At 34.5% G+C, this 123885-nt stretch overlaps 8 protein-coding genes across 10 annotated transcripts; 3 read left to right on the top strand and 5 right to left on the bottom strand.

The window, feature by feature from the left end:
* Positions 1 to 7326: 7326 nt before the first annotated feature.
* LOC125868378 (tRNA-specific adenosine deaminase TAD1) lies at positions 7327 to 14484 on the bottom strand. 3 transcript variants are annotated; one of them, XR_007446731.1, is made up of 11 exons: positions 14260 to 14484; positions 14038 to 14158; positions 13099 to 13278; positions 12862 to 13007; positions 10453 to 10566; positions 9130 to 9299; positions 8974 to 9046; positions 8764 to 8883; positions 8389 to 8476; positions 7963 to 8077; positions 7327 to 7889 (listed from the first exon to the last, which is right to left on the bottom strand). XR_007446731.1 is itself a non-coding variant. In XM_049549042.1 (11 exons), the coding sequence occupies exons 1-10, from the start codon at positions 14432 to 14434 to the stop codon at positions 7964 to 7966; spliced, it is 1305 nt and encodes a 434-aa protein (XP_049404999.1). In that variant the 5' UTR covers positions 14435 to 14484; the 3' UTR covers positions 7327 to 7889; position 7963. The 3 variants fall into 3 exon arrangements, 2 of the variants coding, with proteins under 2 accessions (XP_049404999.1, XP_049405000.1); XM_049549042.1 differs by having other exon boundaries at positions 8970 to 9046; XM_049549043.1 differs by having other exon boundaries at positions 7327 to 8077; positions 8970 to 9046; positions 12862 to 12996; positions 13103 to 13278.
* A 7164-nt stretch (positions 14485 to 21648) lies between these two features.
* Positions 21649 to 24148, top strand: LOC125868403 (remorin-like). The gene is made up of 5 exons (XM_049549061.1): positions 21649 to 21694; positions 22479 to 22526; positions 23043 to 23130; positions 23300 to 23381; positions 23777 to 24148. The coding sequence occupies exons 1-5, from the start codon at positions 21649 to 21651 to the stop codon at positions 23972 to 23974; spliced, it is 462 nt and encodes a 153-aa protein (XP_049405018.1). The 3' UTR covers positions 23975 to 24148.
* Positions 24149 to 24384: 236 nt separating this feature from the next.
* On the bottom strand, positions 24385 to 26687 carry LOC125868339 (transcription factor MYB17-like). The gene is made up of 3 exons (XM_049548995.1): positions 26397 to 26687; positions 25447 to 25576; positions 24385 to 25349 (listed from the first exon to the last, which is right to left on the bottom strand). The coding sequence occupies exons 1-3, from the start codon at positions 26527 to 26529 to the stop codon at positions 24653 to 24655; spliced, it is 960 nt and encodes a 319-aa protein (XP_049404952.1). The 5' UTR covers positions 26530 to 26687; the 3' UTR covers positions 24385 to 24652.
* Positions 26688 to 35825: 9138 nt separating this feature from the next.
* LOC125867878 (DEAD-box ATP-dependent RNA helicase 8-like) lies at positions 35826 to 69533 on the bottom strand. The gene is made up of 9 exons (XM_049548469.1): positions 69143 to 69533; positions 62126 to 62186; positions 56255 to 56489; positions 44075 to 44313; positions 43322 to 43573; positions 43060 to 43240; positions 36939 to 37027; positions 36786 to 36859; positions 35826 to 36691 (listed from the first exon to the last, which is right to left on the bottom strand). Exons 1-9 carry the CDS (start codon positions 69382 to 69384, stop codon positions 36613 to 36615), a joined length of 1452 nt encoding a protein of 483 aa, XP_049404426.1. The 5' UTR covers positions 69385 to 69533; the 3' UTR covers positions 35826 to 36612.
* Positions 69534 to 83378: 13845 nt separating this feature from the next.
* On the bottom strand, positions 83379 to 83906 carry LOC125866611 (myb-related protein 1-like). Its single transcript, XM_049546893.1, has 4 exons — positions 83813 to 83906; positions 83663 to 83736; positions 83463 to 83557; positions 83379 to 83430 (listed from the first exon to the last, which is right to left on the bottom strand). The coding sequence occupies exons 1-4, from the start codon at positions 83904 to 83906 to the stop codon at positions 83379 to 83381; spliced, it is 315 nt and encodes a 104-aa protein (XP_049402850.1).
* Positions 83907 to 95085: 11179 nt separating this feature from the next.
* On the top strand, positions 95086 to 97398 carry LOC125867716 (LIM domain-containing protein WLIM2b-like). Its single transcript, XM_049548282.1, has 5 exons — positions 95086 to 95238; positions 95845 to 95947; positions 96172 to 96197; positions 96614 to 96703; positions 97096 to 97398. The coding sequence occupies exons 1-5, from the start codon at positions 95104 to 95106 to the stop codon at positions 97396 to 97398; spliced, it is 657 nt and encodes a 218-aa protein (XP_049404239.1). The 5' UTR covers positions 95086 to 95103.
* A 277-nt stretch (positions 97399 to 97675) lies between these two features.
* Positions 97676 to 107789, bottom strand: LOC125868100 (uncharacterized). The gene is made up of 3 exons (XM_049548704.1): positions 107549 to 107789; positions 99110 to 99164; positions 97676 to 98365 (listed from the first exon to the last, which is right to left on the bottom strand). The coding sequence occupies exons 1-3, from the start codon at positions 107705 to 107707 to the stop codon at positions 98010 to 98012; spliced, it is 570 nt and encodes a 189-aa protein (XP_049404661.1). The 5' UTR covers positions 107708 to 107789; the 3' UTR covers positions 97676 to 98009.
* An 8506-nt stretch (positions 107790 to 116295) lies between these two features.
* LOC125868401 (uncharacterized) lies at positions 116296 to 119714 on the top strand. The gene is made up of 4 exons (XM_049549060.1): positions 116296 to 116369; positions 117635 to 117883; positions 117992 to 118646; positions 119076 to 119714. The coding sequence occupies exons 1-4, from the start codon at positions 116296 to 116298 to the stop codon at positions 119712 to 119714; spliced, it is 1617 nt and encodes a 538-aa protein (XP_049405017.1).
* The last annotated feature ends 4171 nt before the right edge of the window (positions 119715 to 123885 follow it).

Raw genomic sequence — 123885 nt, 5'->3', positions numbered from 1 at the left:
TTTTTTTTTTTTTTAAGTAAAGCGATATTTAGTATAAAAATAAAAAAATATTAAATAACTGAATAGAGGTAATATATTCTTAGATTAAAAGTACATAGATAGTCAATAATCCTCATAAGTCATAACATATAAAGTAAAAACATAATTAAATTACAAAAAATGCAGCAATAAAAATATAGAAAAACATACAGCAGCAACCAAAAAAAATAAAAATAATCAATAGCAGATCAGTAGCAGCAGCCTCACAGAGAAGAAGAAGAGAAGAAGAGAACTTACAGCAGTGGCCTGGCAACAACCAAAAATAGAAAAAAAACGTCGCAGAGCAGTCACAAAGAAGAGAAGAAGAGAAGAGTAGAGAACTTACAATAGCAGTCGCAGTCGCAGCCTCGCAGTAGTCCTAAAAATAAATTTGAAGCCGCGAAAGAGGTATGTGAAGTCATGTAAGGATTTCAGAAATTAAAAAAAAAAAAAAAGACCTTACGATTTTTTTAAAAATAAACACCTAATTAGCGCTTTTTCAAATTAAGCACGTTTTTTCACGCTTTTGTTTTTCTTGCGCTTCTCGCTTCTACAGTAGAAGCGAGCGCTTTTTCAATATCACCTCGCTTCAGGAAATAAATGTGCAGGGGCTGCGCTTCGCCTCGCCTCGCGCTTTATGCACGTTTTTCCTCGCTTTTTATAACACTGCATAGAAGAAAAGTATGTTGAGTTGAAAAAAGAAATTGCAGAGGTTAGTATATAAAAAAATAATTATTTCACAACAGGTTCGACAAGAACCGAAAGAATTGAAGGATAATGTTTATTTTCTCAAACCTTTTTTGATTAACTTCATATTACATCTAATTCTTTAATTTTATTATTATTAATGTATATGTTTGTATATGTTGAGAAGGTTGACAAGCACATAATAGATTTGAAAGCATATGTCGATAATTTGACCAAGTTGATAATCGACGAGATTAGGTCTTCAAGAAGTCAGCCAACACAAACAACAGAGAAAGAGGTAAATTGCATACATAATCTTCCAAAGTTTGTGGTATATTGACGAAATATAAAGTTGGTATACTTTATATATAAGAATTGTATAATTTTGGTATGAACTTGATATAGATATTTTGCAATTTTTATTTTAACCAATGTTGAATTTTTTGTATGAAGTTGGTTTGAATTTGGTATTATGTTGGTATGAATTTGGTATGAGTTAGTTTCTTGTGCATGATTTTGATATAAACTTTTATATAATAATTGTATAAAAATGGTATAATATGTATATCAATTTCATTCCAATGAATATACAAAGTGATGCAAAAATGATATCAGATTGATTTTATTTTGGTATGAATCTTGGATGAGCCATTTTTTTTTACGAATATGTATGCAACATTGTTCTATTTTATATTGCATTTTCCAATTCATTTATTATTTAAATGTATACATTCGGTTAATACAACTAAACAAGTTGAAAGAAACTGACAAAGTTGGAATGGATTAGCCATCAGTCTGAAGGAGGAAAAGTGCAGATATTTCAAACACCGATGGTCAAATTGATGGTATGAGAATCACTCCTAATATAATGATTAATGTGTATAGTCATTTACAAAGTTTTGAACATTATTGACTTTTTTTTATTATGTAGTTGGAGTTCAGAATTCAATTGACCAAATAGTTAGTGGTGTTTATAACACTGACGTGCCTGGATCATCCACTACAAAACCCCTAAGCCTAAATGATTATCTTGATTTGACCATGACACGGATTGTACAACTTGATCCAATACTCAATGAGACAACTACTCCTGATATGCAACCAAGAAACAGGAACCCCAGCAAGTATAATACATCTCTATACATTCGCCTTTCTGAAGGCAAAAGCAGTGTAAGAAGAGGTCTTGTTTTCTCTTGTATCAAGCACTCATTTGAAAGTCATAATGATTTTGACGTTGATGTGGATTTGATCAATGAGTTTATCGAATGGGTGTACAAAGGTGTTTCATCTAGACGTGGCACATATATATATAATGAATGCGAAAATTAGTTGCAATACAAGCACAATGTGTATACAATTTTTTTTATTATCTATTCTTCATGTACATAAGAAATTCGCTAATTCTAAGGCTAAAGATAAGTTTGAACCCCAAATGAATTTTGGTGTTGTGAAAGTTTCTAAAATGAATTGGTTCAACATAATGGTTAAATCTAGCAGGTCATGGGAAGACGGGGTATGTCATATCTTTTACTTTTTTTAATATGAACTTTGTAATTCTTCATTCAAATTTTGCATTTTGAACTTCTATAGAAATTGGTATGCATTTCGAACTTTTATAGAAATTGGTATGCATTTTGAACTTTTGTAGTTGATATGAATAGCAATTACTTTATGTATTTTGGCATGAAATATGTATGCATTTGGAATGATACCTATTTCGTGCCAAAATCATACTTATTTCATGCATAAGTCATCACTTATTCATACCAGAATCATGCCACTAGAATATCAAAATAATACCATTTCTAACTATTAATTGTCATTTATTAGATAAACAACATACCTAATTCATTCCAATTAATGCCAAAAAAAAAGATCAATCATACCAAAATCGTACAATTCCAAAACAAATTTTATGTTATATTTTTAAACCAGAAACATACAAAAAAAAAAGAATGTTCATACCAAAATCTAACAATATACATGACAAAAAAACAAAATAATTAAAACTAATATACACAAACAAAAGTTGAATATTTTTTTTCCAATATCACTGTTAATAATTGTTTTTTACGTTTTGTTTGTATACTAATACAAATAAAATATCGAAAAGAACACTAACATGAAAGATCCCATCTACCACCATGCTTTATTAATACTGATAAAAATCGTCTATTACAAAAAAAAATGAAGATTATTGAATAAAAACGAATAGGAATTAGACGAGAGTGACGATTAAAGAGAAAATATTGAGAAGAGAAAGAAACGTTCGAAAATAAAATAAAATAGTTTGAACGAATTTTAACAAATGAGAGAAAATGTCAATAATTGTTTTGAGCTAAACAAGGAAAACAAATACTCAACTTGTTATGACTCCTATTTTTATGCCTCCTATTGATTATTATTAATATTTTCAAATTATTTATTACTAAAATATCTGTTTTAATTGGTTTACTTACTTTATTTATTTTTCACAATAATGTCTTTATTTTTATTTTAAATCATTTTTTAATTTAGTTAAATGTTATAACCTACAATTTTTTATTGTTATAACTTGAAAGATAATAAATAATGTCATAACTTATAATTATTAGTCTTATATATGTCAACTAGTAAAATTATCAGCGCTTCGCGTGAGAATTTGATATCACATAATTTATAAAATAATATTTAAAACCTGTCTGTCATTAAAACTAAAACACGATATTGTCTTACATACAAAATTACGTAGTAACGAACATTAATAATGTAAAAAAAACGACAATTATAACATTTTATCACTTATCCTTCAATCAGTCATCTTTAATTTGATTTTATAATTTATCCTTTTGCCTCTAGAAAGTGTTACTATTTGATATTTTTGGGAAATTAGATGAACATCAACACGAGATATTAAATTTTCTAATAAATAAATAATCTTTATCTGTACTAACAAGTATTTATAACAATAACTTTACAGAAACATAAACAAAAAAGTTTAAAACATGTACTCAAAAACAACAATTAATATCATAACTATAAATTAATGACTGTAAAAAAGTATATCAGGATCTATAACAATAGAATGAAACAGAAAGGAAAAATTTGAGCCCACTGAATGCACAATGTCTCCTTACACTCTGTTTGGATCATTGTTATCCATTATTTCATAATGTATTGTATTGTATTGTACTCTATTGTACCGTATTGTGTGGTAGATACAATGTTTGGCTAGACTGTATTGTTTGTTCTTGTATTATAACATTTTAATTGTTTGGTTTGATTATATCGTACTGTATTGTAATTTATAAATTTACTAAAATATCTTTAATTATTCTAGGGTAGGAGGTTGACTAGAATTAAATAATATAAGGTAAAGGGTAATATAGTATTTTGAAATATTATGTAAAGATATAATTGGAAAAAGAAATTAAGTAACAATGGGAACACCAAATCGATTGTTCCATAAAATAGGGGTTTTCATTGTTACGTAACAATGAAATTTAACATTACAAGAAAATACATTTTAAGTAACAATCAAAACAAACATTGTAGGTATAGTAACGTAACGATACACTACAATACAATGGGTAACAATGATCCAAACAGAGTGTTAAGAAAATTATTTCCCTCTAGTACCCGAGGTTTAAAGGAATCGATCCTCTCAGGATGGAACGATTCTATTCACAAGTATATTGATACAAAAATAATTGTGTCAGTGAGTCACTCAATAGGAGCAAAGTACCACATATTTAATTGTGCAGAAGATGTTCAGAATTTTGGTTGTTTTAAAATGAGAGAAAATCCCTCTATTTATAGGCAACAAAGAGTAGTGTGAACAAATGCTTATTGTGCCTTATCGAAAATGCCACAACTCTTTGAAAAAGTTACAACCCTTCGAAAAGGTCACAACCTTTCATAAAAGTAAAAATTTTTCATAAAAGTCGCAACTCTTCATAAAAGTCACATCTTTTCACGAAAGGAGAAGGCTGTTTTTGGAAATAAATAAATTTAAAAAGAAATTCTAGCTTGTGGTGGCGCCACATAGGTGGCCTAGGGTTCTCTTTTATATAAATATATGATTGTAAAATTTTCACCTAATTGAAATACAATTATAAAACACTAATTGGTCGGGGGGGGGGGGGGGGGGGGNATTTACTCAAATTGGACCTAACCTAATATATTTCCGCTAATTGGACCCACAATCCAAACTATTTACCCTACTACCCCTTGTACTATTCACTGAACCACTGCTTCTTCATCCTTGATACCATCGAAGTATATATACTCTGATGGGTATCTGTATACTATGATGGTTCAAGCAGTAATTGAGCAGTCTTTTCACTGAAACATTGCATGTTCCTCTTCGATGCCATCAAAGTGTGTGTGTATATATATATGGTATTAAGGACTAACTGAGTAATATTTTCATTGAAGCACTGTTTCTTCCTCTTTGATACCACCAATATATATATATTGATGGTATCAAGCAGTAAACACGCATTAATAATAAAAACCAAGGATATGAAAGTAAGACAGTGGCCGCTTATAAATAGTTTCATTTTTTGAGTTCTCCCCTTTCACGTAGTTGTACTACAGGACTGAGAAAAACCTGACTCAAAGAGGAGGGGAGGGGTGTTCAATAAATGTTTTTCAATTTTTTCATGTTAGATTGATCAACAAAATTTTAAAAATATTTTCTCTAGAAAAATAAATTCTTTAAAATGATGAAAGTAACTTCCTTTATGGAAGTATCGAAAAATAAGTTATACAAAACAAGTTACGCAAATGACATTCTACATTAATAATATCCTCCCCACCATCCAACACATTTTATCTTCACCTCCACCAATAGCCCCTATCCCCACAACCCCCTATCCTCTATATTTACCTCTCATAATATTTAGGGAAAAAGTACAAATATATCCTCGAACTTTCAAAAATGGTATGTCAATACCCTTTGTCATACTTTTCGTTTATCAAAGCCCTTGTCGTCCAATAATCTGTACACATTTACCCCTCCCACTAACGGATCACTTATTGTGTACACGTGATGCAATCCTACGCCACAACCCGAGTTGACCAATTTTTTAACCCAAAATTTTAAAACCTACCCATAACCCATTTAACCCACCCGATTTACCCACAAATAAACTCTCTAAAATCCTAAAAAAAATGATGAAAATCCTTAATTCATCAAGACCATGATAGTATCCTTGTGAAGAATTAACATCATTTTTAATCTTCTTCGCATTTTGATAATCCACATACGGCATCGCCGGCAATGGGCGGTGGAGGTGGCGGTGGCGGTGGAGGCCGATACCCACCCCATCTGTTATTAATGTGAGGATGATTATGAGGATACGGATTTTGATAGATTACAGATCTAGTACCATAACTGGACTGACGGAAATTAAAATGGTAATTCAAATTGGAAGGAAGCGGGTAGTTGGGTGGGGGGAGGAGGAGTTAGTAAAGAATAAGGGTTTTGGGAAAGGGGAGGTGTTGTAGAAACTGCAGGTAAGGAGTAGGTTGGGTGGGAGGTGGTGGGTGAAGGGAAGGAAAGGGCGGAGCAATAGAAGAAGACGGTGGTGGCAACATCGGAGGAGGAGGGTGGTGGAGGTGATAATTTTTATGCTTTTTACTCCATGAAATTCCCATTTTTTCTTCATTGCAGGAACCAAAGGAACAATAGAAGAATTTTGAAGAAATCAACGGAAGAATTAGAGAAGAAGAATTACAGAAAAGAATAATGGAAAATGTGGGACCCACATTGTTAAGGGAAAGTGATTAGCATGTTAAGTTGTTGAAAAAATAATTTCAAAAATTAAGTTTTACAAAAACAATTCATTAATTAATAGGAGTATTACAATAAAATTCTTATTATAATCATATTTTTTAAAATGAGGGTAAAGTTTAACATAAATAAATAAACTTTAGAATTTTTATTTAGGATTATAAAGAGTTTATTTGTGTGTAAATCAAGTGGGTTAATTGGGTTATGGGCTTGGGTAAAAAAATTGGTCAATCGGGTTGTGGTATAGGATTGCGACTCGTGTACACAATCAGTGCTTCGTTAGTGGGAGGGGTAAATGTGTACTGATTATTGGACGGTAAGGGCTTTGATGAACGAAAAGTATGACGAAGGGTATTGCGTACCATTTTCAAAAGTTCGAGGATATATTTTTCCTTTTTCCCTAATATTTATTTAGATTATATGCAAATGTTTTTAGATAATATTTTTTGCTTGTGTACCAAACATAAAAAAATAACTAAGAAATTCACTTGTTTTCCTATAAATAATTTTTTAATCTTCCATCACACTAAACACACCCAAGAACTTGTGCTTTCATGGAGCCATAATTTTTAGTAAGGGGTGTCAAAATATAAAGTAAAAATATATACGCGATGCTATCAAAGATAAAACACACAACCTCAAGCAGTTTTTGCAGCCCCTTAACCACTACACTAAACCTTTAACTTGTACCAAGAGGTGTCAACACTTGTATATATATTTATTAAACCAAATTTTGACCAATATATACAATGTAATTTTCCGACGAAGGGGTATCGAGTGACACCCATTGCCCCAGGGTAGCTCCGCCCCTGCATACATGGTGAACGTAAAGTGCTTTGCTCACCAAACTACCCTTTTAATGAGCTGATATTACAAACTAATCCTTCATTCATAAGCAAAAAGCTCCCACAAATTACAGTTCATGAACCCAATAAACTACTCTCAAAAGAGTTAAAAAGAGGCAAATAGGGATGGTTTTAAAATATTACCTAGCTCTACTAAAGTTCTTTTAATCATCTACTTTTCCTAAATGGCCATGAATATCTTGAGAATGCCATTGTGAAGTTCTAACACAATATAATGTTATGTCTTCCTCCAAGAAGAGTATTGAGTAGTATAAATTTTTTTATAAGTATTAGTCTGAGACATCCTAATTACTTAGCTTCATTCTCACTAAAAGACACAAAACTAATAGACACTTCAACAAAACAAAAACATGAATCAGATGATTTCAGCAATTCCCCTGTCAATTCAATGGAGTTAGCCCAGAAAAGGCTCAAATTATCAGCCTCTGAAGCAAAATCATGTCACCCATGGACCATGTTAAGCACTTTTAACTGTCGAATACATTCACAGATCCACCATTGTCCCAGCAAGACTCGATATCTTCTGAATCACTTGCAATAAACTTGCGTAATTCACATAATGCCAATATTATAGTCATTTTTCAGTTATGCAATCTATCTAAAGCAGCAACTCGCCTCACGGAGCCATGAATGAGAAGGCCTCAAAATCTTGAGGTTTCAGAAACCAGTTCTTGAAATTTGAACAGCCTTTAAAGGTTTCTGAAGCTAAATTATATTCTTGCGACTTAGCCTGCAAAAGATAATATAAAGAAGGTGAAACAGTCTGTTTCCACAAAATCACCTTGAAAATATTAGTCTCTCTCCAGTTCAGCTAAAGTGAGCAGTATAAATTATCACATAAGAATGTAAATATCAATGCCTTATTTAATAAAATATGCATATACTTGTATCTACAGACTACATGTCACCTTTATTGCTATGAAATATTAGTTCCTCTTTAGGTCACCCAAAATGAAAAGAAGAAAGTTATCCCACAGGAATGCAGATACCAATATTTTAAGTGAACAAGTAAACATTTGTACACAAAGAACTGCATGTCACCTTTAGTTCTCGATAAGAGTTCCTGACAGAAGCATGTTCACCTAAGCAATTATGTGATAGTGATAAGAAGGATTCCAAAAAGCGCTTCCTGAAATGATCATAGGACATGTCATTCCCAAAGATTTACAAGATATTTCCACATATCATGGCTAAGCCTATGTAAACTTTTACATATCAGAAAGGATAAAGTGCTAAAACACATTTTATTAACTAGTTGACACGATGGTATGCACATGAAATAGTTAAAACAACAAAATGTGGGACTCCTCACTAAGCATCAGACAGAATTTTCTACAATTTTACCCCATTGAAATGAAGAATCATAGCATTAACAATGCTATAGAATTTTCTAAAATCTAGTTCTGATGAGCTTACTTGCATAGAGAAGACTCAGTGGAAGGAGACATAGCGCCCTTTGCAGAAGTGCCCTGCTTCCTGCCAGTGGTTCCAAGAATGACTTCATGCAATCCAGAGTTGTTCCAGCATATGGAGTACCTTGACATTAGAACGCACTCTTTGAAGTAAATAAAAAGCAGTGCCAACAGATAATCATCTAGATAAAGGAATATTATGCCACCTACCCACATGTTAAAGTGGTCAAAGCAGTTTCAGAATGTTGAAACTCCTCGGATGGAATTGGCGCAACAAAGACAAGTGGCTACCAAAGGTGAAAGTAAAAAATGTAACATACAAACAGTGAGGATAAGATGAAGAAGCATGGCAAGAAAATTGTGCAGAAACCTTGTTCACTTGAAATGGATCCATTAACTTGTTGGACAATGGTAAGACACGCTCGTGTATGGCTCTGATCACTTCATCTTCAATAATGGAGGGTTTAGAAGCTAAATGGGATTGTCCAATGGTCACAGAAAAAATATAAATTGGCTCCAAGAAATAAGAAAGTAGAGCTCCTGCAATAAGAACGGTACTGACTGAAATTAGAAACAACACAGAACTTCCGTTAACTATTAAAATATCACTGCAATAAGTAAAAGCAAGGCTCCTGCAATATTAACAATAGTGATTGGCTTCAAGTAAAAACAATGATAACCACCAGAAAGTACCTTAACAACCACCGAAATTACAGCACATCTTGAAAGCACACTATAGAGGAAGGCTTCACAAAGTTGATAATACAATACTTACCAGAGCAGTGTTCACAGGTTTCTCCATTTCATGAGACAATCTCCTCAGCAATTTAAGAGTCTAAGCACCAGGAATTTATTTTTTTCAAAAAGTCATATGATGATACACCACAAACTACTCCCACCATTTCATTTTATGTGTCCTAGTTTGACTGAGCATGGAGTTTAAGAAAATAAGAAAGACTTCTTACGGTTTTAAACTAAAGGTGTAGAATGTACCAAATGCTCTTTGAATCTTGTGGACTTTAAACATGCTAGGAGTGATAATTGAATTAAAGAGCTACAAAATATAGAAAGTGGCATTCTTTTTATAATAGACTAGAAAAGAAAGTAAGACACATAAATTGGAACACAGGGAGTACTTCACAATCCCATGAACCAAACAAGTGAACAACAGACCAACCATGTCATTGCATAATGAATAGTCAGATTTACCCATGGTTTTTTATTGAAATGACTTTGTGAATGTCTTACTAACCTGCTGACATTAAATGGGAATTCATGATAGGAATATGAACTCCATGAAAGATGGACATTTACAAAAGAAGATTAACAATCTGGTAAAACATTCGATAATTTCATATAACTGCTAAATCCCAATTAATTAAATGAAATGAAAGATTGATTTAACACATCATTTTAGTAGATCTAGAGAAACTGCTTATCACCATATTGATCAATTGCAGTCGTCAAACATCATAGATGCATTTTAAAACAGAGAAATATATAAAACAAAAAGATCAGTAAATACAAGATAAAGAAGAGGTGCTGCAACAGCTTCTATATTATTCATATATTTTGAGAAAGGTAAAAGTTCATACTATTCATAAATGTTGGTCCTTAGTTCTAAAGGTTTCTTCCATTGCTTTTGGATATTATATTATTGAAAGCAAATGTAACAATTAGAAATATAAGGAACCTTGTACACCAACCACGTTCCAGCGGGCAATTTTATCAGAGCAGCTGACTGACAAAGTTGTATCTCCACGACCAGGTTTTCGCATGACTGTGCCAAAGGGTATGGGTAAACAACCTGAAAAGATAGAAATCTGAAATTATTCTTAAGCAAAAAATAAAGAGACATGAGAGCATGAGTTTTTGATTCCCAAATTATCTCCCTCTCCTCCTTTAAATTATCAGGGGGGAGATGGCACTTTGGATTTCCTAAACCAATTTTTTTACAAGACATCAACCACTAATTAGTACTTGGTGGAAAAATCTTAAAGTGAGCCAACATCAATTGTCAACTTTGGTACAACAACAACATACCCAGTATAATCACACAAGTAGGGTTTGGGAAGGTAGAGTGTACGCAGACCTTACCCCTACCTTGTGGAGGTAGAGAGGTTGATTCCGTTTTCGAAAGTCCCTTGGCTAAAGTGAATCAAATCAAAATAGTTATGAACAAGGAAATACAGAAATGAAGAAAACATGGCAGCTTATATGGAAAGCAATACGAAGCATACAAAAAAGGAATAGTAACGTCATATGGTAGATATCAAAAAGCAAGAAACAACATGAATAAGGCTGATACTACAACATACACGGTGCAATGAACTACCACCAAGCCTAATCCCACCGAAAAACACGACAACGCTCAACTACCTACTAACCTTCTATCCTAATCCACGACCTCCATACAACTAATTGTCAACTTTGCTACTTAGATTAATTATATTATGCCTAACAATTGTTCGTAACAACTGCTACAAACTAATATTCTAAATCCATACGATTTGATCTGCCTTTTGCACAATGAACTGTTGCTTGGGTAATTTCAAAAACCAAAACTAAGGAACTCCTTCAGAAGACATCATAATGTAGAAGACACAGAAAGGCTAACACTTCCGATTTATTAGAATACATTCCATAGACATCATGATCAGTCCTTTTTTTTTTAAAATGGACGCTATAATTTGGTCCTCAAGTCAGCTAACTGCTGATGTGACATGAGTTTACTATTAACGTTTACACTACAAAAAAAGTCCATACCAGAATAAGTGATGATTACTAAACAGTTACAAGCAGGATACTCTCTCAGCTTAAACTTAAAGGTCACCTTGGTCCTTTTTCTTTTAAATTTTTAGCGTACACGGTCAAGTAATAACATTTTATAAACAAGGGAAATAAAAACCCGCTTACAAGGATATACCAAAAAGTAGAAAACCTTACCAAATCAAACACTAAATCCTTAGGCTAAAGGTTTAAAAAGAAAAAGAACAAAGGGTGCATGTCCCCAAAAAAATCAATCTTCCTTTAGTGGTACTCGCAAAATACATCCTAAGTCGAAATTATAATCTTTTCAACACAATAGTTTTCATTATTCCATCCTACCGATCAAGAAAACGTTTTCATTATTCTATTCTTCAGATACTAAAAAGTTACTACACGTTGATCAATGTAAATCCCTTTGATAAAGATTAAACAATTTATACATTTTTATTTTTGAGAATAAACAATATACATTTTTAGTTTCTCCATCAATATACATGCACATAATGAAGACAAGAACTTAATTTAGGAAAGGAGTTCTATTTTATTTTTTAAAATTTCTTACGTACTACCTTCTTCCTTCTTTTTTTTTTGATAAACAATTTCAAGCGTACCTCACGAGGAAGAAGACAAGTTCAAAGAGTGGGTGATAACAGTTCATATTTGTAAGAAGGAATATAAGGATTTGATGATCTCATTTGTTCCAATGAAACTGGGACAGGAAAGAAAATTGCACACTGTAGTTTAATTAGGTAATGCACTAGATCTTGATGATGAAACCACACTAGATCTTATCTCCTAAATTGTGCTTAGTTTATCTTCTTTCCGATCGAGCCATTTGCAACTTTATAACCACTCTTGACTTGCACACACACTCAATAGGATTATTTAAAGGTCAGAGGCCCCACTAACCCATCAAGACAGTATGCTAAGTGAAGGGGCTTAGATCTAGATAGTGAGCCCTATCAATTGAGCTTGAATCATCAAAAAGTGAAGAAAAGAAAATCCCAAAACATATAAACTGAGTGCTCACAGTTGGTCAGACTGGAATCGGACTATAGGCTTGCAACCAGGCTTGGACTAGGAATCCATGTTAGTACTCTTATCTCAACCAACTCAGCCTGACCAGTGAACAGAGCTAGCACTAAACACTCTAGCAGAAAAGATCAAAACAATTAAAAATCCTACCCCCACCTGGGATTACTTTAAAGTTTAAACATATCTTCGCCAACAAATCCAAGTAACAAAAGACTCAAAAGATCCTACATGACAATAAGGGGTTCAAGAAAGGCATTAAAGGAAATGGTTATGGCTAATGTTACTAATATGGTCATACCATCATTCATAGCAGTATATCCCGACGACTCCCCTTTTGAATAACTAAGTTGCATAGATAAGCACATCATGTCCCCATTCTTTGCAGGACTATCATGCAATAAAGCAAGCTCTGAACCTGGTGAGGCAACTCCACCTGCAAAGAAACTAGTATAATAACTAAATTGAAAAACCAGAGAGTTCTACTCTTACATGAGTTGAAGAAAGGGTTTAAAGAAGTAAAACAGAATACCACTACCTACAGGGTAATTGTGATATGTACAAATGTAACTGCCACCCGTGCTTCATTTTCAATTTTTTTGTTCCTAAACCATCACTCTCCAAATGGAACATTAAGTTTTCCACATCATCACGTAACACACTTCCATTGCTATGTGCATGGGTATTGTAAACATCTTGAATCTCTGAATACAAGTACCTGGTGTGATCAAAGCAAATCTTCAAGGATATTGATAAAAGTCATTTTCCTGTAACCAACGATAGGACATATTTCATCCATGTACACCTAGACATATCCTTGATACACTTAAAAATACAACACCCAAAAAAGAGACATTAGCACTGCAGCATAGGCACGGCACTCCTAAAATTTTAGAAAAAGGACTTCCATTGCCCAATTTGAGTAGTCTTTCCTCAATCCAACAAAATCACGCCTTAGAGTTTAATAGGTAGGTCGATCACTTCCTATGAATAGAATGAAAAACCAGTTTCTGCTTAAGGTGAAGGGTAGACTGGCAGGAGGGTCAAGGTTCATTTATCGAAATTGTTTAGAAGTAAGATCGGAATGCCACCACCTTTGACTTTTCAGCCCCTTCCAATACTACCAGTGGGGAAAGATGTCAGTTCCATCTTTCTCGAACAAGACAACAAAATTCCAATCCTTATAAGTTGTTAAAAACAAGACAGTAATATAGTCTGTCAACTTTACGATACTGGTTTGCTTTAGTATAATCAGTTGGTGATGATCTCACGTGAAACAAGAATGCTTTGGTACTACTCATACAAGTCCTCATCCATGATTGAAACAGTTTGCTTTGCACACAACTTGAACATGCAAATTTTATAATGTTTTAAATATCCAGATTTATTTAAAATTTTGAAGAATCCAGTTCAATTAGATATTTTGATATTCCTGCTTTGAAGATTGTTCGACAGAGAAAGTAGAAGAAAAAAAAACCTTAGTAGAGCTCTTCTTGCGATCATTTCAGCATGAGAATCATTCACAACATCGCCTTTCGAACTCCGTCGCGAACGCCCTATGCATTTTGTCCCCGTTCCCAGCGAAATCACTTTCAGTTCTGCAAAATAATAAGCAATTATGGTTTCTTCAGCAAAATAGCGAATAGAAATCGGAAAAAGGATCAATTTTTTTAAAAAAACTTTCAAAAATTGTTAGGACCTTGTGAAGGTGAAGATGCAAGAAAAGCAGCCAAAACAGTGACTTCACGGCCTTGAGGTTTTCCTTTCTTCGGTAGACGGCGGTAGACTGAGAGCACTGCTTCTGATACTTTCTCCCCCCACTGTTTCTCCGGAGACGGAGACGGAGCTTGCGCCGTTTCTCCGGCGGTCTCCATAGTTTCTGTGAAGAGACTGAATTAGAAAAAGAAAAGAAGTACACACGTACGGGCAAGGGGTGTGTTTGGTTAGAAAATAAAATGTTTTCAGAAAAATATATTTGTAAGACATTTTTTTTTTGGAACTTTCACATATAGCCACTCAAAAATAGTCTAATTACTCTCCATAGTTATAGTTTGATAATTACAATTCGTAGCTATATGCTATAGGGAGGAGAGAGGCAAGCGAGACTGGGAGAGAGAGGGGGAAAAGAGTGGGAGAAATGTGAATTGTATATGTATATAGGTTAGATAATTGTATATTATACATATGTATTTGTATATATGGCAAGCGAGATTGGGAGAGGGAGGAGAGAGGCGAGTGAGATTGGAGAGGGAGGAGAGAGGTGAGCGAGAGAATGGGAGAGAGGTGAATTGTATATGTATATAGGTTAGATAATTGTATATTATACATATGTATTTGTATATTCTGGCGAATTATACATATACAAAGGTGGCTAATTATACAAACTCAAAGTCAGCCCGCGTAATTAATGAATAATGTTAGTCGTGAGTGGTAATTATAGCAAACTATAGCTATGATGAGTAATTAAAAAGTATAAGTTTGTTTAATCGCGTAATTTTCCCTTTTTTTGTGTGTGTTTGATACACACAAGTAGAGCTGTCAAAAATGGTCGGCACAAGCCTCGCGGGTCAATGAATTTGAAGGGCTAGGACGGGGCAGCCCTTTATTTGGTAGGGCCTGAAAATGTTCAACCCAGCCCAATCCTAGAAGGGTCGAGGACTGGGGCGGGCCAGCCCTTTTTTTTCTTTTTAAACTTATAATTCTATAACATCAAGAAAATGAGAAGATTTTCAAATTAAATATGGCAAACAATGGTGTTGTTTCAATAACACTAGCAAAAAATCTAGTGTAATTAACATGTATCTCGCATACCAGATACCCGAGCGAGATAAGAGAGTGACAAGCAAGATGGGAGAGAGGTGAGGGCGCAAGATTTGTCTATGTATCCTAGATACATGCAAATCTACTTAGATGGAGTGTATCTAGAACAAATCAACCTAATTTTAAATTCATATATTCTGAGATACATGTATCTGGACGTATCAAAATCTGGTAAGATTCATAATATTACAACATAGCGTGTATTTAAGTAATTAGATTATATACTAGTGAGATTATTGTAGGTTACCATTAAATAAAAAGTTTTGGCCCATGGGACGACCCTAGCCCGGCCCCGATCAATACTCAAGGGTTAAGGGTTTATATGGGTCGGACTTATAAGCCCTAGTTTTAAATAGGCTTGAAAAATCATATCCCAACCCTACCTCAATAACGGGTTGGGTTGGGCCGTCCCCTTGGGCTAAAGCCCGTTTTGATGGCTCTACACATAAGTTATCTTTAGTGAAATTTAGTTAATTATTCTGAATTTAACGGCTTGCTATGTCACATCTTAAAATGCATTTTTTCATCAATTTATTTCTTGATAATCGTTTTCTTCTTCGTTAAAAGACATAAAACGTTGAGGTTTATAAAAATGACACTGAGTAGATGTTTGGTCATGCAATACCATATCACGATATGAAATCATAAGATGAAATTAGCATTTGAACATACGATTTAATTCTGCTTCCATCTCATGAATTTCATATTCTCCAAAAATCATGATTTGGGAATTCCATATCATGATTTGAGATTTTTAAAATATAAAAATTGATCCAAAAACTTATATTTTGTTAAAACAACTCCACATTTATATCTACTAACTATTTGTTTCATATGTAAATAAAATTAATTTTCACATCATTACTTTTTAAAATTTATTATTCTCAACAATATAAAATGTATTATTACTTTAAATTTGGTGAATATAAATGATAAAGTAGGAATTGATTTGGTGAATATAAATAAGAACGGAGGGAGTAACACTTTTTTAATGTTTCATAATAAAAAAACTTCTCTTTCGGCAACATATGAAAATGTTTAAAGCAATTTAATATGAAAAGGGACAAAATTAGTGATGTATGTTTGACAATCACTACTTCTAATATATTTGATTTTAGCACGAAATTAATGCACTATAAATGTGTAATTGCACACATGTGAAACAAGGCAATATTGACTCACAAGTGAAAATTGTCATAACTCGTATAGTGTTACATAATTATTTGCGAGAATACCAAAGGGCTGATGAAATATTTATGATCTATGAGCATAAAAATGTAGTTGCGGACGATATCGACCAACAAATGACTCTAAGTAACAATGTTGGTTCATTTTCTCGGTCATATGATGGAGAAATGCAAGTTCAACGTGAGGAGATTGTCCATACTATGTGGGGGAAATTATATTAAAGACCAGTACACTATAATTTGTGTTCAATTTTTTTATTGAATTAAAGTTTGATCAATTAAAGTTAGATAAAACAATTACTTAATTAAGTGGAGAACAAATAACTTTGTAATAATTTATTATGCGATTTTATAATTTTTTATTTATTTGGTAAGATTGAATAAATAATTAGGGCTATTTACAACTGATGGGATTCTTATATTTATGAAAAGATATACAACACAAAAATTTGTCCAAACAAAACTTCAACTTGATCTCATGATTTCATATCATGATTCTATATCCCATGGTCAAACGAGTAAGCATTTGAATATGCGATTTCTTCTCGTGATTTGATAACATGAGTGAAATCAACATTTGGATATGCGATTTCAATTTTCATCTCATGAGATGAAATCTCAAATTCTTAAAAAAAAACTTAAATTTGAAAATTTCATGTCAGGATTTCACATTTTTAAATATAAAAACTTGATCCATAAGATTATAATTTATAAAAAATAGATACTATTTATATCTATATAATTTTTTCAAGAACATCCAAGGAGTGATGAAATTTTCACGAATATGAACATAACCATTTGCAAGCAGCTAAATTGCCTACGTTGAATCAGTTTCAATCTCAAGAGGAGATGATCCAAAGCAGGGGCGGATCCACCCTTAGGTAAGGGAGGTCAAGCGATACCCCTTAATCGAAAATTGCATTGTATATAGAGGTCAAATTTTGATTTAACATTATATATAAAGGTTAAATTACATTGTATACTTATATATATAAGTATTGACATTTCTCGACACATGTTAAATGTTTAGTCTAGTGGTTAAGGTTTGTAAAAAAAAATTGAGATCATTTCTTATACTACTAGTCTCATAAATATATTTTTACTACAATCATTAATACCCCTTAATAACAATCATGAGTACTGATTCAGAGATATAGGCTAAGATTAGTCTTTATAGCAAAGTTCTTAATTTGTTGCTACAAACCTCAATTTATTGCCTTAAGACGGCTTCTTTTTCCGATGAATTTGCTATGGAGATTGAGAAGATAGAAAGAAGGGTTGCTAACATTGACCGTGCAAGGACAACTTACAACATCGTAGATTCAAGTAACAACAACTCTTGCTTAGAAACTTTATAGGCAAGTTTTGTGATAAATTTAAGTGTTCAAGACTAGTATGTACATAAATCACAATATTCGAGATGTTTTAAAATCCATTAGATGAAACTGGTATATTTGGGTCATTTGTATAATGGTAAAGGTATATCTATACCATTATGTGAGCTACTTTTGTAACAAAGGATATATAGCTCCAATTCGCAAATTTGAGGGGTATATCAGACTTTTTCCTTATTTTTGAACTTGTGATTTTAATATTTAAACTTTTGTTTGGACATGAATTTTACTTGAAAAAATTGAAGCTTCATAAGAAAAAGTGAAATTTCTTCCAAAAATCGACCTAGAAAACTTGAAAATATTTAAAAATCAAGCATTTAAGGATAATTTCTTAAAAATCTAATCTAAAATATATGATCAAACACTGGCAATACTTTGCTTTTAAAAAAAGTTCTATGCATCTAATAAGAGGGAATAACTACTCGCTCACAAAGTCAACTTTGTTATTTCATGTTTATGTGGATATTTTCAAATAATCATTGAATGCGTGTATATGAAAAATTTCAAAGAAAATAAAATTAAAATACTTGTCGAAGAAAAAGAACAAGGATACAAAACTACATGTGAACCTAGTTGTTTATTATAATATAACTAGGTAACTTGTCCGCGCTTCATGCAGACATAAATAATAATTGCTTGAATTTGTAAATAATTCTTTACTAATATCCGTACATTAAAAATAATGGAAAAAATAGATTCTTAAAAAAATATTAGCAATATTCCAACATGAATTTGATTATTTGTCATTACCACATAACTCAAGAACCTCTAATGAATGAATTGTTCAGGAAATAATAAATCATTGGTTCTTTAATCAAATTAAAAGAAAAATAAAGAAGAATATAAGAATTTATATACAAAGGTATTTTGTAAGGAAAAGAACACATTTAAGTTGCATAGATTATACAATTGTGATATATGTCTTAGGAAAAAATTCAAAAAATTGTTAACAGATTCAAAAAAAGATATTTCGCTTGAACATGAAAGCAATATAACTTTTGAACTTTGCATGATGAAATTCTTCAATTGATAAGTGAGAAACTTCATATCTATGTAAAAATAGATAATATGTAAGCTTATATATAGTACTTTCAAGTTATAGAATTTTATATAGAATATCAAAACATTAATTCTTGGAACCGAGTATAATAATTATTTTCTGCACAATAAATATACCTACTATATGTGTATATGTTCAATATAACCAGAGACAATAAGTTTGCAGAAACATAAACAATAGAGTTTAAAACATGTACTCAAAAACAACAATTAATATCATAAGCATAAATTAATGACTGTAAAAAAAATATACCATGATATGTAAAAATAGAATGGAAAAAATTGAGTCCACTGAATGAACAGTGTCCCCTTAAGAAAATTATTCCCCTCTAATACATGAGGTTTAAAGAATTAGATCCTCTCAGGATGAAACAATTTTATGTACCAACGTATTGGTACAAAAACAATTGTGTCAGTAAGTCACTCAACATGATCAAAGTACATGAATACTTAATTGTACAGAAGAAGAAGAAGAAGTAGTTCAGAATTTTTGTTATTTTAAAATGAGAGGAAATCCCTCTATTTATAGACAACAAAGGGTAGTGTGAACAAATGTTTATTGTGCCTTATCGGAAAGGTCACAACCCTTTGGAAAAGTCACAACCCTTCGGAAATGTCACAACCTTTCATAAACGTCACAACCTTTCATAAAAGTCGCAACTCTTCATAAAAGTCACAACTTTTCATAAAAGTCAAAACTTTTCATAAATATCACAATTTTTCATAAAAGTCACAGCTTTTCATGAAAGGAAAATGCTAGTTTTGAAAATAAATAAATTAAAAGGGAATCCTGATTTGTGGTGGCGCTACGTAGGCGGGCCTAGAGTTCTCTTTTATATATATATATATATATATATGACATTAATTACGTGATTTTCTTTTTAAAATGTAAAAATAAATTTGAGTCCAAAGCAAAAGCGAAAAAGAGGAAAAGATCGTTAGAAGGGATATTTTTGGACCCCTTTACAGGGCTATTAGCACTTATAGTGAGTTTATATAACAATTAGAAAAGAAATTAATTGATTCTCCATTACTTAATTAATTTTTCCTAAAAGTAAACACGGTGAGTTGTTTATTTCAACATGGAAAAAAAGGTGTAGAAACATATATTGTATGTGATAAAAATCCGATCAGATACATGGGTGAATCAGAAAAAATAACATGTGAAAGACTATAGAATAGGTCTGATATCTCTCAAATCGCAATCGGAAAAATTAGTTGTGTTCGTAGAGGCCTCGAATTCTGGACCAAGTTTTGCAAATAATGCTCCCTAAGATTTTGGTTATAAATAGTCTTCTATTAATTCATTGTACAACATTTGATCATTATTCATTTACCAGCTAGCTATATACTTTTACTTTGTGATTTCGATGTTATTGAGAATGTCAATAATATCAAATTTATTTGTTGATGCTATTAGTTATCCTTATTAGAACTTAGGCCATCACATTTATTTATCTTATTATTTCAATCCAATTCTATATGTTTTTTTTATTATTATTATCTTGTTGTCATTAACTATGCAATTCATAATACACAAACCTCTTTTTTTGGTCATTACAATTTGCATGTTTTCGTGCCACATTTATTGATAAAATTAATCGTGCATCCCAGAAAAATTATTACATTTCTATAATTAAAAACACTTAACTTTAAAAAATAGTCTACTCTTGATGAAATTATTTAGTCATTTATAACTACACATATACCTAAGATTTTTTTAAACTATAAATTTCAAAAGTCTTTTCTTTTTCTTTTAAATTTTATGTCAAGTCAAACAGTGTCACATAAATTGAAATGAAGAAAAAACTAAAAACCTGCAAAAACTACACTTCTAGTGAGTTCTTCGCTAAATTATGTTTGTCAGATTTGAAGTACTTACTGTTTGATTAACTTATAGGACCAAAACTACTCATAAATATATTTAAAGGATACTTTAGACGTATCTCCAAACGTATGAGACAATTTCTATTTTATTTTCTCACATATAATTTCTATTTAAATGAGAATATAGAGAATATATTGTGTTGTTATTGTTATTCAGTAATATATTTAAGGGATATTTTAAACCTATCTCCAAATGTAAGAGACCTTTTCTATTTTATTTTCTCACATATAATTTATATTTTAGTGAGATTATATATACGGAATATATTATCTTATTATTGTTATCATATATAATTTCTATTTAAATATCTATAAAAATAAATATGAATTTGACATTAAACTTGGACCCTCGTGTTTTTCTCCAAGCCATTCTTTCAAAACAGATGAACTAAAATTTAACACAAAAAATATTGCTACTTCTTAATAATAAATAAAAATAATTAAAATAAACATATATCATAGATTATAATTGAACACACGTTTTCTACACTGTCTAATAAATAAATAAATACAACTTTAAAGTTTTTGAATCACTCATTAATAATTATATCTTAGAGGGAAAAAAAAACCATCTTTGAAGAAATTAAAGTTCCTTCTACACATGCAAATGCAATAGAAAGAATAAAGTTTTTCAATTCTTTTTTGAATGCAATAGTGAAATCATCCTTTTTTCAATCTATATATATTGATGAAAGTTTTATGCCTTGTAACCTAACCCCATAAGCCATCAACATCTTTGCCATGGCCACAAACAATTTTAAAGCTGTCACCACCCTGCCACCTCAAAGTAAATCTCTATATCTCTCTCTCTATATATATATATCTAATCATGAGTCGTTTGTTATGAGGTATAAGGTATAATAATTTCGAAATAAAATGTAATTAAGATTGTTTTATTTTGTATTTGGTTGGAGGTATTAGGTAATCCTTGAGTTATTTATTCCACCATGTATACTAGTGATAGGATAAATTATCCCTATATATATAACTTGTTCCCAACCAGATGACCGACAGTAGTTTTAATTATATACACTATATGCACAATATGATGTTTTGTCGAATGATATTCAATTGATTATCTTTCAATCTATGTAGCGATGCACTTCTCACCGCTAGGTGAAGGTGTGAGTAGCTCACCAACTGAGCTACACCTTAGGATAATATCAAAGTAGAGTTATCATGTTAAAAATAATGTCACACTTGGGATTCAAATTTTGAGCCATATATGTTACAACACTAAAATCTTCCTTTGTATAAGGGTGCACAAGCCAACAACTTATGTATATACAAAAGAATATGTTGTTTACTCTAGTTAACAAGATAGCCGCAGAAGGAACCTGTGGATGGATTGAATCTTTCGTGGAATATGATATTTTCAATTTATGAATTGTTGCTATGCAATATTCTTGATTAATAGATTAACATTTCCAAACTACCTTCCCTCTGGGATATACAAGTTGTGTTGCATATATCATGGTTCTTTTTTGGTAAAGAGGTGGTGTCTAATTGATCATGTACTTAAACAAGACTTTGAGAAATCTAAACATGTTGTCATTTCCTTATCTTGACAGATACAAATCCTTCTTCTATGAAAAGTTCAAAGGGATCCGTGGAAAGAGGTATGAATCGAAGTACTAGAACTTAATCATTTTTTGCAACATTATAACATACGATAATAGTATGACGTTAGCTTTTGTGTTAGGGTGGGTTAGAGTCCCACATTGGTTGAAAGATGGACCGACAGTCTGCTTATATTGATTTGGTCAATCCTCCCCTCATAAGCTAGCTTTTGGAGTCGAGCCCAAGTGTCATATCCTATATATATGGTATCAGAGTCAATTTCTATCCCCAAGAGAATGAACTTATATAGATTTGGTCATTTGGACGATCCTCCCCTCATGAGCTAGCTTCTGAGGTTGAGTTAGGTTCAGATGCCATATGATGGAAAAACTTTGAACTCTTCAAATACCTTACATCCAAGCATAGCAAATTACCTGTAAAAGTCGCTTATGTTTATTTTGTATCAACAATTTCATACTACAGTTGAATGATTTGTATTCACATCTCAACTAACAACTCTCATGTTTCTTAATACATCTCAACTAACAACTGTTATGTTTCTTGTTTTTCTTTAGATACTGCTCTTGCACAGCTTAATAACAATAAGAAGTCTGCGTTTGTCAAGGCATGGGAAGAGAGCGAAAAAAGCAAAGTTGATAACAAGTAGGATTTCTATAACTTCCTATATGTTGTTAGCTATCATACAACTGATTTCTTGCCTATATGAGAGAGCATAAGTAGAACAACTTTAGTAAACTCTTTTAATTGCACGAAAGCTTTTCAAGCAATTCAACTGATCGTGTTGTCTTAACACTTGTATATGACTGAACAGGGCTCAAAAGAAGCTCTCTAAAGTTGCAGCATGGGAGAACAAACAGAAAGCACATCTTGATGCTAAACTGAAAAAACTTGAGGTAAACATATGTACAATGTTTAGTATACATATTTTCGATCAATTTTAGACATCATATCCTGTCAAGGGGAAACCAATTTAACCTTGCGAATACGTATTACATAACCAAATTATTCTTGGAAAAATGATTCCGCGTGTTTATGTATTAAACACACAGAAGTGAACTTCACTGAGCTTACTGTAAATGTGGCTGCAAAACAGTGTGATCAAAGACAATGTCACATTCATGTATTTAATATTTTCACCATGGTCCATCTAAACATAAATTGAGGGTGGCCCGCATAAAAATGGCCCATGCACGGTCAGATAGACCGTAGTGCATGGATGATGTGTGTCAAGTGTCAACAATAAATTCATGATACTGTTGAGTCATGCTTTTGAATGTGCAATCTGCAGGTAAGATTAGAGCAAAAGAAAGCAGAATATGCAGAAAAGATGAAAAATAAAGAAGCTTTGGTACATAAGGAAGCAGAAGAGAAGAAAGCCACGGTTGAAGCTAAACGAGGGGAACAAATTCTTAAAACGGAGGAGATGGCTGCCAAATATCGCGCCACAGGGCAAAATCCTAGGAAGTTACTTGGATGTGTTGGATGATAAAAGCTTTTTTCCATTATTGTATATTTTCTTGCCTGCTGTTGTTTCGCGTGTTTTCTTTTACGTGTCCAGTTTTGTTGTAATGCTTCCTAATCTGTATAGGAACTTATTAAGTCTGCTTAGGAAAACAATTCCTGTATGTGTTTCTGGAGAATTCAATGTCAATGTGTGTGAGGTCCCTTTTTGATTTGATTTTGTTTAGCATCAATCCCCTGCCTATTTTCACTACCATATTTCCGTTTCTACTGATTTTGATATGTTTTACTTGAGCCAAAGGTCTATCAGATACAACCTCTCTACCTTCACAAGGTAGGGACAAGGCTACGTCACCACCCTCCCTAAACCTCACTCGTGGAATTACACCGTGTCTAAGGTGCACCTCTGAAATGTTTAGAACTTTCGATCAGCTGAAATGTCAACAGCAATTCCATTAACTAGAAAATGAGTTAACAAAGATTCTCCCAATGTTTTTAGCTATGCAGAAGATATAACTACAAAATATGAGCTTCAAGACATGGTGACCAAAATTTGCCTAACATGTCTTGGCTTACATACCACTCAAGATGGCTAATAATGCATAGTGAAGTCAAAATACAAATCTTTTCTGCAGCTGAACCTACTAGAAAAGAGCAGTATTTTTTCGACAATTTAGGCTTTTGTGAATCGCGACTAACATATTCAGAGAAAGCCAACTTCATGTTCTGCTGAAGAGCATTTAAAGGAGCTTTCACTCAAGAATTCAGGATACAAGCTGTAGGTATCACTGTGTCCAAGAAAGCTCATGTCGTTGTTACTCGGGAAATCCAATAGAAGTTGCAGTGCTGATTCAGAAGAATCCTCCAATCCACTGGAGCTAGAGGTATCATCGTATCCTTGCAAGACATCTTCCGTATATGGTTGGCTGTTCTTCCACTCTGTATCTTCATTTTGGTAGGCAGCAAAACTAACATCCATCTCAGTTGTGACGCCTGAAGTAGATCCGAACTTTGTTGATGAAGATGCTTGAGAAGCTGGACTTTCACAAGTAGTCCTGCCTTCTTTTTTGTTGAGTTTCCTAAATGCTTCTCCTACTTCTGAATTCCATATGCGCAAAAAGTAGTCGGCTCCAGATCTTCCTACTGATGATGGAACCAATGGTTGGGATTCCCTGGAGAGACGAGCCTCAGCTTCCAGCCTTGCACTTTCCCATTGTGCCATATGGCGGGCTGCAAGTGATGTAGGAGGAGTTATCATCAGCCCATTAGGTGCTGAAGAGGGTTCATGAGTCTGAGGATCAACGCCCATGGAAAGTAGGCGTTTCTTCAGGTGAGTATTCCATAAGTTCTTGATCTCATTATCGGTCCTTCCAGGCAGTTGCGATGCAATCGCAGCCCATCTGGATTAACGGTGAAAAATTAGTAACTTGTAACAGGAAAGTCCAAACAGATTATAGTATTAAAGCAAGCATGCAGACAAAGGGGTAAAAATTAAACCTGTTGCCAAGAATTCCATGTAACTGTATGACAAGCTTTTCTTCATCATGGCTAAAGGGACCTCTTTTTATGTCTGGCCTTAGATAATTTGTCCATCTAAGACGGCAACTCTTTCCGCAACGAGCAAGACCTAAACAGAAAAATTATTACCAAATTGATCTCAGATAACAAGATTGCTCTCCATGTTATGAATCCATAAACAAAGTCTCTCTCTTCCCTGTGAATCATTTTCTGAACAACGAAATACATAACATTCTAGAGTTAACCAAGCTAACTGCTAAGGTAAATGGATGGTACAATAAACAGATACAAGCACATGACCAAAAGAGTCCAAACAAAAGTAAATGTAGCACATACTGTTTCACTCATTCATTAGTAGCTAGCTGCCTTCAAACCTAAGACTTCAAGAATCAAGTTGAGTTCATTAGAACAACAACAACAACATACCATGTGAAATACGACAATTGGGGGGGGGGGGGGGGGGGGGGGGGGGGTCTGGGGAGAGTAGAGTGTGCATAGACATTACTCATACCTCGTGGAGATAGAGAGGTTGTTTCTGAAAGAACCTCATCTCAAGCAACACACATCTAAAAACAGATATAAAACTAGAAAACTGAAGTAATGAAGACATCACAAATAATAGGAGAAGCATTCTAAAGCATACAGAGGAAGGAACAATAATCACAGCATAATAAGATGACTTCACTAGTACAACAACAACACTCCAAGTGAAATCTGGAGGGCAGAATGTGAGCACACCTTACTCCTACCTGGAGACAGAGATGTGGTTTCCCAAACACCCTCCACTCAAGTAAAACATATCAAACAAATATAAAACTAGAAAAAACAGAAGTAACAAAGACATTGCAAATAATAGGGGAGACATTCAAAAGCATACAGAGAAAAGTCATGTTAAATAGAAGAGAAAAAGAGAAGAGTGGTGAAGAAACCTGCAAGATGTGGAAGAGAACGCCAACTACCATGACCATGATTCTTGATATACTCAACAAGCTTTTCATCTTCCTCAGGTGTCCATGGCCCTTTCTTTAAACCTTTCTTCTCACAACATGGTGTTCTCCCCATCCCTTACACACACACACAAAAAAAAAACTATAACTCACTTAAGTTCTTTGAATTTGTTTCTAATAAGTGATCACTTGAAAGCAAGTCTTTTAGCTTTAAAAGATGGAGTGTTTCAATCAAGACTGAGGGGAAAAAGGAAAGACTTGACTTTTCAAATGGAGAAAAAAGTGAAAACATTGTAGGTTATAAGTGAAGAGGGGAAAGCATATGGTTGTGGTTAAATGGTGAATAAGGAAAGTTGACAACCATCAGGTTTTAAGTTTCAAATTTAGCACAACAATAATAACATATTCAGCGTAATATCAGGTGTAAGCTTAGGAAGTATAAATTATATGCAGATTTTAGTTTTATCTCGTGAAAATAGAAAGATTGTTTTTGAAATATTATCAATTCAAATAACGCATATCAAAGCCAGTAGAAAACAGAAGATACGGAATCAAAGAGGACATAGTAAATAATAGGGAAAACATTACACAACATCATAGAAAAGGCAAAGCAACAACGGTCAAATAATGTGATAATCGAAGCATACGAAACAACAAATAGTAACATGAATTGAAGGAGAAGGAATTATTTCTTTGTTTTTATGTGATACATTTCATTTTTTGAAAATCAAACTATGCCAACTTTGACTGATATTTGGTAAGCCTATTCTATAATGTGTTTTTCATCAAATTGACACGAGAGAATTTGCAACTTATATAATCGAAATTTTAAATTTAAAACATTAAATTGATAAAATCTAATTTAGGTTCAAAAATTAATCAAATTAACTCTCGAAAAGCGAAAAATTACCAACATATATTGAGAGGAAGAGAGTAGATGATTTATTCTAATTTGTTCAAATTAAGTAGAAGCAAAAAAACACTAGAGAACATGTCAAATGGAGTAGCCCTTATAGTCAATAAGGTGAGTTAAAGTGTATAAGTAAACACTTAAACTTGCATAAAGTTAAACAAGTAGAGACATGAGTCCTATGTGGTATAATACATGTCGGACACCACGTAGGATATCATGTAGGACGGTGTGTCTATTTATTCAACTTTATACAAGTTTAAGTGTCTACTTATGCACATCCAAAATTACACAATATAAATGTAAGCATCGACTAAGTTAAAAGACATATTTATGTATTATGACTAAAGTGCACAAGTAGACACTTAAAGTTGCATAAAGCTAAACAATTATAGACATGAGTCCTACGTGGTATAATACATGTCGGACACTACATAGGATATCATGTAAGATAGTGTGTCTATTTATTCAACTTTATTTAAGTTTAAGTGTCTACTTATGCACACCAAAAATTACATAATATAAATGTAATCTGCAACTAAATTAAAAGATATATTTATGTATTATGCCTAGATATTTCTCACAATTAATTGATATATCAATAGGTGGATTGGATCAACAAGTTTTAGGTGCTATGCATTTAATGCCATGATATGTTGTCTAAGGAGAAACTGTACTACTATTTCTAATGGAAATAAATGCATACGTAGGCCACATGCTACAAGAATTTTTTTTTGGATGATTGATGCAATAGAACACTAAAGTTGCATTGAATGAATGCCTAATCTTCATTTCTTTCCCAATTCTTGAGGTTTTGGGAATCTCATCTCAGATATACTAGTACTATTGGATAGCAAGAAAATTTTGTTAAATGCAGTGTGCAGAGGCAAAAATAGAGGAAAAGAAAGAAATTTATGAATGAAATGATCCCACGTCGGATCGGAACGAGATTTCTAAACTCCTTATAAAATTTTGACAGTATTCCTATTTTTTAACTAATTTTTAGGATAATGCTTATTTAACATGGTATTAAAGTTAGATTCATTAGGTTCGGTGTGGAGCCCTGGGCCATGCATAATTGTGAATATACTTTCGATCCGTGATTGCGTATGCTCCAGACCAGATAACGAAATATCGGGTAAAGAATATACAAACTTGAGCGTGAGAGAGTGATGAATGAAATGATCTTATGTAAAATTGAAACGAAATTCTTGAACTCCTTATAAGATCCCACGTAAAATCGATACGAAATTCCGGATAACGATGAATGGAATGATCCAACGTTGGATTGGAACGAAATTTCTGAATTTCTTATAAAACTTTGATAACATTTCTCTTTTTGAACTAATTTTTAGGATTTTGAGTTACTCTATATTTAATTTAACATAGTATTAAAATCAGACTTGTTAGAGCCGGTGTAGAACTCGAACCATACAAAATTGTGAATATACTTTTGATCCATGATTGTGTATGCTCTACACCAGATAAAGAATATCCGGACTTAAGCATGAGAGAGTGATGAATGAAATGATCTCACGTAAAACTCATACGAAATTTCTGAACTCCTTATAAGATTTGAACAATACTCTATATAGAAACCCTAAAAAATTGCAAAGTGAGCATTAAATCCAATTTAAATGAGAATAGATTTTTAACTTTTTTTAGATTGATGAGAACATAGAAATAAAAGACAAGCAACTGGTCAACAAGTATCTGTCTGTGTAAGTCTATTTGACAAAATGTATCAGAATTAAATGCTTAGACAATTTAAAGTCTATTTAAATTTATATCCACAGGTAATTGGACTGAACATAAATAAGCTCTTAATTGTGCATTCAAAGAGCAGGAGCTTGTTAAAAGAAACAAATCTTCCTAGGTCAATGCGGTCATTGCTGCCCTTTTCAATACAGATTGGTTTTTTGTCAGCAATAATTTACTCGGTCCGTTTCAAAATAGTTGTCACGTTTTATTGTTTTGAGAGTTCATTGATTAATTAATAATTAACTTAAATTACATTAAATTAATTCACTATTTAAAAAATAAATTTTAATTTTTTAAATCTATACAAAAAATATAATTTTTTAATATTAATATGATAAAAAAGTACATTTTAAAATATCAATCAACATTTATATCATTTGACTCTTAAAAAGAAAAACAAGTGTGACAAGTAAAAAGGAATAGAATAGCTTAGATGTATTTGAAACCCTTTTTAACTTCTTAAGATTTCTTGTTGTATAAAAAAATTAGCTTTATGTTATGTTATTCGTAGGGGTGGATATTGATCGATTCAGTCTGGATTTGTCAATTTGGGATTCAAGTTTGAGATTTTTCTTGGAAGGTATCGGGAAGAATTTGGAATGAAATAAGAGGAAAAGATTTTCTACTGATTTAGAAGCGACCCATAGACTTTTATTTTCACGTCTCTAACTTCTACTTGAGGTCACTCAGAAATTTTTTTCATTCGAATTAGCTTTTTGTTTTTGCTCCACTCTTGACTAAAATTCATGGATCGACCCCATCATCTCTTGAGTGATAAAATCCAACAAGTTTATCACCCCTTTTAGTACTTGGTCTAGACCCATAAATGAATAAGAAGCGACACAAGATCTTTCAAACTATTTCTGTAGGAGGTCTAGACTTATTTTTTTCTGATCCTTTGTTGATTGCCAAGTCATACTTTACTCGATTGTATTTATTGAAATTTCAAGTCAATAATGTTATAACTGGAGGGGTGAAAGTCTCTTAAGTGTAAAGGAACTCGCTAGACCTTCAAAAGAAAGGAGATCATGTTCATGCTTTAGATGATATTGATTTGATTTATTGATTTTTGATTTGTACTAAATCACTAGCCAAATCAATAAGATTTTTATTATTGATTTCAATTAATCAATTTTTGGTTCTTAATAATTCAAATTTTGATTTAACCAATAAAAAAATGTTCATACAAAAAATATTCATAAAATAAAAATAGAAGCAAGAATAGAAATGCGACACAAGTTCCTTAAACATTGAACTTCCTCAACTCCATGATACTTAACAATCTTTCATAATTTTCATGGTAAGTTTTATTCAAATCAAGCTATAATTTTTCACATTTGACTTGTAAGAGTACCTTCATAAACATTTATGTCAGGATAAACACTAGTCTGAGTAAGAGTCCTAAAAATCTACTTGACATATATTTCAAATATTATTAGGCTAATTTGATCTCTAAAATCATTGAAAAAAATAAATCAAAGACTTGTTGTCCTTGATATTAAACTTTTGTAATTGACTAAACCTTGTGGCGAAAAAAGATATTGGGTATCTCTCTATTATAAAGATAGTCTAAAAATCTCGCTTACTAACTTAGTAATTTTCATTCCTCTATAAATCACATAGAGAAATGTCAAGTAGTCCAGTGTAACTGAAAACTTAACCTTGGACTATGATGGACAATTATGGACAGTATTATGGTTGTAAACGATTACAACGTTCCAAAATAATAAAATCCTAACATTTTGATCATTCAATATTTTTCAAAAAAATATTGAAAAATATCAACAAATGAATATAAGAATAGATTAACTAAAGTTCTTTGAAATATAAGAGATGGATGATTTCCAAGCTCATCCAAAATCCTCTTTAGATAGGATTTGGATGAACTTAGAAGAAAAATAATCTAATGAAAAAAGAGAAAGACATAAAGTGACACCTGAAGTTGTTTCGAATTTTTAAAAAGACACTTTAACTTTGCGAGTGTTCTATTATCCTACAAATTATTTCAAAATCACAATAAATACACACTTTTTACACAATCTGCATTCTCAATGCATGAGCGTGAGTCTCTTCCCAATTAATAATATAATTACATATTTTTTCCCCAACCCATTTAGTAAAGATTGGATAAAATCTTGACCAATTTACTTTTTAATCATGACCCACTCCATTTAACCCTAAAACCCTTTCAAATTTTCACTCTACTCTCTTTTTGATGATCAAAACCCTAAGCATTTCAATAGTCACAATAAATTTATTTTGCGGTGATAATTTCTTGAATTATGGAGTCAAAACGAAGAAGTGAAGGCTTACATGTTAATTGCCTCTTGATTTGAATGTAAATTTTGGTTAAAAAATGTTATTATTATATAGTAGTGATTTTTTGAAAAATCATCTTTATAGTGATTTGTTGTTATTTTCTTCTTGTGCTATCTATTATTCATGTGTANAAGGCTTACATGTTAATTGCCTCTGGATTTGAATGTAAATTTTGGTTAAAAAATGTTATTATTATATAGTAGTGATTTTTTGAAAAATCATCTTTATAGTGATTTGTTGTTATTTTCTTCTTGTGCTATCTATTATTCATGTGTATGTAGTGTTAGTTTAGGATTGCTTTGAATTTGAATGTTTTTTCAGTGATTTAGTTTTGAAATTTGTTTGCAATTGCACTTTCATGATTTACAAATTCGTTGATCTCATAACTTTTAAATAAAATAAAAAAAGAAGAAATTGAAGCTATAAAGCTAGATGAAAATTTCATTGAGAACTGAGATTTTTTATTTGGGTTGTAGATGGCAAGCTCTTCAACATATATCAATGGAGGTTTTGGAGAAGATGAGAAGTAGGTGTTTTAATAAAGAAGAAAAATCAAATTGCCAATGCCACGTGACATTTTTACACTGGTTTGGGGGTGTATTTTTACTTCTCCACGCGCCCATCAAATGTGAGAACACAACTGTTGTGAAAATGGGTCAAAAGTGTTTTATTATTATTGTGATTTGAAATAGTTTCATGGGGTAATAGGATACCCGCAAACTTTAGGTGTTTTTTTGAAAATTGATCAAGACAACTTCAAGTGTCATTTTATGTCTTTTCTCATGAAAAAATATATAATATAATGCTCTATTTTTCTTTACTATGTATATATAAGAGTTTTTGGCCAAAATCATCCTTTAACTATATCCCAAACTTAAAGTACATCCTTAAAATATCATTCTTACCAGAAAACATCCCTCAAGTATTTAAAAGTGAACAATTTTCATCCTTCTACTTGAATTTATCAGAAAACTAACAGATCACACAAATATCAAGTTATCTCTTCGTAATTATTATTCTTAGATACGTCAAAATACTATCGTGAACTTTTTGGGTAATTGAATTTAACATTATGCAAAATCTTTTAAATTGACAGTTTTTTTTTCCATTTGTTTTCATGTAATTTGATATTTAAAAATATTATTAGTTGAAATATGTTTCTTCTCAATTGAATATGTTGGAAGCGGCATTTGTTGGAAACTTCCTCTTCTAATAATGTAGAATGAAATTCAAATGCGAGACATAATCAATATTTTGATCACTTCTATATCAGATTGGCCCAAATATTTATTGATCTAAATACAGTTTGTCTATGAAAAAGGTAAAGATAATTAAGCTTCAGCTTCTTTCCGTTACTAAATGAGAAAAAGAGCAGATCATGTATCCTCACACCTTCCAAACATTTTTTGTTTCAGTAACCAGTAGTGTCTAATATTTTTAATATGGTTTTTCAGGAACTTCTTACAACATGTAATGAAATTATGCAAGAAAATTTTGTTGATAGTCACGTGAACTGCTCATGTTTTTGTAGGATTCATTAATTTTTTGACGATATCTAATAGCTAGAAGGATGAAAATTCTTCACTTCTAAATACTTGAAGGATGTTTTCTGCTAAGAATGATACTTTAAGGAAGTAGTTTAAGTTTGAGGTATAATTTAAAAATATTTTTGGCCAAAAACTCTATATATAATACTATTTAAGTACAAATCTAATGAAAATTAAAAGTTTGTCCTAATAGTAATGACTCATATAGCACAGTAAATTAGTACGCGCAACATTATTATTTTTTACACGTCATTTAGATTCCGAACTCTCAATTTGATCAGGAGGAAAAAAATAAGGTGCATTAAAGGCTCTCTGCATCTACTAACTTAAATTCTTGGACCCCATTTAGAAGGAGGAAAAGAAAAACTACAGAATATGCATTTAGTATGAAAGAGAAAAGAAGAGAAGAGTTAATGAGGGGATCATGAAATTTCAGAACAATATTGATAAATACAAGATGACAAAACCAACATTCATGTAAAGAGAAATAATAATGTAGGTGATAGACCAATCAGGGTCGTGAATGTGGTGGATTGGTAAGTATTTTTTTCATTCTTAATTAAGAGGTTTTGGGTTTGAATCCCTCTGAATATGGAGTTGCCTTTATTAGAGAGAACTTTACCTCTCAATGTGATATTTTCTGACGCGAATCTAGATTTAATCGGACTCTAATGTGGATACCAAACACCAGATAGGAAACGAAAAATTATTATGGAGGTGATAGAGAACACTCAAAAGAGTGTAGAGGGAACACTTGTTTGGCAATCTCTTATCTTGTGATAGCCTAACATGCCCTTCCTTTTCTGACTCTAAATTTTGTCAAATGAATTAAATGAATGTGGTCAAAATATATAGGATAGACCCGAAGCTAAAATCTAATTTTATAAGTTCTGAATTTTATAATGATGATTTCAAGTGTTAATAACTGGCTTCTAAACTTAATATCCGTACATATTTTTAATGAACTTCTTAATACATGTACATTTAAGCAAAATTACTGAATTCAGATTCTAACTTATAGCTCCGACCTTATCTCAAAGCAACTATAGATATACATACATAGGAGAAATGGTTTTTTCAGTTTTATCTTCTTTTTTTTAATTATATATTCATTTTTACACGTGAAAAATCTAAAAAGTTAACTTTTTTATTTAAATTATATAAGGACACGAAATCTCATTTCTTCGATATTATGTAACCCTACGCAAATTGACAACCTAAAAAATAATTGTACTAAACTTGGTAGAGTCTATTAATGTTAGCTGCTATTTGTATTGTGTTGTCTTTATTTGACTTTATCTCACAAACATGAGAGTAAACGATTAGCGAATCAAAATTTAAACGTTGTGAATTTCAAATCGAAAAGTTGTGTCATAAATTATATACCTAAGTATATTTAGACTTACTTTTAATTCTGAGTCGAAAGAGTTCACACAAATATAGAGAGAAATTTGATCCCAAAATATTGGATTCTAGTACTAAATTGGTAAACTCATAATTGAATCCATCACTGAATGTAATGAGACAAAAAAAATATAAAGTCTTGTATGGAAATTCAACAAAGGCAAAAAAATGGGTTCGATATTCATATTAAAGTCCGATTAAATTAGAATTTTATGCTGAAAAATCTCATATTAGAGGGTAAAACGCTCCTTAATAAAGGTGATTCTACTCAAAACTTCTGATTAAGGATAAAGAAATACTTAACATTATACCACGATCTTATTGGTGGCAAAAAGAAGTCTTAAGCTAGAAGGGAACGTGATGTTCCAGCATTGAATGCATATGTATCCTAATCAAACAAGACAGGGTGGGGTGGAGAAATGCTATTCCCTTCATTTTCCCAAGACAATTGATAATCTAAGTGGGCCCAACTGCATCAACAATGTCTCTCTGTTTGTGGAAAATATAAATTAACTTGATTTAATTTTTACTTCGAAAAATAATTAATTTGACTCTGAAAAAAATAATAACTATTTTGAAATGGAATGAGTAATTACAAGCAAAATGACAATGACATAGTTGAACCCAATTATTAACAGATGACATGAACAAACTTCTTATTAAAGTTCGATGATATATATTTTTTTTTATCAGTTTAATTTTCGTGATGTGAACCTCTAATAAGAGGCAACATGGAAAGAATGATTTTGCAAAATCATCAAACCTCTCCGTTAAACAATAATGATATGAAAGAATTCTTTATGTAGTGATAATGGGCATGATTAAACCCACTTTTAGTAGATAGCATAAATGAGGTTTTTTTCTCAAAGTTTAAAGATATATTTGGGCATTTTCCCTTTATTTTATTTAATTCGGTAGATAAGAAAAAAATATTATACAAACCAAATCTTACATCTTATCCTCCTAAAATAACCAATATCCTAGTAAAAAAATAATTCTACTAAAAGAAATAACTTTCACATCTATGGCTTCTTAGAAAGACCAACATCAATTCAATAATCACAAGATGAAATTTTCTTCTCATTCAAGAAAGAAATACAACTCCAATAACAAAAAGATTGCTAATTCCACAAAACTTATATAAAAAGAAAGAAAGAAGGGAAAATAACAAAGGAAAACGATTCAGAAACTAAACGAGAGTTGAGATTCAGCAATGACTCACACATCTCATTTCTGCAACAAAAGTAAATTTGATGAATATGTTCACTTTGAAGGGCTCAGGAAAACAGACCTACTAACACACTCTCCATTGGCACAAATACAACCAAGATATACTATTACTACTACTACTACTATTAGCTAATACGCGATCATATTCTTCGCATCTGCAAAGCTAAATATATTCATTCATGGATACGATCACCTCTTTATTCTTTCGAAAACCTAACTTAAAAGTAGAAATAACTACAGAAGGATGAAATTCCCCTTTGAACACAGGGCAATAGGCTATAAAATTATAAAACCTGGTAAATACTGAAGCTGCACTTGAATGTCTCAGGTCATTTCACCATTAAAGATTGTTCTACAACTCGACATGTTTGACACAATAGGTGCATCTCCATGACAATCTCTACGTCAATGCCATGTTGTCAATGACCATAAGGTGGAACAACTAACAGAATAATTTCGACAGCTTCGTTCTACAGCCACAGAAATAAAACAACTATGAATGCCACACACTACAGATCCGAGAGCTCAGCAAAGGATAGTCGGTCAATGAACAGACCCTTCCAGTGTCGATATCTTCCATTAAATTCTTTCTGCATCATCTAAAGGGAAGTTAGGAGCCAAAGATCTACAATTCACTTTGTCATCTCAGCAACCATAAAATACCGAAGTCTCTCATTCTTTTAGATTCTCAGGAGTCACATATCTTCAAACACAAAATACTGACAATTCCAAGAAAGCATGTGTTAAAAAAATATCTCCTCACCCTCTCTCCTTATGTTTGGGGAAGATATTCAAAGAAATAAGACATCATAACTTATGCAAGATGTGCCAACCATCTTCAATGCCAGCAAAACTAACTACAAACACTAATGGACAATTAAAGTTGTCGAAAGATGCATTCAAGTCTGCATGAAAAACTAGATTCTCGGGTAGCTCAGCTCAGAATTCAGACAAACTGTGTGCATGAAGCATCTCGTCATTAACGACTCACCATCCAGAACAGTATTGACCATGAAAATGATTGATTTTACCCGCAATAGACGGCCTGGTCTATATGTGGCGGAATTTGCTTAATCTCGGTTCCTAGCTCTTGTTCAATTCTATACCTGTCAAAAATATTAATATCATGAAAAATAAATTAATAAAACGAAGAGTGCAAACCAAACGACCTATATAAGAAGTGAACTACTTTATACTTACAAATTGAAGCGATCCTCGAAAGTAATTAGGTTGACAGCTAAACCAAGGTGACCAAATCTCCCAGACCGCCCAACCTGCACAAAAAGTAAATATGAATAATATAATAGTACAAATAGATAGACGATTCACTTGGTAAGGATCTGTATCACATACCCTGTGTAAATATGTTTCTGAGTTCTTTGGGAAATCAAAGTTGATAACAACATTGACTGCTTGAATGTCTATCCCTCTAGTAAACAAATCTGAGTTCAACATGAAGTAAGCTAAGTTACTTGATCAATCTAGAAGACATATAAGCATTATAATAAGCAGAACATGCAATTCATCATCATCATGCAATTAGTAAAGCAGATCTGTAGACAACATGAAAGTGACGAAGTTCCTTAACCAATCTAAGGGACATACATAAAAAGAGACCCCAGTTACTTATCAGTTATCACCGTGCAAGAGCAGGACTTGAGGAAACGTTTTTTCTTTGGGGTAAGTAAAAGGATTCAGGGGAATTAAGTGTGGATCATGAATATAAAGGCAAGATTTATATCTATAAATAGGCAACAATGCCAAGATAATCATGCAACAGTAAAATTCAAATGGATGCTACACTAGGTCAGAATTTGGACACTTTTGAGTTGAAGTTGAAAAAGAGTTTGTGGAAGTTGAAGTTGTGTTTGGACATGAATGGAAAAAGGAACTATGAAAGTTAAAAATTTGTGGGTAAAAACCAAAATACCACTTGTAATTCAACTACTGAAATTCAGCATTTGAAAAGTCTCATGGTCTAACAAGAACTTTGACAATGTTATCAAAGGCGAAAAATGCAAAAAATATCTAGTTGTATTACTTGGCGATTACGTACACTTGTGTGTGCACTGGGACCACAAATGTGTCTCTATTATTTCTCCACAAAAAATAATCTTGAACACAATGGGATCCCTCTTCTCATCAAATGTCTTGTGTAAGGGTTGCTACTTTGGTTAGTAGCCACACAAAACAAGCTACTTTGTGTGGTGTTTTAGTTTTCCAAATGTGCTACCATGGCCAGTTAGTTGGCTATCTGTTGATTAGGATGGCACTGACCTTGAATAATCCCCTCTTGTTTCCTATCCACCAAAAAAACATCTTCCTCTGTTTATAGCCCACTAAACTGCTTAAGTGTGCTAAAAGATCAGTCTCTTTTTGTACAGTCACTGATATGTCTTCCTAAAATGATGTTCCATCCTTGAGCTGTCCACATTTTTTGTATAGTCCTTTGCTGCTATAGAACAATGAGCCTGTTTGGATTGACTTTTGGCTTTTGACTTATAAGCCATAAGTTAGTAATCATAACTTATGGCTTTTGGCTTACTTTTACTATTTTAGCTTTAAAATCAAGTGCTTATAAGTACTTAATTAATTTACACAAACACTACATAAGTGCTTAAAAGCTATTCTGGCTTAAAACACTTAAAATAAGCCAATCCAAACCGGCGCTAAAGTGAAGACGTCTGGAAAATCCATTTCCCAAATGCCCACCTCGTGCCGATAATCCTACCAAAGTCTAGTTTTGCTCCCATTAAGTACTTTGATCTTGGAATTGATCTTCAGTTCACCCCACATGACACTAATGGATCTCTAAAAACTAACCCCAAAAGGTGTAGTGACCTCTTCAGTCATCCGATCGTCTTTCTTCCACATTTAGCTCTAGTAATATTCCCCTCAAAAGTTGGTTCTCATTGGTGAACTTCCACATCCATTTTTTTTTCCCGAGCGGAACGGATCTTCAAATTTTTGATACCCAAACTCCCATATTTCTTTCCAAAAGCAAGTGGTTTCCTATCTTTCTTTGTTCCCTTCCAAAAGAAAATTACGCATAATACATAAATATGTCTTTTAACTTGGCTTCAGCTGACATCTAATCCAACTTTGAATGTGCACAAGTAGGCATTTAAACTTGTACAAAGTTGCACCCAAAGGTGTGGCCTAGTGACCACTGAAGTGTGTGAGAACCATGAGGTCTTAGGTTCAAATCCTAGCAAAGAGAAAAAAACATTAGGTGATTTCTTCCTATTTGCCCTAGCTTTGGTGGATACAGTTACCTCGTACCTATTGTTGGTAGGAGGTGGCGGTATCCCATGGAATTAGTTGAGGTGCTAACAAGCTGGCCCGGACACCACGGTTATCAAAAAATATTATATAAAGTTGAACAAGTAGACACATGTGTCCTATATGGCAATTCACGAGGGACATAGTCAAACTGATATACATTATGCCATACAGGACGTGTATGCCTACTTATTCGACTTTATACAAGTTTAAGTGAGTCCTAACTTCACCTCCTAGGATTGCAGCCAAAGATCCATGTTTGTAACTACATTGATTGGGAGAGAAAACTTTTCCCTCCATTGATGTGTAAGCTAGATATCCCTTCAAAAGGTACCAGAATCACCCTTAGGTATTTCAACTGATCTTCTTCAGCATCACAAAAGATAAGTGTGTGTCATCAATACACTGTAGATGAGTTACCTCTAAACTGTCATTGCCAACTCCAGCTACATCAAAGTCTCTTATCCACCCATGCAAATTGGTTGTTCTTAGTTCTAATCATATAGTTGAGGCCTTCTATAGCAATCACAAGCAGAAGGGGTGACAAAGGATCTCCTTGCCTGAGAACTCTTTGTGCTTTGAAGAACTCTGCTGGGGATCCCATTTACAGAGAAACTGATAGTTGAGATGAAAATTTTGATACGGTGTATCCATTTCTGTCCAAACTCAGCCGATAACTCCAACTGTCATGATCATAAGCTTTCTCAATGTCAAGTTTGCACAAAATTCCAGATTTCTTTTGCTTCAACCTGGAATTAACTGTTTCATCAGCTTTTGAAAAGCATCCATGATCTGTCTACCTTTAATGAAAGTCATTTGTTGAGAAACCACCAGTTTAGAAATCACTTCTTTTAATCTCTCAAGGTGCTTTGGAGAACAACTTGTAAATGCTTCATGTTAAACTGATAGGCTTGAAGTCCCTCAATTCCTTAACACCTTTCGTCTTGGGAATGAGAGCTATAAAGGTTGCATTGAAGTTTCTTTCAAAAACTTCTTGAACATTGAAGTTTTGAAAATCACACTTGATGTCCTGTTTCACTCTCTCACAAATTTGATGATGAAGCCCATGGAAAACCCATCTGACCATGAGCTTTGTGTGCTACACAATTTCAGACACCTTAGCACTTCATTTTCATCAAAGTCACCTTGTAAGGCTTCATTGTCCTCCTCGATAAGACGGGACAGTTGTCATAATGATAAGTACACCACCATCGAATTGTTTCAGTACAGAGCTTCTGGTAGAAGCCAATGATTTCTCCTTCAATATTAGTTAGCTCCTCAGTTATTTCTCCCTGAACCAGAGGTTGATCAATGTTGTTGAATCTTTTGTGTGCATTTGCCACTTTGTGAAAGAACTTCGTGTTCCTATCACCTTCTTTTAACTACAGAACCCTTGATTTTTGTCCCAAGAGGTTTCTTCATGTTTGATTGGTTCCTCATAGTCCATGAATAAAGAAGCCTTTTCAACTGTTTCTTCCTCTGTTAATATTTTGTCTCCAAGCACCACCTCCAAATCTACCATTTGACCTAACAGTTTCTTCCTTTGATAGTCCATTCTCATTTCTGCTCCACTCTTTGAGTTAAGATTTAAGAGCTTTTAGTTTGCAGGCAAGTATGTAGTCAGGATTCCCTGAGAAGTTGAACAAACTCCACCTTTCTTATTCTGTTATTGAATCCTGTTGACCTAACCGCCAATTCTCAAATCTGAAATACTTTTTTTTCCTGTTCCAAGAACCACCCAGTAAAGCTTGCGTTGGGACTTGTTTAATATTGTCATCCCATTCATTAGAGATTAAAAATTCTAGAAGCTATCTCTGCATTGTCCCCTTTAAACCAAGTGTTTGTGGCATCTTCTAAATGTAGATCAATTAAGTTCATGTCTTCAAGAATGCTATGCTGAGGAGGCTGAATCACTAGTTGATATGATAGGATCCTTGTGAAGTAGTAGCCTAAGTTTGGTTGGGATTTTGTAAAGTCTTTTTGCACTGTTATGGTTCAACTTTAATATATATAGTAGTTATCAGTTTCAAAAAAAAGTACATCTCTTCAATAAAATCAGCGAATTCCACCATACCCCTTTGTTGAGATTTTTTTTTTTACAATTACAATGTGACATGTAAAATCAAAGCCAATTTCATAAATGAATGAGTCTCCACAAATTGAAAGAGGTGAGAACAAGAAGGGGTTACTGTTGACAGACAAATTAGCTTGTTGGATATTGCAGGCAAAACTTCAAAAAAAATTTGGGTTGCAATAGGCAGACTGGTGGTGTGAGTTGGAGGTGAGAAAAGCTGGGTTTTTGAAAATTGGAGCAAGGGTTTCTTCTCTTCCATGGAGAGAAGTTGAGTTTGGGAATTGAGACTTTGCATATTTGAAAATCAAAAGAATTATCATCCAAAGTTGTTAAAAAACTGGATTCACTAAGGAGAAGCTTCCTTTGGTAAATTCTGTAAAGAAAAGAAGGGGTCTGCTTGGTAAAATAGAAAATAGTTTTACTTAGCAAGAAAAGGGGTGGATTGGAAATCAGAAAAGCTAAGAATACATAATAACTGCTTATTCATGAAGTGGCTTTGGAGAGGCAATGGGAGGAGCAAGCTCTATGGAAGGAGGTAATTAGAGCAAGGTATGGGAGGAAAACTCTTGCTCTACAGAGGTAGGTCAGATGTCAGAAAACCTTATGGAGTAGGAGTTTGGAAAATCATTAAGGCCTTCTGGCCCATGATGGGACCAAATCTAAAACTAAAGGTTGGAAGTGGTAGCAAAATTCAATTCTAGTAGGAATGTAAGACAGACCAAACCCCCTCATGGAATCATTCCCAGATTTTTCACTATCTACAACGATCCAGATGCTAGAGTAGGTTAGTGTTGGATCCCTCAGGGGGTGGGATCTGTCCTTCAAGAGACTTCTAAATGACTCAGAAGTGGAAAGGGTGACATCATAACTGGAAACACTTGAGGGTTCAGTGGCATAAGAACAAACTCAGGCATAACTCTTTGGAGGCATAACAAGGATGGTTGCTACACTGTCAATAGTGGCTTACAAAAGAGAAATCCTTAATCTTAGTGGGTGGCAGCAGTATCAATAGAATTATGTCTGGAACTATAGATAGGTATGATCCCTAACAAGGTGAAGTGCTTTACTTGGTGGTGAAGAGAGCTTATCTTACACATGAAGTTCTACAAAGGAAAGGGATGCAGATAGTGTCCAGATGCTTTCTCTGCAACAAAACAGGGAAACTGACAAACACTTGTTTCTTCATTGTAGCTTCACTGCCCAGTTATGATCAATCTTACTCAAGCTTCATTGACACTAGATGGACCATGCTTGCGCACACAACAGATCACTAAGTTGTTGGAGGCAGCAAAAGCCATAAGAGACGGTGGAGGATAATACCATCTTGTGTGGACTATGAGGAGGAAGAGAAATGGCATATGTTTTGAAGATACATCCATTCTATTCAGAAAGTAAAATGCGATTGGAAGGTGGGGCTGTTGGGATAAAAGTTTAAACTAAAGGGAAAAAAAAGAAGCAAAAAATTACTCTGCCATACATATATATGGGCTGATGAGTAAAGGACATCCATTTAACTCAAAAATAGAAAGAAATAAGGTGCACAAAAGGTAAGTCGAACCTAGATGGTCAAGAAAAACAACTCTCATCCAGACAAGTGCCCCCAAGCAGGCCCTTTTTTATTAAATGACAAGGGAAACCCGCAGCCGCTACCCTTTGGGTGTGCACAAGGCAAAACTCCTGCTCCTATGCGCACAGTGTCCCCAAGCAGGTCTTGTAACTTTGGGTGCCTAGTAAACTACGTCTTTTCAATATATTACACATATATATAGGATCTTTTCGAGATTACCGGGTGCAGGTGATTCCCCTAACACCAACGTAGGCCTGCCTCTAGTCACAACCAAATGACTTCCATACAGGAACCATTACCATCAAATTTCTCTTGATATTTGACTACTCGAAAACATATTCTAAAGACAACGATGAACCGGTAAATATGCTTAGAGGGGCATCAGAATCGATCTTCAATGTTAATATTTGCAATGAGACACTTCATCCACAATCATAGGAGCAATTTCAGCAATTAACCTCAATGATCACCTGCCACTGACTCAGCACTTACAACAAGAAACACCAGCAAGTATGAGTAATAGCAGTTCGAAGTAGATACAATTATCATACCAGTACAGACAAGGTTCCTGCAGGCACCATTGCGGAAGTCATGAAAAACCCTGTTCCTATGATCTTGAAGCATCTTCGCATGGATATAGAAGCATGAATAACCCAGTTCCGTGATCTTCTTGGCAAGAAGTTCTACACGATTTACGGAGTTGCAAAAAATTATTGATTGGTTTATTTGAAGCTGCAAAAACAGAAGAGAATGTTATAACATGAATTGATGTAAGTACTCATATCACCATTAATAGTTTGGTGAAGGACCAACCTTCGAGAACAGAGTGTTAAGGCAATGAAGTTTCTGTCTTTCTTCAACAAAAGCATAAAACTGGCTAATACCCTTGAGTGTAAGTTCGTCCATAAGGTTGATAACATAAGGCTTCTGCAAGTATCTATCTTTGAAGGCCTTGACTGTAACAGGAAATGTAGCGGAAAACATTAATATCTGCCGACTTGCAGGCAAGAAGCGGATCAGCTGCTCAATGGAAGGTAGGAACTCCGGTGATAGAAGCTTATCAGCCTGAAGGACACAAGTAAACACAACTAAATTATAAATAATATAAAGTGTCATCCCAGTGAATTTTTTTTTGTGTAGGGGCTGGGATGGGTGGGTATGGGAGGAGATGTTAAAGATAATCATTTATTCCAGCAAACTCGTAATAGAATGTGTATACATGCAAGGGACAGTTCAAAATTATTATTCAGGTAAGGGAAGAATTTTATAGCTTGATTCTTGACTTTCTAGGTTCCACATGAGAGTCATAACTACACTAGCTTAAAGCATTACTTGCATATTGTTCTCCAAATCAGAAATAAATGTTATGGACATATCAAAAATGTTATGTTGATTAGACTTTCTTAATATTGCACATGACTTTCCCCGTATTCAACAAGGTTCGTGAAGAACTGATAACATTTTGCAATCAATATAGCCTTTTGGTTGTCCGCAATCTAAGAGAAAAATAGCCATGCGGCTTCACAGAAGGAAAAAGCAAAAGGAAAAGGGAAGAAGAAGAATTACCTCATCCATGACAAGCATGGAGCAATCTTTCAAAACACACACTCCTTTCCTTGCAAGGTCAAGTATTCTTCCAGGAGTTCCAACAAGCAAATGCACTGGCTGATACAGTCTCATTATGTCATCTTTTAAGCTGGTCCCCCCAGTGGAAACCATGACTTGAATTTTTAAGTGCTTCCCAAGTTCTTTGCAAACTTGAGATGTTTGAAGAGCCAATTCCCGAGTCGGGACAAGGATAATAACTGCATATGGAGGCATCAACAGTAACTTAGTGAACCAATTATAAGGATCCAACCTAAACCAATTATAAGGATCCAACCATTGCTTATCTATCAACAAACAGTGTTTTCTTAAAAGAAAAGGACAAATATTTTATTTTGCAGGAGGGAATCAATTTCTAGGACCAACATAAGATTATTTAATGCATAGTATCAACTACACTCCACATGACCAAAATATTGTAGCTTCTAACATAAGAAAATATTTGTAGCAGTCTATGCATTACAACATCATTAAAACACTCCCTTAAGAAGCAAAGACATGCGAAGATTTCATGAGCTCATTCAATGTGCAACCAATAATAGTTGGAAAAAGAGCACTGTGAAGAGTTGAACTTCGCTTAACTACTAACCACCCCACCCAAAGAAAATAAACTTGAATTAAAAGATGTTGAGTGTTATCACTTAACTATATTAGGCTCAAGCTCAACGTCTTAACATACGCAAACATGTTGCTTGAACATTCTTTAAAGAGTTTAAGTTTCATCCATAGATGGTATAAAAGATATCAAGTCAGATATTTTTTTATAGGTAAAATATGCAAAGTCACCTTAAACCAATTACATGTAATCGCCTTCATGGTTTAGCAACCTAGAAAAAAAACAGTAAATAACCTCTTGGAGCAGGATAAATTGTACCAAACTTGTAAAAATTTACATTGCCATGCATGAAAACTTCAATTTTTTCTTCTTTTTTTTACCCCTCCCTCGGAGCTCCCACTTTTTTGCTCCCTTGGCAACTCGAACCCACAACCTTAAGGTATAACTTTAATTCTTTTCTTTCTTGCCTACAATATTAATTCTTTTCTTAAGTTATTTTACAACTTGACCTTGAAACTTTTTTTTTTACAATATCTTGACCGTGAATTTAAGTTCAAAATATTTCCAAATAAACCAAAGGAAAAGCTACTAAATGTTCTCTTATTATAATTCAAGTAGCAATTAACTCCAAAGAATCTCTTTGCAAGAGATTTATTGATGGTGATTAAAGATATGCACACATAAAGGGGGTGGCAATCAAGCAGTTTGGTTATATTGGGGGTTTCAAGAGGATTTAAGTAATTGGGTCATACACAAATCCATACCACTGGTGTATGCAGGTTAAAATATTAAAAAGGTTACATCATCAACAAGAAAAGTTAGATTCATAACCCAATCCACCCAGCGTAATATCATGTTGACATGTTCCAAACAACAACATACCAGTGTAATCCCACAAGTGGGCTCTAGGGAGAGAGATTGTTTTCGATAGAGATGCAAGCAGATCATACCCCGATTTTTGTGGGGTAGAAAGGTTGTTTCCACTAGACCCTAAACTTGACAGACAAGAAAAGAAATCGAAGCATGGTAGCAAGAAAATATGACAACAAAATATTAAGATGCATGTGAAGCAACAGGTAGTAATACACTTAGTTGCGCGGACTCTTCACTTTGATGCCTCACCCTTGTCGGATTCTCCAAAAGTACACTAGTTTTGGAGAATCCGACACGCACCCATTGACATTTTTGAAGAGTTCACGCAAGATAGGTAATACACAAAGAAGAAAAGGAACAACACAAGTACCAAATGACACTAATAATAAGGAGAAGCATAGAGGAGGTTATCCCCTGCCTCTCCCACCTAAATTTGCTCGAACTCTTCCCTTTCGGCGTTGCACATGTTTCGACATGACATAGGTGTGGGTTGGGTGTGGGATACGTACCAAATTTGGATACTTTGACAAAAATCAATGGAGAAATTTGAGACAAATACAATGATTTTATAATCAAAACAAAAGTTAATTGTGAAATTGAAGAAAATGGAGTACCTTATATTGAAATTTCTATGTCAGACCTTTTTCTTATATCACCTTCTAGATTCTCCACTTGATCAATATTTTCTCCACATAATACCTTGTAAATTTTCCACATAATGTCTCCAAATTTAGACACATAACTCTATGTTTAGATATTTGAAGCTGAATCCCCGCACCTGGATCCGTACTTCCGAATCTTAAAATTTAGATTATGAAAGATCCGACCTCTAGATCTGCACCTGAGTCTGCGCAACTTAGTCTCCCACAATATGCCACGACACTCGGCTACCTACTAACCTTGTAGCCTAATCCTCAACCTCCACTTCTTCCTATCTTGGATAATGTCCAATAGGTTGGAGTAGTATCATGTCATGTCTAAATTCTAATCACCACCCCAGTTCTTCTTTAGTCTACATCTACTTTTCTCTGAACTCCTGTTACAACAAACCCCTCACTAATCCTTACTGGTGCATCCACACACTTCTTCACATGCTCAAACCATCTCAGCCTTATTTCCCTCATCTTGCCCACCACCGAAGTTATTCCCACCTTGCCCTGTATAACTCCATCCTTAATCATTTATCCTAGTATGCCAACACATCTTGAGCATTCTCATCTCCGCTACATTCATCGTTTGAACGTGGGTCTAGCCAACACTTCACCCCATACAACAATGTCGATCTAACTAGCATGGTACAATTTACCTTTAAGCCTTCACAACATATTCTTATTGCACAACAGCCTAGATGTGAGTCTCCGTTTCACTAACCTTGCTTCAATATGATGTGCAACACCATCATCAATCTTCACATCCCTCCTTGGATTATAGACCCAAGATACTTGAAACTTTCTTTTATGGGTATGACTTAGGCATCGATATTCACTTCTACCTCCACCTCACGCGTTATTTCACACAACTTGTACTACATATACTCTATTTTAGTCTTGCTTAACCTGAAATCTTAAAACTAGAGTCTATTGCCAAACTCCCCGCCTATCAATAACTCAACTATGTCCCGTCAATTAGTACTATGTCATATGTGAATAGCATACAAGACGACGCCTTTCCTTGAATATGTTATGTCAATTCATCCATCACTAAGGCAAATAGGAATGAGCTTAGGGTTGATTGTTGATGCAACTCCATCATGACTGCAAAGTGTTCTAATCACATCCCATTGTTCTAACCTGGGTCTTGGCTCTATCATACATGTCCTTAATAGTCCTAATGAAACCATTAATACACTTCTGAACTTAAACATCTTTGAGGGACCTTCTTAGGGACTTTATCAAATGCCTTATCTAAAACAATGAACATCATATGTACGTACTTCTTGTTCCTATATTGTTCCAACAATCTCCATACAAGATGAATGGCCTCTATAGTTTATCGTCTCAACATGAATCCAAATTGATTCTCGGAGATAAGAGACACTTCCTATCATCCTCATCTCGATCATTCTCTCCCAAATTTTCATAGTATGACTTAGTAGCTTGATACCCCTATAGTTGTTATAGTTCTGAATATCATCAACCAGGATGTCGTCTAACCTAGTTACTCTTCACCTCATCTTATGAATGACCCCCTTAACCTCCGTAGTCTTTATGTGCCCACAATACCCAAAATCTCCACAACTCTCAAAATGCTCTAATTGCCGCAACATGATTTTCCTATCTTCTTTATTCAAGAGCTTATGGAAGTACATTTGTCATCTTTGTTTAATGTGCACCTCTTCTAACACGTTGGCATTCTCATCCTTGATGCACTTTACTTAGTCTAGGTTACAAGCCTTCCTCTCTCACCTTGCGATCCTATACTGCTTCTTATCCCCTCATTTGCACTCGAGCTCTTCATACAAGTGCTCAAAAGTTGTCGTTTTAGCCGATATGATCGCTAGGTTTGCTTCTTTCTTCGTCATCTTTTTTTTTAGAAGGTAACAACTTGTATTCTATTCCAAAACAAAAACCAAAACTTGCCACAACAAATTACAAGTTCATAATTACAATTGTGGAGGGTAGCAAGAAGATCTTTAATTCTATAGCAAAATTTACAAGGAACCTAAAACATCTGTAACTGATTCTAGATCTACCATGAACTCCTGTTTACACCAAAAAAGAAACAAAACTAAGTAGTTCATCTTAATCTTCTGGATGGAATTACTCTTGTTTTGGAAGCATCTGAGATTTCTTTCTTTCCACACAGACCACCAGATGCAAGCCGGAATGATTTTCCATCTTTCTTTATGCCCGGTAATGCTTGCATAACTGCTCCATATCTTGCGTAATTTTCCTAGGCATAACCCATTTCATGCCCTTCAGATTGATAAAAACATTCCACAAAATGTTGGTTATTCTACATTGAAGGAAGAGATGGTTTTCTCTATTCTTTTTCCTGTCTTCCTCACCTAAGTTTTCTGATATGCCACTTCTTAGCTTCAACTTTTCCTTGTGCCTCTCCTTTCCATCACCAATCCATGTTATGCTAGCATGAGTTGCCTCTTGAGACCCCTAATACCTCTCTAGTTGTTTCCCTGATGCAATCAATTGTCCTTGCCCACATACTACTTGCGTCTCCACTACTCCACCAAGCCCCTGTAGCCACCAACTTCTCTCCAATTCCTGAGATTTGGCCTCAGCTAGGCCTCCCCATCTAATCCTTGGTAGGTCACAAGCAACCCTCTTCTTCTTCCTCCTCTTGATATCTAAATCCATAACGACAACCTTATGTTGGGTCGTAAGATTCTCGCAGGGATAACCTTGACGTCCTTGCATAAACTTCTATCACACTTCCTAAGGAGCAGATAATTTATCTGAGTCCTAGCCATTATGATACGGTAGGTTACCAAGTGCGCCTCTCTTTTCTAGAAACTCGAGTTAGCAATTACAAACTTAAAAGCTTTTGCGAAGTCTAAAAATGAAACTCCTCCTTCATTTCTATCCCCAAAGCCGAAACAACCATGAACATCATTGTATCCTCCTAAAGTGGTTCCTATGTGTCCATTAAAATTTCCTCCTAAAAAAGTCTCGATATGCAGGATACCTTTTTTTTTTTGAAATAGGTAACTTTATATTCACACAAAAGAACTCATCAAGAAATTGATGAGGAGGGATTTACAAACCCCCAGGGGGTGCCATTATTCTCAAATCCAAAAACAAATTTTCAAAAATTTACAATTGGCCTATAAACTCCACTACACTATCTACTTCCCCCACTAAATCTTGCTTACACCAAAAAAACAAAAGACTAAGGCATTTCATCTTGATCATCTGGGAGCTGCTTGACCTCCCCTCGAAGCACCTTCCATTTCTTTCTTTCCATAGTGTCCACCAAATGCAAGCAGGTACATTTTTCCACCAATCTTCCTTTGATCCTCTCTTCCCAATTCCTTGCCAGTGTGTTAGTACCTCAAAAGTGGTTCTGGGCATTGTCCAATTAACCCCGAGTCTACAAATGAACATGTTCCACAGATCTGTAGCCATCTTGCAATGCAAAAATAAATGGCCATTTACTTCAGCCTCTTGTTCACACATATAGCACCTTGAGCAGATCTGTATACCTCTTCTTTGTAGCACTTCGTGGGTTAGACAAGCTCTTCTAATTACCAACCAAGTGAAGCAAGCAACTTTTAGAGGGATCTTAATCTTCCATATTAATTTCCAGGGCCAAAATGTTGTCAAAGAGTGGTTGGTGTTTCTTTCCCAGTAACAAGACTTTACTGTAAAAACTCCCCTACTATGCAATTTCCAAACTGGTTTGTCGGACTCTGCATTGATGCCAAGGAACAGGTTCAAAGCCTGAAGTAAGTCTGCTACTCTTTCAACCTCCCAATCATTTAGAGCCCTTCTAAACATAAGGTTCCAGCCTTGAGGACTCCACATCTGCGCTATAATGTCATTCTGTTGTAGGCTAATAATGTATAAGTCAGGAAAGAGTATCCTCATTTTCACATCGCTTAACTAGATCTCATTCCAGAAACTGATCTTCAGGCCATTCCCCACTCTGAAAGTCACCTGCGCATTGAAGTCGGTCCACATTCTCCTAATAGTTTTCCATACTGAGCACCCAAAAGTGCCATTCACCTCTTCAGTTATCCAATTACTCTGTAGGCCATATTTCTCAGCTATGAACCTCCTCCATAATGCTGTATCCTCGCAACAGAATCTCCACAACCATTTTTGCAGCAAACTAGTGTTCTGAATACTTAAGTTCTTAATGCCCAGACCTCCTTGTGCTTTGCTCATTATCACCTCTTCCCATTTAACCAGGTTGTATCCTTGTTTCTCTTTGTTCCCTTGCCAAAGGAACACCCTTCTCAACTTGTTGAGTTTCTTTCCAATACTTTTTGGTAGTGGAAAAAGACTTAGCATATATGTTGGGAGGGCATCCAGAACTGATTTTATGAGAGTCACTCTACCTCCCAGAGATAAATATTGACTCTTCCACCTTGTCAGCTTCCTTTCACTTCTCTCCAAGACTTCACTCCATACTTCCAATTCTTTGTTCTTGGCTCCCAAGGGCATCCCCAAGTATTTGGTGGGAAGAAAGGCCACTTGGCAGCCCAGGTTGTCGGCTAGGCCTCGCATATTATTGACTTGATTAACAGGGAACAGGCAACTCTTCTGCCAGTTCACATGTAGACCTGAAGTGGCTTCAAATATGGTTAGTATTGCCCTCAGATGCCTAATTTGTGACACTTCTGCACCACAGAACACAAGAGAGTCGTCTGCATACAGTAGATGTGTGATCTCCGTGTTATTAGCTCTGTTAGTATATGCACCAAAGCCTCTTATCCACCCCAATTCATTAGCCTTTCTAACCATGTAGTTGAGTCCCTCCATTGCTAGAAGGAATAAGAAAGGGGACATGGGATCTCCTTGTCTCAGTCCCCTTTGTGATTGAAAGAAACCTTCTGGACTCCCATTTATAATGATTGAAAACTTCACTGTTGACACACAAAACTTAATCCAATTCACCCATTTCCTCCCAAACCCCATGTCACTCAGAACTTTAAATAGGTAGTTCCAGTTCACATGGTCATATGCCTTCTCTATGTCCAGTTTGCATAGAATACCTGGCACCTTTTGCTTCACCCTGGAATCCACCAACTCATTAGCCAATAAAGAAGCATCCGTTATCTGTCTATCCTTCAAGAAGGCCATTTGATGCTCGTTAATCAGTCTCCCCATAACTGTTTTCATTCTTTCAGTGATCAACTTAGCGATGATTTTGTACATTCCACCAATCAGACTTATTGGCCTAAAATCCTTGAGTTCCTCTGCTCCATACTTCTTAGGGATTAATGCCACAAAAGTGGCATTCAAGGATCTTTCAAACACTTCATTCTGATGGAAGTTATGAATTGTTTGCATCACATCATCCTTTATGGTCTCCCAGCACTCCTTGAAGAAACACATAGTGAAACCATCTGGGCCAGGGGCTTTATCCCCATCACACAATTTGAGAATGTGTACCACTTCCTCTTCTGAGAACGGTCTCTGCATCCACTCTTGCTCCTCTTGACTTATTCTGGGGCAGTTCATCATCGCAAAAGGTGGCCTCCAGCTTTCTGATTCAGTGTATAACACCTTATAGAAATCTATTATATGCTCTTTGATTTCTTTCGGGTCTTTACTCTCCTCCCCGCTAATAACCAGTCTATCAATGGTGTTGTATCTCCTATGTGCTGTTGCCACTCTTTGAAAGAACTTGGTATTGTTATCTCCTTGCTTTAGCCATAATACTCTGGATTTCTGTCTCCACCTGGACTCTTCATTCTTTGCTAACTCTTCTAGCTCAACTAGGATCGTTGCTCTAATAATCATCTCATCCTCTGTCAGCATTCTGTCATTCTGAATCAGATCTATCTCAGCTAGCTCATTTAGTAGCCTGTTTTTCTTGTTGATGAGTTCCCCAAATGTTACACCGCTCCATTCTTTGAGTTTCTGCTTTAGCATCTTTAATTTCATGCTAAGTTTGAAGTCTGGGCATCCTTCCACAACAAAACCATTCCACCAGTCCTGAATTAACTCTTTGAAACCCTCTACATTAGTCCACCAGTTTTCAAATTTGAAGTAAGGCTTCCTTTGTTCCCAGTCACCACATTGTAGCATAATGGGGCTGTGGTCAGATATAACTCTAGGCATAATTTGTTGTCTAATGTTTCTGAATTGTTCATCCCACTCAGTTGAGTAGAGAAACCTATCCAGCCTAGCAGCACTGTGCTGGTTAGGCCCTCTGAACCATGTGAAATTCCCACCCCTTAGACAAGGGTCATGTAACTCCATATCCTCTATCCACCTCGAGAAATCAGTCATTACATTGGTTATTCTCCTGCATCCTCTCCTTTCGGCCATTGTTCTAACAGTGTTGAAGTCCCCACAAGTGACCCACGGACCTCCACATAGCTCCCTAACTGCAGCAATTTCTTCCCAGCATTCTAATTTTTCAGTTCTAGTGTGTGGAGCATACACACCAGTGAGAAACCAGCAGAACCCGTCTTGGACAGCTTCGAATTTGTATGTAATTGAGAATTTTCCTTCCTCTACACTACTGCCCACCCAAATTCTTGAGTCCCACATAATCAGGACCCCCCCGCTGCTGCCATCGGCTTCGATATACCCACACCTCATCCATCTACTAGCCCACAATTGTTTGGCAATCCTGTCTACATCCTTGCTGATTTTTGTCTCCTGAAAGCAGTAAACATCAGCTCTCCATTTAAGTAGAGAGCTCTTAACCAGATTCCTTATTGAAATCTTGTTAATCCCCCTAACATTCCATGATAATATATTTACTTTCATTTGAGAAATAGTGGCTGGACTCTCCCTCTGTTTCTTACACCTTCGACTTCCTGATTCAAATCTGACTGCAACTTCTTCAGCTCATTCTTGCCAATTCCTCTCTGTCGAGAGGTTGTTGCTTCACTATTTTCCCCTTTCTTCTCCATCCCCCTCTTTCTTTCATCGAGCTTCATTAGTAATGCATGTGTTTCTCCCCTAAAACCTTCAAACGCCACTCCGTAAGTTCTGCTAAGTTCCAGAATATGTGAACTTATCCAATTGGATGCTTCGACCTCTGCGTCTGTCTGGACTCCAGGACTTTGTATGGATAGCGGCTCAGCATCGTGGATTTGCTGGATTTCGACCTCTCCATTATTTTTTCTAGGAGTGTTCGAAGCTACTGGTTCAACATCATGGATTTGCTGGATTTGCATGTTTTGTTCTTCACAGCCAGCATCTGTCTCCCTCGAACAGTCCCCTTTCTCCTGCAATTGCATAACCCCGCTTTCGTCAATCATATTCTGCGAAGCCGTCTCTTGGTGAATATCTGATTTTTCCCCTTGTATCTCCATTGGAGTGAGTCCTTTCTCCGTAGAATTTTCAACTTGTGGAAGCTTCGATGAGGACTCCCAGTGGCTTAAAGCTTCTAGGAATTGAGATGCCAATATTTTAATTTCATTCAAGCCCTCATTAAAAGGCATGTGCCTGTCATGTGCCACTTCTTTATTTTTTCCTGAACTGTTTGGGCTAAATTGGCCCAGTTGGCCCAAAGTTGCAAGTAAGCTTTTGCTGCCAGAAACCCTAAAGCCCAAGTCTGCATTTAAACTTTTATTGCTAGAAACCCTCAAGCCCAAGTCAACATTTGGGGTTCTAAAATTCTCCCCACGTGTCTCTGCCATTGCACGTGGCTGGACAGCTTTATCTGCTGCTCCTCTTAACACTACAGAGTCCTCTACAAAAACCTTTGGTCCATCGATGGGAGACCGCTGGGTAAAACCCTTCTCACTGTTGTTTTCTCCGACGGTCACCCTCGCCGGTGCTTCCGTCCACACCTGCATCGTGTAGAGAAAAGCACCATCATCTATTGTCACTTCCTTTGGCACGTCAGACCCGTTTCCTTTGATTTTGATTCTCGCCCATTTAAGATGATTTCGCAGTTGGGTTTCTTCTTCTGTTTCTATCCACCCCCCACAAAAGTCCCCAATAGCTTTGAAGGTATGGTGCTCCCAGAAGTGTAACGGCAGACCCACCACCCTGATCCAAATTGCATTGGTTCTATCTCCCCCTGCTGACGCACACACTGTTGGACTCCACCACTGCATTTTCACCGGCAAGTTTCTCCATACCCAATCCCCTTCGACTACTTGTTCCGCTGTTACCTTGGATGCAAATTCGAAAAGGAAAAAACCTTCCCCCATATCATAAATGTTCAGGCCATGGACTTTTTTCCATAAACTACTTGCCCATCCTCTCACCTCTGTCAAGGTAGGTGCCTCACCTTTACTAGTCATAAATTCGCCCACCAAACTCTTCTTCAGTACCTCGCTTTGGATGTTTGCATCTCTATTAATGCAGATTCTGCCCCCCCTCTTTATTATCTTTTCTGGCATGTCCTTCCCCCCCTTATTAGTCCATTTGCTGCTCTTTAGCATATCCACATAGGGAATATTGCTATCAACCAGTCTATGTGTCTCTAGATTCCCCACACGCTTGTAACTATGGATGAATCTTCCAATCTTCTCTGCAATACCTGACCATCCTGAGTTAAAAGATAATTCAGGGACTATAATGACTGCCCTTCTTTTACCTCTAACATTTATCAGGCTGATGTATCTTCCGTATTTGTTAAAATTCCTTGCGCAGTAGATCTCTGTGAAATCATCTTTTTTCTTCCACCTTCTGACTGTGTTCCCCTTTGCCTTGGATGCTTCTCGCATAATCGAAGATATCCATTCCATGGCCTTGCCAGTGAAAGATATCCTCGTTATTGACTTTCTACTCCTTTCTGTCCAGTCATACCATTCCCCTGCTGTGCCTGATGTTCTTGTGATGTCATATGATTTGAACCCTACTGCAAAATAGATCGTGTCGTCCATAATGGAAAAGAAACGAGCCCAGTGGCAAGAAAGAAAAGAGATGAAAGGAAGAAAAAGAGGAAGAAAAGAAAAAGATGCCCGGTGATCAGAAGGATCACCGGAGGAAGATAGTGAAAACTAGGCTATATCATGTCCTCGGGAGTTGTGCCTGGGAGCTTTTTTGGAAAATGTACGACCCTCGGTATGCAGGATACCTCTCACAAGTATTTTGAAATATAAAAAAGTATTCAAAATGGCAAAAACTAGACAGCTAAAAAGTACTTAAAATTTGGAAAAGGGGGCTCCAAGTCTCCAAACAAGATCTTAATTTTATTTTTTGAGAAAAAAGTTTCTTCATTTTAGGAAACATAGACTATAGATACTGTACTTCTCATATCAGAATATAATGCAGTTTGTCTGCAGAATAAGAGAGTTAATGCATCTTCTAATTCAAGTAACTCTAGCTTGATGACCAGGAAAGAATATCAGTTTCGTTTCAATTTGTTTGTTTAATTTTAACTTGACGGAGTTTGAGAGAGTAAAGAAGACTTTTAAACCTTGTGTCTTAAACTAAAGATATGTAAAATGTACCAAAATGCTCTTTAATCTTGTGGTCGTAAACATATTACGTGGAAAGTTAGAATAAAAGAGTTGCCTAAAAAGGAAAAGAGACATCTTCTTGTAAACAGACTAAAAAGGAAAATAAGGCAAACAAATTGAAACAGAGGGAGTAATACATAGAGAGATAAGAAGAAAACAGCAGGCTAATATGCTTTATCACATAGCTTCTTAAATGGAAGGTACTCATACAACTTTTTACTGGTATTTTTAAGAGAAACAAGAATGCCTACATGATGGGGCCTTGAATTTATGGTTTGCAAAATTGCAACCCCATGAAAGGCGGAACATTTTAACAGACTAGCTTGAAATTGAGCACCTGAAGATATCATTTTCTGACCTATAGATATGCTGGTGATTTGGTTTACTATGGCACCCATATTGTCATATAGTTACCATACTGATACATTGCAATTTTACTAGAAGGAAAGGAGATGTTCTTGAGGGGCTCAAAACAAGTCCGGTTCAAAGTTAGCTCATTCAGCACCTTAGCTATAAGCCAAGCTCATGCTCAAGCTTGTGTAGTGATCGAATAAATAAGCAGATTCAAACTGCACTATGTAGGCAATTTAGTTTTTGTTACAGTTCCAACCAGCAGAGAACCAACAATTAAACAGCTATTCAATTAGATAAGAACCTTGAATGACATTGTTGTCCTGATCAATTTTTTCCAATGCAGGGATGCAGAAGGCAGCAGTCTTCCCAGTTCCATTCTTGGCCCTCGCCAAAATATCACTTCCTGTTAGAACAATTGGAATACTCTCCTCCTGAATTGGTGATGGCCTCTCAAATCCCTTTTCGTAAATTCCCATAAGCAGTTCACGCTTTAGAAAATAGTCTTCGAAATCATTTCCCTTGGTTGCTGTCACATCCTGCCATGAACAATAACTATTGTAAGTGCACACACTTCAAGTTGAGAAGCAGCAGTCGAAGGGCAATTTGTGTAGTGTAGAACAATGTGCGTGACTTCTATTAAACAATTAAAATCACTGCGGTAAGGAACCATCGGCATGAATGTACATGAATCACATCAATGAACATGACACAATTAACCAAATTACTTGGAGACTTAAGTATCATAGCGATAGGAACCAGTGATGTTACGTTATGTTAACTTAGTGTTAAAAACATGTATTATATTTTTAGTAGAACCATTATTGACAAAAACGATAAAATGCTCTTATCGCAAGAATAGACTCAGATTCATTGAGCACTTGCATGAACATTGTGACAAGGCCACAATTATGAGCGACAACTGCACAAGCTTCAGATAGGAGAACAATTTTCAGCAAATTTCGGCAACTTTACAGAAGTATTTGTTTTTTCTCTTCCGGTGTCTCTGGATCAATTTGTTTTCCTAATGAGAGGCGACTGCACAAGTGCATTTAATAGGTTTTCAGGGAAAATATTATGGGACTAAAAGATCAGACAGCAGCCTTCCCTATTTCTTCAAAGTTAATTTTGATGTGATTTGAAGAGGAATGCCACAAGATTGAGATAGATATATTTGATTTTTTTCCTTATAATTAAGCAATACAACAAAACCTCACTTAACCCAACACCTTAACAGCCATGCACCATCTGTGTCCGCAATCTGAAGGCACCCCTCTCTTTCAAGAGGATTCGCTTTCACGAGACATTGATAAGATCCATCCATTTAGCAGAATATTAGGATGTCATAACCTTAAAAGTTAAAAGGGAAGGGTGAGGTTCAAATGAGTAGAGGCTTATAGCAGATACCTAGTAATAGTTGACAAATTGGAATTCAAATGAGTATTTTGGTTTGAAACTGCTCCTGAAAAAAAAAAAAGGATTTACGTCTAAGTTAAACTTGGTGATGGAAGTCTTACTTCCCAAACTGACTAATGTTGAAGAACCAGCGGATAAGTTGTGGTTAGGTCTAGGAGTGACCCAGAGCTTGCTTGTTTTCCCGATACTAATAAAGTATATTGCTGGTTTTGTTTATTTCTCAATTCTAGTCCAAATATCTATAGAGTGGCTCAGAGTTGTCACACAAGGAAATAACAAGGTTGATAGGAAAGAACTGCACAATTAAGGAAAATGGGCAGAGAATATTATAATATTCCTATAGCAGGGATAATTAAGAATTAAAGCATCACATAAACCTCCATACAGAAGCTAGATGGTATTTAGCAGATATTATTTGTCCTCTGCCAGTTTCTTTTTGGTTGTAGGGTCATGGGAGGAATAAGATAATTTATTAATAAAAGTACCAAAAGCTACCGATACGTACAAAAGATCCTGGAATCTTTTCTTTTGTTTTGAAATGGTAAATATATTATACACTGAGACGCAAAAAGTGCAGTAAAGTTACATACCAAAGGAAGCCATAGAGATCCCTAACTATCTATGTAATGATTCTAAGAACTGTAACAACGTTTCAGCTTCGTTTAAAAGGATGACGCAGATATTATCTTAAGAGTGGCATTGGCTTTTCCTTCAAAAAATCTACTTTTTCTGCCACCATATACATGCTAGAATGGTGTTCCATATAATCTTCATAGCTTTTGACAAATCTTTCCTGTTCCGTCATTTCAAAACATCTGCAGTAGACCTGGAATGACCCATTTCAAACCCAGACTATAGAACATTTGCCAGACCTGAGTTACCATGGAACAGTGAACAAAAAGATGGTCAACTGTCTCAGAGATTTCTCCACACATGTCGCATATACTGCTTAGCTGGACGCCTCTTCTTTGCAAGTTATCACTGAATGAGTCGAGCTTCTTTCATCACTAACCAAACAAAACACATTACGTTGCAGGTGCTTTTAATTTCCGGACTAGTTTCCGTGGAACATCAGGATTCCCCAAAGGCCTTCGTTTTAAAACCATGTAGCAGAACCTACTGTGAAACTTCCATCCATATTTCCTTTCCATACTTCACTGTGTTTTAGCTCTTGGAAGCGGAGGAGAACATTATAAAACCAGTCATCCCACTAAGCTCCCAGTAATTTAAATTCGTTCTGAAAATAACATTCCAACAATTGTTTTCTTCGCTTTTGAACTACTGTGCTATTGGTATCTTGAGTTAACTAATGAAGATGAGATAACTGGTCTCTCAAAATAGTTCCTGGAGTCCTTTATGGACAATTTATAATGGATAAAAGGATCTAACGATTCTAGAATGTTTTCCCAGTCATTTTCTACACACCAAGTACGAATTTTTACAAGAAATGTATTCCTTTTCCCTTCAGAGCAGCCACTATTTAAGGACAGCCCAGTGCACTAAAGTTCCCGCTATGCGCAGGGTCCGGGGAAGGGCCAGAACATCCACTATTCTCAGTAGAAAAATTGTCCGCCATGCATCGCCCTTGAACCCCGTGCAGGTCCATAAACTTACACAACTCTGCCAAGAAAATCTGCAATGGATAAATATGTGATTGATTGACTACATTGCTTCTTCCACAACCAGAGCATCTGATACACAACATGTAACCTCTTCTCTGTAAATTATCTTGTGTTAGGCACGTGCCAATGATAGCAATCTATCCAAAGCAGGCCAGCTTTGAAGATCTGTAGCCTCCCAAATCATCTTCCAGGGACACTGCCTCTCACCTGTTATGTTCTGTGTTACCAGCTTTTTGAAGCATGCATCAACTGCAAATTTCCTATATTTACAACCTATCCAGATTATTGAATCTTCAACACTTCCCATCAGCACCACTTTATTTAGTATCTCGAGTAGGTAATTTACTGTTCCTAGTAATAAAATTTCTATTCACTACCACCCAAATTCAACTGCCAATATTGCTCTAACTTTTTCTTTTTAAAGTAAAGTGTTTGAACTGGTATCTGAATTTCAAGACGTGTTAACATCCCAAAGCTGCAGATGACCCAAGGATTTGGTTTAATGGTAACTGTGGTACAATGGTATTGTGCTAGGCGCACATCACGAGTTTGAATCGTCCAGCATATAAATTGAGAACGATGGAGGAGTGAACCTATTAGCCACGAGTTACGAAATGGTATACAGAGGACTTCTTGATTATCAAATACAAAATATCTCAAAGCTCCAGGTGATCTGTTCAACTAAAAAGTGAAGTTGGAGGAAGGGGGCGGGGGGACAAGAGAATTTCTTTGATAGGAGAATAGATGCTTTCACCTTGTGGGATGGAAGGCTCTGATTTCTAGTAGAAAAACTGGGGGACTGAACATTACAAACTTAAGAATGCATAACAAAAGCCTTCTATGGAAATGACTTTGGAGATACAACACTGCAGATAAAGCATTACGAAAGAAGGTGATCCAACAGAAATATTGTCAGCAGGGATACTGGAGTACTAAACCTGTGGGGTCTTCTATCGGAATTCACGTTTGGAAAGCTATCAGAAAATATTTGGGAGGAGTTTGTTGTCAATACTGGGTTCAGAATTGGTAATGGGAGGAAAATATCATTTTGGAGTGATAATTGGTTAGGGCATGGCCCTCTTAAAGTGTTGTATCCAGATCTACTCAGTCTGGTTTTTTCACCTGATGTTGCAATTGAGGATGTTTGGAATCAGTTGGTTGCAATCTTTCTTTTAGAAAACTAAATGACTGGGAGACTCTGAGAATGGCCGATTTTCTGAAGACACTAAAAGTATTCCATGGTACAAGCAATATAGATGAAACTGGTGTGGATAGAAGCAGCAACAAAAAGTTTACCACTAGATTTTGCTTTAATTTTGTCAAATACATCTACACTGGTGTTGACTGGCCTTGGAAAGCTATGTGGAAAATTAAAGCTCCTTTTAAGGTGATCTGTCTCACTTGGTTTGTGGCTAGAAAAGCATGTTTGACACATGAGAATTTTCAGAAAAGAGGTTTTCGGTTGACTTCAAGGTGCTATTTGTGTCAGTAGGAGGCAGCAATAACAGTCATTTATTTCTTTATTGTAAGTTCACATAAATCTTATGAGAATTGTTTTTGTCTTTGGTTAGGATCAAATGGGTAATGCCTAGAGATAATAAGGCCTTACTATGGAGCTGGTTCAATGCAATAGGTAGCTTTAGAAAGAAGTGGAGGAATGTTTTTCCGACCTGTATTTGGTGGACTCTACGAGACAAAGAGGAACCCGATGTGTTTTGAAGACAAGTCATGGTCTATACAGAATATCAAGATGAAGTGTTCTCTTTATAACCATTATGTTTGTGCTAGCTTGCAAGCACCTTGACCAATTCCAATGGGTACCTGCTACCTCCCAACACAGATACCGACCATGGCATGGACAGATGGGAAGAAGTCATCTATTTTTGTCTCCGTTGGGAATTGAGCCTAAAACTTCATGGTACTCAAACCATTTAATTGACCACTAGACCACACTCTTGGGTGAAAAATGAAGTGTTATGTGTCTTCTATTCTCTATTGTAACTTGTAAGGATAACTATATAGAGGATGCAAAAACATTTTTTTGAATCTTTAGAAGCCTTGTAAGATGAGCAAGGCCTTTGGCACTTGTAATATGGATTCCGGTACCAACTTGGTGCTGATGAATACACATGTTACCTTTCTCAAAAAACAATAAAAAAAACTTTGCTAGAAGGAAATAGTTGGAGGTGGTTGAACATGATGAGAGAAAACAGAGTGCGGGTCAAAATCATTGAGACATGTATAATTGCTTCAATTAAGGACGAGAACTTCTCAAATCTTTAGATGCATTCTCACTTTAAGTAGTTGAAACCTCTATTGTAAAAGAATCAGGGTGGGATGCACAAGAGCTTCAAAATGTTGCAACACCCTGCTTATGACTTCTGAGGATAAAAGTTAATAAGCCACAAATGGTGTCTAAATCTGAAAGTATCAAGGGGTGCAGGATTCATTTGGTCGTTTTCTCCATAACAAAGCATTGCTGGGAAAGGTCAGAGAAGATTGCATTTGCTAATTCCTGAGTCAACTTCCTTAATGAGACCTTTAGCTCTTCCAAGAAAGCGAAAGGTAATTGAGCATAGACCCAACCTCCAAATCCATGACAATGTTGCAAAGTTGCCAACATGATCAGTAAATGAGACCCACCACATACGGCAAGTTCTGCTCCGACAAAATCCCTACTTAGCTACCATAAGTAATTAGAAGCATCCAATTCCCCAAAGCTCCTCCATGGGCCTGAAGCTAGGCCAAGAAGTCAAAATGAACAGTCTCTTCCTATATTTGTTACAGACAATAATAACAATATCAATTCTATGTAGATGTAAAATGGTGCATAGAATGCTCAAAAACAAACAACCCAAGGGCTGAAATTTTATAGACATAAAGTATGTCCAGGTTTTCATGACAAAAATTGATTATGAGATGCTTGTAGACTACATCGGATAAGTCACATATGAAAATAACATCTGATCTTTAAAGGTGTGAAATCAAGATGCAGTATGTGATACATAAATGGGAAGTTCAAATAAATTATGTTAGATAAGAAGAGAAACAAACATGGCTGTCGAAACAGTCATTTCAAAGAGAATATCAAAAATAAATTGAACTGCATGAGCATGAGATGACAATTGCCAATTTACCTCTGTCCTGTATCGAGCATCAAGTGGTGGTATCTTCAACCTAGCCTTCCAATCTTGTGAACTAAATAAGAGGGAAAACAAAAAATGACTTATTTCTCAATATCACAGAATGAATTTTAACTTTTGAAACATAAAACTCATAGTCACCCTACCTACTATTATCAACCAAAATCTTAAGTTGAACTTCGGGGAAAGAAAAGTTTTACATGATATAATTTATTTGATCTTTGAATTTATAATCAAATCCATCCCTCCTTTCCATTACCACTGCCATATGCAAACTAAACCTCCCTTCAAAGTGCAGGCACTTTGAGGTCTGTGGCCTCAGAAAGACTCGCCGCTAATGATTTGCTTCCGAGAACAAGACATAAAAAGGCTCTTCCCGCGAACATTTGTGTTGACCGCAAACATCACAATGAGATCCATAACTTTCTCCTTCATATTGTCCCATTGCTATGTTGTAAAGGAAAGTGTGGTATCCCTGAGATTATATTGTCCTATCGCTGCATCGTAAGGGAAAGTCTAGTATCCCCAGTATTCTATTCTTTTTCGGAGTATGCCATTGTGTGTTTTTAGAGAAAGGTAATTGTTTAATAAAACTAGAGCTAAAGAAGTGTTGTAGTAATTACAAGTGAGCAAAAAAAACAAAAGAAAAATCCTTTTTCAATCTTATAAGGATTCTAAGAGACTAGGTATTGATTTTGTTTCATTTACAAGTTCCCCTTTACACCAAAAAGAAAGCAAAAGTATGCAGTTGTTGAAAAGAGTTGGTTTGTTACTCCCTTTGTCCCAATTTATATGACACACTTTCTTTTTTAGTCTGTCCCAAAAAGAATAACACATTTCCTTGTTTGGCAAATGTTTAATGACACTATCAACAATTTACCCATGTTGGGATCTACTTATTTAGCAAGAAGTCTACAAAGGTAAGAACTATACTACTATTTAAAATTTTATTTATTTCAAGGGTAGTTTTGGAACATTGCAAAGTGTTCCCACATTTCATATACTCCGTGCCCAATCAAACTTCGTGTTCCACAACAGTATCTTGTTTCTTCTCCTTCTACCTATGTTTCAACAGTTTCAATATGTGGCAAAAGGTATCTCTTTTTTTTTTTTCTGAAACTGGTAACTTTGTCTATATATGTTAAAATCCGAATCTTATAAGAGTTGTAGTATTTACAAAGTACTACCTACATCTATGATTCTATGATCCTATGCCTATAATGAGTCTAAAACATCAATAATAGAGACATGATCATTTAAAAGTAACTGATTACACCAAAAAATAGTAGCAAGATGCAATTGAGCTTAATCTGTTGCATATTGTTCTCTATGCGCTCAAAACACCTAGAATTCCTCTTCTTCCATAGTGTACACCAAATGCTTGCTGAGACTATCCTCCACGGCTCCACCTGCCTCTATTCTTGGCCAACAACCCAACTTGTTCCCAGCTTGTTAAGGCCTCTGTAATTTTCCCAGGCATGCTCCATCCATAGATGTCATGTGATTCTACAATGTAGGAATAGATGGTTCACAGTCTCTGCCAGCTCCCCACAAGTATCTCACTGTTTTTAAGAACAGAAAGCGCAAAAAAAAAACTAGGTCCATGGGGTTGAAATGAAAATCGTGAAATGAGATGCACACTTCTTTCTTTGAAGGACTTATAGAAACTAGTGTACCAAATATATATGAATTTAATATTCTAATAATCAAATTGCAATTAAAACATACAATAATGATGATATTAATCCAACTAATCAATGAGATCCAAAGAACCAATAGTTTCTCATTGGGATCACTTTGCACAACAATGTTTAAAGCACATACTTCTTTAAAGCTCATGACTTCACCCATAAAGTTTAACCCATGGCTTCACATCGCTTAAAACCACCAAGTATCCCCACGATACTAGGACATGTTGGTTTTAGAATTTGGTACAGTGAGGATTGAAGCACTATGAAGTCTTCTTTTTTCTTTTTTTGATAAAGTAAGTGGTATTAATAACAACATCAAGAAGATGCAAGAATTACAAGATATGACATTTGAGCTTAAAAAAATCTCTGGCTACAATAAACCATCCAAGAAGAACTAGTGAGTTAATAAAGTCCTGAAGTTGTTCTGCATTAACAGCAGGATACAAGTTGGACCAACTAAACAAATTTGCAATACACCTAGCCTTCAAAATGCTTAAAGCAGTTGACTGTCCATCAGTAAACAAGGATTTCTCAAGATCAAGAGAAACCAACATACTTCTTCTAGGATATAAAAGAAGATAACAATTCATTATGTCTACAACGACACAAGATGTTGGCACACTTTCAAACAAAGGCTCTAGAGAAACCTAAAAGACAGAGATAGAAATAAGTTACTCCCTCAATCCCATTTCTTTTCTTTTTGCTTAGTCCCAAAACGAAGGATATTTTTCTATATTTAGTAACAACTTAATTTTAAACTTTCCATTTTACCAAATGAGATGATTCACAGCCACACAAATATCTATGGCTTTTTCTGAACCACAAGTTTAAAGTTTTCATTTCATTCTTAAACTTTGTGCCCAATCAAACATCATCACATTAATTGGGACAGAAGGAGTATAAATTTTGATGAAACTATGTTACAAACAAATTATCACACAATCAGGAAAGACACGTGAAAGTGGAGAGTAGGAGAGGGCCTTTCTTGCTGAGGTCTTTCTATCATAGTTTACTGAAAGAAAGGATTTAGTTTTTGTTTTTTTTGAAACTGGTAACATGTGTGTGTGTGTATTAGATGTACACCATATCAGTGCTATCTACAATTACAAAACCCAACCATGCTTAGGACTACTGCTTCACAAGGAACATATCATATAAGTAGTGATTCAGTCTCCTCTACAGTCTCCTCTACATAGTTTTCTTTACACCAAAAATGAAACAAAAGAATACAATTCATCTCAACTTTCTGCTTCTGTCTTCAAAAATTCTATAGTTCCTCTCCTTCCAAATTGTCCACCATTTACAAGCTGGGAAAGTTTTCACCACTTCTTTTGTCTCACTACACCACCATTATAGTTCTAGCACTTAACTAAATTACAGCTTCATGTTGGCATAGACCATCTTAGTCCTACCGTGTTCAAAAAAAGTTGCAACAATTGTCCAGTTATAGGACAGTGTAGAACCAGATGGCTATTCTTTTCTCTGGCTGCACCGCACATACAACATCTAGAGCATAGATGAAATCCCCTACTTCTTAAGTTTTCTTGAGTGAGACATGCTTCTCTTGCTACAAGCCAAGAAAACCATAAAATTTTGTAAGGGGTCTTAGGCATCATATGTTTGCACTTAATGGAGATCTAAATTTGAATGGTTCAGACATTAGGCAATTAAGTGTGTTTATCTTTTCTACTTAATAATCTCTTAGTGGGTCCAAAGGGTCTCTGTGACAGAGTCTTATTCTCATTCAGACTCTTTTAAAGATACTTTTATTTTCGTAAAAACATTGTGCTCCATATTTTTTTCATTAAAAAAAAATTCAAGTCTCTCTCCTTCACCAACTTTATTAGTTATCCGAATTATTTTCCTTAAACTTTTAATTTTTGTTCTTGCTACTTGTTTATCAAGAATTGATAAAATTTATTGTAAAAAATTTATTTGATTGAAGTGCAACGCAGCTTCATAAATGTATTGTTGAGATCGAATGATGATGCATTTATAAATTTATTTTAAATCATTTAAATGTATCATGTTCATTTTTTATTTTAGAGAAGAGTACATGAGCAAACATATTATAGAATAGAGATGTTTCACTTATTTATGGAAGATTCATTTGTGTTGAATTTTTTTTCAAAAGAAGATGACTACATTTTTTCCTAACAATTATTTTTATTATTATAATTTATATATGTAGTCCATGTCATTCCATTTTATTTTATCAAACTTTTTTTTGAGATTGGTAACTGTTATTTTTATCAAACTTAAAATATTTATTTATAATTCAAATATCTTAACGTTTATCAAAGAATGACCTTTTTTTCTAATATTTTGTTAATATGTATGTGTGTGTGTGTGTGTTTAAAAACAAATAGTCTTAATCATTCAGTTTCAGATTTACAACAACATTGAATGATTCAAATGTGCATTCATTCAGATTCATATGTCTTAATCTTAATGAAAACAAATGAGGCCTTAGTCTTCCAGTTGAACTTCCACTGTCACTGGTCAAATTGTGCATTTTGCCTAATCTGGAAGTTGTATGCCGCTTTGACAGTGTAGACTCCATCACTTCCAGGTTTTCAGCACAACATATCCTCAGATTCTTTGAAACCTTGGAAAGATTCCAAGGTCTTGAACAAGTCCATGACTCTTATCAATTCCCAATCATTTAATAATCATCTAAAAGTTTCCACCGATGTATTCCTTTAGCTAATTCAAGGTTAGTATCTGGTTAAGTAGCAATAGTATAGAAATCAGAGAACAAAACTTTTAAAGGACCACGCCCAAGCCAGTTGTCATGCTAGAAGAGAATTTTACTCCCCTTGCCGACTTTGAAACTGACATTTCAAGTCAAAAATGGCCACAAGGATGTAATGGCTCTCCAAACTCCAACTCCAAAGGGATAATTCACACTATTTGAGCACCACTGGTTGTGTTGGCCATATTTATATTGCACAAACCTTAGTCTCTAAGTTATATCTCCATAACCATTTCATCAACAAGCTTAGGTTATGGACTTTGAGGTCTCTAGTGCCAAGTACTCCATCCTTTTTACCGGTGATGAGGCAGTCCCATGTGACCAAATGAATTGCTTTATTTTCTTTGTTGCCTTGCCAAATAAAATTCCTCCTTAAGGAGTCTGATCTTTTCAAAACCTTAGAAGGGATTGGAAACAAAGACATGACATAAGTCGGGAGAGCATCCAATACACTATTGACTAGAATGACCCTGCCACCCAATGATAAATACTGCCCCTTCCAGTTAGTTAGTAGGGATTTCAAAGTATGATTCTTCGCATGGATGGAAACAAACGGAGGAGATCCTAAATTCTGAAAAGCTAAGGAAAAAGAAAATAACCAATGTCAATTGGTGCTTCATGTGCAAACAGTTAAGAGAAGATGTGAACCTCTTTTTTTTTGGAACTGAAGAAGATGTGAACCATTCACCTGTGCATTCCCAGGTTACAAGCTGGTTATGATGGACTGTACTGAGTCTATTTTGTGAATTTATTTTGGAATATAGTAGTCAGTGTTGGGTGCGGTCACAGTGAAAGACGTGATTCATAGTTATGCCTTCAGAAGGAGGTGAAGGAGATGCAAAGAATGGGACATAGCTCCTCTTGCCATGATGTAGGTACTCTGGAGGGAAATAGACAAGATAGCATTTGAAAGGGTGGAATACAAGTTTGCAAAGTTAAATATGTCTTTATTTTTGGTCAATTGTTTGTGCACCTACAAGGCTCTTGTAAGCTATAACTTAAGATAATTTGAAACTATTCGTAGAGAACCATACTTGTGTATCATTCTCTTGTTTTCAGCCTTCTTGTATATTGTCCCACCCCCACACAATCCATAAATTAATACTTTCCAACTCCAAAAAAGGGCTAGGCAGTCCGAACATCTATGTCCAACTAATGCACTTGGTTCAGGAAATTAGGATTTTCAATATCGTAAACACGAGTTCTTCAAGTAGAGTTGCACCCAGGATGTCAGATAACGAGCTACCCCTTCATGCTAGAATTAAGTCGAAACTTGTAAACAAGCTAAGCTAGCTTGGGATATGAAATGCGGTTACAATTTAAGCTAGAGCTCAATCAAGGTCCTAGTATCAAATTAATGGCTCACATCTATGTCAACGTGAAAATGAAACTCTGAAGCCCAAAAACGACAACAACATACCTAGTGTGGTCCCTAGAGTTGGGGTCTAGGAGGGAAGAGTGTACGATGACCTTACCCTCACCTTGTTAAGGTGGAGAGGTTGCTTCTGATAGACTCTATGCTCAAGAAAGATGTTTTAAAACATATTTGAAAATTGCAAGAGTGAAAGAAGCTGAAGTTCTCAAGCCCAACTAAATTCCATTTTGACATACTCTAATGGAGCTCAAAAGTCAGCCCTATAGAATAAGTTTACAGATAGCATAAAGCCATAAATAAATTCCATCTTGAACCCACTCTAATGGAGCTCCAAAGTGAGCCCTACCATAAGTTTTCCTACGACATTGTTAGAGTTTACTCAGCAAACTGAAGTGAATGTTGGTATAGGTTAAGACATGTACATAGACATCATGGAACTGCAGTTTAAGGCCTTAAACACTGCAGTACTATTTAGCAATTGGAGGTTTTTCTGTCTTGCTGCATGACTCCTACAAGCTACTTTCTGCTAATAATTATTATAAAAATATATAAGGGATTCCCCCAAACAATTAAAATTACTTTAAAGCCGTGAGGATTTAGCAAAAGAAGTTAAGTCATTTGTAAACAAAATGACACCCACTAAAACAATTTAACTATTCTCTGCTAATCAATTCTAGCTTGTCATATTATCTAATTATTACTGATTCTGGTTTGGGCTTGGGACTTCCATGTTGGAGGTCTCAAGTTCAAAACCCCTTGCCAGCGAAAGGGTTTGCCTTCTGGGTCGAGCTCGTCGCACCGGGCATGCCTAGTGCGGGTTACCTCTCCTATGTGCTTTGCGAGCTATTGCATAGGAGCGGGGGTTTTACCGTGCGCACCCAAAGGGTAGCGGCTGCGGGTTTCCTTGTCATCAAAAAAAAAAAAAAGGTCCATGCTACTTCAGCTAAACTTAATACTCGTCCCGCAACTTATGCTACTTCAGTTAAACTTAATACTCGTCCCGCAACTTTCAATAACACAGGAACAAAACACACATAAAAGAAAGAAAAAAAAAACTTCGTCTAAATTTCAATATTCAATCAGGGGCAGAGTCACCATTGCACTGATGGCTTCGGCAGAAAATCTCCACCCCTGTATTAATTAAAGTTCTCAAAAAAAAATTTAAAAAAAGGAGAGTAAGAAACCCCTACCTTCCGTTTTCGGATTGCACAGTCTTTTCAACGTCATCAATAGCAGAATCTGATGAAAACTGGTTTCTTCTCATCCACTGCTGTGTTTGCTGGTTCTGAAATTGTTGTTGATGCAGCACTGAACTTCTCAGCATATATTGCTGTTGATTTCTTTGTTGAAAACTAGTGTTAGCATTAGGATGCATACTGCCGCCGTCACCGGCGCCCATCCAAGGCGGCGGATATCCTGATCCCGAATTCATTACCAGTATGGTTCGCCGACGGCCGGAGGAACTCTATGTACGTTTTCCGATGAGAAAAGGACCAAAAATTAGATTTGGAGTCCAGGAATTTTTATTTTTTGTACATGAAAATTAAGTACTACTACTAAATTAAAGTTATTACTAAAAAAAATAATACTACTATAAACTATCATTTCTGGCGAATTTCACATTTAAATTATTTTATTTTCATTATCTTAAGCTTATAAGTAACTTTTAAGAGTTAAAACCCCCTTAAATTTGACAAATGAACACATAATTTTTGTAATAATTGAAACGCAACAAAAAAAGTGTTGATGATTTGATTAAAAATTAATTTAAATTAAAAAATCATATTAATTAATGATTTCTAGCGTGCTTGAAGCTTGTTCATTGACACTTAGGATATTGAAGTTGTTAGATTGATACAAAGTTGATGATGACTCCATCTTATCCTTTGAGACGTTGACGTAACATATCATAAGAATTCATGAAGTCAATGACAACTTGTAGCAATATTCTGGGGAAACTGAGCACTCTTGAAAATAGGTTAAAGTTGTTGGGGTTAAGATAGGTAGAGGGTCAGGCATGGATTAAAATTTGGGGATGAGTTGTTTTTAAGAAAAATAGGTAATTTGTGCTGATTTGGAGTTTTTCATCCAATTAAAGGGTACAAGCAATAAGCTTGTAGAAAACTAGCTATTAAGCATAAGTTGAATAGTGTTTTTGAGTAAAATGAATAGATTCTCTAATGAGTTCCTCTAGCAATGTTGCTTGTAAATTCACTTTTTTTTGTAGAACGGTGAGAACTGGTACTTGATACTTCTTCCTTCAATCTTTAGCATATAAATTGACACTTATACATAGTTTGTCAGCAATTAAAATTTTACATGATCATGAATGTTGATTCAGACGTTATTATGCTTCAACAAAAATCTTTTAAATCCTGAAGCTAGAAAATAAGTTGTTTTATTATAATTACTAATTAATTTACTAAATTTGGCTTAAAGTGTAACCGCTCAATCCCTTTTTTTAATTAGATCACTTAAATTTATGTTTACGAACCTTGTACAATTCACATAAATCACTTTAAACTTATTTGTGTGGTTTTGATTTGAATTGGAGTGGTACAAATGTGGTTTGAATAGCAATGTATGTGTACTATTATAATTTTTCTCTACCATGAGTCACAATTGCGCACGAGGGTCCTAGAAAGGGGGTTATCACACATAGGATTTTGGAATTGATGGTGCACTGCTGCACTGGTCTATCTGGATGTCTAGGGCATTATTATACTAAGATACCACGATTTTATCTAGGCATCGTGATCGTTCTAAATCACTATTTCAAATATAAATTGAATAGAATTGAGGTATTTAAGTTTTTTCACCGTGGTTAAATCTAGGAACCTCAAGAAAACTAGAATTTTAGTGAGGAAATTGTCTACAAATATCAGGTAAATACTATTATCAAGTTATTAGTTGATTAGCTTGATTGATCACTTGTTTAAAGCTTAAATCGCAAGATTTTCGATGTGAAAATTGTTGCGGAAGCAGAATATATAGAGAGTATCTAAAGGTAGCTAATAAATAGTAGATGAGACAACAATAAAAGGAACACCAGGAATTAACGAGGTTCGGCAAACTTTTGTTTTCTTTTGCCTACTCCTCGGACACAACCAACCAATATTTATTTCACTCCAAAAGAGTACAAGTGAAATATTACAAGAAAGAAAGAAGATCAAATGCCTTTGAAGATGAGAAGGCAAGTGAGAGGTGTGTTACAAATGAATTAGGAACTACCTATTTATATGAGTGAATTCTTTCTGTTGATGTCATCCATGACATCACAATGTGTCAAAATGTCAAGATTTACCTTGTGCTACAAAAGATGTTATCTTGACTTTTGTACCAATGAAGAATTATCTTCCTAACTACCAAATCTTCACATTAATTCATCTTTGAATCTTGTCAAATTTAACAAATCTCCACCTTGGCAAGATTCTCCATTTTCAACTTTCTCTCAACAACTTTTGATTGTGTCTTCAACCTCAATCTTCAATGTTCAACAATGTTGATCAAGTTCAAACAATGTTGAAACTTGACCGCAGTCACCACTTTTGTCAGCATATCGGCAGGATTATCCGCAGTATGAGTTTTCTGCACTATGACTCCACCTTCTTCTATGATGTCTCGTATGAAATGATATCGGACATCAATGTGCTTCGTCCTTGCATGATAAACTTGGTTCTTTGCTAATTGAATAGCACTTTGATTATCACAAAATATTGTGATTCCTTCTTGTCCAATACCAAGCTCTCTAAGCAATCCTTGAAGCCAAATTGCCTCATTCGCAGCCTCTGTAATTGCCATATACTCTGCCTTAGTGGTAGACAAAGCAACTGTTGACTGCAAAGTAGACTTCCAACTAACTGGTGCGTTTGCAATAGTGAAAACATAACCAGTAGTTGATCTTCGTTTGTCCAAATCACCTGCATAATCTGAGTCACAATATCCAACAAGATGTTGACTATCTTTATGCTCATAAACCAAGCCAATATCTACAGTATTATGAATATACCGTAGAATCCATTTTACTGCCTGCCAATGATCCTTTCCAGGATTATGCATGTACCTGCTTACAACTCCAACAGCGTGTGAAATATCTGGCCTTGTGCAAACCATTGCATACATCAAGCTACCAACAACATTCGCATATGGTACTCTTGACATATATTCTTGTGCAACTTCATTCTTTGGCGACATAGAATCACTAAGCTTAAAATGAGGAGCAAGCAGAGTGCTAACCGACTTCGTTTTCTCATTTATGCCAAATCGATATAGTACCCTCTTCAAATATTCTTTTTGAGATAAAAAAAAGCTTCTTTGAATGTCGATCTCTTTTTATCTCCATGCCAAGAATCCTCTTTGCCTCACCCAAATCCTTCATCTCAAACTCCTTTTTTAGTTGAATCTTTAGTTTCTCAATTTCCTCTTGACTTTTAGAAGCTATCAACATATCATCAACATATAGGAGAAGATATATAAAGGAATCGTCTTCAATCTTGCGCAAATACACACAATGATCGTATTTGCTTCTTATGTACCTTTGCTACAACATAAACTTGTCAAATCGTTTGTACCATTGTCTAGAAGATTGTTTCAATCCATACAACAATTTTTCAAGTTTGCACGCCATATTTTCTTTTCCATCAACTTTGAATCCTTTTGGCTGAGTCATGTAGATTTCCTCTTCCAAGTCTCCACGTAAAAATGCAGTTTTTACATCCAATTAAACTAGTTCCAAATTCAACTGTGCTACCAAAGCCAACAAAACTCTAATGGAGGAGTGTTTCACAATTGGAGAAAATACCTCATTATAGTCAATTTCCTCCTTTTGAGCGTATCCTTTGGCCACCAATCTTGCTTTGTAGCGAACATCTTCTTGGTTAGGAAATCCTTCTTTCTTTGCAAATACCCATTTGCACCCAATTGCTTTCTTGCCATCCGGGAGATTGACCAATTTCCATGTATGATTTTGATGAAGGGACTGCATTTCTTCATCCATGGCAAACCTCCACCTATCTTCTTCTGAACTTTGGACTGCATCTTTATAAATGGTAGGAATGTCATCCGCTGCAATTGAGTCCGCACAAGCCACCACATCTATGAGTCGAGCAGGTTTTCTTATTGTCCTTTTTGGCTTGCTGGTTGCTATTGATTCAAGTTGTGGTTGAGGTTCTTGAGATGGAACCTCCCCTTCGACTGGCTCTTCTTCCTGAGGAAAAACGTCTGTTGTTTCCTCATTTGATCCATGTGTTGGGAAAATTATCTTTCCCTCAAACTCCACCTGCTTTGAAGCACCATCAGTTTGTTTGACTTCTTCAACTGTTACCTTATTTGTCAAGGCAGATTCATCAAAGGTAACATTCCTGCTAAAAATAATTTTTCTCGTCTCTGGACACCATAAACGATATCCCTTGACTCCAGAAGTAATTTCCATAAATAAAGCTTTCTTTGCTCTTGGGTCCAATTTTGACTCCCTTACATGATAATATGCAATTGAGCCAAATACATATAAAGAACCATAATCTTCAGCAGGTTTTCCATACCATTTTTCTAATGGTGTCTTCCCACCTATAGCAGCAAATGGTAGACGATTAATGAGGTGACATGCGTATGTTATTGCCTCAGCCCAAAATTCTTTGCCCAAGCCAGCATTGGACAACATACACTGAACCTTCTCCAGCAAAGTTCGGTTCATGCGTTCTGCCACTCCATTCTGTTGTGGTGTATTTCTGACGGTGAAATGTCTGATGATACCATTTTCCTCACAAATTTTCTGAAAAAGATCATTTTTGTATTCTCCACCATTGTCTGTGCGAAGACACTTGATCTTTTTGCCACTTTGAGTTTCTATCATCGCCTTCCATTTGAGAAAAATTCCCAATACTTCATCTTTTGTTTTCATCGTATACACCCACAGTCTTCGGGAAAAGTCATCAACAAAGATTACAAAATAGTGTTTCCCACCTAATGAAGGTGTTTTGGAAGCACCCCAAACATCTGAATGAACATAATCCAAAATACCTTTAGTATTATGGATAACTGTTCCAAATTTAACCCTTGTTTGCTTTCCCTTGACGCAATGCTCACAAAACTCCAAGTTGCAAGTTTTTACTCCTTTTAGCAATCCTTGATCTGATAAAGTTTTCAAGGATTTTCCTCCAGCATGTCCCAAGCGCATATTCCACAGCCTGGTCATTTCTGCCTCATTGTCGTCATTAGATGTTGTTGCTGCTATCCCAATAATTGTACTACCTTGATAGTGGTACATGTTATTATTTCTTCGAATTGCCTTCATTACCACCAGCGCACCGGAGCATATTCTCATTACGCCATTATCTGCAATGACTTTGAATCCCTTTGACTCTAGGGCTCCAACAGAAATAAGATTCTTCTTCAAATCCGGTACATACCGAACATCTGTTAATGTTCTGGTCAATCCATTATGATTCCTTAATCGAATTGAACCAACACCATATGCGGTAAGAGGATTATTATTTGCGGTGTGAATAACTCCACATTCTCTTTCTTGTAAATCAACAAACCAGTCCCTATTGGGACACATATGATAGCTACAAGCTGAGTCCATCAACCATACATCAGATAATTTAGATGGATCTGTCGTAACTAGTGAGTAATCGGAGTCATCACAATCAGCCACATTTGAATCCATGACAGTCTTCTCATTATTTGATTTGGCTTTGCTTTTCAACTTTGGCCAGTCTTTCTTCCAGTGCCCTTTTTCTCGGCAAAATGCACATTCATCTTTGCTGAGTTTGGATCTTAACTTGGATCTCCCATTCTTCGTTCTCACATGATTTTGAGAAAGACCTCTCACAATCAGAGCTTTTGCTTCTCCGCCCTTTTGTTTTTCTCTCTTTCTTTGTTTATAACTATATAAGGCAAAACAAACTTCTTTGAGAGATACTTCATCATTCCCATGCAGTAGAGTAGTTTCAAGGTGCTCGAACTCATCGGGAAGTGAACTTAACAACATTAAGGCCATATCTCCATCCGTAAAAGTCACGTTCATATTTCACAAATCTGTCGCCAACTTATTAAAGCTGGTGATATGATCATTCATTGTGCTACCAGGAATATAAGTGAAGCGTAACAGTCTTCTTTTCATGTAAAGTTTATTTTGACTGTTTTTCTTCAAGAATTTCTCCCCCAATGAATTTCATAATTTATTTGCAGATGTTTCCTTCGTGTATGGATACTTTTGTTCTCTTGCTAGGTAAGATCGAATGGTACCGCAAGCAACACGGTTGATAATCTTCCAATCTTCTTCTCCTACACCGTCTGGTTTCTTTTCTTCTATGGCAATATCTAGCCCTTGTTGAAAAAGAACATCAAGGACCTCGCTTTGCCACATTCCGAAATGCCCTGACCCGTCAAAAATTTCAACTGCAAATTTTGTGTTTGACACAATTCGTGTCATAAGCGAAGATGCCAATGATGACGTATTATTGACATTCGATGTGGACTCATCAATTTTTATTGTCTCCCATTTTTGCTACAAATACTATTTACTAGCTAACAATGCAAAGGCCAAAGTAAATCTTTTCTGATGTGGAAGTTCAGACTGTGCTGTAACCACAGAGCATACTTAGATAAAACCTTGACTCTGATACCAATTGTTGCGGAAGCCGAATATATAGAGAGTGTCTAAAGGTAGCTAATAAATAGTAGATGAGACAACAATAAAAGGAACACCAGGAATTAACGAGGTTCGGCAAATTTTTGTTTTCTTTTGCCTACTCCTCGGACACAACCAACCAATATTTATTTCACTCCAAAAGAGTACAAGTGAAATATTACAAGAGAGAAAGAAGATCAAATGCCTTTGAAGATGAGAAGGCAAGTGAGAGGTGTGTTACAAATAAATTAGGAACTACCTATTTATAGGAGTGAATTCTTTCTATTGATGTCATCAATGACATCACAATGTATCAAAATGTCAAGATTTACCTTGTGCTACAAAAGATGTTATCTTGACTTTTGTATCAATGAAGAATTATCTTCCTAACTACCAAATCTTCACATTAATTCATCTTTGAATCTTGTCAAATTTAACAAAAATAAAGGGGGGGGGGGGTGAGGTGTTAATATAATTTTGATTTTGTGGAATTATAGATAACGTGAAATTGTAATAAAATTTGAATTTTAACCTTGAGGCTTGACTTTGACTATTTGATAAACTTTACTTCTAATTCTTAAAAAATTAAAATATAGAATAGTTGAACCTGTTTAATCTCATAATATATTATTTTGTATAGATTAAGAATATTAGAAGCTCTAACAAAAGATAAAGTTATTTGTAGAGATCAGAATATTGTAGACCGAGATAATTTAGGACTTTAACTTTGATTTTTTTTCCAAATTGAATTTGTTTGTGATACATTATGTATATAGAATGTCATATACAAAAGGTGACAAACACTTATGCAAACACCATGGATATTTATTGGGATATATTATGGTATTCCCTCCCTTCTTTGGCTGTTTGATTTGTTGCATAACTATGTACACACATATTTGTTGTGCTAGGTGCATTAGTGCTACTAATGTTTGAGTCTTTATCATACCTGCACTAATTTATCAACATTCCTATGTCGTTTTTTCATCTTCTCTGTCTGTGGTCTATGTCAATTGGTCTTATTTGGATGAGTTGCATTTCGTTTTCCTTTTGTTATTCAGTGGATGATGTTGTAGACGGAGCAACGACTAAATATGTTAAAGAACACAATATCTTTGTGAACTTAAAGCATCAGATATCAACCTTTAATGTGAATAAAATTCATTCCATTCAAGATGGGTAACTCATGTTGTGTATTTTATTAATTATACTTTATGCATTATTTGCCTCCTCCGTTCAAAACTGTTTAGTCATTTGATGTCTTTTTTTGTTTTCCACCCTGTGTTCGGAAGCCCACATTAGAGCTCCGACTAAATATGGATCGCGCACTGCAGGGACCATTCGGGGGTGGCACTCTCAACAGGGTTTTCTCCATACCCAAAGCTCGAACCCGAGACCTGTGATTAAAGGTGAAGCACTTTCACCAATGCACCACAACTCATGTTGATAGTCATACGATGTTGTTTTCTATTGGAAGGATAAGTTATAATGAGTATCTTAAAATCAACACTGACCTCTATTTTGTTGGGGTTGGTCGATGATATAACTATTATAAAAAAAGATTTTAATGACAATTATTTAAAGGCAATAATATATTTACCGCTTATTAATTAAGTAAGAGGAAATATTAGTTGAAACTAGAGCTGTCAATATGGGCTAGCGCACCCCATCCGGGCTAACCCATACAGGCTTTGACATTTTACGGGTCAGGTCGGGCTAGCCCATTTTTGGTGTGGGCCAGAAAACGGTCGGCCCAACTCACAAGTACGTGGGCTACAGGCTTGCCGGGCCAGCCCACTTTTTTTAAAATTATATTTTTTTATAATTATTAAAATAAATTATAAATTATAATTTAAAAATATTATCATAAATATCGACAAAACAATATTACATCATGTTAATGTTACTACTTGTTAATCAAATCCACAAATAAAATTATCTTTATAATATTTATTAAGGTTTTTTCAAATAAAAGTATAAATATATAAATAGATATATTAACCTAATTGTTTTGTCACATTAAAACACAAAAAATGTGACAATATTCCAACCATAAAAAAGTTAAAAATAAACTCCTTAAAAAAATCATGAAACTTATGGCGTATCTAACACATCATGAAATCTATGGCGTATCCAACACTTCATGATCATCTTCATCAAGCATATCTGAATTAGCTTGTGGCAAGGTTGTCTTAACATCTTCATTTTCATCTGCAATTTATATGTGGTTTCAATTAGTTAAATATTAAATAGATTTTGAGTTTGGATTCTCTTTAATATTAAATTTTAATATTATATTATATTTTTTTAATTATTTTTATTTGGCCCACGGGCCGGTCCTACCTATATTTCTCAAGCCCCACAAATCAGCAGGCTTATTCAGGCCAGGTTAAAAAGCCCTTTTCTTAAATGGGCTCCAAAAATCTTAGCCCAGCCCTATTAAATCCCGGGTTAAGCCAGGCTGGCTCAACAGGCCTATCCCATATTGACGGCTCTAGTTGAAACGTAACATTAGCCGATAAAACAATATCCTTTTACTAAAAATAAAAATTATTTTTTCATTATAAATTATTAATTAAAATCGATTTCTATCATTTTATTTCTCCTCTAATTCTCTTCATTACTCTTCATTTTCATAAAACAGAGAAAGATGAGATAGAAGAAAATGAGAACAAATTCAAAGAGATCCAAACTTATGAGTACAGAGAAAACAAGAAGATATCTTCACTTAGTCCTTAAAAGTTAAAAAAATTACAAGACAAAGATTATTAGAGTTTTAAAGGATGTAAATAATAGATCAACGAAAAACTACTAACTATATTTCTCCTTTGCATTCCATTTTCACAAATAAAAAGTCCTTGAAGTGCTCTAGAAATGCAGTTATGTATATTAAGGATTATAATTCTTGTTGGCAATACTATAGGGAGTTGAGGTAAGTATCCTTCTTAAAGCAAGTTCATTGAAATTTATATGAAACTCATTTGAATTCAGTACAATGATTGGATATTCATTGTCCTCCATGTGATTAAACATGTTCAGATGAAGTCTAGTGTGATAAGTATCAATCTAATTTTCTATCATTTTAAAATTTAGGTCAAGTTCAAAATTTTGGATAAAGTCATTCAACCATGTAAAGAACTCATTTGGTGGAACTAAATAAGGTAATGCATGTGCTTGGGGTAAGTATGGTTCTTGAGGTGGTTTGTTGAAGTTCCATAAGGAACTCATTTGAAATCAATACTCTAGATATTATATTCTCTTAGAAGTTTTTGTACATGTTTAACTAGTTCCTAAGGAGAATGTTTAAGTTGTATATTTCAATAGTATTTCATTTAAAACAAGGTTGGGATTAACTCTTTTTATTTAAATAAGATGATAAATTGATATTTTGTTTATTCTGCATTATCAATTTTAAAATGGTTGGTAAGAATTCTCCTATATAAATGTTAGAGTAGGTGTCCGACAGTTTACTCGTTACAATTTGGTATCAGAGCCTAGGTTACTGGTCTTCTAGTACAAGAGCAAATATCAAATAGAGTCCTGAAGATTGGTGTTTTGATGTCCACATTTAATCTTCAGGGACTTATGAAGCATTCTAGGACATTATTTCACTTCTTCATTCTTTTCGTGTGGTCTGTTGTCTTGCTTGTATAGGTTGAATTCAATTGATATCTATTTCAATTGGTATCTCAACAAAGGGAACTGAATGTCGTTGTCACGACTGAAATGACACAAACAAAGGAAGTTGAAACCAAAAAGGTTTCAATTGATATATGCCCTTTGAGGCTATGTAAATGCATTTATATTCAGCTAGTGGTCATCTATGGTGCGAATAAATGTAATGAACATGACTTGATGATTTAGTGACAAAATTTGATGATTGTGACTATGTGCATTATATTGTCTGAATAACTGTAAAAGTGTGAAGTTTAATTGTTTGTATGACTGAAATTGTAGTCAGGAAAAGTCATAACATGGTTATATGTGATGGATTAATAATTGTACATTCGTAGTGATTCAAAATATTAGATCCAAGCAAATTCAAAATTAAGATTATTTTTTTATAACGAAGAATTAGGACATTATTTTAAATAATTTAAAACTTTTTGTATGATTAGAAAATAGAAAATTATTTAAAAATTTATATGTTAGATATTTTTAATATTATAAAATTATTTATTTTTTGAATTGATAGTGACTAATTAGTTTTAAAAAATAAAAGTTCAAATTTGAATTTAATAGTTGTAGTTTTAAAGATGGTTACACTTTCCCAACTTTATCATAATATAGAATAATTCAAAACACCGAGAGATATTCTCTAATAATCCACATGTAATTATTTTGTTTGTTCAAAGATGTTTTTATTTATATATATGTTCAATTTTTATCTCAATCGTGTAGAAATTAGATTACTAAGGTTTGGTTGGACTTCTCAAATCATTGAATAATGTGATCGTGAAAGCTTTAAAAATAACAAAAAGAATCTTTTAATATAGTAAAAAAAAATTAATTTTCTGAATTTGTTTACTGTTTCATTTGTATTATTAGCATCTAAAAATCTTTTTTATAGTAAACTTTTTTGATTTTTTGAATTTGTTTATTGTTTTATTTGTATTACTAACATCTAAAAATCTTGAAATCATATCTTCTGAATAAGATCTTTTCAAAAATTTTGAATTTTTGTGCATTTTAAAGACAAATCCCAAATATTGAATAATATTATTTTTAAGTATTTTTTTTTGTTTACAATTTTGATAAAATGGGTTTGATTCAACTTGGAAGATAATTTTTTTTATATATATACTAGTTTTCGAACACGTGCGTTGCACGTGTACCCCATCTAAATTGGCATAAATTATTTCAAATTATCATTGTATAAAAAATAATTTTATAATTAAATTACATGAATATTGTTCATTTTCAAACAAATTAGTTCAAATATTTGGAATCTACTTTTGGATATCAATAACAAATTAAAAATGACAGCGAAGTATCTCTTCTCCAAATGAAATAAAAGATGAAATATTTAGTAATTTAAAATACTATAATTATAAACACAAATTAATATATGTATATTCTTATCTCATATGTTAATTACCTGCAAGACAAAGTTCAGAGAAAAGAAGAAAGATAAAAAAAATGAAAAGAATTTGATAATCATTTCGTAGAGTTAATTAAAATAAAATAAGGCTACAATTAATAATTAATATTTTTTTTATTATTATTAAGGGATCATATAAAGTATTGAATCCTATCAAATTAATTTTTTCAAAAATGAGCTTAGAATACAGAAACATAGCATCAACGGAGTGACAACTTAAAATATCAAACGATATCAAAAGTTAAACAATTGAACTTGCATTTCTCAAAATGAGACAAAATGAAAATAAATAAATAAGGATAAACATTTATATCACTATTTCTTCCGTGAATTACAGAAGTTACTAATAATTTAATTATATGTTACTTTCTCCATCTCAAATTATTCATCATGTTTCAATCTTGTACACCCCTTTAGATAAAATTGATAAAAAGAAATATAGTTTTATACGTTCTATTTTAGTTACCCCCCCCCCCCTCCCCCTCTACAAAAATAATCATATATAAGTAATAAATCCATAAGAACAAATTAAATAACTTTAATTATCAAATAATATAGTATAATAATTTAATCGTTAAAAAGATCAAGTAAATCATAATTAGTATTTTTTTTTTACAAATTACATCACACAAGTATATTAGTAAATGAAAGTGTTATGATCTTATATTTTGATACATAGACCTTTTATTTTACATTCAAAGAAGAAAAATTATGTACTAAAAAAAAGCATATCTAATTGATTTTTGTACATATGATGATGTTTTCTTCCAGAAGATCATTCACCTTTGTTCTTAAAAAAAGAGAGTAAAGAATGCTCTGTTCCTTCCTAAAGAAATTGATCCCCCAAATCTTAGCTTACCCATTCCTTGTATATCACATGATATTGTTTACTTCAATATTTTTCATATTTATAGATGAAAAATGTAGGGATATTCAAAAAATTATAAGAAAATGTGTATAGTCAAGAGTTAGATAAGTGCAAATCATGAAATAAATGCATGAGAATATTAACATTTTTTCTTGAAAACATGAATTTTTGCTAATACATGAACCACTATCCCTCTGTTCCTAATTACTTGTCCACTTTTGAATTGACACACCTATTAAGAAAACAATAATTAACGTAATAAGTTTGCCATTTTACCTCTATTAATTATGAAGTGGATGAATTAAAAACTTAAGATTTTCAAGAAAGTCTACCTTTTTCAAAGTAATTAATTGAGGGTATAATAGGTAAAAAAATTTTTGTCTTTTTTTGATTTGTCAAAATGGACAAGTAATTAGAGACAACTAAAAAAGGAAAAATGGACAAGTAATTAGGGATAGAGGGAGTATTAAATTGCTTGTAAATTTTAAAATAACCTTTGAAATTCCTAAAAAAAAATCTGTTATTAATTTTTTGTGCATTGAAATATTAATGTTTGCGTAGTAATCTAATTTCTAAGCATAAGTTATTAGAACAATGTTAATTTAGTGAATGAAAAATGATCATTTAATTTTTTTAGAAACATTTAATATTTAATTAATTCGTTTTTTATTAAAAAAAATTCAATGTAGTGGTAAAATGGTGATCCAACTTTGCACTTTGATGCTTCCTACTTTTAATATAAAAAATATGTAATATATATATTAATTTTGTATAGAATTTTATGTACATGTTTGTATTATTATTAAATTAGTTTATATTCACTCTATTTTAAATCATTTTACGATTATAATTTTATATGAATTTAAGACTGTAAATTTTTTTTTTAACCTTTTGGATTAGAAAAAAAAAAATTTTTAAATGTTCTAACATGTTATTTAATCTAATGATATGTAATATTTCATGTGGAAAGCTAGAATTGATAAATTGTTAATATGGAGAAAAAGTTAATTCATTAATACAACATAAAAATAATAAAGAATAAACATGTAAATATTTGAACTCTTTGATGTTTTTGAAATAAAAATAATTAAAATTAATATATCTGGACAATTAATGCACAGGTACGTATACTAATATAACTATTATAAAAAGGGACATTAATAACAATTGTTTAAAGGCAATAATATATTTACCGCTAATTAATTATGTAGAGGAAACATTAATGAAACATAACATTAGCCGATAAAACAATATCCTTTTACTAAAAAATAAAATATTATTTTTATTAAAATCAATTAATTAAGACAAGATCATAGAAGAAAATAAAAATAGATTCAAGAAGGAGATCCAAAACTTATGAGTACACAAAAAACAAAAGGGTATCTTCACTTGGTCCTTAAAAGTTTAAAACAATGAAAAATTATCAAACATCTTTCTCCATTGCATTCCATTTCCCCAAATAAAAATTCCTCAAAATGCTCCAGAAATGCATTTGTGTATATCAAGGATTCTGATTCCTGTTGGCAACAATATAAAATATTATAAATTGATAAAAATTAATCATAAATTAAGTATTTGTTTTGTTTGTATATTGATATTAACCTTATGGAGATATTATCTTGAGTTGGGCTGCTACCAAAGAAATCTTCCAAACTTGTGAACAAATCATTTGGTGGAATGACCGGTAAATATACATTTTGATGTGGTTCATTGAAGTTCATAGTTAGATCATTTGTTTTCAATACATTGAAATGATTTTCTCTCATTTTGGAATAGAGGTCGAATTCAAGCTTTTGAATCAACTCATCCAATCCTGTAAAGAACTCATTTGGTGGAACTAAAGAAGGTATTGCATGTGTTTGGGGTAAGGATGGTTCTTGAGGTGGTGTGTTGAAGTTCATAAGGAACTCATGAGAATTTAGTACATTAGGATGATTTCCTACAACTAAAGAAGAAGAAGCATGTTGAGCTAGTTGAGCTTGTCGTTTTTGTACTCTGTATTGCTGCAGAAGGACCAAAAATATTAAAGCAATTTACACTTGAATATATTTCATCTATGATTAGATGCTAACTAAGAACTTAAATGAGTCCAAAGAAAATTTAGATACCTGTAGACGGTTCTCAACCTGTTTGCGATTCAATTGTGGCACATTCATATACTCCAAGATCGGTATGGCAGTGGCTACATCGACGAAAGATGAGGATTCAATAGTTAAGAAAAACTAAATTAAGAAGAAAGTATTCTTAGAAATACATACCTTTTTCTCCTAATCTGCGGATAGCTTCATTGAATTTCTCATTAAGATTCGGTGTCCATTTTATGCGTAGCCTTCTCTGCTCTCGTTCTTCCATAATTTTTTTGAAACAAACAATTTATGTTGTGCCTTAATCTTAATAAGTTGGTGAAAACCTCATTGTTTCAAGTTGATATCGAGGTAGAACTCTAAGTATTCCTCCTTTGAAGAGCTATAAAGTGATGTTAATTAATGCCTTTTGTAATACTTATTGAATGTCCTTAGAAAGCAATGTAATCTCTTATTTATAGATACAGCAAGTAGGCAGTCTAAATGTAAATGGATTCTCTTGTCTTATTTTGATTGGTTCCTGTCAGACATCACGCAATTTATTAGCATTTATCCTATTGGCCAAATTTGGATGTATTATCACATCGCTTTAACACGTGTTATGAATATATGTAATATCTTATTTATAGATGGAGAAAGTAGTCAGTTCAAATGTAAATGAATTCTCTTGCCTTATTTTAATTGGTTCTTGTCAGACACCAAACAATTTGTTAGCATTGATCTTACTGGCCAAATTTGGATATATTATCACATCGCTTTAACACGTGTTATGAATTTGGGTCATATGTAATCTCTTATTTATAGATGGAGCAAGTAGACAGTCCAAATGTAAATGAATTCTTTTGCCTTATTTTGATTGGTTACTTTCAGACATCAAGCAATTTGTTAGCATTGATCCTATTGGCCAAATTTAAATGTATTATCACATTGCTTTAACACGTGTTATGAATTTGGGTCATATGTAATCTCTTATCTATAGATGGAGCAAGTAGACAGTCCAAATGTAAATGAATTATCTTGCCTTATTTAGATTGGACATCAAGCAATTTGTTAGCATTGATCCTATTGGCCCAATTGGATGTATTATCACATCGTTTTAACACGTGTTATGAATTTGGATCATATGTAATCTCTTATTTATAGATGGAGCAAGTAGACAGTCCAAATGTACATGAATTATCTTGCCTTATTTTGATTGGTTACTTTCAGACATCAAGCAATTTGTTAGCATTGATCCTATTGGCCAAATTTGAATGTATTATCACATCGCTTTAACACGTATTATGAATTTGGGTCATATGTAATCTCTTATTTATAGATGGAGCAAGTAGACGATCCAAATGTAAATGAATTCTCTTGCCTTATTTTGATTGGTTCTTGTCAGACATCAAGCAATTTGTTAGCATTGATCCTATTGGCCAAATTTGAATATATTATTACATCGCTTTAACACGTGTTATGAATTTGGGTCATCAAGATAAAATGAATCATAGGCTTGAATTTAGTAAAATAGACTTATTTAATTGTGTATGCTAAACAAATCGTTCAACTCAAATTAACATGGATTCAAAATATGTGTTTACAATTATCAACTAAGAGCTTAGGCCATGTAAAGGTGAAGAAACACGACTAATGAAACTCTCAAAATACATATCTTATCAGCCAATGCTCTTTAAGTTTTTAGTTCTCTTGGGTTTCTTTGTTTCATAGAGAAGGGAATACACTTATGTGTATGTTTCTCTGAGTATATTTATGCTAGTCATTTTTCTGTAATTCTTTATTGACAAAATACGTAAATGAACTCTTTAACTTGACCTCATTTCATATTTGTGCCCTTCAGCTTTGGGTATGCAAAAGTAGACACTTAAACTTGTATAAACTTGAACAAGTAGACACATGAGTGCTACGTGACACAATACACATAGGACACCACGTAGGACAAAAAATGGCATGTAGGACACGTGTGTCTATTTGTTCAACTTTATACAAGTTTAAGTGTCTACTTGTGCAGACCCAAAGTTGAAGGGCATAAATGTGATTTGAAGCCAAGTTAAAGGGCATATTTATGTATTATGCCTTCTTTATTCAACTAGCTTTTTTCCTATTTAACACTTGTTGATAAATAAATTTTGGGGAGACTAAGCAAATACCCCGTAAAAGTAAAATAATTACAAACATATATTTATTTATATTCATACCCCGCTAAATAATTACACTATATACCACTAACTAATTTCTCTTGATTGATGCTAAATCAGTATCATATATTGTATTTGTATTATTAAAGCTGATAATTTCGCTTAACTGATACTAAATCAGTATCATATATTGTATTGGTATCATTAAGGCTGATAATTTCGCTTAATTGATACTAAATCAGTATATATATACTGTATTGGTATCATTAAGGTTTTTTGTTCAGAAATTACTTATTAATCAATGATACTATAAGAGTATTTACTCTTATAGTATCATTGACTAATGAATAATTTCTGAACAAGAAACCTTAATGATACCATAAAATATTTATATATACTCTTATAGTATCATTGACTAATGATTAATTTCTGAACAAGAAACTTTAATGATACCAATATAGTATATATATACTGATATAGTATCAAGTTAAACGAAATTATCAACCTTACTGATACCAATACAATAAAATTAACAACCTTACTGATACCAATACAATATATGATACTGATTTAGTATCAGTTAAGCGAAAATTATTAGCCTTAATGATATCAATACAGTATATGATACTGATTTAGTATCAGTTAAGCAAAAATTATCAGCCTTAATGTGGGGGTATGAGTTATAATTATTTATGAGAGAATGAGTATTTCAGGAATTATTTTGGGTTTAGATATAAACTTATAATTATTTTAGATTTTATGGCCCATTTATGTAGTTTTCCATAAATTTTCTAATTATGTCCCTATTTGTGTGCGGTTGGAGCTCAAAATCATTCTTTAATTATATGGATAAATATGGTTTTAAAGTTAGCCTTTGTTATAGTCTATTCAAACGTCATATGATAACTACATAAAATGGGGGAAAAAAAAAAAATAACTACATAAAATGGGGAATTAGTTAATTATCAACTACATGATAAATCTTGGATAACTTACATAAAGAACGGAATGAAATTAGTGTGCATTTATGTACTTTCTTAAGGGGATTTACATACTTTTTTTTATAATCATAGGGGTCTTTTGGTAGCTGATTTAATCTATAACTAATGTATGAATAATTTTGTCATTCATGTATTAATTTAATACTATGTTTGATTTGCAATTAAAATAAAATTATTTATGTATTAATTTTATACAATGTTTGGTTAATAGATTTCAAATGTTGTATAAAAGTTATTCATGTATACGGTGTTTGGTTGTATTTTTTGTAATCCTATATGGCTAAAACTTTTATAACTTATGAGGAAATTAAATTTATGTATAATTTATGTGGGATAAAAGGTGGAATAAGTTATATGGGTATTAGTTATACATGCATTAAACTAGTAAATTACACCTTTACCTATCAATTTACTTTTAAATGTATAATAATTTACAACAAATCAAATAGTTATTACATGCTAAGTCAATCACAGCTAAATTCTTATTAATTTTTTCCTCTGGCGGTACAGCAATGACTATTATCTGTAATCAATTTCTTTGCTTAGTTTCTCTACAACACATGGCCAATATAAGTTTTAGTTTTTTTTAGTTATTTGTTATTTATTTTAATTGAAATTACCTATTGATTAATCCTATTGAATACAAATTATTTAATTATTTGTTATTTACTTTATTATTTTTAGCTATTGGTGTTTATTTAATTTTAATGTGTTATTTATATAGTTAGTTATTTTAATGACTATAATAAATATTAGGTCACTAATTATTTTTTAAATTAAGAATAAAAAATTAGTTCACTAATATATTGTAATCTCTACATAACTAAACTCTACCTAACTAATACATGTATAACTAAATCCTGTATAACTAATACATGTATAATTAAACCCTGCATAACTAATACATGTATAACTAATACCTACATAACCTTTTATCTTAAAGGGGATTTTACGTACTTCTTTGCCACTTCTTTTTATCATTGTGGTGTCTAAGGTAAATTTGTGTGCATGGCGACAAAATGTACGGGATTTATATCACCATCCACAAGTAACAAAGATCAGATAACTCTGTTCACTAAGACAAGAATATATGAAAAAAAATAACCTAGATTGTCTCTGGCAAAATTTAAACATGAGACTTCATGATTCTCATGAACCCACTCTATTCACCAGTAGGTCACTTTTTTATCTTCACAATTGTGCTCTTTTTCCTATTTGCACTCCTTAATATAATATATTAGTTAATTGAGGCCTTTATTTGTAAGCGTTAAGATCTCACACGTGATATCTTTAAAAGTTTTTGGTGATCTAAATTGAGTTCTTATTATTATATGGCTAAATAATTGCTTAAAGTATATTGTCACAATCAAACCACTATGACTGTCATCTACACCACGTCATAATAAAACTTCGGATAAATAAATTAAAATAAAATAACGGAAGTCTAAAATTACATCCCAAAAATGTGAGTCATCTTACTAAAATATCTAACTAAAATGTTTAAAATCAATATCTGGAAAGAAAAACATCAGAAGAAAGAGCATATGCAGCAGCCTGAACGAAAGCAGCTCAGATTTGAATGCAACTCAACTAAATGTAGAGGGTCTAGTAGACGCCTTTGGATCACAGTCTACTCTAAAAAAAAGTACAGAAATAGCGGCAATACAAACACTATGTACTAGTAGGCATCATAGGCCGACTAAGATTAGTAACAAATATATGATTAGAGTTATAAAGCAAGTAGATAGATAATTCTAAGGGGTGCAAGGGTTATTCAGATGTTTGGATTAATTACTACTCCCTCTGTCCCAATTTATATGACTTACTTTCCTTTTTAGTCAGTCCCAAAAAGAATGACACATTTCTATATTAAGTAACAATTTGACTATAAAATGCCTATTTTACCTTTAATGAAATGATTTACAGTCACACAAATTTCTATCATTCATTTTGAACCACAAATTTTAAAAGTCTTCCTTTCTTTCTTAAACTTCGTGCCGAATCAAAGTACTTCACATAAAATAGGACGGAGGGAGTAGTTAAATTGAGGAAAAAGTATTGTATGTGGTCAATATTGTGTCAAAACAACCTCGAATTAACGTTTTGAGTATTCCAACGTGGGTCTTGCTATTGTGAAGGACCCTAGGAGTAATAAATATTTTTGATTTTGGATTTTGACATTTCACATCACATTTTAATTTGAGTTTTAGACCTTGAATTGGAGAAAGTTTTTGGATCAATTTTCCAGATACAATATTTAGATTGTTATCTAAGCTTCCTAACGTCCTTATTTGAGAAAATAGCGAATGCAACCTATTAGTCCATTATCAACTACATATTTATATTTTACGATGTCTTATTACAGCTCTATCCACCTCAGATTACTTTATAGCATAATGAATACGATTTAATTCCTCTCCATTTTTTCTCAAGATATTAGTTGGATTAGTTACACATGTTTTAGGTTAAATTAAACGGCTAAGGTTTAATTTTTCAAAGTAAATTTCTAACCATGATTTATATAATGAATACATATATATTTAATTTTGAATTTTATTGTAATCCCACAATTTTAGCAACATATTATGATCTTATCTATAAATATAAGGGAAAAAAATTTTCTTCCTAATTTTTTCATGCAAGATATTTATTTTAATTTCCTTTTAAATTAATTTTTTATTACATTTGGGAGGATATAGGGGAAAAAGAGGTGAAAATAAATTGGAGAAATACTTTCTTTGGAACTTTCTCTTTAACATTAGTTATTGCTTGTGAGAGGCATCTCGTGAAATTATACGGAATATTGCCGCCTCTCATAAGCAATAACTAAGGCTAAGAGAATGTTCCAAAGGAATATCATATTATTTCTTCTATTTTATTTCACCTATTTTCTCTAAAATGCAATAAAAAGACTAATTTAAGAAGGAAATAAAAGAAACATCACGTGCAATAAAAATTTAGGAAGAGAACTATTTTTTCTATATTTATGGACACCAAGATTGTGGGATTACAATAGTTTTTTAAGGAATATATAATGTATTTATTAACTAAATCATGATTAGAGATTTACTTTGGGCAATCAAATCTTAGCCATTTAATTTAGGAGTAACCTCACTAGTTTAGGAGCTAATTACTTCAATACACTCTAGTTTGCAATATTACGTATCTTACAAGATTTTGGTGTGTCCAGATACATGTATCTTGAGATACATGTGGTCAAAATTAGGTGTATTTTGTCTAGATACATTGTATCTAAGTGAAATCACATGTATCTGGAAACATAATAAATCTCACTCGTCACTCTCCTATCAGATACATACATATTCATGTATCTAGTGTGATTCACATGTAGATACATAATGAATCTCGCTCGTCTTTTCCCCCGTCTCACTCGCCTTTTAGTGTATCTGGTAGCTAAAATACATGTATCTCAATATATCTTTCTCAATTTATGATAGAAAATTCTTAATTAGTAGTAAAATACGTAATAGTTTGAAAGTATAGATGATGATAATAATATTAATATGGTTGTAAAGTATATATGTCTAACTATGCAGTTTTTAGTTTATTAATTTAACTTATGTCATGTGTCACATATTCAAATAGGAATATAAGGAAAATGGAGAGAAGAGAAATGGAGAATAACCAGATTTAAATAGATACCACCCTGAAATTAGACAACCATATTCTTAACATATAGTTAGGCATACACATTACCATCTGACATGTATATATTTATAATTTTTGTTACAAATCCATTTAACTGTGGATATTTTTTTTCATCAACAACCTAATGTAATGTATCTATTTAATGTAAGTCTTAAAGATGTACTAACATATTTGGTTTAAGATTGTAAAAGGATGATTTCCACATCCTATAAAAGGGTATTCTTCACCCTTGTGAAAGACATACTTGAAGAGATTAAATAAAACTCTCTACTCTATACTTTCCATTACCATTTGTCTTCCTTTTTTGTTTAATATTATTGTATTTTCCTCTCATTTTTTTTTTCCTTCTGTATTGTATTTTATTTCCTCTTTTTTTTTTTTCCATTCCATTCTTCCAAATTAGCCCCCAACGAAGAAAATTGAATCACTTAGATGACCTTACTCACCCCACTATTTTCCCTTTTGAAAATTCTACTGTGTTTCTCCTTTGTCTCCATGACATCACCTTTGGTACTCCATTGACAGATTGTTGATAGTTAAGCTCTTGGCTCTTTGTCAAAATCCATTTTATTGTATCATGCGAGCACCTACTCGGTTCTAATTTGATAGGTGAATCTTAACCATCTATTTTCCCTTCTTTTTTTTTTTTTGAATATTTAAATAAAATGGCCTCATATAAACAAAAACTAAATTACAAGACGATAAACTTAAATTGTCTTTATTTTCAAAACATACAATATTTTTCTCAAGGATCCAATCTAGACATGCACAAGAGCTTCTATACAGGGTAACTAGTAAGAAAGTAAAAGACACAACCTCCGCCTGAGGAAATGATATATAGAAGCTGATGATAAATAATTGTCATCTCAACCAACACATAATCAACCTGAAACACACATACACACAAAAAGAGCATAACAAAAATAGTATCAGTACACTATACAACTAGTGCAAATGAATATCACAAGTACATATGACAATCACAAGTTATTATATAAGACATTTTTCAACAATTCATAGTTTACTCATACGAGCATTGTCATCCCAACAATTATCAGTCACATGCTATGTCCGAGGACCAATCAACATGCTTTATAAACACCAGTGTTTTGGACGGCGAGAGGCGACAAGGGCCTGCCTCGCCATGAGGCGAGGCGAGCGGCGAGGCGCTCACCTTTTTGAATTAAGGCGCCAATTAATACCAAAAAATAAAATTTTTAATTGCACATATAAATATCCAAAATCTTAATAGCAATAACTTATATTAGCAAATATTTAAATTTAAAAACTAATAGTGAACAAAGCACTAAGTGAGTGAACAACCCTGTTCACTACCACATTGAAAACAGAGCACAATAGTGAGTGAAAAACAGAGTAGTGAAGAAGAAGAAGAGAAGAACTGAAGAAGAAGAAGAAGAAGAAGAAACGTACCGGAAGCAGTCACGAAGCGGCGAAGGAGCAATAGTCGCGAAGTCAGTTGAAGAAGAAGAAGGTCACGAAGTTGGTGTTTGCAAAAAGGAGGCAAACATGAAGAGTTCGCGACTGAGGAGAAGAGGAGGCAATCACAAATGTGGAATGTTTGCAAAAATACCCCAAAACAAAACCTAATTTTGGCTTTTAATTATAAATCAGACCTTAAAAAAAAAAAAGGCGAAGCCAGCCTTGTCGCAAAAGGTCGCCAAAGGGCGCCATAAGGTCGCCATTTTCAACTCGCCTCGCCTCGCCTTATCGCCAAAGGCAAAAGACGAGCGCCTTTCACAACACTGATAAACACACAACACATACAAGAGATTAATTAAATTCTAACTTCAAATAATATTATCAGTCATCACCGGTAAGACACATACATTATCACGTTCGATAACATTAATTAGTTCTAGAGGTAGCACCCAATGATGCCTTTTTAGTGAAATATTTCTTAATTGTATTTAGAGTTGTCAAAAAGGGCCGGTCCTGTTGGGTTTTATTTGCCCTGAATTTCTTACCATAAATAGGTTTTCCTTTTTAGGAAAAGGTTTTGGATTGGCTAGTCCTCTTCTTGTAAGAAAAGGTTTAGGACTCTATAAATAGATGTTTGTTCCTTCTAACTTAATCAACATTCACAATGTAGTCTTAAGGGTTTTGAGAGTTTAGGCTAGGGGGAGAATTTGTGGGTCACAAGATTGATATGTTATCACTTGTGTGAACCTCCCATGTATTCCGAGTGAATTGGATGAGGTTGTTTCTCTCTATATTTTGTACTCTCATGTTTATATAGTGGATTGCTCATCTCCTCTGTGGACGTAGGTCGATTGATCGAAGCACGTTAAATCTTTGTGTCTTTTGGTATATTTCTCATTTGTCTTCTTACTCGTGGTCTTTCGAGGTTTGCTTTACTAGCTTCTGCATTACACCTGCTTATTTCGGTCATAACAAGTGGTATCAGAGTCAGATTCAATGATGGAGTCAGGTTCAGTGGTTCGATAATCGATGCTTGAACCAGGTTAGTAAGATGGGTGTTCATCTTGGCGGGCATAGTTTTAGCCGCAACCTTTTTGACAATAATAAAGATTTTTGTTGGAGAAATTGTTTCAGAGAGGTTCTCTGTGTTGATACATAGATTTGATGGAGGAGATTATGGAGAAGAGAAGCAAGCTGTTGAAGATTATGTGAAGAAGGTGGACAAATTTATTGTGTCAGAAATTCAAGCCAAGGGGGAGATTTGTTGGGTTTTATTTTCTCTAAATTTCTTACCATAAATAGGTTTTCCTTTTTAGGAAAAAGTTTTGGATTGGCTAGTCCTTTTCTTGTAGGAAAAGGTTTAAGACTCTATAAATAGAAACTTGTTCCTTCTAACTTAATCAACATTCACAATGTAGTCTTAAGGGCTTTGAGAGTTTAGGTTAGGGGGAGAATTTTATGATCACAAGCTTGATACGTTATCATTTGTGTGAACCTCTCATGTATTCCGAGTGAATTGGTTGAGGTTGTTTCTCTCTATATTTTGTACTCTCATGTTTATATAGTGGATTGTTCATCTCCTTTGTGGACGTAGGTCGATTGATCGAACCACGTTAAATCTTTGTGTCTTTTGGTATATTTCTCGTTTGTCTTCTTACTCGTGGTCTTTTAAGGTTTGTTTTACTAGCTTCCGCATTACACCTGCTTATTTCGGTCATAACAGGTCCAGCCCCATCCGGCCCAAACCTCGCTGGCTAGGGAATAGGGAATTTAAAGGGCTAGTGCGGGTCCACCCTTCATTTGGAAGGGCATGAAAATGCTTAATCCAACCCTAGAAGGACCGAGAGCTGGGGCGGGCTAGCTCTTATTTTTTTTTCTTTTCAAACTGATAATTCTATAACATCAAGAAAATGAGAAGATTTTCAAATCAAATATGACAAACAATGGTGTTGTTTTAATAACACTAGCAAAAAATCTAATGTAATTAGCATGTATCTTGCATACCAGATACGCGAGCGAGATAAGAGAGTGACAAGCAAGATGGGAGGGAGGCGAGAGCGCCATATTTGTCTATGTATCCTAGATACATGCGAATCTACTGGGATAGAGTGTATCTAGAACAGATTAACCTAATTTTGAGTCCATATATTTCGAGATACATGTATTTGGACGTACCAAAATCTGGTAAAATTCATACTATTACAACATAGCGTGTATTTAAGTAATTAGATTATATACTAGTGAGATTATTGTAAGTTACCCTTAAATAAAAAGTTTTGGCCCATGGGCAGACCCCGGTCTAGCCCCGATCAAGCCTCAAGGGCCAAGGGCTTATGTGGACTAGGCTTATAAGCCCTAATTTTAAATGGGCTTGAAAAATCCTATCCCAACCCTACCCCAATAACGGGTTGGATTGGGTCGGTCTCATGGGCTAAGCCCGTTTTGACGGCTCTAATTGTATTGATAAATAATTTATCAATTCCTTAGCAATGCTTTCCTCTTTATCTAAGTCCCATTTTCTTTTTTTGTCTTACAACTTAAAAGAAATGTTTCTTCTCGTAAATTTATGATATCTTTAATCATCTAATTAAATAAGACTAATGTGAATAAATCCTATGGTAAGTCAAGCTCTAATAGTTTGTTGAAAATAAGAAATTGAACAATAAGTTCGAATAGTATAGGAAACTAAGACCTTATTTTATTTTACTGGATTACTAAATTTTCCTTCGCAGAATATATCACGTAGAATGTAAATTGTCACAATAGTATACGCAAAATGACGAAAGAGATATTGTAGCTATGGTATTAAGTTACTTAACTAACTAGGAGGGAAAATACTACAAATTTCTCATGGTGAAGAGTTGAAAAAGGACCTCATTTCACTCCAATTAAAGAGAATTATTACATCCACATTTTTTAGGGTTCAAATAATTAAGTTCCATCAATTTCACCTCCTATGAAGTGGATCTCCCAAACACGTGTCATGTTTTTATGTGTACTAGTAAAATTCAATTAAGTATTTCCAATAGAAAAAAGTTAGTGAGTAGTTTGTTTGTTTGTTTAATCTCAATGACCAAGAAGGTTTTTGTTAGATATAAGTAGGAAAAATAGGATCCTTGAAATTTTTTTCTTAGCCATTTCTCATTGAGAAAAAGTTTTTATTATTGAGATTGAGTTTCAAGAATTTTTTTATTAAAAAAATAAAAATAAAAAGGAAATGGCATTCACAGGGACATTGGATAAATGCAAAGCTTGTGATAAGACAGTTTACTTTGTTGATTTGTTATCTGCTGATGGAGCTACTTTTCATAAGTCATGCTTCAAATGTAGCCATTGCAAAGGCACTCTTGTGGTATATATATGTTTTTATTACTCAGCTTCGTTTTAATCTGTTTATCTGATTCTGACTTTATGTACATAAAGCTATGTAAAGAAGATTTTTGAATCACGTGGTTGTCAACATGTGAAAGAGAAAGTAAGACAGATAAATTGAAACGGAGAGAGTAATAAGTTACAACTATGATTACCTTTTTCTTCTACTACTCTTTTTCTTTTGCTCTACTTTGATAAAAGATGATCTTATTTTTCCATCTCTAGCTTTCTTGTCCTTTAATTTGCTTTTGTTTTTACATGAGCTTTAATTTACTCCGATAAATAAACATAATTAAATAAATAAAAATGTGTTTTCGTGGTCATAAATATTTCCATATGCATGATAATACACAGATAATGCCATCGGTTCAAATCTCACCGTCACTTATATCATTCTCAGGGACGGAGTTAGTAGCCTGCATGCGGATTTGGCCGAACCTGTGTTAATAAATTTATTAAATATGTACAAATATTAAATCTAGAATCAAGTTATTATCACTTAAAATCATCATCATAAAATTCAAAACTCGTAGAGTTGAAATCCTAGCTTCGCATTTGTGCTCATTGTGATGTTTTTGTCATGTAGATGAGCAACTACTCCTCTATGGATGGAGTCCTCTATTGCAAGCCACATTTCGAACAACTTTTTAAGGAATCTGGAAATTTTAGCAAAAACTTTCAGACTTCTTGTAAGACATCTTGCCTTTTCTCATACTTAGTTTATTATTACCAAACTGTCTCACGTTGAGGATAAAGCGTTATCTAAACTCAAACCCGAGATCTATGAATCTTTGATTAAGAATGAGGGAGTACCTACCATTCCACCACAACCTTACGTAATTTATTTAATTAATTATATTATATTATATAATTGTTATTATTTTTAACCTTATTTTTTTTATAATTTATGCAGCCAAATCTGAGAAGGAAAGTTCTCTGGTACGTTATTGGACACACACATTTCTCTGTTTTTTTTTTAATATTAATTTTATCAAATAATGAAAAATAATTGATCATATAGATATATATAATCAATGTTAAACTGTTTGGAACTAAAATATAAGATATACTTCCAGTAATTAGTTTTAATTTATGTCGCACCATTTGACTTGAAACAAAGTTAAAAAAAAAATTGAAATGTTATAATCTAAAACAAATCTTGATATTTGTCTGATCGTAAATCATTTCATTAAAGATAAAAATAGAATTTAAAAGTTCAATTCTTTCTAATTATAGAAATATGAATTATTCTTTTAATGAACTCAAAAAAAAAATGTGTTACATAAATTGAGTCAAATAGTAGTATTATTTACTTCAATCCTCCAAATGGTTAAATGCCTTAATATTTTGCGTAGGCAAAGGCTCCAAGCAAAGTCTCTGCAATGTTCTCTGGAACCCAAGACAAATGTGCTGCTTGCAGCAAAACTGTTTACCCTCTTGAAAAGGTATGAATTTTTTTCGAAAAATGATTTTTATCGTATTAAACAGAACTTATCTACATGTTAATCTTTTTTTTCTCATAATATAATGATGATTCAGGGGCGAAGTCAGGTAAGGTTATCAGTAGAAAATGAATTATACTATTTATTCATGATTTAACTTAATTTTTTTTATGTATATACAGTTGAAATATTGGACCCCTTTGACTTGTTCATGAGTTTACGTTTCATCTTGAACACTCTTAGTAAAAATCATGAACTCCTTCGACAGAAAATTAATTACATTGTTTATTTGTTGTAATTGTTGAATCCTCTTGACTTGTTCATGCGTTTACTTTTCATTATCAAAAACTCTTAGTGAAAATCATGATTTCGTCACTGCAATGATTGATATATAGGTAATATTGGAGGGAGAAGCATTTCACAAATCATGCTTCAAGTGTGCTCATGGAGGTTGTGCCTTAACTCATGCAACATATGCTGCACTTGATGGAGTCCTTTATTGCAAGCACCATTTTGCTCAACTTTTCATGGAGAAAGGAAGTTACCAACATGTCCTCAAGGCTACTACTAACAAGAAGAGTGCTGTAACACCTGTTGATGATGATGATAATAATAATAATAACGACGACGACAAGCCTGCTAAGGATGATAACAAGGCAGATGAGAAGGAACCTAATGATGATAAGGAGCAATCTTGATCAACCCCTAATTATGCACTTAATTTTATTGATTAATTGTTTGTGTTTTTTGAATATTTTGAAAAGGGTTTTTGCATTTAAAATCCTAGTATATTCATGTGATCAAAAGTCTTGTTATACTTTTGATTACAAAAACTTCATTTTCCCCCCTTTTAGACTTGGTGTCTAGTTTGTAAACATGTTTGAGAGGTTAACTATTTTTTATTATACAATGATTTGTTAGATAATATTCCTATGTGTCATGTCCAAATCAACAAGTCAAGGCTAAAGACGAGGCAGGTTACATATAGTAGATGTTGAATCCCTTTACAACACGATACTTTCATAACAATATACACCTTAAAGAGATTGCTATAGATATGTAGGTTTCTTCATATGTTATGTCATGCTCAAATAAAGAGATTGTCTCTCAAGTACATAGGTGGTTCCTGGTTGAAATTTCAAGAGTTCTAGACGATGCAGCAGTTATACTCGATAGTCGATACATACAAGATAGAGGAGGAGGGTGGAAAAGAGGCCGTAGAACTAACCAAATATCCGAATCTATAATAGTACACACATCAAACAATTCTAATCCCTAAAATAGAGAGTAAAATTGAACTTTGGGAACTTCATTCAGATTTAACATATGAAGATCGGAAGGACTCTTTGGTTCGTCCATAATAGATAGCCTTCCCGCTGGTGTATGTTATGAAGTTCCAGCCAAATGCTGAACCTCCAACGACATATGTACCCGTCCCTTGGACCCCATCATCTTCAGCTTCCTGTTTCTCAGATGAATCGCCTTCAGGCTTCACAGAGGCCTCACTTTCGGGAGGAGGTTTCATGTCTTTCTGTTGCTCACTAGGCTTTTCTTCATCCATGATATCCACTGAAGAATTCTGGGCTCCGGGTGCATCCTTTGCCACCTCTGGGTTTACTGTTTCTTCCATCACCTCCTTGTAAAGATCTATCAGGAGATTCAACTCTGCACATTTACATGCACATAATAAGGATCCATGTCTGATATAACATGCTGATTGTCATGTTGAAAATCTTGATCATAGTTCGACAACAAAAAATTAAAAGAGGCAACATGCATGGTTCCAATAACAACAGATTACCATATCCGCGGGCAATTGGATTGCTATAGCTAAAAATAACTTAACTAAGCGAGAAATCCTGACCATGCAAAGTAGTACACTGAGTATGTTATTGTGCCGATCATGCTAATGAAATTTAAACATTGTTCAAGTATGATACATCCACGTGCCAGTGAAAGTGGATCACACTAATACAAGTTCTTACATAGATTACCGGAACAGTTTATTTTGCAAACCTAAAAATCCAAGCATTTCCTATATGCATAGCTGAAAGCTGCTGCTATGTAAATTATTGTACAAGGCATAAGCTCCAGAGAAAGAAATGGCCTGTAAGGTAGATGTTTAACCACCTGCAACCAACTAGGTCATACTAAAACTATTTTTTTTCCAACCCGATTGTAACCTAGAAGAGAATGCCACAAACAGCCGTGCATTTCTTACCAACTCCAGAACTTTCACATGATGCATCATATTGGTATCAGCAAAACAGGGACAAGAGAACATGCTAGCATGTCAATAATCTCATGACTGGTGTGGCTTATGATTGCTAATAGCTTGGTGATGTATTTATTTCATGACAACTTTTGAAATGAAAAGATTGTAAAGAATAAATCTGATAGGAAACTTACGCTGACGAATTTCAGTAGCAGCCTTGCAATTGCGGAAGTCAGGAGTACGGAGAACCTTCAAGATGACAAATAAAAGTAAGACCCTATAACATCCAATTCTTATAAGAAAGTAGCATTCATGAAGGCAAAGAGAACACACAGATTTTGGCCACGGATTGCCCCATACAACATTCTTCCCAGTGTCATTTGGTGCTAATGGATAAGACCCCTCAGATGTTTGATTATCATTTACATTGCATGAGGTCTCGTATTTTTAAAATGAATCTTGACAACTTCAAAACATTAACAAAAATAATATATGAGAAAATAAATACAACAACAAACCCAGTATAATCCCACAAGTGGGGTCTTGGGAGGGTAGTGTTAGTGTGTACGCAGACCTTACCCCTACCTTGAGAAGGATATGAGAAAATAAATACATAACAAATTAAACTTGACATCAATATTCATTTTTACACATAACAATCCCCTTATTCTGGTTAAATATAGCGCATCAAATTAGCAATTTGAAACCATTATCCTCGGTGCATTTGTCACACATGCATTGGCTATGAGGTAGAATTATGGCTTTTAAACTCTCTTTTATTATTGGAGGTGTTCGGGAAAGACAAAAAGTTCTTTTAAGCACTTACTTTTAGACTAAAAAGTACAAAATAAGCTAAAAGCCAAAAGTTGGATATGACCAACTTATGGCTTTTAGCTTATAAGCTACTTTTAAAAAGCTAATCCAAATACCCTTTTAGTCCTGGGTACAGATAGTTATTCTCTCTGCCAGTCATCAATGATAGAGTTATTTACTTAAGAGGGTCAGAGTTAAGTTTGACAAGATATCAAAAAGAAACCATTTTCAGAGAAATGGTTTTGACTGGATTTATAGACCAGAATATCTGGCCAGTCAACTGTTTACAAAAAACCAACTAGCAAATCAAGTTCAGGTTTAAGCTTGTACCTGGCTGACAAAAAACCGACTGGATTTATAAGCAGCCTTCTTGGCTTCCACTTTTCCTTGGACTTCCCCATTGGGTCTAAGCTTTCTACTTAAATGCATATATATCCACTAAATCAGGAAGGCCGCCTAGACGACAACAAGGTTGACCCAATCACAGTGGTGAACCAACCATATACTCTCTAAGGTGTCTTTTCTAATGTTTTTACAATTATTCTAGAAAGTTATTATGATGTGGGCATGTCCCATGATTACTCTATAGATGTTACCATGATAGTGTTGTATGTATTAGTTCAGACTTGGTATCGTTTGGGGTTGTAGATGCTTATGCTTCACAAAGTTATTTTTAGACTTAAATTATTCCTCTGCTTTAAAGTTCCTTCAGTTATTATTTTTCCTGCTTAAACTGATTAGATAATTTTATTTTATTTTTAGAAGGAAACTGATTAGATAATAGGTATACTCAATTTGGGGTAATTAGGTATCAATTACTTAGCCTAAGAGATTTTGGGTCGAGACAATTACACCCTGAGAGGTAGCATGGCAGAGAATCTAAAAGAGTGTGAAACGCTAACCCATGTTAAAAACTAAATTATCCAGGTGTCATCTTACAAATGGGCATTATACTAATTACATTAGTTTGAACTTAATCATTTCTTCTCTTACTCTTTCTCCTCCACTTGTTTCCTTCTTTTCAGATCTCTCCATCTTTGTCTTCATTTCCTCACATCTTGCCATCTCACATTTGCTCAAATTATGTCAACTTTTCCAGTCTCATTGAAAGAACAATCAACAATAGCTTCCTTGTCTATGAATCTCTATTCTGCAGAACAACTAAATAAAACTATTTCCAAGCTTTCAGAGTAACACAAAAGAGGAGTCCAGAGTTTGAAGGTGATTTCTGGGTCTTTTTTTTGATAATAGTAACTGATTACTGGGTCTTTGCTCTGAAAGAGTCCATGAGAGTTTTGTAGGTGCGTCTCTAGTGAGCTTTTCTTAGGGAGGAAAATTTTGTTGCTGGGTTAGGATGACTGTAGTACGACTTTCATGGTTGACGATGTATATGGGTGGAACTGTACTAGAATTCTTGGTGAAAGAATTTTCTTCTTAGCAATGGTTGAGATAGGATGGAACTTAAATTTCATCAGATAAAAATGCTCCTGGTCACATTTTACGAGGCATAGATAGCTATAGACTTTAGTTTAGACTTAGCGGTCCACTTCAGCCTAGAGTGGACCACTTATATTATTCCGGAAGAAAGAAAAGGTATAAAGCTCATTTTATTAAGACAAGGCCACAATTACATGAGTGGTATTCAAAAGGGCAGGACCAATATCTCTATCAGTAAACCTCCACTTTATCCACAAAAATGAAGGGCCCAGCTGGAATTTTTTCTACGGATCCATCAATGGCGACTTGCCTACCTCTTATCAAAACGGATCACAATGGTTCTATGGTGGATAAAGACGATGCAGATGATGAAGCAGAGTACATGCAATTCCTGTCACTTTTAACTCTCCCTTCTTAGTACCTACAATCTTACTTTCCCAATTTCAGGGTTCTGATTTTTCCCCTTCATTTGGCAGTGATACTTTGCGTTTAACCTGGGATTGTTATAATCATGATATACACCAGGCAATTCATACTCCAGCCGTAATTAAGACATCGTGTTGGTCGGGAATAATTGAGAAGTTTGAAAAAAGACTAGCAACATGGCAAATGCAGTATCTTTCTTTTGGAGGAAGAGTTACATTGATTAATAGTGTAATGGACAGCATCCCTACATATCATATGTCCCTCTTTCCTATTCCCGCAAAAGTTCTCGAAAAGCTCGATAGAATGAGAAGGAATTTTCTATGGGAAGGCAACAGCAAGGATCATAAGTTTCACTTGGTAAAATGGGCAAAAGTGACAACCTAAATCTCAAGGGGGTTTGGGTATCAAAGATCTTGCAGCTCACAATGAAATGGTTATGGAGGTACGGAACTGAAGACATTGGATTGTGGAAAGAGGTGATCAAAGCTAAACATGGTGAGCTTACTCACTGGTCCACAAATGTCTCAGCAGATGCATATGGAGTTGGTCTATGGAAAAGCATCAGTAAACTTTGGCCAGATTTTGCTGGGAACGTCACATTTAGAGTTGGCAATGGATCTCACATCAAATTTTGGAAGGATATATGGTTGGGAGACACAACTTTGGGTGAGGAATTTCCAAGTTTGCACCTCATTGCAGCAGAACCAAATTCTACCATAGCATCCAACAGATCAAACGACATTTGGGACCTAAGGTTCAGGAGAAACCTAAATGACTGGGAATTTAATGACATATTTGCCCTCTTTGCCAAATTGCAGCCTTGCTCCTTTTCACCCCAAGAGCCTGATAGATTGAAATGGGGTAACTCAAGAAAAGGTCACTACACAGTCAAGGAAGGGTATCACAGCTTATGCTCAAGGAACTCAATGATTGGCAAATGGCCATGGAAGCATATATGGAAGACAAAATTACCTACCAAAGTGATCTGTTTCTGTTGGACTGCACTGCATAACTCATGCCTCACACAGGATAATCTCTCCAAAAGGAAACTCCAGCTTGCTAACCAATGCTATTTCTACCACAAGCACACAGAAAATGTCAACCACTTGCTACTGCACTGCCCAGCTGCCTCAGACCTCTGGAATATGTTTTGTTGCTTTTTTGGTCTTTCCTGGGTCATGCCTTTCTCTGTTAGGGATGCTCTTGAAAGTTGGAGTTCACGGGATGTTGAGAAAGCCATCAAGAGTATGTCGATGATGATCCCTGGTGTTATCTTTTGGTGTTTATGGACAGAGAGGAACAAAAGATGTTTTGATGGAATTTCAACTTCTAGAAATCTTTTGCGAGGCAGAAGTCTAGTTAGCCTTTTTAGTTGGTCCAAACTAACCCCTGTAAATAATTTAGAACTCTTCTTGGATTTTGTTAGCTCTATAGCTTAGAAAGAGGCTACAAATCCTTTTTTTTGTGAGCTTAACTGATCTATCCTTGTAAAGCTTGCATCTTCTTGATGCCTTGAAATGAATCTACTTACTTCATCGAAAAAAAAGATATCGTGTTGGACTAAAATTGCCTAGTCTAAAGCATGTAAGGCTTTTGGGGTGAACTCTTCAGGTTTCGAACATGATATCCTCGATATGATTCTGCGTATGGAGCAGAAAAGGCAATCTCAAAAGCAACAGCAAAAGGGGAGAAGTAGCGAGGCTAAGAAATCGAAAAAAGGGAGAAACAGAGGCAAAGAAATTGGTTTGCACTATTACATAGAAGTGAAGGATCCAGCAGTGACGGACAACTCAAAGCCTTCTCTGAATGAAAGCGAAGATCACTAGATGGAATGTAAGGGGGCTCAATGATTCGAGCAAGAGGACCACCATCAATTCTCTTATCCATAAATGGAAGCCTGACATTCTATGTTTGCAGGAAACTAAGATCGAAGGATGTTCTGTGGAAATAGCTAGACAGTTATGGGGTTCAAGATTGGTTGAATGGGTTGAGCTGAAAGCCAGTGGCAATAGGGGGGGTAGGGGGTAGGGGGGGGATTATATTATGGGATAAAAGACAAAGGAGTTGTATTGATGCACATCAGGGGCAACACACTATGTTGGCTATGATGGAAGGTGTTCAAACTGATTTCAGATTCTGCTTTACTTGTGTCTATGGGCCACACACTAACTGGGAAAGAGATGATTTCTGGAATGAATTTGCCAGTGTAAGGGGTCTTTGGAATGAAAGTTGGGTCATCGGAAGAGATTTTAATGTCAGTTGATTTGAAAGTGAAAGACTCAATTGACAAGAGAAGATCTAGGGCCACAGTTACCTTTATCTCAAAAAAAAAGAGAAGATCTAGGGCCATGAAATGCTTCTCTGAATTCATTCAAGACATGGGCTTAGATGATTTATCATTGCAAGGGGGCTTCTCTACCTAGACCAGGGGAAAAACTCACTACAAGCCTCTAGAATTGATAGATTCTTGATTTTTTTTTTATTTTTTTTTTTGAGAAAGGGGTAATCTTGTATTCACACCAAAAGATTCATCACCCAAAAACTGACGAATTGGAAACTTACATCCCACATAGGGTATTCTTTACAAGTTTCCTATAAAATCAACTAATTCTATTACCTCCCCTATCAGATTTTGTTTACACCGAAAAAACAAAAGGCTTATACAATTCATTCTAATTTTCTGTAAGTTAGTTTTTTGTCCAACAAAGCACCTTGAGTTCCTTTCTTTCCAAAGAGTCCACCATATGCATGATGGGATAGTTCTCCACCAGAATTCTTTTCTTCCTCTGTTGCCAATACCTTTCCAACTGCTTAGGAGTTCCATTGTCGTGTTAGGTATCACCCACTTAACTTCTAACAAACAAAAAAACATGTTCCATAGGCTCAAAGATGCCTTACAGTGAAGGAATAGATGATCATTGATTTCTTCTTCCTGCTCACACATCACACATCTTGAGTAAATCTGCCATCCCATTTTCTGTAAAGCCTCATGAGTTAGGCATGCCTTTCTACATACCAACCAAGTAAAACAAGCCACCTTTGAAGGGCATTTGGTCTTCCAAACTAGCTTCCAAGGCCATCTGTCTAGCTCTGTCTGTAATGTGTTAAGATTCCAATAACATGATTTCACTGTGAACACCCCCTTGTTGTGTAGTTTCCATCTAGGTTTGTCATGTCTCACAGATAGAGCTGGATGTGAGTTTAGAACTCCCAATAAATTGGCAACTTCTCAAATTTCCCAGTCATTAAATGCTCTTCTAAATAAGAGATCCCAACCCTGATGGCTCCAAACTTGGGCTACCTTGGCATTTCTCTGAAGACTTAAGGTCTATAGGTGTGGAAAAGAGTTTCTAAGACTATCTTCTCCAATCCACACCTCATTCCAAAAGTCAGTTTTTAAACCATTACCCACAGTGATTGAGATGTTATTGCTGAACTGGGGCAACAGTCTTCTTATGGTTTTCCAGACACTACACCCAATGGTGCCCACAACTTCCTCAGTTGTCCATTGAGTAAGTAAACCATATTTCCCTTCTATAAATCTTCTCCAGATGGCTCCCTCTTCTGAGCAGAACCTCCAAAGCCATTTTTGCAAAAGAGAAGTGTTATGTTTACTGAGGTTCTTCAAACTAAGCCCCCCTTGCTGATTGTTGAGGGTCAAAACATCCCATTTCACCAGATTGTAACCTCTCTTCTCCTTGTTTCCTTGCCATAGAAAGGACCTCCTCACCCTGTTAAATTTTTTCTCAATGCTATTTGGTATAGGGAAAAGGCTCATCATGTATGTTGGGAGGCCATCCAGTACTGACTTGATGAGAGTCAATCTGCCCCCTAATGATAGATTCTTGATTTCTTTGGAGTGGAATGATGTTCAATTGGCTCTCCCCAAGGTTATTTTGGATTATAAGCCCATCTCTTTAGAGAGTGCTGACTGGTCAAACGAACCTTCTTATTTTAAATTTGAGAATATGTGGCTCCAGAAGGAAGGATTTACTAACTTGATAAAACAATGGTGGCAGAGTTACATGGTTAATAGTTCTACGGATTACATGCACTCTCAAAAGTTGAAATCTTTGAAGAGGGATTTGATTACATTGAGCAGGGAGGTTTTCAGGAAAGTTTCTACCAGGACTAACAAAGCTTTAAAAGAGATTTAGTTCTTGAAGAGGCCACCGAAGGGAGGGTATAGACTCATGCATAAAAGAAAAATTATTGCAATTAAAAATGGAGATCCAACAGTTAGCTAAGGCTGAAGAAACATCTTGGAGACAGAAATCAAGGTGCCTATGGTTCAAAGAAGCCATACTTCCCTTCATCCATTTTTATTTGTCAATTATTGATTTGACACACCCTCTAAAAAATAACAAATAAAATGATAATTTTACTATATCACTTTTTATATATAATGAATTCCTTTCAAAAATGACTAAAGTCAATAATAAGATTAAATTAGAAGTTACATAATTATAAATTATCTCTTGATTATAAATTAGACAAGCAAAAGTGGAAGAAGGAAGTACTACTTATTAATTTATTTTTTAAAACCTCAATAGGACCTTCCATATTCTGCTTCCTTGGTGATTCGAACTCACAATATTTAAGTTGGAGGTGGAGGGTGTTTACCATCAGAGCACATCTCCGATTTAATTGAAACTTTCATTTGGGTATTTATTTGTAGGGAATATAAAATAACATTTCAAGCAAGTTTCTATCAAAAGAATTAGAAGAAAATGTTATATGCAATTACACATGTACCATTGTATTTTCCATTCCCTCATGAGTAGATTAGGAGTTTCGAAATAAAAAAAGTTAATAAGGGGTTAATTTCCTCCCTAATGTCATATAGGTAAATTGAGAGAACTAACTAAGATTTAAACTTTTGACTAAAATTTTCACATATTTTCTAGAAAAACACAAGAAATTTAACATACATCCACTATTAAGAAGCAGCAAAATCAATGGATTATAAACAACTTTAAATTTAAGTAAAAACCGATAAATAAATGTTAATTTTTAATGAATATTTGGATGTATTTAGTAAAAATCTCGATCCATCCATTAGAAAATCATTATCTCAATTTATGTAATTCACTGTGTATCTCTTATAACTAAAGGTGATCCAGACTGAATTGACGATATGTATCTGGTGGAAAATAAAATATTGACATTATTCATGGTAAAGTAGTTGGGTTGAGCAAGATAAATATGAACATACCCTGAAAATTTTTGTTAGTCGTTTCTTTAAATACTGCACACCCTTGTAAAATTCCTAGCTCCGCCACTGCAAGAACCCTATTCCCAACCCCAAGTTTCCAACTTGTATACAGAGTACATCTAATACTAGTAATGCATAAACCAAACCTAATAAAGCTGCTACAATAGTTTCTTTCAACATCTAGTGAATCCATGGATAATTTGCACTATAAATGCTAAGAAAACCCAAAACCCCTAGTATGATAAAGGTCAAATCTTTACCCTCGAAGAAGCTCGAAAACCTCTTTAAAATGAAGAAAAGAAATCAAAATCGAAAATTGTACTCCAGCATTGAACAGAAAATGTGGATCATTATAAATGGAATCCAGCAAAAATACAAAATTATATATCCAGAGGAATCTAATAAGCAGGAGCAACATACACAAGCAAAAAAAATAACAAGAGGAAGTCCAAACAAAGTCAAGTTTATTCAGAGATTTTCAATTCTCAAGAGCAACACACACAAGCAAAAAATAACAAGAGCAGTCAAAACAAAGTCAAGTTTATTCAGAGAAATTTAATTGGAAAAAACACAAATTAAAGGGCACCCACAAGCAATAATAACAAGAACAGTCCAAACAAAGTCAAGTTTTTTCAGAGAAATTTAATACGAAAACCCACAAATTGAAGGACACCCACAAGCAATAATAACAAGAAGAGTCAAAAGCAAGTCAATTTATACAGAATTTTTTTTACTAGTGTACCTCGATAACATGGGGTCGAAGATCTTTAACAATGAGTCTCATCTTGTTGTAAGGGGAGTTTTGTGACTTGGAGATGTCAAGTGGCCTCTTTCTGTTCATGGGTGGCTGAGAAGGAGGAAGATTTTGGCTTTGGGGTGGCGCAGTTTTAGGGGCTTCCATGGATTTGCTTTTCTTCCTCTACTCTCTACTGATGGAAGAATCCCAAATACAGTGAATCTTGGCGCTGGGTAGTGTTGGTCTTTTTGTCTTGAGCAAATGTCGGGACCGGCTATGGGTTCTTTTGTTCAGTTTTAGTTTGTATTTTTAAAATATTTCTTCGATGCTAATGAAAAATAAAATGAAGATAAAATCAAAGTAATTATAAAGATATTAAAAAATTTAAAGTTGTGTTGAGTGATAATGTGTGTCACTATAAAATAAATATGGGTAAATTGCAGAAATCACATACTTTTATGATAAAATTACAATTTATCCCTTAAAAGTTTATAATTACAGAAATCCCTCAAACGGATACAATAATATAAGCGCTGATACATTAATCTGATGCGCGAGATACAATAATATAAGTGTTGATACATTAATCTGATGCGCGAGATACAATAATATAAGCGCTGATACACTAATCTGATGCGCGAAAATAAGGGATTTTGAAGATTTGTAAAACTTATAGGGGATAATGGTAATAAATAAACTAAAAGGTGGAATTTCTGTAATTTTTCCAAATATTTATTGGGCTTAAAAGGTTATATTTGTCTTTATAAAGAATAGTGTGCCTCCAACTACTGCTCATTGAAAATAAGGACGAAGACGAGTTCATTTACATGACGATATCAGCAAAAATACTTTAACGTTCTTCTTGAAAATTAATATTCAAAGTTAACTATTTGAATTGTAATTATATTATTTTTATTTACTAAAAAAAATATAGTAAAAGTTTAGTTCTTTGGTGGACCGAAGTTTCGAGATCCGTACATCGGAGAACCAAACTTTGAAAAGAAAAAAAAACATCGACACTGAATCGTGAATCTGAAAAATTGAAATAAAAAAATCAAATTACTTTGATATCTATGACCACCCCTAATCACTAGGTTCTCAAACTTCTCTTTATATAGAGGAGACATCTTTATTTTATGTTAATTGATAATTAACACTTTCATTTCAAAAATGCACATTTAGACATTTTAACTTGTTCTTACTTTATTTCTGATCATTCGATATTGATGTGATATATAAATTTCGAAGGTATCTAGATAACTATCTTGTGAGTTAAAGTGTTCAATTGGCATAATAGAGACGAGTTGAGGTGTTTAAACATGCATTCTCTAAATTGAAGTTTATCTAAATCTGCATTACAAAATTGGATTATTCAGTTGTCGATTAAGGCATAGTTAAAATTTGTCTATGTAATATGTCTTTTTTTATCAGTTCTAAGAAAATTTTAATATCTTTCTATATTTGATAATAATTTAACCTTAAACTTAATATACTCTTAATGAAATAATTTTAGTTGTGAAAATATGTTTAAGGATATGTTTGCCCATAGATACTGCAAGTAGTTTTGTGGAGAAATTTTGGAAAAAATTATTTGGCCATTTAATTTGTCAAAGTATGACCATAAAAAAAAAAGTTGGCCAAAAAAATTTCAAGATCCCAAAATCTAGAAAAGAAAAACTGGGTTTGGGGCAAAAATCTAGTTTGGGGATTTTTTAAAATTTTAAAGATATCTCAATTTTTTATATTTTATTTAAAAAGAAATTTTAACAAAATCATCAACTATGACTCTAACTATAATTCTATCAAGTCAAATCATCATTAAATACGTTCTTATTAAAAGAGATTGATCGTATAATATGGGAAGATTATATTTAATAATTGCCAATTCCTAACATTGTTATTATTATTTGTTTTTATTGATGGATCTTCGTAACTAATTGTAATAGCTGGTAATTGTATTATTAGTAATTTTATCAACAAATTGTGTTATGATTTTTGAATCAAGTGTTATCTAATTCATTATAAAAACAATAATTTTGTGTCAAATTTATGGTATTTTAATAGTTTTTAGAACTGTCATTTTTTTAAAATAAAAAAGTAAAATATGTTTCCTAAAAACTAAGGTCAAACACTATTGAAACTCCACAAAACTTCATTCAAAATGATTTTTCAAAAATACTTAGGAATATATCGTCAAATGACAACTTATTTTGGACCACAAATTTCAAAAAAAAAAATCCTTTCATTCTCAATCAAACACTTTGACATAAATTGAAACCAACAATTAAACAAATTTTATGTGATCCTATAAATAATAGTTATCGCTTTTGATTGTTAATTTTATCAAATTTTTTACTATATAATTAGAAAAAATTAATGTTGGTATTTGAGATACTTGAATTAAGAAAATCCACAATTTAGTCTTTATTAATTTAAAATATATAAGAAGAAACTAAAGAGGAAAAGAAAATAACTTAATTATAATGTCAAAAGAGAGGTATTAACACTAAAACATGGAATTAATCCATAGTCTAAACTCATCATTATGGTCTAATATTCGATAAGGTTATGCTACAAAATTTCCTAATTGCAAAGAAGTTATTTTATGTGTTCATTGCATAATAACACTTTACATCATCTTAGATCTGTCTCAATCGAAAGATAATTATATTATACATATTAATTGGGGTGGGCAAAACTTGATCTATTAAAGAATAACTCATCGATGCACGAACTAAATCAAGATGTTTTTAAAGGACCAAGATGAGAACCGATTTCCGAAAAAGAAATTAATAGAAACCCATTAAGAAAGATGGCTATAGATCGTGTTGGGTTAACCACTTGATTCAAAATATTCTTTTAGGGGCAAGGACACAAATGCCCATTATGTGGAAAACAATGCCAACTGAATGGCCCAAGTACTTATTTTCCAATTTGCAGTCATTGTTCACTTTCACTATTATTGAGGTAAAATTCTAATTTGCACATCCGAGGAAAAAGATTCTAGGTAGATATATGAACCTCATGAGTCCTAACTACTAGCAACCCATTGGTGGTAGTAGATGCATGTGTACTAGAAGAACCATTGATCATCATTGTATTGCATCGTATATGGACCTCGCAAGTTTTTCATAGGTGAGCTTATGACATGCCATTGGTGGTAGCAGGGATATATCGGTATAAACATAGGTTACTGCATTGCATTGAATCATTTTGATTATTTTACACCAACTTTGTTGTTGATATTTACTTATGGAATGTTTCTTGTTAAATATCTAGTTCTCATTTTCCTGGTGTAAGAATTGAACCTATCATCTGATTTAGGTACATTTCATGATTTATATGATATAATTCTCTAATATAGCTCGATCAACATATGATGTATGTTGAGTACATGTGTTATCGTACTCATACTACTCTACTTGTATCTTTTTTATACAATATCCTAGCACTAATCGGCCTAGTTAATATTCTATATTAGGTGATACTTCTTTGAGATCTTTGGTGAGCTATTTGACGTTCAAAACAATGTTAAACTCCACCTGTCTTTACTTTCATGTCTTTACTATTTCAAACAAAGTTTTAATTTTTGAGACAATTTTATTCAGTTAGATGCTCTTAGTGGTAACATTAGATTCTGGGTATATTTTGTTAATTTTCACACTTCTTTCAATTTATGAAAATTGGGGTTGAGACTTTAAATTTTGCATTATTTAATTACCACCACATATCATTCTGATTTTGTTGGGGTGAGGGGTTGCCTTACCTACTGGATTTAGAATACTTGCCATCATGACCTTTAAATTATGGATCGTGACAATTTGGTATGAGAAAAATCTAGGTTCACCAGTATCACAATATAAGAACAAGTATCTAATAGAGTCTTGTGTATTGATGTGATAACATTTGTATCTATCTTCGAAAGGCTACATGTCATTTTAGAAAAAATCTATTCTTTGATTCATTATCGTACATAATTGGTTATTCTTTGAGTTCCTAAATTTTATTTCTCATTTTTTCACAAATAGTGGTGACTCGTGCAGTTGTGGTCGGATATGAGGCACTTGTATCCGTAGCAAGGTCCCCCATACAAGATCGAGGTAGAAGTAGAGCAAAAATTGTTGCACTTTTTGAGGATTATGCTAGGACAGTGTCTCCCGAGCCATAGATAGATGTTGAGGATGAGACATAACAGGATAAGGAGATGCACATATTTATGTTGCTACATCAGTATTACAAGATATCATGATATGCAATCTAAGAATCTTTTCGATTATTCGTTCGAGAACTATTTCTCGAGGATTGGTATGTTAGATATAACGGTTTTACCTGTTACGGTTCTTAGGCCAAAATGGGTTGCTCTGCAAAAGATATTTTTTTATTTAATCTTTATTATGTATTTAATCTTTCATTTTCATTTTCATTTATGTGTTTAGACTTATGCGTCTAAAATTCTGCAGTTTAATAATAGATTACGTTTTGTTGTTGTTGTTTAAATTATGTCGAGTTTGTGTATGTCTACTGTCCCCCCCCCCCCCTACAATAACAACATACCCAGTGAAATTCACAAGTAGAGTTCGGGGAGGATTGATTGTACACAGACCTTACTACTACTTCATGGTGGTAGAGAGGTTGTTATCAAAATACCCTCGCCTCAAATGCGGCAATCTCATATACAAAGAAAAAAAATATAGCAAGTCACAAAAAAATAGTGTAAAGTCTATCATAGGGTCATAAGGGGGAAACAATCAACAACAAAATAGTGCAATAATCAAAACATAATGAACAACAAACTAGAATAGATTATTGAAAATAATAATAAATAATGATGGATATCAAAACAAAAACAACATTAATACAACACGTGTAATGGTGGCGAATGGGTTAGTTAGTCAAATTTGGGTGGATTGAAAACTGGTCAACATAAAATGGGTTGGGTAATAAATGAGTTGGGTAAAATATATGTTGACCCATATTAACCCAAATTTTCATGATTAAATAGTAATCTACTTTAGAATTCAATATGGAGAAAATATTTTAGTCTTTTTCTAAATGAAAAATGTTGAAAATACTTTATTTGATTTTATTGTATCATAAAACTGAAACCGACAACCGACATAGGACCCCACTTCCAAATCAGGACCCGACCTCAAGACTTGACCGAAGATCCATCTTCCAAATCGGGACTCGATCCAGACTCTCAATTAGGGACCTAACTTTGAATATGGTACCCGACCATGATATCTGATTCAAGATTCGACATTTGAATTTGGATCTAACCCGATACCCTAATCAAGACCCGACCCCAACAGATGATCTGGGACTTAACTTCCAAATAAAGATTTGACCTTAACCTCGATGAACGACCCAAGACCCAAATATGACACATAATCTAATATCTGACCTTGAGTCTTGACTTAAGATATAACCCCGAATTAAGATCCAAACTTGGATCCAACACCTGAGCTGGGACCTAACACCTGAACTTGACCCAAATTTTGATCAAAGTTTTGATCTTGCCTTTTGACCCGAGAATCGACCCCTGACACCCTAATTGGGACTCGACTTCCCAACCAAGATTCTACTCTAACATTTGAACGATACGAGACTCGAACCCGACAACCAACCCCGATCCGACCTTGAATACTGACTCGAGATTCGATATCCAAATTAAGATTCGAGCTCGATCCGATCTTAAACTTGAGAGTTGGGTCTCGAATTGAAGTTAAGAGTCACATCTCCAATTGAGAATTAAGTTACAAATTTTGGATTAGTTAAAATAATTGGTACTCGAGACTTGAGCTATTGTCACGACCCAAAGTACATTCTAGTCGTAACATGGCGTATAGAACTCCAAGAGGCGCTACACAAACCACTTAGCATACATCATACAAGATAATAGAATTTAAAAAGTTCAAAAGACAGTTTTATATCATATAGAGTTTGACAAAAGCAAAAATCTAACATAAGTGTCAAAGCCATATAGTACATCATAAGGAAAGTGATTGGTACGTAACTCATACATAATATACAAATTTGAAAAACGGAAATGACATAAAGCTATAAAAGTGACATCATCCTCAAAATATGAGGGCTCACCAAGTCTTCAAATCTCTAATGTAATCAACTATCCATGAACGGAGGGAGAAGAATTGTCAAGCCCTACATTAGTGAAACAATGCAGGCACAAGTATGCTTTAGTACATGGAATGTACAAAGTGTGAGAGAAATACAATAAAACATGAGATGTGATCATAAGAGGACATAATCGAGAACATGAAATGCATGACCAAAGTAAAATCACATAAAAAGATTCATAAATAATAAACACGATCAATGCATCTTTAAATCCTACGGGAAGCTTCATAAAGCATTAGTAATTGATTTAGTTCATTAACCGACATACATGAAGGTTGTCATTACCCAACATAGACCATGTGAGCTATAACAGGGAATCCAGTGTTTTCCCCACACCGAAAATAGGTGTTCTCACTTGCCAAGGTGAGAATTTGAGTTAAAGTTGATCCACTAGCTAATGTCTATCTGAGACAACATCCTATGGTTGCACATAGTTTATGGGACATGGGAAATCGTCGCTAGCCCACTCGGTGCTAAGTAAAACATCCCATGGAATCGTCTTTAACCATATTCTTTTCATCATCCATGGAAAGGCACAATTAAGCAACAAATCCAAGCTAAAGTCATATTATCATCCATGGAAAGGTACAATTAAGCAATCAATCCAAGCTAGAAACATCATAGAGTAGCTCCTTACACCATGCGTGAAAAAACCTTTCACCATCCATGATCTTGTCATAATAGCTTTATAAGGACCATAGTTATTAACTTAGAAATGTACTACTACTAATTGAAATAGTTTTAAAAGCGTGATCTATAATCATTGATGGCAAATCTGGATACCGTATTAATCAAGACTTGATTTAGGAAAATAACTCAAAAGCATTGAGGAAAAATCTAGATGTCATTCATGTCATGTGACCAAGCTTCATAGAACATATATATACCTTCATTTATAAGCTTACATGAGTCATGAAAATTGCTTTCATAAAAACATGTTCATAAATTCAAGCTTCTTTATAAATTCATGTAAATTAGGATTCACAGTCAAAATTCATAGATTGATGTATGGGTTCACATGGAATTAGTTGAAAATCATGTAATCAAGTCTAAATCATCAAAATAAGACCATAGTCAAGCAATTGAATCCATATAAATAGAACCCATGAGGAATTAAATGAAAACCTAATCAATTTTTGGGAATTTGAAATAGAGAATTGAAGAAACTTTGGGGACTCAATGGATGGATAGAACCCATTTATAAACTCCCTACATACACTGATTAAAGCTTTAAGCAATGATGAAGAAAGAAGACTTGAACTTGAAGAACCCTAGCTTCTTCTTCTTCCATGATCTAGAGAGAAGATTTTTGGAGAGGATGAATTTGGTCAAGTTTAGGGAATTTAGGAGAATGAATTAAAATTGGTAGTTTTAGGGTTTAATTCACTCATATACGTCGTGAAATAGGGTTTAAAAAATGACGTAGTTTAGGTACCAAATACTTTGGGGAAAGACAAATGATCCTAACTTAAAAACTGACGAGGTGCCTTAAAAGAAGGGCTTCCCGAACCATTTAGTGCCACACAACATGTGAAACACTTCACGTGCCTTGAAGCTTCACCTGCCTAATAGGGCTTCACTAAAATGGGCATAACTTTTTACTTCGACTCACAATGAGGCAAACTTGGTGGCGTTGGAAAGAGGATTTATAGACCTTTAATTTGATAGGTTATGAGTCACCTAATTCATTATATGCTGAGAGATATCATCGTTTGAAGTTGACCCAAAATTTAAAAATGGATGGGTAACTTGTAAGGACCCCTAAATGGGTCGTCCAAGTCACCACGAGCCGTCTAGGTGACCCCCAACCTTGGCAGCCTTGGACGGTCGTTCACAAGGCCCAAGACGGGTCATAGACCCCTAAATAGATCGTCTAAGATGTCGTGAAGGATCCATGGTCCATTTTGGGTTCGTGGACTTACCTGTTTGCCCTCTTTAGCCATTTCTCGAAGTCCTAAGTGTTACAGTTATGGTGGAAAATTGAGGTGTGAGGTTGAAAAAAAGTTTTGAAAAATATTTTCCTTACTTTTTGGAGGTATGTCATTTTTCTTATATTTTTTAAAAATAAGTTGATTTGGAAAATATTTTTACCCATATTGTATCTATATTCCTATGGGTTGAATATGTGTACTAACCCATATTTCACCTATATAAGAAATCACTTACCCAACCCATTAAAATATAAAAGGGTTGGGTGGGTTACCAAAATATGAGTTCATTTTGTTGGCACTAAACACGTGCAATGACAAACCTCAACTACCCTAAGCAAGAAAATATTATACCACTTATTTATTTTCTACCCTAGTACATGTCCACACCTTCCTATCTAAGGTCATGTCCTCGGTAAACTGAAGTTGCATCAAATCTTGTTTTATTACCTTCACCCAATACTTTTTTGGTGTAACTCTATCTCTCATTATGCCTTCTACAATCGACTGATCTTAGGCATATTTATATGCCTAGAAAGCTAATTATGCCCGCATGTAAGCTTAGTTTGAATTCAATATGTGTTCGTGTATAGTTTTATTGAGTCTTTTGTCTGTTTATGAGCTAACCAACAGGATTAGTTGTGTAGGTAAGCTTAAGAGGAGAAACGAGCACAAAAAAAAAGGACAATGGAAGAACACAGAAGATCCAAGTCAAAAGAGAGCAAGGAAGAAGATGGAAGAAATGTCACTAAGGCATTACCGTATCCTCTCTGCGACACGGAGAGAAATTACATTTTGGCTTACGAAATAAATTTCTAGACAGAGCACTTCGTGTCCACTCCTCGTCACGGAGAGGGAGTTTAATTTTGGTCGTGAAAGTCAGTTTTGAGGCAGAGTGCTCTGTGGCGAGACCACGTTGCAGAGAAGAGAAAAAATTCGCATAAAGAAGATTGAAGATGCCTCTGCGACGCGCCATCAGTGCCCAATTTTGGCCGTTTCGACTTTTAGTATAAATAAGTCATTATTTTATTTTATTAATCTTTTTCTATTTTTTGAAGAACGACGACTCGGGAAAATGTTTTCACCATTTTTAGGGTTCTTTCCTAAACTTTTTTCCTTTCGATCTTTGTATGTTCTTTGAACATTGTTTGATCGATTCTTGGATTATGAGTAGCTAAATACCTTAGTTCTAAGGTTGTGGCTACGTGATGATTGTAATCTATTGATTTTGTTATTGGGTTAATGTCAATTATCATATGAATTTGTCTTATGTTCTTGCTTTTCGTATTTCGTGACTGATCACCATTGAAATAAAATTATTATCCAAATTGAACTCGGGAGAGAAATAAGAGGATAGAACGTGGGGCATAAAGGGATTGATTAATTCTAAATAGCTAGGGTTAATTTGTATCTAGGATAGGGATATACCTAGAAACTATGCTTGGGTCACCATACAGGAAGAAATTGTAATGCTCGATACTTAATCCATCCTATCCCCGCTCAACGATGTAGTTAGGGTGTTATTTATCGTAGGCGATTAGAGGTCGGGAGACCAAGATCATACATTAAACCATGTGATTCATTGATTTGATAATTGATAAATGCTCGTACGAATGATATTGATTGCATGAATCTCGATAAAAGCTGAAGCCCTGGACTTTACCCAATCACTATTTTTAAACCCTTGAAATTAAATCACTTTTGTTACCTTTTTTTATAATCTTAGAAATAGAAACTAAATCACTTTTGAAATCTTGAATACACTTGTGTTTAACTGAAAGTTAGAGAAGTTAAGTAATTTTAAGCGTAAGTCCCTATGGGTACAATACCCGGCTCTCAAAAAGAGCCACTTTAATACTTGAACGGCCACATGCACTTGCGTGTGCGATTTGGCCGCAACAAGTTTTTGCCGCTGCTGTCGGGGACTTTAGAATTAGAAATTATCTGATTTTTCTGATTTCTGAAGTTAAAAAGCAAGTGTTGACAACTTGATCTTAGCAATTCATTGTTGCAGGTTAATCTGAAGTTTCAATTTGGCCGACGATCAAGGATTGGTATTGCCTCTAGTTGAACCAGAAAGGTTTGTTCACTACCGGAGAAGGCAAAGACGACTTACTTATCCAGTCTCTCTTGTTGCTAGCGAACCGACATCTCCAGGATCAAGAGTTAAGAAAGAAGAACCTGAAATAATGGCTGAGTTGAGAGTAAGAGACGTGGCAATCCTACGTCCCACCAATGTGACATCTTGTATTCAGAAACCTGAAGCTGGTGGGAGGTTTGAATTGAAGTAGAGTATGGTGCAACTACTGCACACTAATGGGTAGTTCATTGGTCTGCCACACGAGGATCTAATAGTTCACATTCAGAATTTCCTCGAGATCAGTGATACGTACATTCTAGCTGGAATGAATGTGGATTATGTGAGGCTCACTTTATTCCCTTTTTCTCTGCTTGGGGAAGCAAAAAGATGGTTAAACTCAGAGCCCACAAACTCAATTACCACTTGGAATGATCTAGCACATAAGTTCTTCATCCGATTTTTTCCATCTGGAAAAACAGCTAAGTTGAGGAGTGACATTTTGAGCTTTAGGCAGAAAGTGGGAGAAAACTTGTACCAAAGTTGGGATAGGTTTAAATCAATGTTGATGAGTTGCCCTCATCATCATCAATCTAATGAGGTGTTGGTCCATACTTTCATTGAAAGATTGGAGCCTAACACCAAGATTCTACTTGATTCAACTGTAGGTGGTCAGGCTTTGGAGAAGACATATGCTGAACTATTCACATTGTTGAATAGGATCTCTCAGGGCAACCTTGAATGGAATGGGGGAGGAATAAAACCTGTGATTCAGAAAATGACAGGTATGTTAGAGGTAAATGTTGTGACTGCCTTGACTGTACAAATTGCTACTATGCAGAATATGAGGAACACTCACTTCAACAATCTAGCATTGGGACAACAACCCGCACATGTAAATGTTGTTCAACAATCACCATCTTGGTGTGAGATATGCGGAGGTGGTGATCATAGTGCAGAGGTATGTGGTGCAAACTCGGACTTTGTGAATTTTGTAGGTAATGCCCAATGAGGAGGAGGACAACAAAATTATGGGAACTCATATAACCCAAATTGGCGCAACCATCCGAACTTTCTTAGGGTGGAAATCAAAATCAGGGTCAAGGCTAGAATCAGTATAGACCCCAAGGAAATACACATGAGTACCAACAACAGGCCCAACATGAGCAACCTAAACAACAATCTGGTAACATGAGCATGAAGGAGATACTGAAAAAGATTATGAATGATCAAGCCCAATTAGTTGCTGATGCAAGAAATAATCAATTAGCTATATAGAATCTGGAGAAGCAATTCGGGCAGCTGGCCATAAGGAGGTTTGTCAGGTAACACTGACCCTAATTCCAAGCAAGTAAATGCAATAGGTACTCGCAGTGGTTTACAATTGAAGGAGTTAGCTCCTAAGAAAAGAAACATTGATGTTGTGAATAAAGAGAGTGAACCCAAGGAGGGCGAAGTTGTTGCACAAGAAGAAATAATGCAACCAATTGTGAAACCACCTCCTCTATTCCCTCAAAAGTTCAAGAAGCAGAAGAAGGATGAATGTTTTGGTAAGTTCCTCTCTCTTTTGAAACAAGTTCACATTAATTTGCTATTGGTAGATGTTTTGCAGGGTATACCCAGGTATACGAAATACGTGAAGGCGATTGTGGCGAATAAAATGAGGCTAACAGAGTATGAGACTGTTGCACTTACTGAAGAGTGCAGCTCCAGAACCCAAAATAAGTTACCCACTAAATTGAAAGATTCAGGTAGTTTTACGGTTCAGATCACTATAGGGCAGAGCATTTATGCACAAAAATTATGTAATCTAGGAGCTAGTATAAATTTGATGCCGACTTCTTTGCACAAAAAGCTGGGGTTGGGTAGTCCTATACCTACTACCATTATCTTACAGTTGGCTGATAGATCTGTAGCTAGGCCTGAGGGTGTTGTAGATGATGTGCTAGTGCAAATAGGATCATTGATTTTCCCAGTAGATTTTGTTGTGTTGAACTTTGAGCAAACCCTGAGGTCTCATTCATCCTAGAAAGACCTTTCTTGGCTACTAGGAGGGAGATGATAGATGTAGCAGCTGGGCAACTCACTATGCGGGCCTATGATAAGGTGGAGGTTTTCGATATGTATAAAGCTTTAAAATTGCCAGCAGTGTATGAAGAGTTGTCTGCCATAACTGTGATAGATCTTGAGGCAAAAGCTCGCTACATTGCATCTAAGGCCCCTCTAAAGCGAGTGTTAGTGGGGGATGATATTTATGGGGATGCTGAGGCACAGGAAATTGTGCAATTTCTTTATGTGACACTTATAGGTACATCTGGAGATCGATGAGAGCCTCTAAATAGGGTGTTGGGTCCTCTACCCAAGCCCTCAATTGAAGTAGCACCTAAGGTGGAGTTAAATGCATTGCCAGCCCACCTCAGGTATGTATTTTTGGGTGAAGATAAAACTTTACCGGTTATTGTTTCTGTAGCATTATTTGATGAACAGGTGGAAACAACATTAATCATCCTGAAAAAGAGAAAAGTAACTTTAGGGTGGAAAATGTCTGACATCCATGGTCTTAGTCCCGCGCTGTGCATGCATAAAATATACATAGAGGAAGGGCATAAACCGAGTGCACAACATCAGCGGAGACTAAATCCATTGATAAAAGATGTGGTGAGAAAAGAGGTAATCAAGTGGCTGGATGCAGGGATTGTGTACCCAATATCAGTTAGCAAATGTGTAAGTCCAGTACAGTGTGTGCCTAAGAAGGGCGGAATGACGATGGTAACAAATGAGAAGAATGAGTTGATCCCCACAAAAACAGTGACTGGGTGGCAAATTTGTATGTACTACAAAAAGTTGAATGACGCCACCAAAAATGACCATTATCCGGTACTTTTCATTGATCAAATATTGGATAGGCTGACAGGTCAGGAATATTACTATTTTCTTGATGATTATTTAGGGTATAATCAAATCATCATTGCACTAGAAAATCTGGAGAAGACTACATTCACTTGCCCGTATGACACGTATGCGTTCAAGCGCATGCCATTCGGCTTGTGTAATGCCCCAACCACATTTCAGAGATGTATGATGACAATCTTCCATGATATGGTGGAGGATTTTGTTGAAGTGTTCATAGACGACTTCTTGATGTTTGGTGAGTCTTTTGAAGTTTGCTTGATTAATCTTGACAAAGTTCTTGCCAGGTGTGAAGAAACAAATCTGGTGCTAAACTGGGAGAAGTATCACTTCTTAGTTCGAGAAGGCATTATGTTGGGGCACAAAATCTCCAAAAGTAGGCTGGAAGTTGACAAAGCTAACGTGGAAGTTATTGGGAAGTTGCCACCTCCCATCACAGTAAAGGGAGTTAGAAGCTTCCTGGGACATGCTGGGTTCTATAGGAGGTTCATCAAGGACTTCTCTAAGACTGCAAGACCTATGTGCAGCCTGTTAGAGAAAGAGATGAAGTTTGTGTTTGATGAAAAGTGTTTGCAGGCATTTGAGCTGCTGAAAAAAAAGTTGATTGAAGCTCCTATTCTGATTGCTCCAAATTGGGAGCTTCCTTTTGAGCTTATGTGTGACGCAGTAACATAGCTGTTGGGGCAGTACTTGTGTAGAGAAAATAAAAGATGTTCCATTCTATCTACTATGCGAGCAAGACACTTGATGTAGCTCAGTCGAATTACACTGTGACTGAAAAAGAGATACTGACATTAGTGTTTGCATTTGATAAGTTCAGATCATACTTGGTGGGAACCAAAGTTATAGTCTACATTGATCACATTGCAATCCGATACTTGTTTAACAAGAAGGATGCCAAGCCGAGGTTGATTAGGTAGATTCTGCTACTATAAGAGTTTGATCTTAAAATAAGGGACGTGAAGGGAACTGAGAACCAGATAGCTGATCATCTATCCAGACTGGAGGATTCAACTCATATGAAGAATGAGGGGTAGATTCGTGAAGAGTTTCCTAATGAGCAATTGTTTGCTTTGGACATTGCTCAAGTGCCTTAGTATGTTGATATTGTGAATTTTCTGGTGAGTGGTTTATTTCCACCTGGGGCTTCAACACATAAAAAACAGAGGCTGAAATATGATGCACACTTCTATATATGGGATGAGACCTTATTATTCAAGCAGGGACCTGATTAGATGATGAGAAGGTCTATAGCTGAACAGGAGGCAACACAAGTGTTGGAGAGTTGTCACTCTTCACCATATGGTGGACACCACGGAGGCGAACAAATTGTGCATAAGGTATTACAATCTGGTTTCTTTTGGCCTACTCTGTTTAAAGATGTTGCTTTGTTTGTGAAAGGTTGTGATCAGTGTCAGAGGATGGGACCATTTCGATGAGGTATGAGATGCCATTCAGCAATATACTAGAGGTTGAGATCTTTGATGTCTGAGGGATAGACTTTATGGGACCATTCCCATCGTCCCGTGGTAATCAATACATCCTAGTCACAGTGGACTACGTGTCTAAGTAGGTAGAGGCAGTTGCACTACCATCCAATGATGCAAAAGTGGTTGTGAAGGTCTTCCGAAAACATATCTTCACTAGGTTCGGAACTTCAAGGGCTATGATCAGTGAGGGAGGTACGCACTTTATTAATAATTCAGTGCATAATTTGTTAGCCAAATATGGAGTGAGACACAAAGTGGCTACAACATACCACCCTCAAACTAGTGGGCAGGTGGAAGTGTCGAATAGGGAGGTCAAATAGATCCTCCAAAAGACTGTGAATGCCCAAAGAAAAGATTGGGCTGACAAGTTAGATGATGCCTTATGGGCATACCAGACTGCATACAAGACACCGATAGGGACTTCTCCTTATCGAATGGTGTTTGGAAAAGCTTGTCCCTCCTAGCTGAGTTGGAGCATAAGGCATATTGGGCGATCAAGAAGCTAAATCTGGATGCTGAGTTAGCCGGTTGGAAGAGAATAACACAACTGTACGAGTTGGAAGAATTTAGGCCCACGCCTATGAAAATGCTAAGCTATATAAAGAGAAGACCAAGAGGTGGCATGACAAGCATATTGTGTCGCGCACCTTTGAGCCTGGTCAACTAGTGCTGCTATTCAATTCAAGGTTGTAGTTGTTCCCCGAAAAGCTTTGTTCTAAATAGAGCGGTCCTTTAGAAGTGGTGAGGATAACCCAACAAGGTGTTGTGGAGTTAAGAAACAAGGATAAGAGTTGTATTTTCATTGTGAATTGTCAAAGGGTCAAGCATTATTTCGAAAGTGATGTGGATCGTAAGCTTGAAACGCTCATATTGAATAATGAATGAGTCATGAGATGGGTCGTGCCGTGACGTTAAATCAAGCGTTACACGGGAGGCAACCCGTGAACCATTGTAATAGTTAGGATTTATTTGTTTTTACTTGGTTATTTTAGTTCTTAGGAATTAGTAAAAGTAAATAAATAAATTATATATTAAGAAAAATACAAAAATATGCGTCGTACCATGACCAAAACTAAGGCGCTGGATGGGAGGCAACCCATTATGCTTTTTACTAATGGGTGCTGAGTTAAAAATGTGCAGGAAGAAGAAGTTTTGCCCAAGGCAACTCCGTTAAGGGACCGCGTCGCGGAGGTGAGGCAACATTTTGCCTGGCCAGGTCCAATTTGAGGCAGAAAGGTTCGTGAAGGGACCTCGTCATGGAGGGGGCCTCAAATTTTGGTTTCGACGGGACCTAGTGTTCACGTCAAGAAAAAAGGCTACTCCATCTAACCCCGCATCGCGGAGAAAGGGTCAACTATTGGCCTCGCTTGGAATTAGATTTCCAGTGGACTCCGTGTCCGCCCCGCGTCGCGCCCCCAGGTAAGTAAATTTTAATTTTCATTAATTAAATTGGTTTTACCCATTTTTAATTAAAATACCCTGACCCATACCCCTTATAACCCCTTAAGTCTTCAGTAACTCCCTAATTATTTCCCCTAAATCACAAATTTTTCCCCTATTCTCCCTTTCGTTCAATTTTCCAACCTTCATCCGTAATGCGGAGTCGAGGCAACCATTTTCCTTGTCGATTTTCCCCGATCTCACGACTGCAAGTATGTGTTCTGAGTTTTTCCTATGCGATGTTTCTGTTATTGCTCTGTATATCTGTTGTTTTAGGAAGTTGGGGTGGGAAATTGGAGGGAAATTGTTTGAAGTTGATGGGTTTGGCAGTTTTTCATGTGTCTTTAAGTGATTTCAAAT

The sequence above is a fragment of the Solanum stenotomum genome, chromosome 6 (genome assembly GCF_019186545.1).
Source record: "Solanum stenotomum isolate F172 chromosome 6, ASM1918654v1, whole genome shotgun sequence".
NCBI classification, from domain to species: domain Eukaryota; kingdom Viridiplantae; phylum Streptophyta; class Magnoliopsida; order Solanales; family Solanaceae; genus Solanum; species Solanum stenotomum.
This window is presented reverse-complemented; position numbering and strand designations above follow the sequence as displayed.

Bases quoted from the DNA above. Each gene is read 5' to 3' on its own strand.
- LOC125868378 (XM_049549042.1), bottom strand. From the start codon at position 14,434: ATGGAGACCGCCGGAGAAACGGCGCAAGCTCCGTCTCCGTCTCCGGAG. The intron at 10,567-12,861 runs GTATGACCATAT...CTATCTTTTCAG, and splicing joins ATATACTGCTATGAATGATG to GTTGTTTACCCATACCCTTT. The intron at 8,078-8,388 runs GTGACATGCAGT...TATCTTTTGCAG, and splicing joins ACTCTTATCGAGAACTAAAG to GCTAAGTCGCAAGAATATAA.
- LOC125868403 (XM_049549061.1), top strand. From the start codon at position 21,649: ATGGCCACAAACAATTTTAAAGCTGTCACCACCCTGCCACCTCAAA. The intron at 23,131-23,299 runs GTAGGATTTCTA...ATGACTGAACAG, and splicing joins AAAAGCAAAGTTGATAACAA to GGCTCAAAAGAAGCTCTCTA. The intron at 23,382-23,776 runs GTAAACATATGT...TGCAATCTGCAG, and splicing joins CTAAACTGAAAAAACTTGAG to GTAAGATTAGAGCAAAAGAA.
- LOC125868339 (XM_049548995.1), bottom strand. From the start codon at position 26,529: ATGGGGAGAACACCATGTTGTGAGAAGAAAGGTTTAAAGAAAGGGCCA. The intron at 25,577-26,396 runs GTTTCTTCACCA...TTTTCTGTTTAG, and splicing joins TTCTCTTCCACATCTTGCAG to GTCTTGCTCGTTGCGGAAAG. The intron at 25,350-25,446 runs GTTTAATTTTTA...CCGTTAATCCAG, and splicing joins CATGGAATTCTTGGCAACAG to ATGGGCTGCGATTGCATCGC.
- LOC125867878 (XM_049548469.1), bottom strand. From the start codon at position 69,384: ATGAATTCGGGATCAGGATATCCGCCGCCTTGGATGGGCGCCGGTGAC. The intron at 43,574-44,074 runs GTAATTCTTCTT...TGTGTCCTTCAG, and splicing joins CCATGCTTGTCATGGATGAG to GCTGATAAGCTTCTATCACC. The intron at 43,241-43,321 runs GTTGGTCCTTCA...CTGTTTTTGCAG, and splicing joins TTAACACTCTGTTCTCGAAG to CTTCAAATAAACCAATCAAT.
- LOC125866611 (XM_049546893.1), bottom strand. From the start codon at position 83,906: ATGGAAGAACGAGAGCAGAGAAGGCTACGCATAAAATGGACACCGAAT. The intron at 83,737-83,812 runs GTATGTATTTCT...TCGTCGATGTAG, and splicing joins CCGCAGATTAGGAGAAAAAG to CCACTGCCATACCGATCTTG. The intron at 83,558-83,662 runs GTATCTAAATTT...GTCCTTCTGCAG, and splicing joins AGGTTGAGAACCGTCTACAG to CAATACAGAGTACAAAAACG.
- LOC125867716 (XM_049548282.1), top strand. From the start codon at position 95,104: ATGGCATTCACAGGGACATTGGATAAATGCAAAGCTTGTGATAAGACA. The intron at 95,948-96,171 runs GTAAGACATCTT...TAATTTATGCAG, and splicing joins CAAAAACTTTCAGACTTCTT to CCAAATCTGAGAAGGAAAGT. The intron at 96,704-97,095 runs GTATGAATTTTT...ATTGATATATAG, and splicing joins CTGTTTACCCTCTTGAAAAG to GTAATATTGGAGGGAGAAGC.
- LOC125868100 (XM_049548704.1), bottom strand. From the start codon at position 107,707: ATGGAAGCCCCTAAAACTGCGCCACCCCAAAGCCAAAATCTTCCTCCT. The intron at 99,165-107,548 runs GTACACTAGTAA...GTCATCTTGAAG, and splicing joins TTCGACCCCATGTTATCGAG to GTTCTCCGTACTCCTGACTT. The intron at 98,366-99,109 runs GTAAGTTTCCTA...GTAAATGTGCAG, and splicing joins TGCTACTGAAATTCGTCAGC to AGTTGAATCTCCTGATAGAT.
- LOC125868401 (XM_049549060.1), top strand. From the start codon at position 116,296: ATGGAAGAACACAGAAGATCCAAGTCAAAAGAGAGCAAGGAAGAAGAT. The intron at 116,370-117,634 runs GTATCCTCTCTG...GTTAATCTGAAG, and splicing joins AATGTCACTAAGGCATTACC to TTTCAATTTGGCCGACGATC. The intron at 118,647-119,075 runs GTATGTGGTGCA...TTACAATTGAAG, and splicing joins GTGGTGATCATAGTGCAGAG to GAGTTAGCTCCTAAGAAAAG.